Raw genomic sequence first — 144,179 nt, 5'->3', positions numbered from 1 at the left:
TAAGATTCTGTCTGCAGCCACCACTAGGGGGAGCTCCCTGTATACAGAGATACATGATAAGATCCTGTCTGCAGCCACCACTAGGGGGAGCTCCCTGCATACAGAGATACATGATAAGATTCTGTCTGCAGCCACCACTAGGGGGAGCTCCCTGCATACAGAGATACATGATAAGATCCTGTCTGCAGCCACCACTAGGGGGAGCTCCCTGTATACAGAGATACATGATAAGATTCTGTCTGCAGTCACCACTAGGGGGAGCTCCCTGTATACAGAGATACATGATAAGATTCTGTCTGCAGCCACCACTAGGGGGAGCTCCCTGTATACAGAGATACATGATAAGATTCTGTCTGCAGCCACCACTAGGGGAAGCTCCCTGTATACAGAGATACATGATAAGATCCTGTCTGCAGCCACCACTAGTGCGAGCTCCCTGTATACAGAGATACATGATAAGATTCTGTCTGCAGTCACCACTAGGGGGAGCTTCCTGTATACAGAGATACATGATAAGATTCTGTCTGCAGTCACCACTAGGGGGAGCTCCCTGTATACAGAGATACATGATAAGATCCTGTCTGCAGTCACCACTAGGGGAAGCTCACTGTATACAGAGATACATGATAAGATTCTGTCTGCAGTTACTACTAGGGGGAGCTCCCTGTATACAGAGATAAATGATAAGATTCTGTCTGCAGCCACCACTAGGGGGAGCTCCCTGTATACAGAGATACATGATAAGATCCTGTCTGCAGTCACCACTAGGGGGAGCTCCCTGTATACAGAGATACATGATAAGATCCTGTCTGCTGCCACCACTAGGGGGAGCTCCCTGTATACAGAGATACATGATAAGATCCTATCTGCAGTCACCACTAGGGGGAGCTCCCTGTATACAAAGATACATGATAAGATCCTGTCTGCAGTCACCACTAGGGGGAGCTCCCTGTATACAGAGATACATGATAAGATCCTGTCTGCTGCCACCACTAGGGGGAGCTCCCTGTATACAGAGATACATGATAAGATCCTGTCTGCAGTCACCACTAGGGGGAGCTCCCTGTATACAGAGATACATGATAAGATTCTGTCTGCAGTCACCACTAGGGGGAGCTCCCTGTATACAGAGATACATGATAAGATCTTGTCTGCAGCCACCACTAGGGGGAGCTCCCTGTATACAGAGATACATGATAAGATTCTGTTTGCAGTCACCACTAGGGGGAGCTCCCTGTATACAGAGATACATGATAAGATCCTGTCTGCAGCCACCACTAGGGGGAGCTCCCTGTACACAGCGATACATGATAAGATTCTGTCTGCAGCCATTACTAGAGGGAGCTCCTTGTATACAGAGATACATGATAAGATTCTGTCTGCAGCCATTACTAGAGGGAGCTCCTTGTATACAGAGATAAATGATAAGATTCTGTTTGCAGTCACCACTAGGGGGAGCGCCCTGTATACAGAGATACATGATAAGATCCTATCTGCAGCCACCACTAGGGGAAGCTCCCTGTATACAGAGATACATGATAAGATTCTGTCTGCAGTCACCACTAGGGGGAGCTCCCTGTATACAGAGATACATGATAAGATCCTGTCTGCAGCCACCACTAGGGGGAGCTCCGTGTATACAGAGATACATGATAAGATCCTGTCTGCAGTCACCACTAGGGGGAGCTCCCTGTATACAGAGATACATGATAAGATCCTGTCTGCAGCCACCACTAGGGGGAGCTCCGTGTATACAGAGATACATGATAAGATCCTGTCTGCAGTCACCACTAGGGGGAGCTCCCTGTATACAGAGATACATGATAAGATCCTGTCTGCAGCCACCACTAGGGGGAGCTCCCTGTATACAGAGATACATGATAAGATTCTGTCTGCAGCCACCACTAGGGGGAGCTCCCTGTATACAGAGATACATGATAAGATCCTGTCTGCAGTCACCACTAGGGGAAGCTCCCTGTATACAGAGATACATGATAAAATCCTATCTGCAGTCACCACTAGGGGGAGCTCCCTGTATGCCGAGATACATGATAAGACCCTGTATGTTTTGAGCAATGGTGACAGTGAAGTGGTGAAGATGTGCACATTCTGGATTGGTTTTTCTTGGCGAGATCCCAGAGACGCTTGTCCTATTTGCATTTTGGCTTCCTAATTTGCTAAATACATTGAGATGAGGATTTGAGGCTGAGCTTTGGAAAGTCTCCAACTGAGCAGAATTATAATTATCTTTTTTATTTTCCCAAAGTAGAACATCATTATACATTTAAATGTAAAGAGACGAGCATCTATTATATAAAACTGCTGCTGCTGTGTCACCTGTGTGGTAAACCATGCTGAGACTTGTAGTTCATTCACACACAGTAAAGAATAGCGCACACGGTCAGGAACCAGCTGTCAAAACGCCTAGATTATTTTGCACTTAGCCCTACCTATAATAATTCCAGGATTTTTTTTTACCGAAACCAAGATTTTGCATCATTCATTACCTAAAAATGTATTCAAATGATTTGGTTATGGCATTGTTTTTGGGCACTATGCGGGCGCATAGAATTTGGGTAAGACTATTTATTACGTGGCTGACCTCTGAAACAATGTAGATTGAGATATAGACGATACGTCAGAGTGCTACATACAACTTAAGACTGGCCTACCAACAAATCAAAATGTAAGTCTAAAAATTATCCAGTATAAAAATTATCCAGTCTAAAAATTATCCAGTATAAAAATTATCCAGTATAAAAATTATCCAGTCTAAAAATTATCCAGTATAAAAATTATCCAGTATAAAAATTATCCAGTCTAAAAGTTATCCAGTCTAAAAATTATCCAAAATAGGTGACGCCGATCTCTCTCTATTGTGGAGCAACTGAGGTTCAGTCAGATGTAACGTCAGGGAATATGAGGAGTAATCTACATGTAATGTGTTCTTGTGATGATTATATAGCTCCGAGGGGCCGGTTTAATTAACCTCAGATGATCTCCTCTTCTGATTTACAACAATATCTACATAAAGATACCCTACTACCCTACCCTACCCAACTACTTCTTCCTCCATTAACCCGTAACGTGGCCAATATACTGTATGTCATCTATATTTATCTGGTGTAAATGCCGCTGTTCTCCTGAATCCGGCGATGTGTCTCTCTTGTTCCTGCGTCTCTCCGTTCCTGAGATATGGCCTTTTTTTCCTCTGTATATGAATGCCAAGTGGGCGTGGTTCTCACGGACAAGGACAACACCCACTTGGATAAGAAGACTAAATTTATATATAAGAAAGAATGGGCCATATCTCAGGAACGGAGAAGCGCAGGAACGAAAGAAAAACAGCGCCGGAATCAGGAGAACAGCGGCAGTTGAAAGAAAAGAATAATTTATGTGAAGTGACAAGTCCTCTTTAAGGACCAAACATTTGTCTTCATGGGTTTAAATCTATGCCACTGTAATAGCTCGCTGTCCAAACAAGTCTGGTGCCCCCATTCCCCATCTTCTTACCTCCAGCAGAGAGTCCCACCATTCACAGATCAGTCCATGAAGATGAACTGCATACTCCTTAAAAGTGTAATCTTTTTATCAAATTTTTATGTAAAAAAAATAGTGCATAAAAAAATCAGAGACTCACACGTTACCGGTGCCAACACTGGGCATCACTGGAGCTGCCCGAATCATATCCTGATGGCCACAAAATATTGTCAAATACTTTTTGAGTTTTTTTTATAACTTACCTTCATTAAAGACAATAAAATATTGCTTAAAAAACAGTATCGAAATGCAGCCTGCCGGGTCCAAAATATTTTCAGTAGCCAAACGTCTAAAAACATTTAATCACAAAATTACATAAATTTTCCTGTCATTTGGGTTATTAAAGTTCTTATTAAAAAAAAGAAAAGTTACGGTAAAGTCCAAATATATTGGAATTTGCTGTTCCTGCCGGCTGGTGAGGCATACAGGGTTAATCCCGCCGGGCTCAGAAGGTTCTACTCCTCTTTGGGGCCACGTAACGGGAAGTATTGAACAAGGTAAGTATGAAATCCGACTGTGTTGGCACCGAACCCCGGAGTAAGGAGCCGTTCTGTACACAGATCCGTGTTTACTGCCGCCGTCCTGCCAACTCCACAACGTACAAACTCCTAGAAACGGTGGCACAGGGCGGCGTGTTCATACCTGTCGCTCCTTCTTCAGTCTTATCAGGTGTCTCGCCCGCAGCACTCCAGATCCTGCTCCAAACTCAAGAGGTTGCACGAGAATACAGAACAGCAACCGTCAGTGTACCGTCAGTGTGTACCGTCAGGTGATGAGGATCAGTCCTGACCATGTGATGGGCGCGCGGAGCGTTACATGGCCCCGTACAGACCCATCATTGTGCCTCTGACTTTATTAGGTGTTTTTATGTTTTTAGCCCGGTCTTTTCAGTATCTTGTGCTGGGATCTCTCTGCTGCTACACCGCGCTCCATACTCCATAATTCCAGCACTGTAACATCATCACTCTGCTTCACCAGCTCTGCTGCATCAGCGTCCATCGTTCCAGCACTGCTGCATCACTCTACTATACTAGCTCTGCTATATCAGTGTCCATTGTTCCCACACTGATACATCTCCACTGTACCCACTCTGTTATATCAGTCTCCATTGTTCCAGAAATGCTGTATCACTCCATTGTAGCTCTGCTATATCAGTGTCCATCGTTCCAGCACTGCGACATCATCATTCTGTTATACATGCGCTATTATATCAGTCAACATCGTTCATGCACTTTACTATACCATCTCTGCCACATCAGTCTAAATTGTTCCAGCACAGAAACATTAGTCCACTGTACCAGCACTGCTATAGCTGTTTCCATCGTTCCAGCACTGCTACATCAGTCTACTGTCCCAGGTCTGCTACATCAGTGTCCATTCTACAAGTACTGCTATGCTATATCACTCTGCTGTACCAGCTCTGCTATATCAGTGTCCATTGTTCCAAGACTACTGCATCACTCTGCTATACCAGCTCTGCTATGTCAGTCTCCATCGTTCCAGCACTGCTACATAACACAGCTGTACCAGCTCTGCAACATCCGCTATTCCAGCACTGCTACATCATAACTCTGCAGTACCTGCTCTGCTATTCGTTTCCATCGTTCCAGCACTGCTACATCAGTCTACTGTCCCAGGTCTGCTACATCAGTGTCTATTGTATAAGAACTGCTATATCACTCTGCTGTACCATCTCTGCTATATCAGTGTCCATTGTTCCAGGACTACTGCATCACTCTGCTATATCAGTCTCCATCGATCCAGCGCTGCTACATAATTCAACTGTACCAGCTCTGCAACATCCGCTATTCCAGCACTGATACATCAGTGTACTGTTCCATCTCTGCTATATCAGTGTCCATTGCTCCAGGACTACTGTATCACTCTGCTGTTCAAGCTCTGCTATATCAGTGTCTATTGTTCCAGGACTACTGCATCACTCTGCTTACCAGCTCTGCTATATCCATCTCCATCGTTCCAGCACTGCTACATACCGCAGCTGTACCAGATCTGTAACATCCACTATTCCAGCACTGCCACATAATCTGTAATACCTGGTCTGCTATCCATTTCCATCGTTCCAGAACTGCTACATCAGTCTACTGTCCCACATCTGCTACATCAGTGTCCATTGCTCAAGGACTACTGTATCACTCTGCTGTTCAAACTCTGCTATATCAGTGTCCATTGTTCCAGGACCGCTGTATCACTCCATGTTACCAGCTCTGGTATATTAGTGTCTATTGTTCCAGGACTACTGCATCACTCTGCTTACCAGCTCTGCTATATCCATCTCCATCGTTCCAGCACTGCTACATAATGCAGCTGTACCAGATCTGTAACATCCGCTATTCCAGCACTGCTACATAATCTGTAGCACCTGGTCTGCTATCCATTTCCATCATTCCAGAACTGCTACATCAGTCTACTGTCCCACGTCTGCTACATCAGTGTCCATTGTTCCAGGACTACTGTATCACTCTGCTGTTCCATCTCTTCTATATCTGTGGCCATTGTTCCAGGACCGTTGTATCACTCCATGTTACCAGCTCTGCTCTGTTTTAGGAAGAAAGCACCCATATATTTACAACCCTATAAAACATCTTTATTATACCGAGGAGCAGTACTTCTTCCCTATATGCTCTATTGGGAAAATAATGGAAGTAAGCCCTGTGTTCGGGAGCACCATCTCTTTGTCAGAGTGAGGAGTGCTACAAAGGAGGACCCGTCCTGTCCTGTATTACACAAACATCACATTCATAAGAATAGGAAATGTGTAATACTTAACTTTCCCTGTGGAGGCGCTGTAGGCAAACACTTCCACTGGTGGAAACTGACACTGATAACAATTTATTGCAGGGGATTCTCTGGAGGTGGAAACTTTGTGATCAGATCATTGTCTTGAGACCCTTCTGTAGGTCATCACAGTTATCACGGATCCAACAGGGCCCCAATATTTTTACTTTCTGCAAATTGCACTATGTTTTCAATTAAAAAGTCTGCAGTCCCCAATGTAACGAGGCTGATCCCCAATGTGAACTGAGCCTGACCCATCACAAGCAAATATACATGATCTACGCCGCATTCGGAGTCACAGATTTCCGCTTCATCCGGATAATTCCGCAGGTAAACATATTTTCCCCGCTCCGCGGTGTCACAAGAACAGACTTAGTCTAATCCTATAACAAAAAAAGAAATTAATAAACAAGTGACGGCGGCCAGAAGTGGAAGGTCAGAGAAAGGACGGGGAGGAGGTGAGCAAAGAGGAGTCCATGACTAACAGGTGACCACATACAGGGATGGAAACATGGACTATCTCTGATGTCACAGGGGGTGACAGGATCACATTCGTCCTGTTACGTAAACCGTCCATGTCCCAAGGGTAATACGTCCGGTCACCCACCTGAAGAGCTGAGATCAAGCCCTGACCTCCCAGAGCTGCACTCATAATTCTGCACCTTCTTCTAAACCGACATCTCCCAACATCCCCTGCTGGTTCAGTGTCTGCACAGTCCACAGGAGGGAGTGCAGACATCACACTGTAATCTCCCAGGATGGCTGTCACGATTCACACCGTGACCGTCACCCCTACGTCACGGATCGTGGTGACTTTAGGCCAACAGACGGCTATCACATGTGCAGGGGGGCTTATCTTAGTTATCCCTCCACTGCTACAAGATGATGAAAAAACACACACAAGGCTATTGACCTCTTAGTTTATAGCAGGGGCTTATTTTAGGTATCCCACTGCTCTTCAATATACCACAAACTGCAGGGATTTATGTATATCCCACTTTACAGTTCCGCTTGAAAATTTGCAGCTCTCTGGCGCCTCCTTACCCTCGGGTCAGATTAGGTACTGCACCTAGGGTAATTAGTCGCCAGAAGGGCTGCCTGCTATGTACTAGCTATTGGGCACGCTGCAGCGAGGCGATATAACTACTCCCACTCAAGCAGGAACAATAATTATCAACGCCGCAGTCGCTACAACGACTCTGAAAAGGCACAGCACACGGTATGCTGCCACCAGCTCCGTTTAAACGGGTCCGAAGCTAACCCAAAAAAGTAGCGTAATTCCCTTCAGAAGACTTAGGGTACGTTTTAGAGCAGGAAGAACAAAAACTAGTAATTTATATATTTCACTCCGAAATTAAGGCAGTGTTTATAAAAAGGTATATAAAGATGTTGCAATATGAGACAATTGAAAATATGTACAAAGGTAATTATAAAAATAACAGGGATTAAATAAGAAATCAACACTTACATGTGTTCAGATCATGGCAGGCAGAACCAGGCTAGTGGGCGGAGCTCCCATATGTCCCAGTTCATCAGGGCTAGCAGTCAGGTCTCCTCAGGTAAAACTAACTGCTGGGAGCCTGGCAGAAACTTATAAATCGCAGCCCGTGACATCACCAACAGGGCTGGTTTACCCAGGCCCTCCTCTCTCCTCAGCCTTATATTTTTTTCTCCAACAATTCTTATAATTTGTGTATTTTCGGTCCAGAACATGTCAGAATCATAACACACCCAGCATTCACCTTATTTTAAAATTGGCTTTCTAATGAGACCAAATTTGTGCTATTTGGGACGCACAGTTCCAGAGAAATACTTACTTTGTACCTGATGGAGTTAGAGGCTCATGTTTACAGCGGCTGACAGATCCGCCGATGGACGTTAACAATATGTACTTTTTATTTTCCTAGCCTAAATCGTTGGCCCAATATCTTGCAATATTAGGACAAAGAACCTCATGTTTTAAAAGGGAGATCCGACCAGTTTCAGCTGGTACAACTGTCTATGCATCTATACTGATCATAAAAATTCCTTTAGGAGGGGCATGAGGGGTTTGGGAGCTGAAAGTTAGGAATGCAGCAAGAAGCAATAAAAGCTCTTCTACACCCATTGAAAAGAAAAGCTAAACCCTGAAGTGAAGGAGGGTCAACGCCGACAGTATGTGCTGGCAGAGAAACTAAACTTATTATATACATTTTCCTCACAATGGCACACAGCCACAGTGTTAGGCCAGCAGTCATCACCACAGGTAGTCAGCCATAAATGAGAAATGTCAAATAAACTGAAATGAGACATCAAGACAATGGACATTCCTGGAAAGGTCAGAATCTCCTGCCGAGCAGCAAAGAAAGAGCCGAGCAATGGAGTCCGAGCTGCTCCTCAAACTGCAGCCACAGGTGACGATCCTCAGATATGTGCGGTATGTATACAGGGACCTTACACTGATCCGGCATCTGATAATCTGGCATTCTTCGTCTAGCCCCCACCCAAACATATCACTGAATAATCATTGGGGCGAGGCGACGGACGGACTACGTGGAGAAAAATATTGGGTCCCACGTTATTCAGTGAATTCTGGTTTCTCATTCACCCCCATTGTCCCCTGCGCATAACCTAACTTGCCTCATCCTGGGGTTAATGTGCCCCCATCCTGGGTCCCTTCCTGGGGTTAATGTGCTCCATCCTGGGTCCCTTCCTGGGGTTAATGTGTCCCATCCTGGGCCCCTTCCTGGGGTTAATGTGCCCCATTCTGGGCCCCTTCCTGGGGTTAATGTGCCCCATCCTGGGCCCCTTCCTGGGGTTAATGTGCCCCATCCTGGGCCCCTTCCTGGGGTTAATGTGCCCCATCCTGGGCCCCTTCCTGGGGTTAATGTGCCCCATCCTGGGTCCCTTCCTGGAGTTAATGTGCTCCTTCCTGGGCCCCTTCCTGGGGTTAATGTGCTCCTTCCTGGGTCCCTTCCTGGGGTTAATGTGCGCCATCCTGGAGTCAATTTGCCTTATCCTGGGACCCTTAATGGGGTAACGTGGCTCCTGAGCCCCAATATAGAGACCCCAACTACTACACATCAAACATAGCACTCACCTTTTGGGGCCCCTCATGAGAGGGCCAGTGTGCACCGTGAGTCGAGTCTCTTCTTTGCCTGTGACCCCTTAGCCCCTTCGTATGTTATTGCTTTTTTCCTTATTTATCACTTCTTTAGGAAGTGTCGTTTTTCTTACACTCCGGACCTCATGACATGCTGGTTCTGGCTGCACATCAGCGGCCCATGAATCCACACAGGTTGGTAATTCACCAACTCACGTAAATTGCCGCATCCCAAGGGTAACAGATGAGCTGCAAGCAGAAGACACGGCACATTAGTGAGAAACAGCACCACCTGGTGGAAAACATAAATACTACTGGCTGACATTAAATAGTGGGTTTGTTGCCTACAGCAACCAATCATAGTGCTGCTTAAAAATACTGTGGATGAAAGCACCGCTGTGATTGGATGCTATGGAAAAAGCTGCACTGTGATTGGCTGATGTGATAACATGGAAGCTGTACTGTAATTGGCTGCTGTGGTAAAATGAAAGCTGCACCGTGATTGGTTGATGTGGTAAAGTAACAGCTGCAATGTGATTGGTTGCTGTGGTAAAATAAAAGCTGCACTGTGATTGGCTGCTGTGGCAATGTAACAGCTGCACTGTGATTGGTTGCGTGTGGTAAAATGAAAGCTGCACTGTTTTTGGTTGCTCTGGCAAAATGAAAGCTGCACTGTGATTGGTTGCTATGGTAAAATGAAAGCTGCACTGTGATTGGTTGCTGTGTAAAAATGAAAGCTGCACTGTGATTGGTTGCTGTGTAAAAATGAAAGCTGCACTGTAATTGGTTGCTATGGAAAAATGAAATCTACACTGTGATTGGTTGCTGTGGAAAAATGAAAGCTGCACTGTGATTGGTTGCTGTGTAAAAATGAAAGCTGCACTGTAATTGGTTGCTATGGTAAAATGAAAGCTGCACTGTGATTGGTTGCTGTGTAAAAATGAAAGCTGCACTGTAATTGGTTGCTATGGTAAAATGAAAGCTGCACTGTAATTGGTTGCTATGGTAAAATGAAAGCTGCACTGTGATTGGTTGCTATGGACAACAATGACAGTGTTACTGTAAATAAACATAAATCTCCCCCAATGAGTTCACATCAGCACTCCCTTTATATTAACCTCTTCATGCCCACTCAGGACATTATTTCGCTCCACGCTGACACTGGCCATGTTATCCAGAATGTTACACAAGAATATTGAGAATAAAAAATAAAATAAACGTGTGATCATTGTGTCAATAACAGCGGAATAAATCACTCTTCCTATGTACAATAAAGAAAAATGAAAAAGCCGGAATTCTTGATTTTTGCTCTCTGCACTTTGCCAAAAAAATGCAATAAAAACTATTACGGGTCGGAGCCCACGGTCAGTACTTGGCAGCGCTGTTCAGTCCATTGTATGATAAAATGAACGGAGTCATCCAGAACAATACTACAACAATACAACTCGCCGCACAAGTCCTTGTACAGCCATGGGGACGTGGAAAAAAAAGTTTGGGTTCATGGATTAGAAAAGGACAACAGAAAACAGTGACCTATTAAAGAATTTTCCATTTTCATAAACAATTACATGATATCATGGCTGCAGACCTGTAAATACAAACCATGGGGAGCAGTGGAGAAGAGGTGCTGCAGTAGCTGGGGCTTCAGCAGCCAAGTTGTTTGTTTATGTTACAGTATTACCTACCTTTTGCCGATTTGTATGAAGTTGGACAATTTGTTATTCTATTTGACAGAAAAACGCTTTTAGGCTGGCAGTGCCCCCTTACCTACAGGGCCCCTATGCAGCTGCACAGGTGGCACACACAGTATGGCCACAGAGTTGTATGGTGCAGGGTAATGTGCCACCTAGTGTAGATGATGAGAGTTGTAGTCACAGACGAATTCTGTAATACATCATCTTGGTCTTGGAGTATATTTATTTAAGTTGTTGGTGGCTTTTATTATTTTCTGTGTTAAACACACCTCAGCTGCTGCAGAACCTCTGAGATAAAAGCCTGTATGTCAATGAATGGTGACATCTGTTGATGGACACAAGTGAGAATGTAAGATGATTTAATATTCAGATCAGATTGGTATATTATTGTCACATATGTGATATTTGGGGAGTCAGGCTGAGGTGGGCAGCGAGTTATGGTGGACTAATAGGAGCACAATGGTGGTGAATAGGCTGCGCTTTGGTGGCCAGCCTGAAGGATGAGCTAATCAGGGGCGTAAGTGCCGCAGTTGCAGAGGTCGCCACCGTGACTGGACTCTGCAGGTGAGGGGCACACCGACCCAGCACACGCTTCAACTGGATGTACGTCCTCAGACAAACACATAGAGCTGAAGTGTAGTGCGGCGCACAGACCGGTCGGGTCCGTGATCGGCAATACACGCTACCGGACAATCAGAGGCCAGCAGATGACATCGGTGTGCACCTCACTGAGGCCGCATGGCAGGGATGTCATGTACTCCCGTCACTTGCACACTGAAGTCAGCTGTTGGCTTCAAAAGAAGACGCCGTGCGGAATAAGAGCGGATGGTAGACGAGTATAATTTTTTTTTCTATTCATTCAAGAACAGCAGCAGAATGGGGACATATATACCAGGATGGGGGACATGTATACCAGGATGCGGGACATATATACCAGGATGGGGGACACATATACCAGGATGGGGGACATATATACCAGGATGGGGGACACAAATACCAGGATGGGGGACATATATACCAGGATGGGGGACATATATACCAGGATGGGGGACACATATACCAGGATGGGGGATACATATACCAGGATGAGGGACATATATACCAGGATGGGGGACATATATACCAGGATGGGGGACACATATACCAGGATGGGGGACATATATACCAGGATGGGGGACACAAATACCAGGATGGGGGACATATATACCAGGATGGGGGACATATATACCAGGATGGGGGACACATATACCAGGATGGGGGATACATATACCAGGATGAGGGACATATATACCAGGATGGGGACACATATACCAGGATGGGGGACATATATACCAGGATGGGGGACACATATACCAGGATGAGGGACATATATACCAGGATGGGGACACATATACCAGGATGGGGGACGTATATACCAGGATGGGGGACACAAATACCAGGATGGGGGACACAAATACCAGGATGGGGATACAAATACCAGGATGGGGATACATATACCAGGATGGGGATACTGTATATATACCAGGGTAAGGAAATATATACCAGGATGGGGGACACATATATCAGGATAGGGGACATATATACCAGGATGGGATATATACCAGGATGGAGATACATATACCAGGATGGGATATATATACCAGGATGGGATATATATACCAGGATAAGGGACATATACCAGGATGGGGGGACATATATGAAGCGCCCGGTCAGGGCAGCGGGGTACTCGATACCGGGTCCTGCGGTTTACAGGGGAATGTCACGGTGGCTGACCCGGTCCGTGGCCCTGGGACGTCCATAATAAAGGGGGGAAGGTCTTTAAAGAGATAAAGTTTGTGTTCGTGACACCACCTGTGGTATTTGGTCAGGGTGACCGGCGCTGCTTTAAGGGGTCCGCTGGGGTGATGTTATGGCAGCTAGATGGTATAACTTCCCACAGGTGAAGTATGTCCTCAGGGCTTCCCGGTGTATGGATGGTGGATGATGAGAGGCGCAATGAAGAACAAGGACACAAGGTTGCAGTCTCTTTACCTTTACTGAAGACTTCAGCATCCACAGTCCAAAGCACCAGACCACAGGGTAGGCAGAGTCCGGCCGGTTTGGAGGCAAATCCAGAGTCCTCTTGTCCAGGTGGAAATCAATAGCCTTCCCTTGCGCTGCGGTGGTGTAGTCTCTTACTGCCTATGTCTTCAAATAAGAGTCTCATAGATGTGGTGTTTCATTCTTTCTGTCCCCCATATAGGATAGGACAAAACCCGTATGACTGGTGACTTGAGCCTGTTTATAGGGTCTCTTAGATAACCTGGCTCTGTGGGGTGTCACCGTGCCTCCTGGGTGTAGGTGCGGACAGGTAACCTGCAATTAGCTGTCCTACCGGTCTCTGAAATAAGGCGTAGAGGTCCTTACTCTCTCGGTGTTCCAGCTACCGGTTATCTGCGCCTCAGAAGGAGGCAGCCTGTTCGGGGCTGTTCCCCTTCTGGTATCCTCTCCTTTGCTTTGACTTCCTTCACGCTCGCTGCAATACAATTCTGCCTTTCAATGTCTCTTTCCGAGAGCTGCAGCTCTGAGGGCATGCACAGCTCCTTTAACCTTCTGTCCTCAGACTCTGGTCTGGAACTAACAGAACTCCTGTCTGGCGCTTTGCCAGGAACTGACTAACTTTCCCTACAGACGACCAGTTATATATATGTGGCACCCCTAGGGGTATTTGCCACAAAAATAGTTACTGACAGTAAGTACAAATACTAAAATAGCAAGACTGCACTACCACCTCCGGCCAGAAGGGGGAGCTCCAGAGACTCCCCTTGATCCATTCTGGTCTGAGAGAAGAAATGGCAGTTGGGCCAAGGAGCTGATAGTGAGAGGTCATACAGTTGAATCTCTAACAGCCCTGTGACTGTTACCAGGCCTAAATCACCGGCCTGAGGAGAAGAGGGATAGAGAAAAAGGACATTGTGAGAACCGGGTAGCATTAATCACTACCCAGAACAGGCGCAAAGACGGATACCGGATCCGTGGCTGTATTCATTATATATAATACAGCAACCGGAAAAACGTGAGGTGATATCAGCTTCACTAGGGTCGGATGCAGCAACAGACACAGAGTTCAGCGGTACTCCCAGAGGGGGTAAACCGATAAAAGGACTCGGGTTGCCCGTCGAACCAGGACCCGGAGGGGACAGATTGGGCCGGCAGCCAGTTCACATACAGCAGCAGGGCCACACAGAAATTGCGCACAATAAGAGGCGAAGACCCCGGCAGGGTCAAAGTAACTCAGAGTTCCCATACAGACTCCGGTGACAGGACTGGTTGTAAATCCTTTTATGTTAAAGTAAACTGGTTAAACGTTTCAGTGCCTCAGTCTTTCATTTGGACAATAGCCATCTATCCAGGATCGAGATCGTCACCGCTGGGAGAACCTGCTGCTGATCAAGTAAGTGCCTGTCCCCTCATGATACCCCTTACACTGTGCATTGCCTGAGGCCACAGCACCGGGTCAAGCCACCCGTGACATCCCCCTCAAGAGACAGACTCCATTGGTCCGGTGCTGGGTATCCCGGTCTCCTGGGCGTCACAATTGGCGTCACGAACAGGATCTAGCCAGCCCGTATACCGGGTATTGTGTGCCGTGATTGGAGCCCAAAACTGTGAAAACTGGGATGAAAAATCTTGAAAATTGACTTTATTAAAGAAAAATCCATTCCCCATTGAAAACTATTGAAAGTGACTTTTCCCCATTGGTTATAATGGAGTAAAGATGGCCGCCATCCCCTGAGGTAATCACTTCATAACCGTTAGGCACGAGACTGTTAATTGAGCTACGCCATCACCTGAGCCCCAGTCTAACTGAAAAACTTCAGAATCCGCCATTACAGAGCGCGGTGGGTGGGAGCAGCAGGGGGGCGTGTCATTGTGGGCGGCACCAAGCTGAGCGCTTTGACATCAGAGCAAGGGGAAAATCGATCCTGCTGCACAGCGGAACGAATCTACACTATCCCGACGGAAGCGGAGGACCGGAAGGGTCCGGATTAACTAAGGGGGCACAGTATGTCGCAGCACGGAGACGCCGCAGCACTCGGCAACGCTAATGCAGCTGAAAGACAGAGTGTCAATAGAGAGTCCGGCAGCGCAGCGGTGCAAGGAGTGGCGCCCATCATGCCGGTGCTGATGCCATATACCCCGGGTGGCCCATGGCTTCCAATGTATGAAGGTGAGCCTAATACCCTTGACGATTTCAGAGAAAAGATGCTGGCCCATTTTGACATGTTCCCTGTGGGTGAAGTTCAGCGTGTTAGTCTCCTGATGATGCAGTTAAGTGGCCATGCTAAGCGAGAAGTCACAGCATGGGCAGCTGATCTAAAAGGCACTGTTGAACGCATATTTGCTGGATTAAAAGCTACATTTGAAACCACGGCCAGCAGCAAAGCTAAAATACGATTCTTTAATTGCAAACAAAAAGTTAATGAGGGCGTGAGAGACTTTGCCTTAAACCTGCAGGAAGCCCTTAAATCACTTACACTGGCTGAACCCATTTTTAACACCGGAGCGGATAAACTGCTAAGAGATCAATTTATTGAGGGACTCTACACCCCTTCTCACCGGGGGCATGTGAGCATGCTTGTTTTTAAGAACCCTGAATTGACATTTGCCCAATTAAAGGAGAGCGCTATACGTCTCCAGCTGGCAGAGGCACCTCGGGATCAGGATCCTGCGCAACCCATGGCAGAGGCACCTCAACAACAGGGAGTGCCAGTGACATCAGCTATGTCTGGGGCCATTGCTAAGCCCCTGGGGCCCAGTACTAATGAGGCTCTTCAACAAAAGCTTGACTCTTTAGCTGATGTTGTTGCTTCAATGGCTAAAACCATGCAGGAGATGAGAGGACACAAGATGGAGTTGGCAAACTGTAGAGAGGATGTTCCATGGATGAGACCCCGGAGATACCCGACATGGAGAGGACGACCCCGCGACCGCTACCAACCGGATGGACAGCCCATTTGCCGCCGTTGCCAGCAGCCGGGCCACTTTGCACGAGATTGTGATTTAAACGGGAATCCCCTGGGAATGCGGGCCGCTTCGCAGGAATGAACTTTCAAGGCCCAACACCCTGGCACGACAGGTACATCGGAGGACGACCCATTATCCCTATCGTGCTGGACGGAATGCCCCTCAACGCTTTGCTGGACACAGGTTCCCAGATTTCATCTATACCGTATATCCTTTATAAGAGGTACTGGGCTGATGCAGATATTGATAAAGGGCCCTCTGATGTTGAACTAGATATATGGGCCAGTAATGGTAAGTTGGTACCGAAACTAGGATTCAGGGAGATGACCATAAAGATTGGTAAAGTAGAACTGAAGAAACAGGGTATAATTGTTGTTGATGTTGACCGGCGGAACTGTGAACCAACTGTATTGATAGGAATGAATGTGTTAGAGAACTGCTTTTCCGAAGTCATTTCTGTCTTACAGCAAATTGCTGAAACTGCCCAATCCTGCCAGCAGAGAGTTCTCCGGAGGGAAATAAAAGTATTGATGTTAAGGCAACAGGTAGAAGTTGCAGGTGGAGAAATCGGCAGTGTGAGGGTAAGTGATCCAACGTCTATTGTAATCCCACCAAAAACAGAAATGCTGGTATGGTGTAGAGCAGCCATTGGTACTAAGGGACGAGATTATCAAGCCTTAATAGAACCAGTGTACACCGACAGCAGGCCCACTATACTCACAGCACGAGGGATAGTCGAGGTACACCGGGGACGAGTGCCGGTACGACTTTTGAACTGTGGAGAGGAAGAGGTCACTTTGCCAAGGTATGCTACAATGGCAAAGCTATATACTGTTGACAACAATGCCATCACAACCATTGAGCCCTTAGAACCAACCTGTCAGGTGGAAGGCAATGGCTCAGATGGAGAAATGGAGGATTGGTGCCAACAGCTACACGTGGGCATAAATTCAACACCTACCCATCAAAAACAAGGGGTGTATAGGCTAGTGACGGAATATGAACAAGTCTTCAGTAAACACCCATTGGACTTCGGACGGATAGAAGGGGTAGAACACACAATCCCCACAGGTGACCATCCCCCAATAAAAGAAAGATATAGACCCATACCGCCCGCTCACTATCAATGTGCAAAAGATATGCTGAGGGAAATGAAACAGGCCGGGGTAATAAGAGACAGCTGTAGCCCCTGGGCGGCCCCTCTAGTGATTGTCAAAAAAAAGGACGGAACCATGAGAATGTGCGTAGACTACCGGAAGATTAATAACATCACCCATAAAGACGCCTACCCCTTGCCTAGGATAGAAGAGTCCTTAACTGCTTTGAAATCTGCTAATTATTTTTCCACTTTAGACTTAACAAGCGGGTATTGGCAAGTCCCTGTGGCTGAGAGAGATAAGGAAAAGACGGCATTCACCACACCAATGGGTCTATGTGAATTTAATCGCATGCCGTTCGGACTCTGCAACGCATCCGGTACCTTCCAGCGGCTGATGGAATGCTGCCTCGGACACAAGAACTTCGAGACCGTCCTCCTGTACCTAGATGATGTGATCGTCTACTCAAAGACTTACGAACAACACTTAATAGACCTGGCAGAAGTGTTCGAAGCCTTATCCAGGTATGGCATGAAAGTCAAGCCATCCAAATGTCACCTTCTCAAGCCAAAGGTACAGTACCTGGGACACATCGTGAGTTCGGAGGGAGTAGCACCAGATCCCGAGAAAATAAGCGCCATAAGGGATTGGCCAAGACCTACCAGCGCAAAAGAAGTGAGACAATTCCTGGGATTGGTGGGTTACTATCGCAGATTTATAAAAGGATTTACCAAGTTGGCAGCACCCTTGCAAGACACCTTGGTAGGGCAGACGAAGAAACCTTCAAACCGAAACCCTCCTTTTCAGTGGAACGACGAAAGGGAAGACTCCTTTGAACAACTAAAGAAGGCACTAACCGGAGAAGAGGTTCTGGCATACCCAGATTACCATAAACCTTTCATCCTCTACACCGATGCCAGTAATGTGGGACTAGGAGCGGTGCTGTCACAAAAGCAAGAAGGTCGGGAGAAAGTCATCGCCTTTGCAAGTAGAAAGCTCCGGCCTACTGAAAGAAATTCAGAAAATTACAGCTCCTTCAAATTGGAACTACTGGCAGTAGTTTGGGCTGTGACGGAGCGTTTCAAACACTATCTGGCCGCTGCAGAATTTATTGTCTATACTGACAACAATCCGTTGACCCACCTGGACACAGCCAAATTAGGTGCGTTAGAACAGCGATGGATAGCCCGGTTATCTAATTACAACTTCATAATCAAGTATCGAGCAGGTCGCAAGAATGGAAATGCCGATGCCCTATCCCGGATGCCACACTTGAGAGATGTAGAAGAGGAAACGGGGGAGCTTGAAGAAATTGAACTACCAGCCTTCCATCGTCCCAAGGCAAAACATCATCAGTCAAGTACCTATCAGAAACAACAAGAGGTGAATTTTAATCCGTTAGCACACCATAGATGGGCTGACACCCAAGACAGCAATCCGGCTGTGAAGTTGGTGAAGGAACTGTTGACTGAGCAAAGTGCATATCCCTATGAGGATGCCCCAGAAGAGACGCATCAACTCTGGAAAGAGAGAGGCAAAATGTTCCTGTATCAAGGGAAGCTCTGTAGAAGATACACCAATCCGAAAACACATGAATTGGTTTGGCAGATTATTGTGCCTAAACAAGATGTGAAGATGGTCCTCGAAGCTTACCATAATGGTGCTGGTCACTTCGGTTGGAAAAAGTTAGAAGTACTTCTAAGAGAAAGATTTTATTGGGTCGGGATGAGAAAATCAATCGAACAGTGGTGCAGAAATTGTGGCCCGTGCAACCTCAGAAGAAACGATCAAAAGAACCAAAGAGCACCACTGCAGCCCATAATCACCAAACAACCACTTGAACTTGTAGCCATGGACCACGTGAAGTTGACACCAAGCCGGTCCGGCTATGTCTATGCCTTGACCATCGTGGACCATTATTCACGTTTCTTGGTAGTAGTACCCGTAAAAGATCTGACAGCAAAAACAGCAGCCAAAGCGTTCCAAACGTACTTTTGTAGACCCCATGGATATCCGGAACAGGTTCTCACCGACCAAGGTACAGCCTTTGAATCAGAGATCTTCAGAGAATTCTGTAATATGTATGGTTGCAAAAAGATCCGGACGACGGCCTATCATCCACAAACAAACGGCTTATGCGAGAAGATGAACCATATTGTAATAGACCTACTAAAGACTTTACCTGAGACAGAAAGGAATCAATGGCCAGAGAAATTGCCTGACTTGGTGGATCTGTATAATCATGTCCCGGTGAGCTCCACCAACTGCACCCCAGCTTACCTTATGCGTGCAAGACCCGGCCAATTACCAATCGATCTAGAAATGGGAATTCTGAAACCAGACGCAGAAGTTCAAGACTCCAATTGGGATATCATACGGCAAAAGCAGTATCGCCAAGTGCAAGAGAGTGTGGAAAGAAGCCTTCAGCAAACTAGAGAAAGACAAGAGCGAACTTTCAACCAGAATGCTCTAGCGACCCCATTAAGACCGGGTGACCAAGTGCTCAAGAGAAATCGTCGAACCAATAAACTGGACAATCAGTGGGAAGCCGTACCCTACACAGTTTTACCAACAAGAGTGGATAATCCTAAAATGTGTCTCATTAGCAAAAACGGAGGCTTAACATCTGTACTAGTGTCAAGAGACAATCTTAAATTATGTCCGGAAGCATTGAAAGAGCCAGACGTTGTCCAGCCAGAACCAGAAGTTATTCAACCCATACAGGTTCAACCAGTAAAGGAAAAAGAAGAGGAAGTGTATCACACCTGTATAGGAGACTTTCCCAAAACTCTACTAACATACCATGGTGCAGTAGTGGTTCCCATGGTGGCCTTTTACCCAACACCGAACCCAATACCAGAAGTCCCAAGACAGGAAGAGGCTGACCCCGTACTACAGGAGGTTCCAGGCCAGGAAGAACAGATTCCTGGTCAGAGTAATCCCATTCACGGTGGACTTGCCAACTCCATAGTCGTGGAATTATCTTTAGCAGAGCGGGCAGATACTACATCCGCAGTAGACAGTAGTACACCACATGAAGAGACACCGCTATTACGTAGATCACAGCGTAGTACCCAGGGTCAATTACCGGCCAGGTATGCAGATTACCAACTATAAAGCTCATAATGTGAATTGTATATATGTTATGCCGTATATAGTTAAACAGAAAATGTAGTATAGTCATTGCTATCAGTCTGCAACGTTTAAGCCCAGTGCCTACAGAGACTTGTCTGTATGAACTTATTGCATATTCTTGAACTTTTTATCAGCCCGGAGGCACTAAATCAAAGCTCCGGAAAGACTGCTTTTTGAACTTTGCTTTTTGCTCTTTTTGAACTTTCTTTAGACTTTATATTGATAACTCCGTTGGAAAAATGGAACTAAATTCCTGGACACTAAGTACAGTGCCGTTCCTAATACCTTCAAGGATAGAACTGTATTAATGGACGCTATTTGAAGTGACTTTTTACAGAACTCTATTTTTGTTTCCTTGAGTGGTTTTTGTAACTTTTCATTTTTAAGACTCTGTACATATTAATTGTTATTTCAAAATGTTATTGTCCCACAGTCCCGGAGTACTGTTCTTAACTAAGGGGGAATGTGGCACCCCTAGGGGTATTTGCCACAAAAATAGTTACTGACAGTAAGTACAAATACTAAAATAGCAAGACTGCACTACCACCTCCGGCCAGAAGGGGGAGCTCCAGAGACTCCCCTTGATCCATTCTGGTCTGAGAGAAGAACTGGCAGTTGGGCCAAGGAGCTGATAGTGAGAGGTCATACAGTTGAATCTCTAACAGCCCTGTGACTGTTACCAGGCCTAAATCACCGGCCTGAGGAGAAGAGGGATAGAGAAAAAGGACATTGTGAGAACCGGGTAGCATTAATCACTACCCAGAACAGGCGCAAAGACGGATACCGGATCCGTGGCTGTATTCATTATATATAATACAGCAACCGGAAAAACGTGAGGTGATATCAGCTTCACTAGGGTCGGATGCAGCAACAGACACAGAGTTCAGCGGTACTCCCAGAGGGGGTAAACCGATAAAAGGACTCGGGTTGCCCGTCGAACCAGGACCCGGAGGGGACAGATTGGGCCGGCAGCCAGTTCACATACAGCAGCAGGGCCACACAGAAATTGCGCACAATAAGAGGCGAAGACCCCGGCAGGGTCAAAGTAACTCAGAGTTCCCATACAGACTCCGGTGACAGGACTGGTTGTAAATCCTTTTATGTTAAAGTAAACTGGTTAAACGTTTCAGTGCCTCAGTCTTTCATTTGGACAATAGCCATCTATCCAGGATCGAGATCGTCACCGCTGGGAGAACCTGCTGCTGATCAAGTAAGTGCCTGTCCCCTCATGATACCCCTTACACTGTGCATTGCCTGAGGCCACAGCACCGGGTCAAGCCACCCGTGACATCCCCCTCAAGAGACAGACTCCATTGGTCCGGTGCTGGGTATCCCGGTCTCCTGGGCGTCACATATATATATAGGGAGTGACCTAATAAGCAGGAGCAGAAGCTCCCCCTGGTGGTCTGGAGTGTGAAATGTGTTGCATGTTTGTGATACCTGGATGCAGTTATCCTTCTTTGCCTCCTAACGTAATATCACTCTCCCCGAGAGGAAAGCAATATCACTGCGACGAACAGGACCCTGGGGCGCCGCATATATACCAGGATGGGGGACATATATACCAGGATGGGGGACATATATACCAGGATGGGGACATATATACCAGGATAAGGGATACATATACCAGGATAAGGGACATATACCAGGATGGGGGACATATATACCAGGACGGGGGACATATTTACCAGGATGGGATATATATACCAGGATAAGGGACATATACCAGGATGGGATATATATACCAGGATAAGGGACATATACCAGGATGGGGGAGTTATATACCAGGATGGGATATACAGTATATACCAGGATAAGGGACATATACCAGGATGGGATATATACCAGGATAAGGGACATATATACCAGGCTGGGGGACATATATACCAGGATGGGATATATATACCAGGATGGGATATATATACCAGGATAAGGGACATATACCAGGATGGGATATATATACCAGGATAAGGGACATATACCAGGATGGGGGACATATATACCAGGATGGGGGACATATATACCAGGATGGGATATATATACCAGGATAAGGGACATATACCAGGATGGGATATATATACCAGGATAAGGGACATATACCAGGATGGGGGAGTTATATACCAGGATGGGATATACAGTATATACCAGGATAAGGGACATATACCAGGATGGGATATATACCAGGATAAGGGACATATATACCAGGATGGGGGACATATATACCAGGATGGGATATATATACCAGGATAAGGGACATATACCAGGATGGGATATATATACCAGGATAAGGGACATATACCAGGATGGGGGAGTTATATACCAGGATGGGATATACAGTATATACCAGGATAAGGGACATATACCAGGATGGGATATATACCAGGATAAGGGACATATATACCAGGATGGGGGACATATATACCAGGATGGGATATATATACCAGGATAAGGGACATATACCAGGATGGGGGAGTTATATACCAGGATGGGGGATACATATATACCAGGATAAGGGACATATAACAGGATGGGATATATATACCAGGATGGGGGACATATATACCAGGATGGTGGACATATATACCAGGATGGGGGACATATATACCAGGATGGGATATGTATGTTTATAATATACATCAGAATGGGGCCCAGGATAAGAGACATGCAGTATATGATCCTCTTCTTGGTATATATGTCTCCCATCCTGGTATATATACCAAGGCACAATACTGGGCCCTTCCTGACAAAAATGTTCCCTGTCCTGGTATCCTAGGCCCCTTCCTGGTATACACATATGGTCACAATTGTTGGTCCCCCTTGTTTAATAACAGAAAATCCCACAATGGTCACAGAAATAACTTGAATCTGACAAAAGTAATAATAAATAAAAGATCTATGAAAATGAACAAATGAAAGTCAGACATTGCTTGTCAGCCATGCTTCCACAGAATTAAAAAATAAATAAAACTCGTGAACTAGGCCTGGACAGAAATGATGGTTCCCCTGAAAATAATGTGACAAAAGGGACATGTTATATTGCGGTGTGTCAACTAACCAGCATCACAGGTGTCTACAGTCCTGGAATCAGTGCGTGGCCGGTATATAGGGCTACAGATACTCACTGTGCTGTGTGGTGACATGGTGAGTATCACACTCAACATGGACCAGAGGAAGCGAAGGAAAGAGTTGTCTCAGAAGATTAGAAAGAAAACTACATGTTGACAAGCCACAAAGCTTCTGGAAGAAGGTCCTATAAATAGATGAGACAAAAATGGAAGTTTTTGGCAAGGCACATCAGCTCTATGTTCACAGATGGAAAAATGAAGCCTATCAAGAAAAGAACACTGTCCCTACTGTGAAACATGGAGGAAGCTCTGTTATGTTCTGAGGCTGCTTTGCTGCATCTGGCACAGGGGGTCTAGAATCTGTGCAGGGTACAATGAAATCTCAAGAATATCAAGGGATTCTAGAGAGAAATGTGCTGCCCAGCGTCAGAAAACTTGGTCTCAGTCACAGGTCATGGATCTTACAACAGGATAATGCCCCAAAACTCACAGCTAAAAACACCCAAGAATGGCTAAGAGGAAAACATTGGACTATTCTGAAGTGGCCTTCTATGAGCCCTGACCTAAATCCTATTGATCATCTCTGGAAAGAGCGGAAGCATGCTCTCCGGAAAAGGCAACCTTCAAACACGAGACAACTGGAGCAGTTTGCTCTTGAGGAGCGGCCAAAATACCTGTCGAGAGGCGCAGAAATCTCACTGACAGTTACAGGAATCGTCTGATCGCAGTGATTGCCTCAAAAGGTTGTGCAACAAGATATTAAGCAAAGGGCATCATCATTTCTGTCCAGGCCGATTTCACAAGTTTTATTTTTTCAAAAATTCTGTGGAAGCATGGATGAAAAGCAAAGTCTGACTTTCAGTTGTTCGTTTTCATAGATTTTTTATTTATTATTACTTTTGTCAGATTCTGTCATTAAACGAGGGGTATCAACCATTTTGACCACGTGTGTGTATGAGCTCCATCCTGGGCCCCTTTCTGGTATATATATTCCATGATCTGAATTTTTTCAAAATAATTCTCGCCTTCCTCCACTCCCTCAATGTGCAGCGTTCCTCTTCATCGTCCTCTTCCAGGCTCATGTTTTTTAGTCTCTGCACTTTGCCAAAAAAATGCAATAAAAAACTATTAAGGACTGAGGCCTCCATCTCATGTAATAATCTAGTTGCAACCTTTGAGCTGACTAAATTCCCAATATCCTTTTTAAAATGTGCAGTCCGAAAACTGGATCCCATATTCAAGTAGCGGCCTTATGAGTTATTTATAGAGGGGTACAAATTCGTTGAGATCACTGGATTTTATCTTCTTTATTCACCCTAAAATCTGTTTTGCTTTTGCAGCTGCTGCCTGACATTGAGAACTGCTGCTCAGCTTACTCTCTACCAGAATATACAAGTCCTCCTGTCCTGTAGTCCTCATTTTTCCCCCACTGATGTCAAGCTTACAGGACTGGAATTGACTGAATCCACGTTCTTAATCTTGGTGAACATCGGTCCCACATCAGCCATCCTCCAATCATACAGCATCAATACTATTATAAGAAGATGAGCTGTAGAGGTCTGTGCACTACTGGGGGCAACAGTGCAGGCAGGAGGGGACATACCATGGATGCACCAATGTTACCACCGCCACTGCCTCCACCACCGTGCCTGATATGTTGCATTTGGGTTTCAGCAGGACATTATGGCCAACCTTCTCCACTTTCGTCCATATCTCATTATTCCCGAAGTCTTGTGGTTTGTTCAGATGAATCTTCGCAAACTTTAGCCGTACTGCCATATTTTTTTAGAAAGAAGAGGTTTTCTTCCGACAAGCCTTCCAAACAAATCGTAGTAGTTCAGTCGCTTTCTAATTGTATTTTCAAGAGCTTGATCATACAACATGCTAACTGAAGCCTTTATAGTCTGAGCTTTAGCTCTTGGGCTTTTTTTTTGCAATTTCTGTGTGCAGTCTTACCTTGGGGTGAATTTGTTGGCATGTGGGAAGATTGTCAACTTGTCAATTATCTAACTGTAGAATGATGAACATCAAAATTATTTGGAAATGGTCTTATTTTAAGGGCCAAAGAGAGCAGCAGCTACACGCGCAGGGCCCCAGAGAGCAGCAACTGCAACACATGAAGGGCCACAGAAAGCAGGAGCGACACGTGAAGGGTCACCGAGAGCAGCAGCGACACGTGAAGGGTCACCGAGAGCAGCAGCGACACGTGAAGGGTCACCGAGAGCAGCAGCGACACATGCAGGGCCCCAGAGAGCAGCAACTGCGACACATGAAGGGCCACAGAAAGCGGCAGCGACACGTGCAGGGTCACGGAGAGCAGCAGCGACACGTGCAGGGCCCCAGAGAGCAGCAACTGCAACACATGCAGGGTCACCGAGAGCAGCAGCGACACGTGAAGGGCCCCAGAGAGCAGCAACTGCGACACGTGCAGGGCCCCAGAGAGCAGCAACTGCGACACATGCAGGGCCCCAGAGAGCAGCAACTGCGACACATGAAGGGCCACAGAAAGCAGGAGCGACATGTGCAGTGTCCCGAAGAGCAGCAGCGACACGTGCAGGGTCACCGAAAGCAGCAGCGACACGTGAAGGGTCACCGAGAGCAGCAGCGACACATGCAGGGCCCCAGAGAGCAGCAACTGCGACACATGAAGGGCCACAGAAAGCGGCAGCGACACGTGCAGGGTCACGGAGAGCAGCAGCGACACGTGCAGGGCCCCAGAGAGCAGCAACTGCAACACATGCAGGGTCACCGAGAGCAGCAGCGACACATGAAGGGCCCCAGAGAGCAGCAACTGCGACACGTGCAGGGTCACCGAGAGCAGCAGCGACTCGTGCAGGGTTCCAGAGAGCAGCAACGCCGACACATGAAGGGCCACAGAAAGCAGCAGCAACATGTGCAGGGTCATAGAGAGCAGCAGCGACATATTCAGGGTCATGGAGAGAAGCAGCGACACGTGCAGGGTCACCGAGAGCAGCAGCGACATGTGCAGGGTCACCGAGAGCAGCAGCGACATGTGCAGGGTCACCGAGAGCAGCAGCGACATGTGCAGGGTCACCGAGAGCAGCAGCGACATGCAGGGTCACCGAGAGCAGCAGCGACATGCAGGGTCACTGAGAGCAGCAGCGACATGTGCAGGGTCATAGAGAGCAGCAGCGACATATTCAGGGTCATGGAGAGAAGCAGCGACACGTGCAGGGTCACCGAGAGCAGCAGCGACATGTGCAGGGTCACCGAGAGCAGCAGCGACATGTGCAGGATCACCGAGAGCAGCAGCGACATGTGCAGGGTCACCGAGAGCAGCAGCGACATGTGCAGGGTCACCGAGAGCAGCAGCGACATGTGCAGGGTCACCGAGAGCAGCAGCGACATGCAGGGTCACTGAGAGCAGCAGCGACATGTGCAGGATCACCGAGAGCAGCAGCGACACGTGCAGGGTCACCGAGAGCAGCAGCGACACGTGCAGGATCACCGAGAGCAGCAGCGACACGTGCAGGGTCACCGAGAGCAGCAGCGACACGTGCAGGATCACCGAGAGCAGCAGCAGGGTCATAGTGAAGGCGCATGTGACCTGTGTCATTTGGGGTCATCCATTGCAGATTCTCTTGTTTCGTAAGTGGTTCTAGAGATCCTGTCTTCCTCTCTGAAGAATCAATTTGCATATTTATTTTCCCGGAGAAGCATGCATGGCCTATAAGTCGCCTTACACCGGAATGTTACTCTCCAAAAGGCTAGATGTTACTTCATAGACCCCAGTCAGAGGCCTCTCATACCAATCATATCTCTTTTTGCACTGAGGAGTAGAAAACACCCTGAAATGTGTGTTTGCAAACAGAGGTTCTGGTTTGGATTTTATCCCAAGTCATGTAATAAGGCCCATTAAAGGAATAACATTGACTGTTAGGATTGCTACTTCCAGTAGGTGTCAGTAGAGTTCAAGTCCTCTTCCTCTCTGAAGAGGTGATTTAAATATCTTGCTATGTAATTCAGACATGTGGCCACTTGAGGGCGACATTACATCAGTTTTGCTCCATGGATCCGATGCTTTGATTTTCCCTCTTGTGGCTGCGGCTCTTGCTCCAGTCTGATCTGGGTCTTGCGGTTGTGTTGTTGTAATTTGTGCCAAATTTATTAAAATGTGATAGATTTGGCAGATTTTTAGACAACACTTTTTATCAGCTCTGCTGCATTTGACAAACCTAATATAATTTGTGCAAAATACCAAACTCCACTCTGCTGCATCTGACAAATTCCCAATAGAAATATATAACAAAGGTTCTATGAATTGTGCTAAGGGGCAAACTCAGCAGTGCAACATCTGACAAACACATTACAAAATTGTGTCAAATGACAAACTCAGCCCTGCTGCATCTGACAAACCCATACAATCTTCCAGATTACAAACTCAGCTCTGCTGCATCAAAAAAAAGACAGCAATAAATTCCTCCAAACTACAAACTCAGCTCTGCTGCATCTGACAAACCCATACAATCTTCCAGATTACAAACTCAGCTCTGCTGCATCAAAAAAAAGACAGCAATAAATTCCTCCAAACTACAAACTCAGCTCTGCTGCATCTGACAAACCCATACAATCTTCCAGATTACAAACTCAGCTTTGCTGCATCAAAAAAAAGACAGCAATAAATTCCTCCAAACTACAAACTCAGCTCTGCTGCATCTGACAAACCCATACAATCTTCCAGATTACAAACTCAGCTCTGCTGCATCAAAAAAAAGACAGCAATAAATTCCTCCAAACTACAAACTCAGCTCTGCTGCATCTGACAAACCCATACAATCTTCCAGATTACAAACTCAGCTCTGCTGCATCAAAAAAAAAGACAGCAATAAATTCCTCCAAACTACAAACTCAGCTCTGCTGCATCTGACAAACCCATACAATTTTCCAGATTACAAACTCAGCTCTGCTGCATAAAAAAAAAAAAAACAGCAATAAATTATTCTAAACTACAAACTCGGGTCTGTTGCATCTGACAAGCGAGTAAATTGTTCCAAATGGCAAATTCAGCTCTGCTACATCTGACTTACACATGACTTGCTCCAACTTTCAAATCAGCTCTACCGCATCTGACAAATCCATAAATTGTGTTGTTACAAACGCAACTTTGTTGCTTCTAACATGCGCATAACCTATTCTAAATCACAGACTCAGCTCTGCTGCATCACAAATAAATGTAAATTGCTCCAGTCAGCAAACTCAGCTCTGCTGCATCTGACAATTGCATAAATTGTTCCAAACAGCAAACTCAACAGACCATAAATTGTTCCAAAGCAAACTTGGATCTAACCGACATATTTTCGTGTCAAATTACAAACTCAACTCTGCTGCATCTGACATATACATAAATTGCTCCAAATTACAATCTCGGCACTGCTGAATGTGACAACCCCATATATTATGTGAAATTACAAACTCAACTCTGCTGCACCGTGCAGCCCATAAATTGTGCAAAATGACAAACTCCTCTCATCTCCATCTGAGAAATGTGTCATAAAATTGTGTGAAATGAAAAACCCGGCTCTGTTGCCCTAAATGACAAGGCCATACAAAATGACAAACTCATCTCTGCTGCATCTGATGAGAAGTTTGCCATTTAGCACAATTTACGGAGCATCTGTGCAGTTTATCATTTGAAAGAAATCATCGGTTCGTCAGATGCAGCAGAGCCAAGTTTGTTAGTCACCGCATGTGATGTTGCAGACCATAGAAAGCTGTAGCAATGTTGTGTTTGCCATTTTCCGACATGCAGCAGAGCTGAATTTGTCATGTAGTGGAGCTGGGTTTGCCATCTGGCACAACCCCCTATCCTATCACAATAGGTGTGTTTTACATGGGACTGCATTATGGTCTCTGTACTCAGAAGAAGCAGTTCCAGCTCTGCTACATCCGCCATGCTTGGCCTGTGCACTTTGCCTTCTCCCCTCCCTGCTCTCTTCTTCCTCCCTCCTTCCCCTTCTCTCTTATTTCCTCCCCTCCTTTTTCAGACTTATGGCCCGGAAGAAAACCCAACCCTGCAGGAAGCAGAAAGTCCTCCTCTATCTGTCTGGATCCCCCCACCCCCTCCATCAGAAATCTGCCTCACCCCCTCCCCAGCCTGTGCAGAGGAGAGGGGGCGACCCCCCAAGAAGAGACCAAGAGAGGAGGCGCAAAGTGTCAGAGGCAACAGGAGGGGAACCAGGGTGAGGAGGCAGCAAAGGGGAGACGCAGAGACAGGAGTGACAGCTCCAGACAGATGTGCTCACATGCGGATAATTATAGACACACGGACACATAGCAGCCAGGTACACGCTGCACAGTGACAGCTCCCAACACACACGCCCGCCTGTGACAGCGCACAGTGACAGCAGACACCTAGCCCTACAGGTAGACGGACGACTGACGAGGGGCAGCTGATGCGTCTGCCAGTGACGGCTAAACAGGCAGACTGTGGAGACGGAGGCGAGCAGACGTATACTGTCTAGCGCAAGCAGACTCTAAACCTGATGGCGGGCACTGACAGTGTGTGGCACTGCCAGACAATGAGACTGAGGAGCAGGCGTATCGGGGCTGACGACAGGCAGCGAGACTGCTAGACAAAGCGGTAGACATGGAAAGGGGGCGACAGCAGGGGTGGGCATACATGGCATTGAAATGTGTGGGCGATACTGAAAATGTGATGCTTGTGAAGAAGGCAAGCGGTGCTGGTAATGTGGGGTAGGCGAACAAGCGGTTACGGGTGTAGTGGGACACAAAGGGGAGCGGTTGCATGTATTAGGGGGCAAGTAGTCTGGTAATGGGAAGGCGGGAAAAGCTGAACATGTCAGACAGTGGTTGCATGTATTAGAGGGGTGAGTAGGTTGGTAGTAGGAAGGCGGGAAATGCCGGCAAGGGCTGATCATGTCCGACAGTAGTTGCATGTATTAGAGGGGCAAGCAGTCGGGCAGTGGGAAGGTGGGAAAGGCCGGCAAGGGCTGATCATGTCCGACAGTAGTTGCATGTATTAGAGGGGCAAGCAGTCGGGCAGTGGGAAGGTGGGAAAGGCCGGCAAGGGCTGATCATGTCCGACAGTAGTTGCATGTATTAGAGGGGGCAAGTAGTCGGGTAGTCGGAAAGCGGGAAAGGCCAGCAAGGGCTGATCATGTCCGACAGTAGTTGCATGTATTAGAGGGGCAAGCAGTCGGGCAGTGGGAAGGTGGGAAAGGCCGGCAAGGGCTGATCATGTCCGACAGTAGTTGCATGTATTAGAGGGGGCAAGTAGTCGGGTAGTCGGAAAGCGGGAAAGGCCAGCAAGGGCTGAACATGTATTACAGTGGTTGCATGTATTAGAGGGGGCAAGTAGTCGGGTAGTCGGAAGGCGGGAAAGGCCAGCAAGGGCTGAACATGTATTACAGTGGTTACATGTATTAGAGGGGAAAGCAGTCGGGCAGTGGGAAAGGCAGGAAATCTCGAAAAGGGCTGATCATGTCCGACAGTGGTTGCATGTATTATAGGGAGTAAGTAGACGGGTAGTGGGAAGGCAGGAAAAGGCCGTCAAGGGCTGATCATGTCGGACATCGGACAGTGGTTGCATGTATTAGAGGGGCAAGTAGTCGGGTGGTGGGAAAAGCCGGCAACGGCTAAACATGTAGGCCAGTGGTTGCAGGTATTAGAGGGGTGAGTAGATTGGTAGTAGGAAGGCGGGAAATGCCGGCAAGGGCTGATCGTGTCCGACAGTAGTTGCATGTATTAGAGGGGGCAAGTAGTCGGGCAGAGGGAAAGGCAGAAAATGCTGGGAAGGGCTGATAATGTTGGACAGTGTTTGCATGTATTAGAGGGGGCAAGTAGTCGGGTAGTCGCAAGGCAGGAAAGGCCGGCAAGGGCTGATCATGTCAGACAGTGGTTGCATGTATTAGAGGGGGCAAGTAGTCGGAAGGCGGGAAAGGCCAGCAAGGGCTGAACATGTATTACAGTGGTTGCATGTATTAGAGGGGCAAGTAGTCTGGCAGAGGGAAACGCAGGAAATCTCGAGAAGGGCTGATCATGTCCGACAGTGGTTGCATGTATTAGAGGGAGTAAGTAGACGGGTAGTGGGAAGGCAGGAATGGCCGTCAAGGGCTGATCATGTCGGACATCGGACAGTGGTTGCATGTATTAGAGGGGCAAGTAGTCGGGTAGTGGGAAGGTGGGAAAAGCCGGCAACGGCTAAACATGTAGGCCAGGGGTTGCATGCTTCAGAGGGGTGAGTAGGTCGATAGTAGGAAGGCGGGAAATCCCGGCAGGGGCTGATCATGTCGGACAGTGGTTGCATGTATTAGAGGGAGCGAGTAGACGGGTAGTGGGAAGGCAGGAAAAGCCGGCAACGGCTGAACATGTAGGCCAGTGGTTGCAGGTATTAGAGGGGTGAGTAGTTTGGTAGTAGGAAGGTGGAAAATCCTGGCAAGGGCTCACCATGTCAGACAGTGGTTGCATGTATTAGAGGGAGCGAGTAGATGGGTAGTGGGAAGGCGGGAAAGGCAGTCAAGGGCTGATCATGTCCCACAGTGGTTGCATGTATTAGAGGGGGCAAGTAGTCGGGTAGTGGGAAAGGCAGAAAATGCCAGGAAGGGCTGATCATGTCAGACAGTGGTTGCATGTATTAGAGAGGCAAGTAGTCAGGCAGTGGGAAGGCAGGAAAGGCCGACAAGGGCTGATCATGTCGGACAGTGGTTGCATGTATTAGAGGGGGCAAGTAGTTGGGTAGTGGGAAGGCGGGAAAGGCCGGCAAGGGCTCAACATGTAGGACAGTAGTTGCAGGTACTAGAGGGGCAAGTAGTTCGGTAGTGTAAAAGGCAGGAAAGACCTGCAAGGGCTGATCATGTCGGATAGTGGTTGCATGTATTAGAGGGGCAAGTAGTCGGGCAGTGGGAAAGGCAGGAAATGCCGGCAAGGACTGACCATGTAGGCAAGTGGTTGCATGTATTAGAGGGGCAAGTAGACGGGTAGTGGGAAGGCAGAAAAGGCTGGCAAGGGCTGATCATGTCCGACAGTGGTTGCATGCATTAGAGGGGGCAAGTAGTCGGGTAGTGGGAAGGCGGAAAAGGCCGGCAAGGGCTCAACATGTAGGACAGTGGTTGCAGGTACTAGAGGGGCAAGTAGTTTGGTAGTCAAAAAGGCAGGAAAGATCGTCAAGGGCTGATCATGTCGGACAGTGGTTGCATGTATTAGAGGGGCAAGTAGTCGGGCAGTGGGAAAGGCCGGCAAGGGCTGATCATGTCGGACAGTGGTTGCATGTATTAGAGGGGCAAGTAGATAGGTAGTAGGAAGGCAGAAAAGGTCGGCATGGGCTGATCATGTAGGCAGAGGGGGCGAGTAGACGGGTAGTAGGAAGGCGAGAAAGGACGGCATGAGGCTTAACATGTAGGGTATAGGCATGAGAGCAGGAGCTGGGTATGAAGGGCAAGCACGTACATATAGAGGCAAGTATAGTGGGGCAGCAAGAGGAAATAATATGGGGGAAGCAGAGGAACAGGAGGTGGGAATGCTAGAGATAAGCAGGAGCTGGTAAAGTAATTGCTGGTGAACCATGGAAGGCATGCATGTTGTTGCCGGGAGGTGGTGTAGTTGGGTAGACCGTTACCGGTTTACTAGAGCAGGAAAAAATGCGTTGCTTGTATCAAGATCAAAAGGCAAGCGGGTGCTGGCAATGTAGAGTGGGCAAGTGAATGGGGCAGGAGGGCAACTGTCAGCTATATGGGGAGGTAAGCAAGGAAGTGCTGGGATGGCAATGACAAAAGGCAAACACTGGTTGTATGGCAAAGACAGGTAAGCAATCGGGTCAGTTCAGTGGGTAAGCAAATTCTGGTAGGTCAGGGCAAGGCAGGTAAGAAGGCAAGCAATGTGGTGATCAGGTACAGAAATGCTGGTGGGTGTTGTGTGTGGGCCGGGGGGACACTGCAGGCAGCGCTGGTGTAGAGAAGACAGAACAAAGCAGCAATCACACAATGATGGAGGCAGACAGAGAAAGTATCCGAAAAATGGACAACACCGAGGAACAGACATCTAGGATACAATGTGACGACACACAGACGGGCAGACCACTAACAGATCCCGCAACTACACACATCTAGAGACAAGGTAACAAAGACAGAAACAATGTAACAACACACGAACACCTGTAGCTACAGACGCCTGGATACAATTTTAGAACACATGAACACCTGTAGCTACAGACAGACGCCTGGATACAATGTAAGAATGCACGGACACGTCTAGCTACAGGCAGACGCATAGATACAATGTAGGAACACATGGACACCTGTAGCTACAGGCAGACGCATAGATACAATGTAAGAACACGGACACATGTAGCTACAGGCAGACGCATAGATACAATGTAAGAACACACGGACACCTGTAGCTACAGGCAGACGCATAGATACAATGTAAGAATACACGGACACCTGTAGCTACAGGCAGACGCATAGATACAATGTAAGAACACACGGACACCTGTAGCTACAGGCAGACGCATAGATACAATGTAAGAACACACAGACACCTGTAGCTACAAACACGCATGGATACAATGTAACAACACACGGACACCTGTAGCTACAGACAGACGCATAGATACAATGTAACAACACACGGACACCTGTAGCTACAGACACATAGATACAATGTAAGAACACATGGACACCTGTAGCTACAGACAGACGCATAGATACAATGTAACAACACACGGACACCTGTAGCTACAGGCAGATGCATAGATACAATGTAACAACACACGGACACCTGTAGCTACAGGTAGACGCATAGATACAATGTAAGAGCACACGGACACCTGTAGCTACAGGCAGACGCGTAGATACAATGTAACAACACACGGACACCTGTAGCTACAGGCAGATGCCTGGATGCAATGTAAGAACACACGGACACCTGTAGATACAGGCAGACGCCAGGATACAATGTAAGGACACACGGACACCTGTAGCTGCAGACAGACGCATAGATACAATGTAACAACACACGGACACCTGTAGCTACAGGCAGATGCATAGATACAATGTAACAACACACGGACACCTGTAGCTACAGGTAGACGCATAGATACAATGTAAGAGCACACGGACACCTGTAGCTACAGGCAGATGCCTGGATGCAATGTAAGAACACACGGACACCTGTAGATACAGGCAGACGCCAGGATACAATGTAAGGACGCACGGACACCTGTAGCTGCAGACAGACGCATAGATACAATGTAACATTTACAGCCAACACCTTCATAGTGACCGGCAGGCAGAGACTGGACAGACATTGTATTTACTCTGCTGTGTTCATTCTTCTTCTGTAACCTGTTACCCCCGGTATTTGGCTAACCGGCCTCTCTCTACAGGTGTTGGTAGACTGGCGACTTTACGACAGGCCGCTATTTTTTAGGGTTTGTGAAACTAATGTAATGGTAGTTTAGGGAGATTCTCCACCTTTCACGATCATAATAAGTATTAGAACTAATATTTCCAGTGCAAAAATGCTGCTTCTTTTCCACTGTGGGGTTTTTTCTGCAAGTGTCCGCACCAAGATATGCAATAACAATCCTCTCTATTTGTTTATTGCATTTTTGCTCCGTTTTCCCCTTTTTTTTATACGTTTTTGGTGCAGATTTGACACAAAATTTTTAATGCATTTTTTTAGTGCAGAAATGCTGGAATTCTGCACTTAACAACCATTGGTATTTTTTACATTTGTTTTTTTTAGGCTCCTTATAAAAGTTTATAATGAATAAATGCAGCAAAAAACTCACAGTTCAGCAGCATTAAATGCAGTGGGCAGGATCTTTCATGAAATCACATCCACATTGCTTGAACTTTTCAGCCATCTATCTATGTACCATAAGTGCTGCTTTCTTATGTTGTGTTTTTTTGTGCAGAAAGTGGATATAAATTCACAAAACTTCTCCCCCGGGGGTGGGGGGGTCTAAAGATGCTGTTGCTCTGTGTGTTTTTAGTGTATTTTTGTATATAGATCATAGAATCATAGAATGTTAGAGTTGGATGGGATCTCCAGGGTTCTCGTGTCCAACCCCTGCTCAATGCAGGAGTCACTAAACCATCTCAGACAGATGTCTGTCCAGCCTCTGTGTGCAGACTTCCATTAAAGGAGAACTCACCACCTCTCGTGGCCACCTCTTCCACTCATTGATCACCCTCAGTGTCAAAAAGTTTTTTTCTAATATCTAATCTGAATCTTTCAGTTTCATTCCATTGCTTCTCGTGTTTCCATGTGCAAATGAGAATAATGATGATCCCTCTACACTGTGACAGCCCTTCAGATATTTGTAGTCGCCTCTTAGCCTTCTGTTTTGCAAGCTATACATTCCCAGATCCTTTAACCGTTCATCGTAGGACATAGTTTGTAGTCCGCTCACCATCCTGGTTGCTCTTCTCTGAACTTGCTCCAGTTTTTCAATGTCTTTTTTTAAAATGTGTCCAGAACTGGACACAGTATTCCAGATGAGGCCTGACCAAGGAGGAGTAGAGGGGGACAATGACTTCACGTGATCTAGACTCTATGCTTCTTTGAATACATACTAGAACTGTTTACCTTTTTTGCTGCTGCATCACACTGTTGACTCCTGTGCAGTCTGTGATCTATTAGTATACCCAAGTCTTTTTCACACGTGCTGTTGTTTAGTTCTCCCATTCTGTAGATGTAATTTTTGTTTTTCTTGCCCAGATGTAGAATCTTGCATTTCTCCCTGTTTAATACGATTCTATTAGTTGCTGACCATTGTTCAAGCTTATCTAGATCCTTCTGAATCCCTTCTCTGTCTTCTCTAGTGTTAGCTATCCCTCCTAGCTTTGCATCATCTGCAACTTTGATCAGTTTACCTTCGGTTCCCTTATTTTAGATCATTTATAAAAGTATTCAATACTGGGGCCAGGACAGAGCCTTGTGATCCCCACTTGAAACACTTGTCCAATTGGATTTGCAACCATTTATTATCATTCTTTGAGAATGAGCCAGTTATGAATCCATCTAACCGTAGCCTTGTCAATCCCATACTCGATCATTTTTCAATAAGGATAGTATGAGATACTTTATGAAATGCTTTGCTGAAGTTGAGATATACTATATCTACCGCAGCTCCCTGAAACACCCAGTCAGTGATTCCATCATAGAAGGAAATTAGATTAGTCTGGCATGACTTGTTTGCCCAAACCCATGCTGGTTCTGGTTAATTAGTGTATTCTTTTCCAAGTACTTTCATACATGCTGTTTAATAATTTGGTCAAAGATATTTCCTGGTATAGAAGTAAGGCTCACTGGCTTGTAATTTCCTGGTGCCATCTTCTTTCCTTTTTTTTTTTTTTGAATGTTGGGACAACATTTGCCCTTCTCCAATCTTTTGTTCTCCAGAATTTTTCAAAGATTCTGGCTAGTGGTTCTGCAATTTTCTCTGCAAACTCCTCTTTCAGTACCATAGGATGTAATTTATCTGGACCATGAGATGTAAATTAGCTAAGTGTTCCCTCACCATCTCTCTGTTTACGGATAGTGTGGATTCTTTTATTCCTTCAATGGGACCATGAAGATCAGTTGATGTTACAATTGTTTTCTTAGAGAACACAGAGCAAAAATAGGAATGTAAAAGTTCGCCCTTCTCAACATCATTTTTGACCACTTCACCCTTTTCATCCTGTATAAATCCTATAGAATCTCTGACTTTTCTTTTGCTTTTTACATATCCCCAAACCCTTTTTTATTTCTATTGGTCTTTCTTGCAAGCCTCACTTCATTACTGGCTTTAGCTCTTCTAACACTTGCACTGCATTACCTGCAGACAGCATTATATTCTTCTTTATATATGCCCCCGCCTTCCATTTGATATAGAGTGATTAAGTTCTGTGTTCATCCATCCTGGTCTCTTTAAATCTTTCTTTTCGGGATTGTTACTGATTGTGCGGTGAGAATTTCATTTAGTAAAATCTCCTGTCCTTCTTTGACATTTCTGTCCTTTAGAACATCCGCCCATTGGAACTTTCCTACCCTCTTTCTGAGACCATTAAAATCTGCCTTTCTGAAGTCCAATTTTAAAGTCTGAGTCCTCGCTGGTCTTCATCCTCTTGTAATCCAAAATTTGAGGATAGCATGATTGCTGCTGCCTCCTAAATTTCTGGCCAACTTTACTTCCTCAACCATTTCCTCTCTGTTGGTAACAATTAGGTCCAAGAAGGCAGATCCTCTCTCTTGCTCTCTCTTCTACCTTTTGAAAGATAAAGTTGTCAGAAAAAGAAGATAAGAATTTTCTGGACCCATTACTTTTGCCTGAGAGAGATTCCCAACAAATATATGGATAGTTAAAATCTCCCATGATCGCTATGTCGCACTTTTTTTTTAGAACAGAGACATCTGATGTAACAACAGTTCATGCACATCTTCAGTCTGTCCAGGTGGCCTATAGTATACACATAGTATAAATGTCCTTTCTGCTCTTCTCTCCTTGCATTCTTACGCAAAAAGTTTCTGCAGAGCTACCAGCCTCTGGAGCTTGGATCTCTGTGTAGATATATACGTTTTCCTAACACAATGCAGCACCTCCTCCCCCCTTGTTAATCCTGTTTCTAATAAATAAGTTGTAGACTTAAAGGTTTGTATTCCACCAAGTTTCATCATATCTTTCTTCCTGTGTTAGCAGCTCCAGTTCTCCTTGTTTATTTCCCATGCTGTGTGCATTTGTGGAGACAAATTTTAGTTCGCAGTCAGTTTCTCTTACTCCTCTATTTTCATTCAGATTTTTTTTGTTCTTTATTTCTACTTCTAACAGCAAGGTTCTAAAAAGAATTCATTAGCTGCATATTTTTCCTTAGCCTTATGTTTCCAAAATCAGAGCATTACTGCAATTTAAAAAAAAAAAAAAAAAAGCATAAAAAATTGTTTGAAATCTGCAACAAAAATATAAAAAAAAAACACAAAAATGTAACAAAAATAGCAGCAAAAAAGCAATAGCATATTTTCATTTTGACACCACCAGTTACAATGTAAAAGAATAATTTTTGCACTTTGGAACATTACAATGAGTTTTCTAAAAAACCTGAATAGCCAAAGTTACACGATGAAGTTGCCATTAGGGGGAGCTCACTGAGCACTATGTATATTATTCTGATCGAAAAAATGAGCTTACTCCAAGGCAGAAGATATCTAAGGAGAGGATCTGGAACTGTGTATCAGGAAAAGAGAGCATCAAAAATGTAATGTAAAAAGGAGTGCATCGCCATTAAATTCGTTATCTATAAAATGGGGGTGAAGGCTGGACATTCCCTTAAAGTCATTAGTGCAATTTCTACACACAAAGGAAACGTTAGCACCGTATGCGGTTATATTAGTACAATGTGTGGACTTATACATTGCATACATTCAGATTCCAGCCAAATTCAGGTGCTGCGTATAATGCTGGTGCCAGATCTGCTTACTGAAACATCAGTTACTTATGTTCTTACATAGCAGCAGTATTATAGTAGTTATATACTTGTACATAGGAGCAGTATTATAGTAGTTATATTCTTGTATATAGGAGCAGTATTATAGTAGTTATATTCTTGTACATAGGGGGAGTATTTTAGTAGTTATATTCTTGTACATAGGGGCAGTATTATAGTAGTTATATACTTGTACATAGGAGCAGTATTATAGTAGTTATATTCTTGTATATAGGAGCAGTATTATAGTAGTTATATTCTTGTACATAGGGGGAGTATTTTAGTAGTTATATTCTTGTACATAGGGGGCAGTATTATAGTAGTTATATTCCTGAACATAGGGGCAGTATTATAGTAGATATATTCTTGTACATAGGGGGCAGTATTATAGTAGTTATATTCTTGTACATAGGGGGCAGTATTATAGTAGTTATATTCTTGTACATAGGAGCAGTATTATAGTAGTTATATTCTTGCACATAGGAGCAGTATTATAGTAGTTATATTCTTGTACATAGGGGGCAGTATTATAGTAGTTATATTCTTGTACATAGGAGCAGTATTATAGTAGTTATATTCTTGCACATAGGAGCAGTATTATAGTAGTTATATTCTTGTACATAGGGGCAGTATTATAGTAGTTATATTCTTGTACATAGGGAACAGTATTATAGTAGTTATATTCTTGTACATAGGGGGCAGTATTATAGTAGTTATATTCTTGTACATAGGAGCAGTATTATAGTAGTTATATTCTTGTATATAGGATCAGTATTATAGTAGTTATATTCTTGTACATAGGGGCAGTATTATAGTAGTTATATTCTTGTACATAGGGGACAGTATTATAGTAGTTATATTCTTGTACATAGGGGGCAGTATTATAGTAGTTATATTCTTGTATATAGGGGCAGTATAATAGTAGTTATATTCTTGTACATAGGAGCAGTATTATAGTAGTTATATTCTTGTACATAGGGGACAGTATTATAGTAGTTATATTCTTGTACATAGGGGGCAGTATTATAGTAGTTATATTCTTGTACATAGGAGCAGTATTATAGTAGTTATATTCTTGTATATAGGGGCAGTATAATAGTAGTTATATTCTTGTACATAGAAGCAGTATTATAGTAGTTATATTCTTGTACATAGGGGGCAGTATTATAGTAGTTATATTCTTGTAGATAGGGGCAGTATTATAGTAGTTATATTCTTGTACATAGGAGCAGTATTTTAGTAGTTATATTCTTGTACATAGGAAGCAGTATTATAGTAGTTATATTCTTGTACATAGGAGCAGTATTATAGTAGTTATATTCTTGCACATAGGAGCAGTATTATAGTAGTTATATTCTTGTACATAGGGGCAGTATTATAGTAGTTATATTCTTGTACATAGGAGGCAGTATTATAGTAGTTATATTCTTGTACATAGGGGGCAGTATTATAGTAGTTATATTCTTGTACATAGGAGCAGTATTATAGTAGTTATATTCTTGCACATAGGAGCAGTATTATAGTAGTTATATTCTTGTACATAGGAGCAGTATTATAGTAGTTATATTCTTGTACATAGGGGGCAGTATTACAGTAGTTATATTCTTGTACATAGGGGGCAGTATTATAGTAGTTATATTCTTGTACATAGGAGCAGTATTATAGTAGTTATATTCTTGCACATAGGAGCAGTATTATAGTAGTTATATTCTTGTACAAAGGGGCAGTATTATAGTAGTTATATTCTTGTACATAGGGGGCAGTATTATAGTAGTTATATTCTTGTACATAGGGGCAGTATTATAGTAGTTATATTCTTGCACATAGGAGCAGTATTATAGTAGTTATATTCTTGTACATAGGGGGCAGTATTATAGTAGTTATATTCTTGTACATAGGGGGCAGTATTATAGTAGTTATATTCTTGTACATAGGAGCAGTATTATAGTAGTTATATTCTTGCACATAGGAGCAGTATTATAGTAGTTATATTCTTGTACATAGGGGCAGTATTATAGTAGTTATATTCTTGTACATAGGGGGCAGTATTATAGTAGTTATATTCTTGTACATAGGAGCAGTATTATAGTAGTTATATTCTTGCACATAGGAGCAGTATTATAGTAGTTATATTCTTGTACATAGGGGCAGTATTATAGTAGTTATATTCTTGCACATAGGAGCAGTATTATAGTAGTTATATTCTTGTACATAGGGGGCAGTATTATAGTAGTTATATTCTTGCACATAGGAGCAGTATTATAGTAGTTATATTCTTGTACATAGGGGCAGTATTATAGTAGTTATATTCTTGTACATAGGGGACAGTATTATAGTAGTTATATTCTTGTACATAGGGGGCAGTATTATAGTAGTTATATTCTTGTACATAGGAGCAGTATTATAGTAGTTATATTCATGTATATAGGATCAGTATTACAGTAGTTATATTCTTGTACATAGGGGGCAGTATTATAGTAGTTATATTCTTGTATATAGGGGCAGTATAATAGTAGTTATATTCTTGTACATAGGAGCAGTATTATAGTAGTTATATTCTTGTACATAGGGGACAGTATTATAGTAGTTATATTCTTGTACATAGGGGGCAGTATTATAGTAGTTATATTCTTGTACATAGGAGCAGTATTATAGTAGTTATATTCTTGTATATAGGGGCAGTATAATAGTAGTTATATTCTTGTACATAGAAGCAGTATTATAGTAGTTATATTCTTGTACATAGGAAGCAGTATTATAGTAGTTATATTCTTGTACATAGGAGCAGTATTATAGTAGTTATATTCTTGCACATAGGAGCAGTATTATAGTAGTTATATTCTTGTACATAGGGGCAGTATTATAGTAGTTATATTCTTGTACATAGGAGGCAGTATTATAGTAGTTATATTCTTGTACATAGGGGGCAGTATTATAGTAGTTATATTCTTGCACATAGGAGCAGTATTATAGTAGTTATATTCTTGTACATAGGGGCAGTATTATAGTAGTTATATTCTTGCACATAGGAGCAGTATTATAGTAGTTATATTCTTGTACATAGGGGGCAGTATTATAGTAGTTATATTCTTGTACATAGGAGCAGTATTATAGTAGTTATATTCTTGCACATAGGAGCAGTATTATAGTAGTTATATTCTTGTACATAGGGGCAGTATTATAGTAGTTATATTCTTGTACATAGGGGACAGTATTATAGTAGTTACCGTATATACTCGAGTATAAGCCGACCCGAGTATAAGCCGACCCCCCTAATTTTGCCACAAAAAAACTGGGAAAACTTATTGACTCGAGTATAAGCCTAGGGTGGAAATGCAGCATTTACCGGTGAATTTCAAAAATAAAAATAGATCATTATTTCCCCATAGCTGTGCCATATAGTGCTCTGCACCGTTCATATTTCCCCATAGGTGTGAACCATATAGTGCTCTGCACCGTTCACTGTGCCCCATAGCTGTGCCATATACGGTGCTCTGCACCGTTCACTGTGCCCCATAGCTGTGCTGTGCCATATACGGTGCTCTGCACCGTTCACTGTGCCCCATAGCTGTGCCATATACGGTGCTCTGCACCGTTCACTGTGCCCCATAGCTGTGCTGTGCCATATACGGTGCTCTGCACCGTTCACTGTGCCCCATACATAGCTGTGCTGTGCCATATACGGTGCTCTGCACCGTTCACTGTGCCCCATAGCTGTGCTGTGCCATATACGGTGCTCTGCACCGTTCACTGTGCCCCATAGCTGTGCTGTGCCATATACGGTGCTCTGCACCGTTCACTGTGCCCCATAGCTGAGCTGTGCCATATACGGTGCCCTGCACCGTTCACTGTGCCCCATAGCTGTGCCATATACGGTGCTCTGCACCGTTCACTGTGCCCCATAGCTGTGCCATATACGGTGCTCTGCACCGTTCACTGTGCCCCATAGCTGTGCTGTGCCATATACGGTGCTCTGCACCGTTCACTGTGCCCCATAGCTGTGCTGTGCCATATACGGTGCTCTGCACCGTTCATTGTGCCCCATAGATGTTCCACATAAATTTGTGCCGCCGCTGCCGCAATAAAGAAAAAAAAACACATACTCACCTCCCTTGATTGCAGCTCCCGGCGTCTCGTTCCGGCGCCTCCATCTTCCCGGCGTCTCTGCTCTGACTGATCAGGCAGAGGGCGCCGCGCACACTGTATGCGTCATCGCGCCCTCTGACCTGAACAGTCAGAGAGCAGAGACGCCGGGAAGATGGAGGCGCCGGCCGGGAAGATGGATCGGCGCCCGGCGGCTGGAACGAGGACAGGTGAATATGCTATACTTACCTAGTCCTGGCGATCCTCGCGCTGTCCCCTCCTGTCTTCGGTGCCGCAGCTCCTTTCTCTATCAGCGGTCACCGGCACCGCTGATTAGAGAAATGAATAAGCGGCTCCGCCCCTATGGGAGGTGGAGCCGCTTATTCATTTCTGTAATGAGCGGTCCCACGTGACCGCTGAAGAGAGGAAGAAACTGCAGCGCCGAAGCCCGTGGGACGGCAGGGACAGCGCGAGGATCGCTGGGACTAGGTAAGTATACCTCAGCGCCCTCACCCCCTCACCTGCCGACCCCACCGCTACCGTGACTCGAGTATAAGCCGAGGGGGGCACTTTCAGCCCAAAAATTTGGGCTGAAAATCTCGGCTTATACTCGAGTATATACGGTATATTCTTGTACATAGGGGGCAGTATTATAGTAGTTATATTCTTGTACATAGGAGCAGTATTATAGTAGTTATATTCATGTATATAGGATCAGTATTACAGTAGTTATATTCTTGTACATAGGGGGCAGTATTATAGTAGTTATATTCTTGTATATAGGGGCAGTATAATAGTAGTTATATTCTTGTACATAGGAGCAGTATTATAGTAGTTATATTCTTGTACATAGGGGGAGTATTTTAGTAGTTATATTCTTGTACATAGGGGGCAGTATTATAGTAGTTATATTCCTGAACATAGGGGCAGTATTATAGTAGATATATTCTTGTACATAGGGGGCAGTATTATAGTAGTTATATTCTTGTACATAGGGGGCAGTATTATAGTAGTTATATTCTTGTACATAGGAGCAGTATTATAGTAGTTATATTCTTGCACATAGGAGCAGTATTATAGTAGTTATATTCTTGTACATAGGGGGCAGTATTATAGTAGTTATATTCTTGTACATAGGAGCAGTATTATAGTAGTTATATTCTTGCACATAGGAGCAGTATTATAGTAGTTATATTCTTGTACATAGGGGCAGTATTATAGTAGTTATATTCTTGTACATAGGGAACAGTATTATAGTAGTTATATTCTTGTACATAGGGGGCAGTATTATAGTAGTTATATTCTTGTACATAGGAGCAGTATTATAGTAGTTATATTCTTGTATATAGGATCAGTATTATAGTAGTTATATTCTTGTACATAGGGGCAGTATTATAGTAGTTATATTCTTGTACATAGGGGACAGTATTATAGTAGTTATATTCTTGTACATAGGGGGCAGTATTATAGTAGTTATATTCTTGTATATAGGGGCAGTATAATAGTAGTTATATTCTTGTACATAGGAGCAGTATTATAGTAGCTATATTCTTGTACATAGGGGACAGTATTATAGTAGTTATATTCTTGTACATAGGGGGCAGTATTATAGTAGTTATATTCTTGTACATAGGAGCAGTATTATAGTAGTTATATTCTTGTATATAGGGGCAGTATAATAGTAGTTATATTCTTGTACATAGAAGCAGTATTATAGTAGTTATATTCTTGTACATAGGGGGCAGTATTATAGTAGTTATATTCTTGTAGATAGGGGCAGTATTATAGTAGTTATATTCTTGTACATAGGAAGCAGTATTATAGTAGTTATATTCTTGTACATAGGAGCAGTATTATAGTAGTTATATTCTTGCACATAGGAGCAGTATTATAGTAGTTATATTCTTGTACATAGGGGCAGTATTATAGTAGTTATATTCTTGTACATAGGAGGCAGTATTATAGTAGTTATATTCTTGGACATAGGGGGCAGTATTATAGTAGTTATATTCTTGTACATAGGAGCAGTATTATAGTAGTTATATTCTTGCACATAGGAGCAGTATTATAGTAGTTATATTCTTGTACATAGGAGCAGTATTATAGTAGTTATATTCTTGTACATAGGGGGCAGTATTATAGTAGTTATATTCTTGTACATAGGGGGCAGTATTATAGTAGTTATATTCTTGTACATAGGAGCAGTATTATAGTAGTTATATTCTTGCACATAGGAGCAGTATTATAGTAGTTATATTCTTGTACATAGGGGCAGTATTATAGTAGTTATATTCTTGTACATAGGGGACAGTATTATAGTAGTTATATTCTTGTACATAGGAGCAGTATTATAGTAGTTATATTCTTGCACATAGGAGCAGTATTATAGTAGTTATATTCTTGTACATAGGGGGCAGTATTATAGTAGTTATATTCTTGTACATAGGGGGCAGTATTATAGTAGTTATATTCTTGTACATAGGAGCAGTATTATAGTAGTTATATTCTTGCACATAGGAGCAGTATTATAGTAGTTATATTCTTGTACATAGGGGCAGTATTATAGTAGTTATATTCTTGTACATAGGGGGCAGTATTATAGTAGTTATATTCTTGTACATAGGAGCAGTATTATAGTAGTTATATTCTTGTACATAGGAGCAGTATTATAGTAGTTACATAGTAACATAGTAACATAGTTAGTAAGGCCGAAAAAAGACATTTGTCCATCCAGTTCAGCCTAGCTAGTTATATTCTTGTACATAGGGGCAGTATTATAGTAGTTATATTCTTGTACATAGGGACAGTATTATAGTAGTTATATTCTTGTACATAGGGGGCAGTATTATAGTAGTTATATTCTTGTAGATAGGGGCAGTATTATAGTAGTTATATTCTTGTACATAGGGGGCAGTATTATAGTAGTTATATTCTTGTAGATAGGGGCAGTATTATAGTAGTTATATTCTTGTACATAGGAGCAGTATTATAGTAGTTATATTCTTGTACATAGGAAGCAGTATTATAGTAGTTATATTCTTGTACATAGGAGCAGTATTATAGTAGTTATATTCTTGTACATAGGAGCAGTATTATAGTAGTTATATTCTTGTACATAGGGGGCAGTATTATAGTAGTTATATTCTTGTACATAGGAGCAGTATTATAGTAGTTATATTCTTGTACATAGGGGACAGTATTATAGTAGTTATATTCTTGTACATAGGGGGCAGTATTATAGTAGTTATATTCTTGTACATAGGAGCAGTATTATAGTAGTTATATTCTTGTATATAGGGGCAGTATAATAGTAGTTATATTCTTGTACATAGAAGCAGTATTATAGTAGTTATATTCTTGTACATAGGGGGCAGTATTATAGTAGTTATATTCTTGTAGATAGGGGCAGTATTATAGTAGTTATATTCTTGTACATAGGAGCAGTATTATAGTAGTTATATTCTTGTACATAGGAAGCAGTATTATAGTAGTTATATTCTTGTACATAGGAGCAGTATTATAGTAGTTATATTCTTGCACATAGGAGCAGTATTATAGTAGTTATATTCTTGTACATAGGGGCAGTATTATAGTAGTTATATTCTTGTACATAGAAGGCAGTATTATAGTAGTTATATTCTTGTACATAGGGGGCAGTATTATAGTAGTTATATTCTTGTACATAGGAGCAGTATTATAGTAGTTATATTCTTGCACATAGGAGCAGTATTATAGTAGTTATATTCTTGTACATAGGAGCAGTATTATAGTAGTTATATTCTTGTACATAGGGGGCAGTATTATAGTAGTTATATTCTTGTACATAGGGGGCAGTATTATAGTAGTTATATTCTTGTACATAGGAGCAGTATTATAGTAGTTATATTCTTGCACATAGGAGCAGTATTATAGTAGTTATATTCTTGTACATAGGGGCAGTATTATAGTAGTTATATTCTTGTACATAGGGGGCAGTATTATAGTAGTTATATTCTTGTACATAGGAGCAGTATTATAGTAGTTATATTCTTGCACATAGGAGCAGTATTATAGTAGTTATATTCTTGTACATAGGGGGCAGTATTATAGTAGTTATATTCTTGTACATAGGGGGCAGTATTATAGTAGTTATATTCTTGTACATAGGAGCAGTATTATAGTAGTTATATTCTTGCACATAGGAGCAGTATTATAGTAGTTATATTCTTGTACATAGGGGCAGTATTATAGTAGTTATATTCTTGTACATAGGGGGCAGTATTATAGTAGTTATATTCTTGTACATAGGAGCAGTATTATAGTAGTTATATTCTTGCACATAGGAGCAGTATTATAGTAGTTATATTCTTGTACATAGGGGCAGTATTATAGTAGTTATATTCTTGCACATAGGAGCAGTATTATAGTAGTTATATTCTTGTACATAGGGGGCAGTATTATAGTAGTTATATTCTTGTACATAGGAGCAGTATTATAGTAGTTATATTCTTGCACATAGGAGCAGTATTATAGTAGTTATATTCTTGTACATAGGGGCAGTATTATAGTAGTTATATTCTTGTACATAGGGGACAGTATTATAGTAGTTATATTCTTGTACATAGGGGGCAGTATTATAGTAGTTATATTCTTGTACATAGGAGCAGTATTATAGTAGTTATATTCATGTATATAGGATCAGTATTACAGTAGTTATATTCTTGTACATAGGGGGCAGTATTATAGTAGTTATATTCTTGTATATAGGGGCAGTATAATAGTAGTTATATTCTTGTACATAGGAGCAGTATTATAGTAGTTATATTCTTGTACATAGGGGCAGTATTATAGTAGTTATATTCTTGTACATAGGAGCAGTATTATAGTAGTTATATTCTTGTATATAGGGGCAGTATAATAGTAGTTATATTCTTGTACATAGAAGCAGTATTATAGTAGTTATATTCTTGTACATAGGAAGCAGTATTATAGTAGTTATATTCTTGTACATAGGAGCAGTATTATAGTAGTTATATTCTTGCACATAGGAGCAGTATTATAGTAGTTATATTCTTGTACATAGGGGCAGTATTATAGTAGTTATATTCTTGTACATAGGAGGCAGTATTATAGTAGTTATATTCTTGTACATAGGGGGCAGTATTATAGTAGTTATATTCTTGCACATAGGAGCAGTATTATAGTAGTTATATTCTTGTACATAGGGGCAGTATTATAGTAGTTATATTCTTGTACATAGGGGGCAGTATTATAGTAGTTATATTCTTGTACATAGGAGCAGTATTATAGTAGTTATATTCTTGCACATAGGAGCAGTATTATAGTAGTTATATTCTTGTACATAGGGGCAGTATTATAGTAGTTATATTCTTGTACATAGGGGACAGTATTATAGTAGTTATATTCTTGTACATAGGGGGCAGTATTATAGTAGTTATATTCTTGTACATAGGAGCAGTATTATAGTAGTTATATTCATGTATATAGGATCAGTATTACAGTAGTTATATTCTTGTACATAGGGGGCAGTATTATAGTAGTTATATTCTTGTATATAGGGGCAGTATAATAGTAGTTATATTCTTGTACATAGGAGCAGTATTATAGTAGTTATATTCTTGTACATAGGGGACAGTATTATAGTAGTTATATTCTTGTAGATAGGGGCAGTATTATAGTAGTTATATTCTTGTACATAGGAGCAGTATTATAGTAGTTATATTCTTGTACATAGGAAGCAGTATTATAGTAGTTATATTCTTGTACATAGGAGCAGTATTATAGTAGTTATATTCTTGCACATAGGAGCAGTATTATAGTAGCTATATTCTTGTATATAGGGGCAGTATAATAGTAGTTATATTCTTGTACATAGGAGCAGTATTATAGTAGTTATATTCTTGTACATAGGGGGCAGTATTATAGTAGTTATATTCTTGTAGATAGGGGCAGTATTATAGTAGTTATATTCTTGTACATAGGAGCAGTATTATAGTAGTTATATTCTTGTACATAGGAAGCAGTATTATAGTAGTTATATTCTTGTACATAGGAGCAGTATTATAGTAGTTATATTCTTGCACATAGGAGCAGTATTATAGTAGTTATATTCTTGTACATAGGGGCAGTATTATAGTAGTTATATTCTTGTACATAGGAGGCAGTATTATAGTAGTTATATTCTTGTACATAGGGGGCAGTATTATAGTAGTTATATTCTTGTACATAGGGGGCAGTATTATAGTAGTTATATTCTTGTACATAGGAGCAGTATTATAGTAGTTATATTCTTGTATATAGGGGCAGTATAATAGTAGTTATATTCTTGTACATAGAAGCAGTATTATAGTAGTTATATTCTTGTACATAGGGGGCAGTATTATAGTAGTTATATTCTTGTAGATAGGGGCAGTATTATAGTAGTTATATTCTTGTACATAGGAGCAGTATTATAGTAGTTATATTCTTGTACATAGGAAGCAGTATTATAGTAGTTATATTCTTGTACATAGGAGCAGTATTATAGTAGTTATATTCTTGCACATAGGAGCAGTATTATAGTAGTTATATTCTTGTACATAGGGGCAGTATTATAGTAGTTATATTCTTGTACATAGGAGGCAGTATTATAGTAGTTATATTCTTGTACATAGGGGGCAGTATTATAGTAGTTATATTCTTGTACATAGGGGGCAGTATTATAGTAGTTATATTCTTGTACATAGGAGCAGTATTATAGTAGTTATATTCTTGCACATAGGAGCAGTATTATAGTAGTTATATTCTTGTACATAGGGGCAGTATTATAGTAGTTATATTCTTGTACATAGGAGGCAGTATTATAGTAGTTATAATGTGGCTAAACAAAGAAGTAAGACAGGCAATTAACAGTAAAAAGAAAGCATTTGCACTACTAAAGCAGGATGGCACCATTGAAGCTCTAAAAAACTATAGGGAGAAAAATACTTTATCTAAAAAACTAATTAAAGCTGCCAAAAAGGAAACAGAGAAGCACATTGCTAAGGAGAGTAAAACTAATCCCAAACTGTTCTTCAACTATATCAATAGTAAAAGAATAAAAACTGAAAATGTAGGCCCCTTAAAAAATAGTGAGGAAAGAATGGTTGTAGATGACGAGGAAAAAGCTAACATATTAAACACCTTCTTCTCCACGGTATTCACGGTGGAAAATGAAATGCTAGGTGAAATCCCAAGAAACAATGAAAACCCTATATTAAGGGTCACCAATCTAACCCAAGAAGAGGTGCGAAACCGGCTAAATAAGATTAAAATAGATAAATCTCCGGGTCCGGATGGCATACACCCACGAGTACTAAGAGAACTAAGTAATGTAATAGATAAACCATTATTTCTTATTTTTAGGGACTCTATAGCGACAGGGTCTGTTCCGCAGGACTGGCGCATAGCAAATGTGGTGCCAATATTCAAAAAGGGCTCTAAAAGTGAACCTGGAAATTATAGGCCAGTAAGTCTAACCTCTATTGTTGGTAAAATATTTGAAGGGTTTCTGAGGGATGTTATTCTGGATTATCTCAATGAGAATAACTGTTTAACCCCTTAATGACCGCCAATACGTCTTTTAACTGACCTTAGATATAAGAGAATTACCTCCCCATACAGATGACAATCCATCATCTGTCGGTTGTACACTATAGCTGACAACTTGCTGCACCAGCCACGATCAGTATTTGCACCTTCTAAATCTGTTTAACCCCTTAGATGCTGCTGTCAATAGTGACTACATCATTATAAATGGTTAACAGAGTGTGGGGGCTTCCTCTTTATCCCAATTGGTGCCCTCAGATCATGATTTTGCGGTCCTGATGTTTGCCATGGCAATTCATGACCAAATAGCGGCCTTAGAGTCTGCCGGCTGTAGTAATCTGTTTAGAAGTTAGCAACATTTAGGTGGTAAAAATACACATTTTCATTTCTGTCATACCACTTTGCGTTAATTCCTGTAAAGCACCTGAAGGGTTAATAAACTACCTGACAGCAGTTTTCAATATGTCAGGGGGTGCTGTTTTTAAAATGGTATCACGTTTGGGGGTTTCCCAATATATGGGACCCATAAAGTCACTTCAAACATGGATAAGTCCCTAAAAAAATAAATTTTGTAAATTTCTTTGAAAAAATGAAAAATTGCTGCTACATTTTTAAACCTCCTAAAATGCTAACAAAATAAAATAACATTTTACAAATGGTCCTGATGTAAAGCTGACATGTGGGAAATGTTATTTATTAATGGTTTGCTGTTGTATGACTATCTGGATTAAAGGGATAATCATTCAAATTTAGAAAATTGCTAATTTTTTAACATTTTTCTCAAATTTTTGATTTTTTTTATAAATAAACACAAAAAATGTTGAACTAAATTTTCCATTATCATAAAGTAGAATGTGTCACGAAAAAACAATCTCAAAATCACTGGGATTTGTTGAAGCGTTGCAGAGTTATTACCACATAAAGTGACACTGGTCAGATTTCAAAAATTTGGCTCGGTCACTAAGGGGTTAACTCCATATCAGCATGGGTTTATGAGAAATCGCTCCTGTCAAACCAATCTAATCAGTTTTTATGAAGAGGTAAGCTATAGACTGGACCACGGTGAGTCATTGGACGTGGTATATCTCGATTTTTCCAAAGCGTTTGATACCGTGCCGCACAAGAGGTTGGTACACAAAATGAGAATGCTTGGTCTGGGGGAAAATGTGTGTAAATGGGTTAGTAACTGGCTTAGTGATAGAAAGCAGAGGGTGGTTATAAATGGTATAGTCTCTAACTGGGTCGCTGTGACCAGTGGGGTACCGCAGGGGTCAGTATTGGGACCTGTTCTCTTCAACATATTCATTAATGATCTGGTAGAAGGTTTACACAGTAAAATATCGATATTTGCAGATGATACAAAACTATGTAAAGCAGTTAATACAAGAGAAGATAGTATTCTGCTACAGATGGATCTGGATAAGTTGGAAACTTGGGCTGAAAGGTGGCAGATGAGGTTTAACAATGATAAATGTAAGGTTATACACATGGGAAGAGGGAATCAATATGACCATTACACACTGAATGGGAAACCACTGGGTAAATCTGACAGGGAGAAGGACTTGGGGATCCTAGTTAATGATAAACTTACCTGGAGCAGCCAGTGCCAGGCAGCAGCTGCCAAGGCAAACAGGATCATGGGGTGCATTAAAAGAGGTCTGGATACACATGATGAGAGCATTATACTGCCTCTGTACAAATCCCTAGTTTGACCGCACATGGAGTACTGTGTCCAGTTTTGGGCACCGGTGCTCAGGAAGGATATAATGGAACTAGAGAGAGTACAAAGGAGGGCAACAAAATTAATAAAGGGGATGGGAGAACTACAATACCCAGATAGATTAGCGAAATTAGGATTATTTAGTCTAGAAAAAAGACGACTGAGGGGCGATCTAATAACCATGTATAAGTATATAAGGGGACAATACAAATATCTCACTGAGGATCTGTTTATACCAAGGAAGGTGACGGGCACAAGGGGGCATTCTTTGCGTCTGGAGGAGAGAAGGTTTTTCCACCAACATAGAAGAGGATTCTTTACTGTTAGGGCAGTGAGAATCTGGAATTGCTTGCCTGAGGAGGTGGTGATGGCGAACTCAGTCGAGGGGTTCAAGAGAGGCCTGGATGTCTTCCTGGAGCAGAACAATATTGTATCATACAATTATTAGGTTCTGTAGAAGGACGTAGATCTGGGTATTTATTATGATGGAATATAGGCTGAACTGGATGGACAAATGTCTTTTTTCGGCCTTACTAACTATGTTACTATGTTACTATTCTTGTACATAGGGGGCAGTATTATAGTAGTTATATTCTTGTACATAGGAGCAGTATTATAGTAGTTACATTCTTGCACATAGGAGCAGTATTATAGTAGTTATATTCTTGTACATAGGAGCAGTATTATAGTAGTTATATTCTTGTACATAGGGGGCAGTATTATAGTAGTTATATTCTTGTACATAGGGGGCAGTATTATAGTAGTTATATTCTTGCACATAGGAGCAGTATTATAGTAGTTATATTCTTGCACATAGGAGCAGTATTATAGTAGTTATATTCTTGTACATAGGGGCAGTATTATAGTAGTTATATTCTTGTACATAGGGGGCAGTATTATAGTAGTTATATTCTTGTACATAGGAGCAGTATTATAGTAGTTATATTCTTGCACATAGGAGCAGTATTATAGTAGTTATATTCTTGTACATAGGGGGCAGTATTATAGTAGTTATATTCTTGTACATAGGGGGCAGTATTATAGTAGTTATATTCTTGTACATAGGAGCAGTATTATAGTAGTTATTTTCTTGCACATAGGAGCAGTATTATAGTAGTTATATTCTTGTACATAGGGGCAGTATTATAGTAGTTATATTCTTGTACATAGGGGGCAGAATTATAGTAGTTATATTCTTGTACATAGGAGCAGTATTATAGTAGTTATATTCTTGCACATAGGAGCAGTATTATAGTAGTTATATTCTTGTACATAGGGGCAGTATTATAGTAGTTATATTCTTGCACATAGGAGCAGTATTATAGTAGTTATATTCGTGTACATAGGGGGCAGTATTATAGTAGTTATATTCTTGTACATAGGAGCAGTATTATAGTAGTTATATTCTTGCACATAGGAGCAGTATTATAGTAGTTATATTCTTGTACATAGGGGCAGTATTATAGTAGTTATATTCTTGTACATAGGGGACAGTATTATAGTAGTTATATTCTTGTACATAGGGGGCAGTATTATAGTAGTTATATTCTTGTACATAGGAGCAGTATTATAGTAGTTATATTCATGTATATAGGATCAGTATTACAGTAGTTATATTCTTGTACATAGGGGGCAGTATTATAGTAGTTATATTCTTGTATATAGGGGCAGTATAATAGTAGTTATATTCTTGTACATAGGAGCAGTATTATAGTAGTTATATTCTTGTACATAGGGGACAGTATTATAGTAGTTATATTCTTGTACATAGGGGGCAGTATTATAGTAGTTATATTCTTGTACATAGGAGCAGTATTATAGTAGTTATATTCTTGTATATAAGGGCAGTATAATAGTAGTTATATTCTTGTACATAGAAGCAGTATTATAGTAGTTATATTCTTGTACATAGGGGGCAGTATTATAGTAGTTATATTCTTGTAGATAGGGGCAGTATTATAGTAGTTATATTCTTGTACATAGGAGCAGTATTATAGTAGTTATATTCTTGTACATAGGAAGCAGTATTATAGTAGTTATATTCTTGTACATAGGAGCAGTATTATAGTAGTTATATTCTTGCACATAGGAGCAGTATTATAGTAGTTATATTCTTGTACATAGGGGCAGTATTATAGTAGTTATATTCTTGTACATAGGAGGCAGTATTATAGTAGTTATATTCTTGTACATAGGGGGCAGTATTATAGTAGTTATATTCTTGTACATAGGAGCAGTATTATAGTAGTTATATTCTTGCACATAGGAGCAGTATTATAGTAGTTATATTCTTGTACATAGGAGCAGTATTATAGTAGTTATATTCTTGTACATAGGGGGCAGTATTATAGTAGTTATATTCTTGTACATAGGGGGCAGTATTATAGTAGTTATATTCTTGTACATAGGAGCAGTATTATAGTAGTTATATTCTTGCACATAGGAGCAGTATTATAGTAGTTATATTCTTGTACATAGGGGCAGTATTATAGTAGTTATATTCTTGTACATAGGGGGCAGTATTATAGTAGTTATATTCTTGTACATAGGAGCAGTATTATAGTAGTTATATTCTTGTACATAGGAGCAGTATTATAGTAGTTACATAGTAACATAGTAACATAGTTAGTAAGGCCGAAAAAAGACATTTGTCCATCCAGTTCAGCCTAGCTAGTTATATTCTTGTACATAGGGGCAGTATTATAGTAGTTATATTCTTGTACATAGGGACAGTATTATAGTAGTTATATTCTTGTACATAGGAGCAGTATTATAGTAGTTATATTCTTGTACATAGGGGGCAGTATTATAGTAGTTATATTCTTGTAGATAGGGGCAGTATTATAGTAGTTATATTCTTGTACATAGGGGGCAGTATTATAGTAGTTATATTCTTGTAGATAGGGGCAGTATTATAGTAGTTATATTCTTGTACATAGGAGCAGTATTATAGTAGTTATATTCTTGTACATAGGAAGCAGTATTATAGTAGTTATATTCTTGTACATAGGAGCAGTATTATAGTAGTTATATTCTTGTACATAGGAGCAGTATTATAGTAGTTATATTCTTGTACATAGGGGGCAGTATTATAGTAGTTATATTCTTGTACATAGGAGCAGTATTATAGTAGTTATATTCTTGTACATAGGGGACAGTATTATAGTAGTTATATTCTTGTACATAGGGGGCAGTATTATAGTAGTTATATTCTTGTACATAGGAGCAGTATTATAGTAGTTATATTCTTGTATATAGGGGCAGTATAATAGTAGTTATATTCTTGTACATAGAAGCAGTATTATAGTAGTTATATTCTTGTACATAGGGGGCAGTATTATAGTAGTTATATTCTTGTAGATAGGGGCAGTATTATAGTAGTTATATTCTTGTACATAGGAGCAGTATTATAGTAGTTATATTCTTGTACATAGGAAGCAGTATTATAGTAGTTATATTCTTGTACATAGGAGCAGTATTATAGTAGTTATATTCTTGCACATAGGAGCAGTATTATAGTAGTTATATTCTTGTACATAGGGGCAGTATTATAGTAGTTATATTCTTGTACATAGGAGGCAGTATTATAGTAGTTATATTCTTGTACATAGGGGGCAGTATTATAGTAGTTATATTCTTGTACATAGGAGCAGTATTATAGTAGTTATATTCTTGCACATAGGAGCAGTATTATAGTAGTTATATTCTTGTACATAGGAGCAGTATTATAGTAGTTATATTCTTGTACATAGGGGGCAGTATTATAGTAGTTATATTCTTGTACATAGGGGGCAGTATTATAGTAGTTATATTCTTGTACATAGGAGCAGTATTATAGTAGTTATATTCTTGCACATAGGAGCAGTATTATAGTAGTTATATTCTTGTACATAGGGGCAGTATTATAGTAGTTATATTCTTGTACATAGGGGGCAGTATTATAGTAGTTATATTCTTGTACATAGGAGCAGTATTATAGTAGTTATATTCTTGCACATAGGAGCAGTATTATAGTAGTTATATTCTTGTACATAGGGGGCAGTATTATAGTAGTTATATTCTTGTACATAGGGGGCAGTATTATAGTAGTTATATTCTTGTACATAGGAGCAGTATTATAGTAGTTATATTCTTGCACATAGGAGCAGTATTATAGTAGTTATATTCTTGTACATAGGGGCAGTATTATAGTAGTTATATTCTTGTACATAGGGGGCAGTATTATAGTAGTTATATTCTTGTACATAGGAGCAGTATTATAGTAGTTATATTCTTGCACATAGGAGCAGTATTATAGTAGTTATATTCTTGTACATAGGGGCAGTATTATAGTAGTTATATTCTTGCACATAGGAGCAGTATTATAGTAGTTATATTCTTGTACATAGGGGGCAGTATTATAGTAGTTATATTCTTGTACATAGGAGCAGTATTATAGTAGTTATATTCTTGCACATAGGAGCAGTATTATAGTAGTTATATTCTTGTACATAGGGGCAGTATTATAGTAGTTATATTCTTGTACATAGGGGACAGTATTATAGTAGTTATATTCTTGTACATAGGGGGCAGTATTATAGTAGTTATATTCTTGTACATAGGAGCAGTATTATAGTAGTTATATTCATGTATATAGGATCAGTATTACAGTAGTTATATTCTTGTACATAGGGGGCAGTATTATAGTAGTTATATTCTTGTATATAGGGGCAGTATAATAGTAGTTATATTCTTGTACATAGGAGCAGTATTATAGTAGTTATATTCTTGTACATAGGGGCAGTATTATAGTAGTTATATTCTTGTACATAGGAGCAGTATTATAGTAGTTATATTCTTGTATATAGGGGCAGTATAATAGTAGTTATATTCTTGTACATAGAAGCAGTATTATAGTAGTTATATTCTTGTACATAGGAAGCAGTATTATAGTAGTTATATTCTTGTACATAGGAGCAGTATTATAGTAGTTATATTCTTGCACATAGGAGCAGTATTATAGTAGTTATATTCTTGTACATAGGGGCAGTATTATAGTAGTTATATTCTTGTACATAGGAGGCAGTATTATAGTAGTTATATTCTTGTACATAGGGGGCAGTATTATAGTAGTTATATTCTTGCACATAGGAGCAGTATTATAGTAGTTATATTCTTGTACATAGGGGCAGTATTATAGTAGTTATATTCTTGTACATAGGGGGCAGTATTATAGTAGTTATATTCTTGTACATAGGAGCAGTATTATAGTAGTTATATTCTTGCACATAGGAGCAGTATTATAGTAGTTATATTCTTGTACATAGGGGCAGTATTATAGTAGTTATATTCTTGTACATAGGGGACAGTATTATAGTAGTTATATTCTTGTACATAGGGGGCAGTATTATAGTAGTTATATTCTTGTACATAGGAGCAGTATTATAGTAGTTATATTCATGTATATAGGATCAGTATTACAGTAGTTATATTCTTGTACATAGGGGGCAGTATTATAGTAGTTATATTCTTGTATATAGGGGCAGTATAATAGTAGTTATATTCTTGCACATAGGAGCAGTATTATAGTAGTTATATTCTTGTACATAGGGGACAGTATTATAGTAGTTATATTCTTGTACATAGGGGGCAGTATTATAGTAGTTATATTCTTGTACATAGGAGCAGTATTATAGTAGTTATATTCTTGTATATAGGGGCAGTATAATAGTAGTTATATTCTTGAACATAGAAGCAGTATTATAGTAGTTATATTCTTGTACATAGGGGGCAGTATTATAGTAGTTATATTCTTGTAGATAGGGGGCAGTATTATAGTAGTTATATTCTTGTAGATAGGGGCAGTATTATAGTAGTTATATTCTTGTACATAGGAGCAGTATTATAGTAGTTATATTCTTGTACATAGGAAGCAGTATTATAGTAGTTATATTCTTGTACATAGGAGCAGTATTATAGTAGTTATATTCTTGCACATAGGAGCAGTATTATAGTAGTTATATTCTTGTACATAGGGGCAGTATTATAGTAGTTATATTCTTGTACATAGGAGGCAGTATTATAGTAGTTATATTCTTGTACATAGGGGGCAGTATTATAGTAGTTATATTCTTGTACATAGGGGGCAGTATTATAGTAGTTATATTCTTGTACATAGGAGCAGTATTATAGTAGTTATATTCTTGTATATAGGGGCAGTATAATAGTAGTTATATTCTTGTACATAGAAGCAGTATTATAGTAGTTATATTCTTGTACATAGGGGGCAGTATTATAGTAGTTATATTCTTGTAGATAGGGGCAGTATTATAGTAGTTATATTCTTGTACATAGGAGCAGTATTATAGTAGTTATATTCTTGTACATAGGAAGCAGTATTATAGTAGTTATATTCTTGTACATAGGAGCAGTATTATAGTAGTTATATTCTTGCACATAGGAGCAGTATTATAGTAGTTATATTCTTGTACATAGGGGCAGTATTATAGTAGTTATATTCTTGTACATAGGAGGCAGTATTATAGTAGTTATATTCTTGTACATAGGGGGCAGTATTATAGTAGTTATATTCTTGTACATAGGGGGCAGTATTATAGTAGTTATATTCTTGTACATAGGAGCAGTATTATAGTAGTTATATTCTTGCACATAGGAGCAGTATTATAGTAGTTATATTCTTGTACATAGGGGCAGTATTATAGTAGTTATATTCTTGTACATAGGAGGCAGTATTATAGTAGTTATAATGTGGCTAAACAAAGAAGTAAGACAGGCAATTAACAGTAAAAAGAAAGCATTTGCACTACTAAAGCAGGATGGCACCATTGAAGCTCTAAAAAACTATAGGGAGAAAAATACTTTATCTAAAAAACTAATTAAAGCTGCCAAAAAGGAAACAGAGAAGCACATTGCTAAGGAGAGTAAAACTAATCCCAAACTGTTCTTCAACTATATCAATAGTAAAAGAATAAAAACTGAAAATGTAGGCCCCTTAAAAAATAGTGAGGAAAGAATGGTTGTAGATGACGAGGAAAAAGCTAACATATTAAACACCTTCTTCTCCACGGTATTCACGGTGGAAAATGAAATGCTAGGTGAAATCCCAAGAAACAATGAAAACCCTATATTAAGGGTCACCAATCTAACCCAAGAAGAGGTGCGAAACCGGCTAAATAAGATTAAAATAGATAAATCTCCGGGTCCGGATGGCATACACCCACGAGTACTAAGAGAACTAAGTAATGTAATAGATAAACCATTATTTCTTATTTTTAGGGACTCTATAGCGACAGGGTCTGTTCCGCAGGACTGGCGCATAGCAAATGTGGTGCCAATATTCAAAAAGGGCTCTAAAAGTGAACCTGGAAATTATAGGCCAGTAAGTCTAACCTCTATTGTTGGTAAAATATTTGAAGGGTTTCTGAGGGATGTTATTCTGGATTATCTCAATGAGAATAACTGTTTAACCCCTTAATGACCGCCAATACGTCTTTTAACTGACCTTAGATATAAGAGAATTACCTCCCCATACAGATGACAATCCATCATCTGTCGGTTGTACACTATAGCTGACAACTTGCTGCACCAGCCACGATCAGTATTTGCACCTTCTAAATCTGTTTAACCCCTTAGATGCTGCTGTCAATAGTGACTACATCATTATAAATGGTTAACAGAGTGTGGGGGCTTCCTCTTTATCCCAATTGGTGCCCTCAGATCATGATTTTGTTGTCCTGATGTTTGCCATGGCAATTCATGACCAAATAGCGGCCTTAGAGTCTGACGGCTGTAGTAATCTGTTTAGAAGTTAGCAACATTTAGGTGGTAAAAATACACATTTTCATTTCTGTCATACCACTTTGCGTTAATTCCTGTAAAGCACCTGAAGGGTTAATAAACTACCTGACAGCAGTTTTCAATATGTCAGGGGGTGCTGTTTTTAAAATGGTATCACGTTTGGGGGTTTCCCAATATATGGGACCCATAAAGTCACTTCAAACATGGATAAGTCCCTAAAAAAATAAATTTTGTAAATTTCTTTGAAAAAATGAAAAATTGCTGCTACATTTTTAAACCTCCTAAAATGCTAACAAAATAAAATAACATTTTACAAATGGTCCTGATGTAAAGCTGACATGTGGGAAATGTTATTTATTAATGGTTTGCTGTTGTATGACTATCTGGATTAAAGGGATAATCATTCAAATTTAGAAAATTGCTAATTTTTTAACATTTTTCTCAAATTTTTGATTTTTTTTATAAATAAACACAAAAAATGTTGAACTAAATTTTCCATTATCATAAAGTAGAATGTGTCACGAAAAAACAATCTCAAAATCACTGGGATTTGTTGAAGCGTTGCAGAGTTATTACCACATAAAGTGACACTGGTCAGATTTCAAAAATTTGGCTCGGTCACTAAGGGGTTAACTCCATATCAGCATGGGTTTATGAGAAATCGCTCCTGTCAAACCAATCTAATCAGTTTTTATGAAGAGGTAAGCTATAGACTGGACCACGGTGAGTCATTGGACGTGGTATATCTCGATTTTTCCAAAGCGTTTGATACCGTGCCGCACAAGAGGTTGGTACACAAAATGAGAATGCTTGGTCTGGGGGAAAATGTGTGTAAATGGGTTAGTAACTGGCTTAGTGATAGAAAGCAGAGGGTGGTTATAAATGGTATAGTCTCTAACTGGGTCGCTGTGACCAGTGGGGTACCGCAGGGGTCAGTATTGGGACCTGTTCTCTTCAACATATTCATTAATGATCTGGTAGAAGGTTTACACAGTAAAATATCGATATTTGCAGATGATACAAAACTATGTAAAGCAGTTAATACAAGAGAAGATAGTATTCTGCTACAGATGGATCTGGATAAGTTGGAAACTTGGGCTGAAAGGTGGCAGATGAGGTTTAACAATGATAAATGTAAGGTTATACACATGGGAAGAGGGAATCAATATGACCATTACACACTGAATGGGAAACCACTGGGTAAATCTGACAGGGAGAAGGACTTGGGGATCCTAGTTAATGATAAACTTACCTGGAGCAGCCAGTGCCAGGCAGCAGCTGCCAAGGCAAACAGGATCATGGGGTGCATTAAAAGAGGTCTGGATACACATGATGAGAGCATTATACTGCCTCTGTACAAATCCCTAGTTTGACCGCACATGGAGTACTGTGTCCAGTTTTGGGCACCGGTGCTCAGGAAGGATATAATGGAACTAGAGAGAGTACAAAGGAGGGCAACAAAATTAATAAAGGGGATGGGAGAACTACAATACCCAGATAGATTAGCGAAATTAGGATTATTTAGTCTAGAAAAAAGACGACTGAGGGGCGATCTAATAACCATGTATAAGTATATAAGGGGACAATACAAATATCTCACTGAGGATCTGTTTATACCAAGGAAGGTGACGGGCACAAGGGGGCATTCTTTGCGTCTGGAGGAGAGAAGGTTTTTCCACCAACATAGAAGAGGATTCTTTACTGTTAGGGCAGTGAGAATCTGGAATTGCTTGCCTGAGGAGGTGGTGATGGCGAACTCAGTCGAGGGGTTCAAGAGAGGCCTGGATGTCTTCCTGGAGCAGAACAATATTGTATCATACAATTATTAGGTTCTGTAGAAGGACGTAGATCTGGGTATTTATTATGATGGAATATAGGCTGAACTGGATGGACAAATGTCTTTTTTCGGCCTTACTAACTATGTTACTATGTTACTATTCTTGTACATAGGGGGCAGTATTATAGTAGTTATATTCTTGTACATAGGAGCAGTATTATAGTAGTTATATTCTTGCACATAGGAGCAGTATTATAGTAGTTATATTCTTGTACATAGGAGCAGTATTATAGTAGTTATATTCTTGTACATAGGGGGCAGTATTATAGTAGTTATATTCTTGTACATAGGGGGCAGTATTATAGTAGTTATATTCTTGCACATAGGAGCAGTATTATAGTAGTTATATTCTTGCACATAGGAGCAGTATTATAGTAGTTATATTCTTGTACATAGGGGCAGTATTATAGTAGTTATATTCTTGTACATAGGGGGCAGTATTATAGTAGTTATATTCTTGTACATAGGAGCAGTATTATAGTAGTTATATTCTTGCACATAGGAGCAGTATTATAGTAGTTATATTCTTGTACATAGGGGGCAGTATTATAGTAGTTATATTCTTGTACATAGGGGGCAGTATTATAGTAGTTATATTCTTGTACATAGGAGCAGTATTATAGTAGTTATTTTCTTGCACATAGGAGCAGTATTATAGTAGTTATATTCTTGTACATAGGGGCAGTATTATAGTAGTTATATTCTTGTACATAGGGGGCAGAATTATAGTAGTTATATTCTTGTACATAGGAGCAGTATTATAGTAGTTATATTCTTGCACATAGGAGCAGTATTATAGTAGTTATATTCTTGTACATAGGGGCAGTATTATAGTAGTTATATTCTTGCACATAGGAGCAGTATTATAGTAGTTATATTCGTGTACATAGGGGGCAGTATTATAGTAGTTATATTCTTGTACATAGGAGCAGTATTATAGTAGTTATATTCTTGCACATAGGAGCAGTATTATAGTAGTTATATTCTTGTACATAGGGGCAGTATTATAGTAGTTATATTCTTGTACATAGGGGACAGTATTATAGTAGTTATATTCTTGTACATAGGAGCAGTATTATAGTAGTTATATTCTTGTACATAGGGGGCAGTATTATAGTAGTTATATTCTTGTACATAGGGGGCAGTATTATAGTAGTTATATTCTTGTACATAGGAGCAGTATTATAGTAGTTATATTCATGTATATAGGATCAGTATTACAGTAGTTATATTCTTGTACATAGGGGGCAGTATTATAGTAGTTATATTCTTGTATATAGGGGCAGTATAATAGTAGTTATATTCTTGTACATAGGAGCAGTATTATAGTAGTTATATTCTTGTACATAGGGGGCAGTATTATAGTAGTTATATTCTTGTACATAGGGGGCAGTATTATAGTAGTTATATTCTTGTACATAGGAGCAGTATTATAGTAGTTATATTCATGTATATAGGATCAGTATTACAGTAGTTATATTCTTGTACATAGGGGGCAGTATTATAGTAGTTATATTCTTGTATATAGGGGCAGTATAATAGTAGTTATATTCTTGCACATAGGAGCAGTATTATAGTAGTTATATTCTTGTACATAGGGGGCAGTATTATAGTAGTTATATTCTTGTACATAGGGGGCAGTATTATAGTAGTTATATTCTTGTACATAGGAGCAGTATTATAGTAGTTATATTCATGTATATAGGATCAGTATTACAGTAGTTATATTCTTGTACATAGGGGGCAGTATTATAGTAGTTATATTCTTGTATATAGGGGCAGTATAATAGTAGTTATATTCTTGTACATAGGAGCAGTATTATAGTAGTTATATTCTTGTACATAGGGGACAGTATTATAGTAGTTATATTCTTGTACATAGGGGGCAGTATTATAGTAGTTATATTCTTGTACATAGGAGCAGTATTATAGTAGTTATATTCTTGTATATAAGGGCAGTATAATAGTAGTTATATTCTTGTACATAGAAGCAGTATTATAGTAGTTATATTCTTGTACATAGGGGGCAGTATTATAGTAGTTATATTCTTGTAGATAGGGGCAGTATTATAGTAGTTATATTCTTGTACATAGGAGCAGTATTATAGTAGTTATATTCTTGTACATAGGAAGCAGTATTATAGTAGTTATATTCTTGTACATAGGAGCAGTATTATAGTAGTTATATTCTTGCACATAGGAGCAGTATTATAGTAGTTATATTCTTGTACATAGGGGCAGTATTATAGTAGTTATATTCTTGTACATAGGAGGCAGTATTATAGTAGTTATATTCTTGTACATAGGGGGCAGTATTATAGTAGTTATATTCTTGTACATAGGAGCAGTATTATAGTAGTTATATTCTTGCACATAGGAGCAGTATTATAGTAGTTATATTCTTGTACATAGGAGCAGTATTATAGTAGTTATATTCTTGTACATAGGGGGCAGTATTATAGTAGTTATATTCTTGTACATAGGGGGCAGTATTATAGTAGTTATATTCTTGTACATAGGAGCAGTATTATAGTAGTTATATTCTTGCACATAGGAGCAGTATTATAGTAGTTATATTCTTGTACATAGGGGCAGTATTATAGTAGTTATATTCTTGTACATAGGGGGCAGTATTATAGTAGTTATATTCTTGTACATAGGGGCAGTATTATAGTAGTTATATTCTTGTACATAGGAGCAGTATTATAGTAGTTATATTCTTGTATATAGGATCAGTATTACAGTAGTTATACAGTTAGGTCCATATATATTTGGACAGAGACAACATTTTTCTAATTTTTGTTATAGACATTACCACAATGAATTTTAAGCAAAACAATTCAGATGCAGTTGAAGTTCAGACTTTCAGCTTTCATTTGAGGGTATCCACATTAAAATTGGATGAAGGGTTTAGGAGTTTCAGCTCCTTAACATGTGCCACCCTGTTTTTTAAAGGGACCAAAAGTAATTGGACAGATTCAATAATTTGAAATAAAATGTTCATTTTTAGTACTTGGTTGAAAACCCTTTGTTGGCAATGACTGCCTGAAGTCTTGAACTCATGGACATCACCAGACGCTGTGTTTCCTCCTTTTTGATGCTCGGCCTTCACTGCGGTGGTTTTCAGTTGCTGTTTGTGGCCTTTCTGTCTGAAGTTTAGTCTTTAACAAGTGAAATGCTGCTCAATTGGGTTGACATCAGGTGACTGACTTGGCCATTCAAGAATATTCCACTTCTTTGCTTTAATAAACTCCTGGGTTGCTTTGGCTTTATGTTTTGGGTGATTGTCCATCTGTAGTACGAAACGACGACCAATCAGTTTGGCTGCATTTGGCTGGATCTGAGCGCACAGTATGGCGGCTCTGAAGACCTCAGAATTCATTCGGCTGCTTCTGTCCTGTGTCCCATCATCAATAAACACTAGTGACCCAGTGCCACTGGCAGCCATGCATGCCCACGCCATCACACTGCCTCCGCCGGGTGTTACAGATGATGTGGTATGCTTTGGATCATGAGCTGTACCTCGCCTTCACCATACTTTTCTCTTTCCATCCTTCTGGTAGAGGTTGATCTTGGTTTCATCTGTCCAAAGAATGTTCTTCCAGAACTGTGCGGCTTTTTTAGATGTTTTTAGCCTTTTTATTCTTGATGCTTATGAGTGGCTGCACCGTGCAGTGATCCCTCTGTATTTACTTTCATGCAGTCTTCTCTTTATGGTAGATTTGGATATTGATACGCCGACCTCCTGGAGAGTGTTGGTCACTTGGTTGGCTGTTGTGAAGGGGTTTCTCTTCACCATGGAGATTATTCTGCGATCTTCCATCACTGTTGTCTTCTGTGGGCGCCCAGGTAGTTTTGCATTGATGAGTTCACCAGTGCTTTCTTTCGTTCTCAGGATGTACCAAACTGTAGATTTTGCCACTCCTAATATTGCAGCAATTTCTCGGATGGGTTTTTTCTGTTTTCGCAGCTTTAGGATGGCTTGTTTCACCTGCATGGAGAGCTCCTTTACCGCATGTTTACTTCACAGCAAAACCTTCCAAATGCAGCACCACACCTCAAATCAACTCCAGGCCTTTTATCTGCTTAATTGAGAATGACATAACGAAGGGATTGCCCACACCTGTCCATGAAATAGCCTTGGAGTCAATTGTCCAATTACTTTTGGTCCCTTTAAAAACAGGATGGCACATGTTAAGGAGCTGAAACTCCTAAACCCTTCATCCAATTATAATGTGGATCCCCTCAAATGAAAGCTGAAAGTCTGAACTTCAACTGCATCTGAATTGTTTTGCTTAAAATTTATTGTGGTAATGTCTATAACCAAAATTATAAAAATGTTGTCTCTGTCCAAATATATATGGACCTAACTGTATTCTTGTACATGGGGCAGTATTATAGTAGTTGTATTCTTGTACATAGGGGCAGTATTATAGTAGTTATATTCTTGTATATATGGGCAGTATTATAGTAGTTATATTCTTGTATATAGGGGCAGTATTATAGTAGTTATATTCTTGTACATAGGGGCAGTATTACAGTAGTTATAATCTTGTACGTAGGAGCAGTATTATAGCAGTTATATTCTTGTACATAGGGGCAGTATTACAGTAGTTATATTCTTGTACATAGCAGCAGTATTATAGTAGTTGTATTCTTGTACATAGGGGGCAGTATTATAGTAGTTATATTCTTGTACACAGGGGCAGTATTATAGTAGTTATATTCTTGTACATAGAGGGCAGTATTATAGTAGTTATATTCTTTTACATAGAAGGCAGTATTATAGTAGGTATATTCTTGTACATAGAGGGCAATATTATAGTAGTTATATTCTTGTACATAGGGACAGTATTATAGTAGTTATATTCTTGTACATAGGGGGCAGTATTATAGTAGTTATATTCTTGTACATGAGGGCAGTATTATAGTAGTTATATTCTTTTACATAGAGGGCAGTATTATAGTAGTTATATTCTTGTACATAGAGGGCAATATTATAGTAGTTATATTCTTGTAAATAGGGGCAGTATTATAGTAGTTATATTCTTGTACATAGAGGGCAATATTATAGTAGTTATATTCTTGTAAATAGGGGCAGTATTATAGTAGTTATATTCTTGTACATGAGGGCAGTATTATAGTAGTTATATTCTTGTAAATAGGGGCAGTATTATAGTAGTTATATTCTTGTACATGAGGGCAGTATTATAGTAGTTATATTCTTTTACATAGAAGGCAGTATTATAGTAGGTATATTCTTGTACATAGAGGGCAATATTATAGTAGTTATATTCTTGTAAATAGGGGCAGTATTATAGTAGTTATATTCTTGTACATGAGGGCAGTATTATAGTAGTTATATTCTTGTATATAGGGGCAGTATTATAGTAGTTATATTCTTGTACATAGGGGGCAGTATTATAGTAGTTATATTCTTGTACATAGGGGCAGTATTATAGTAGTTATATTCTTGTACATAGAGGGCAGTATTATAGTAGTTATATTCTTTTACATAGAGGGCAGTATTATAGTAGTTATATTCTTGTACATAGAGGGCAATATTATAGTAGTTATATTCTTGTAAATAGGGGCAGTATTATAGTAGTTATATTCTTGTACATAGGGACAGTATTATAGTAGTTATATTCTTGTACATGAGAGCAGTATTATAGTAGTTATATTCTTGTACATAGGGACAGTATTATAGTAGTTATATTCTTGTACATAGGGGGCAGTATTATAGTAGTTATATTCTTGTACATAGGGAGCAGTATTATAGTAGTTATATTCTTGTACATAGGGACAGTATTATAGTAGTTATATTCTTGTACATAGGGGGCAGTATTATAGTAGTTATATTCTTGTACATGAGGGCAGTATTATAGTAGTTATATTCTTGTATATAGGGGCAGTATTATAGTAGTTATATTCTTGTATATAGGGGCAGTATTATAGTAGTTATATTCTTGTACATAGGGACAGTATTATAGTAGTTATATTCTTGTACATAGGGGGCAGTATTATAGTAGTTATATTCTTGTACATGAGGGCAGTATTATAGTAGTTATATTCTTGTATATAGGGGCAGTATTATAGTAGTTATGTTCATGCACATAGGGGCAGTATTATACACTTGTACAGATGAGGCTGAATGTTTCTCTCTGTATTAAGAGTTTTTTCTTGCTTTCGTACAGATCTTTGTCATTCTCATACAGACATCTTCCCTGTAATGTTTCAGAGTTACTGACCTGCCCTTTTACTTTCTCAGCCTCATGATGGCGTCTGACCTGGGCAGCAGCCTGACCTCCATAGATTGGCTCCCGCAGTTGACCATCCAGGCTGCAATGAAGGGGTCTCAGCAGAGCAGCGGAGGCAGAAAAGGACCTGGATCTCCCACCGACCCCAACGCCATGTTAACTAAGGAGGAGGCGGCTGCACATCGAGATGGAAAGCCCCCCTACAGCTATGCCAACCTCATCCAGTATGCGATAAACTCCGCACCTGCCCGGCGTATGACCCTCAGCGAGATCTATCGCTGGATCTGTGACAACTTCCCGTATTACCGCAATGCCGGTGTCGGATGGAAGGTGAATCAGAAAAGAAATGGAATAGAAATTACTTTTTGTATGGGGGAAGGGGGTCACTTATTTTTTTCTTACAGGTACATTATCTTTTTTTCTTGTTTCTATCCTGCAGAACTCCATCCGCCATAATTTGTCACTAAATAAATGTTTCAGAAAAGTGCCGCGCCCCAGAGACGATCCCGGAAAGGTGAGCGAACCGTAGCCCTAACCCTGCACAAAAGTGACCAAAATTGCACCCAATATGTCATGTGTAGTCTGACTAGTCAAAGTAGCTAGTGTCAGGAAGCTGCTGCTAAAGCAAAACTTTTTTTTTTTTTGCAGCTTAGCAACAGCTGCCTGACACCGATTCCTAAAGTTAAAAGGTCAAATAACATTGTATAAATCAATAGTAAAAGCCAATAAAGGAAACTTTGTAATAAGTCTCATCAGAGAAAATCAACTTCTTTCTCCACTTTTGGGCCCCTTCTCCTCTCCCACCTCCTAAACTCCTCATTCACTGTGAAAAATGCTAAAATCAGTTTCGATAAAAAAATAAAAAGCAAACTGAAAAGTTCACTGAGGGGTCAGATTACAAATGCATATAAAGTTTATGAAGATGGAAGAGGAACAGAGTAAAAAAAGAGACGCAAAAGGTTCTACTTCTTACTGTTTAAGTGGTTAATTTCACCCGAGTGCTAAATTCACAGCAACACTGCTCAGTACTGCACTATGATGTACTCCATGATGCTGCTTTCTAGTAAGTTTTTTTTTCTATCTCACACCGTTCAAAGCTACACTGCTCAGTACCGCTGCTGCTTTCTAGTAAGTGTTTTATCTAATCACAGAGCTGGATTCACAGCTACACTGCTCATTACTGCTGTATAATGTGCTTCATAGAGACAGGAGAGCAGGAATGTCATGTGTGGTTGAGCAAATCTCAACCTTCTAGATCAGAAACAATTGAAAATTAGAGTTTGAGGCTACGATGGGGAAAATGGTGAAAAATGCAGCATAAGAATCATATCACAGCCAGAAAAAGTGTTATGCCTGATATGCACAATGACAGCGCTTTCTGGACAGTCTCCTGAAAGAGAGAAAGACAGTAGAGTAATTGATTTAATTTTTGGCAACTAATTTCCAGGGATCGTACTGGATGATTGACAGCTGTCCCAAAGAAGATGTAGCCCTTCCCCGCAGAAAACGTCCGCACCCCGACGATGATGTAAGATAACGTTTGATACCAGCGTAATAAACGTCACATTAAAGAACTATAAGCAATTTTTTAATATAACAATAATAAAGGAATTGCTGACTGTACAAACTGACGCTAAGGACCGGAGGATAGACAAATCCCTGGCACTGCCCTGCAGGTGTCGTGGGCGTTTATGGCGGCCCATACAGTTATAGCACAGACACAATAAGTGCCGATGATTGCCATAATATGCTCAGATTGTTAACGAGTTACATTATGTCTATGGTCATCTTTACAGAAAGTATCTCGGCCTTGAAGTTTTATGGTGTCATCATTTCTCTATACAGCTCTCCCAAGACTCCCCTGAACCGGAGGTCAATAAAAGTCCCCTGAGTTCCACCAGTGACGTCTCCTTACCTACCGAAAACACACAAGGTCATCACATGGAGAACAACTCAGCTCTCCCAAGCTACAGCCAGGTAATAGGCCAGAATGTGGGAACAGAAGTGAGAACACACTGTCCTCTATATAGAATACTGCCCCCTATGTACAAAAATATAACTACTATAATACTGCCCCTATGTACAAGAATATACGGTAACTACTATAATACTGCTCCTATGTACAAGAATATAACTACTATAATACTGTCCCCTATGTACAAGAATATAACTACTATAATACTGCTCCTATGTACAAGAATATAACTACTATAATACAGTCCCCTATGTACAAGAATATAACTACTATAATACTGCTCCTATGTACAAGAATATAACTACTATAATACTGCCCCTATGTACAAGAATATAACTACTGTAATACTGCCCCTATGTACAAGAATATAACTACTATAATACTGCTCCTATGTACAAGAATATAACTACTATAATACTGCCCCTATGTACAAGAATATAACTACTGTAATACTGCTACTATGTACAAGAATATAACTACTGTAATACTGCCCCTATGTACAAGAATATAACTACTATAATACTGCTCCTATGTACAAGAATATAATTACTATAATACTGCTCCTATGTACAAGAATATAATTACTATAATACGGCTCCTATGTACAAGAATATAACTACTATAATACTGCTCCTATGTACAAGAATATACTGTAACTACTATAATACTGCTCCTATGTACAAGAATATAACTACTATAATACTGCCCCTATGTACAAGAATATAACTACTATAATACTGCCCACTATGTACAAGAATATAACTACTATAATACTGCCCCTATGTACAAGAATATAACTACTATAATACTGCTCCTATGTACAAGAATATAACTACTATAATACTGCTCCTATGTACAAGAATATAACTACTATAATACTGCCCCCTATGTACAAGAATATAACTACTATAATACTGCCCCTATGTACAAGAATATAACTACTATAATACTGCCCCTATGTACAAGAATATAACTACTATAATACTGCCCCTATGTACAAGAATATAACTACTATAATACTGCTCCTATGTACAAGAATATAACGACTATTATACTGCCCCCTATGTACAAGAATATATCTACTATAATACTGCCCCTATGTACAAGAATATAACTACTATAATACTGCCTCTATGTACAAGAATATAACTACTATAATACTGCCCCCTATGTACAAGAATATATCTACTATAATACTGCCCCTATGTACAAGAATATAACTACTATAATACTGCCTCTATGTACAAGAATATAACTACTATAATACTGCCCCCTATGTACAAGAATATATCTACTATAATACTGCCCCTATGTACATGAATATAACTACTATAATACTGCCCCTATGTACAAGAATATAACTACTATAATACTGCCCCCTATGTACAAGAATATATCTACTATAATACTGCCCCTATGTACAAGAATATAACTACTATAATACTGCCCCTATGTACAAGAATGTATCTACTATAATACTGCCCCTATGAACAAGAATATAACTACTATAATACTGCCCCCTATGTACAAGAATATATCTACTATAATACTGCCCCTATGTACATGAATATAACTACAATACTGCTCTCTATGTACATGAATATAACTACTATAATACTGCTCCTATATACAAGAATATAACTACAATAATACTGCCTCTATGTACAAGAATATAGCTACTATAATACTGCTCCTATGTGCAATAATATAACTAATATAATACTGCCCCTATGTACAAGAATATAACTATTGTAATACTGCTCCTATGTACAAGAATATAACTAATATAATACTGCCCCTATGTACAAGAATATAACTGCTATAATACTGCCCCTATGTACAAGAATATAACTACTATAATGCCGCCTCTATGTACAGGAATATAATTACTATAATACGGCCCCTATGTACAAGAATATAACTACTATAATACTGCCCCTATGTACAAGAATATAACTACTATAATACTGCCCCTATGCACAAGAATATAACTACTATAATACTGCCCCTATGTAGCAGAATATAACTACTATAATACTGCCCCTATGTACAGGAATATAACTATTATAATACTGCCCCTATGTACAAGAATATAACTACTATAATACTGCTTCCTATGTACAAGAATATAACTACTATAATACTGCCCCCCATGTACAAGAATATAACTACAATAATACTGCCCCTATGGACAAGATTATAACTACTATAATGCCGCCTCCATGTACAGGAATATAATTACTATAATACTGCCCCTATGTACAGGAATATAACTACTATAATACTGCCCCCTATGTACAAGAATATAACTACTATAACACTGCCCCTATGTACAAGAATATAACTACTATAACACTGCCCCTATGTACAAGAATATAACTACTATAATACTGACCCCTATGTACAAGAATATAACTACTATAATACTGCTCCTATGTACAAGAATATAACTACTATAATACTGCCCCTATGTACAAGAATATAACTACTATAACACTGCCCCTATGTACAAGAATATAACTATAACACTGCCCCTATGTACAAGAATATAACTACTATAATACTGCCCCTATGTACAAGAATATAACTACTATAACACTGCCCCTATGTACAAGAATATAACTACTATAATACTGCCCCTATGTACAAGAATATAACTACTATAATACTGCCCCTATGTACAAGAATATAACTACTATAATACTACCCCTATGTACAAGAATATAACTACTATAATACTGCCCCTATGTACAGGAATATAACTGCTATAATGCCGCCTCCATGTACAGGAATATAAATACTATAATACGGCCCCTATGTACAAGAATATAACTACTATAATACTACCCCTATGTACAAGAATATAACTACTATAATACTGCTCCTATGTACAGGAATATAACTGCTATAATACTGCTCCTATGTACAGGAATATAACTACTATAATACTGCCCCTATGTACAAGAATATAACTACTATAATACTGCTCCTATGTACAGGAATATAACTGCTATAATGCCGCCTCCATGTACAGGAATATAAATACTATAATACGGCCGCTATGTACAAGAATATAACTACTATAATACTACCCCTATGTACAAGAATATAACTACTATAATACTGCCCCTATGTACAAGAATATAACTACTATAATACTGCTCCTATGTACAGGAATATAACTACTATAATACTGCTCCTATGTACAGGAATATAACTGCTATAATGCCGCCTCCATGTACAGGAATATAAATACTATAATACGGCCCCTATGTACAAGAATATAACTGCTATAATACTGCTCCTATATACAAGAATATAACTACTATAATACTGCTCCTATGTACAGGAATATAACTGCTATAATGCCGCCTCCATGTACAGGAATATAAATACTATAATACGGCCCCGTGTTTTCGTTCTCTGCCTTGCTGTGTATAGTAGCAGTGTCGGTCTGTGTCTCCCGCCATGTCATGTAATAATCCCCCCTCTGGTGTATTATTATTATTATTATTATTATTACAGGCGGCCTCGGCTCATATGCCAACAGACTCACGGACTCCATCATACAACAACAGCGATTGCTACAAGTTCTCCTTCTCGGAGATCCCCGACCTCAGCTGTTCCTTCCGCAGCCTGTACCGTACTTTGCAGGGTAAACAGGGTGAGGATGGAGGTGGGGACTTGTAGGAACATGGACGGCACCCAGATAATGGGATATTGGGGGGCCGACATGATATCATCCAGAATTAGATTTCTGCTTATTAATCTCTGTACAATTACAACTTTCCTTCATACTTTGCTTCAGTTTATCCCCATTTTCAAGATCTCTGCTTTCTGTCAGTGAATTGCAACGTTCTTCTTTACACGTAGAACCTGAGATTTCTTTTTCCACATTTCTATTGAATGCAAAGTAGCGACGTGCAGCCTACAGCTGCTGAGAAACTACAACTCTCAGCATGCCCGGACAGCCAGTATGCTGGGAGTTGCAGTTCCACCACATCTCGAATATGACTGTTCCCATTCACTGACAGCAAGCAGAGATCTTGGGAGTAATGACTTGGTAAAGATAATTCCGATTTTCTCCATTTTCCCGTCAGGGCTCTCGCCTCTCCCCGCTGACGTACAGCCGCCATCGTCAAGCTGCTGCATGTACCAACAGAATTCGGGGGAGTCTTCCTCGCTGCACCCCCACAACGTCCCCAACATGAGCAACCCCTCGTCTTCTCACCATCCCAGCCAGCACCAGCAGCCGCCATACCTCCCCTCCCAGCAGATGCCCCGACCCCCCGCTCCTGGGATGCCTATGGGTACGTTCTGGACACGACGCGCGCCTTTGCTTCTTCTCGGCGGAAGAGCTGACAATCGCTCGTCTTTTCTCTAGGTCTTCCCAGCGACTGGTGCTCCAACATAGACTCCTTAAAGGAAAGCTTCAAGATGGTCAGCAATTTGGACTGGTCCACCGTGGACCTGTCCCAGTTCTCAGGTAAGGATGTAATGGTTCCCCCTGGTGGACAGTTGCGGAATTACACCTAAAAGATCAGTTCTAATTTATGCGAGTTCCAAAAGGTTTAAATCCCACATTGATACATTTTTGTTTTGCCTCCGGTCACATCCAAAGCTGCATCAAAATTCTAGATGAAATCTGAATGCAGCTTTGGTTGTGAATACAGAGCAACATTTTATATAGAGTCAAATGGCAAAATGATTTTCCAAAGGGGGTCTGTTCGTTAAAGGGGCACTCTCTAAATGCATGTCTCGCCTCATCAGACCTCATGGAGAGCCTACGCCAGGCAGAACTGAAGAACTGGAGCCTGGATCAGCATCACATCGCCAGCTTGTGCGACTCCTTAAGTCATCTGCTAAGTCACACCGGACTCCTGCCTCCCACCTCCTCACATGGACAAGCACCCCCCTGCCAGGCCCAATTAATGCCCCCCACCACCAGCAGCGCCTGTGCACTCCAGGGAGCAAAGCCAGGTCATACCATGGCAGGTAGGACTGGGGAACAAAAACAGCGCCACTCTAGTCCACAGGTTGTGTGCGGAATTGCAGCTCAGCTCTATGCACTTCCACTGAACCGAGTTGCAGTACTAGACACAACCTGTGCACAATGGTGGCGCTATTTCTAGAAAAAAAAAAATCAGGGATTTTTTTTTTGTGTGTGTACTTTTATAACACACTTGATAATATGGGAAATTACTGATTTATTTAATATATTTTCTTTTAATTTGTTTTTTTTTTTTTTCCTGATTACTTCCAGTCACCCCCTATGGACAGAACCAGCAGCCTCCGACATCCTGTGGTCATAATTTCACTGCACCCCCTGGGTATCCTATCCAAAGCCAGGCCCCTCCAACATACAGCCAGCAAGGTGAGGTTCACTGGAAACATGGTCCTAGGAAAACGGGTAAAAATCTCAAAAATTAAAGGGGAGGTCTAGTGGGGATTTACAAAAAAACATACCGAGGTCTAGATGGATTTTTCATTTTTTTTTCCCCATTGGGTTTTGATCAGCCTCATTATCTACTTGAGACTTGTCTGAAATAAATCCCCGTTTTGCCCAAGAGGCGCTGCTGCAGCTTTGTGCCTCAATGCTTTATACTGCAGCTTTGTGCCTCAATGCTTTATACTGCAGCTTTGTGCCTCAATGCTTTATAGTGCAGCTTTGTGCCTCAATGCTTTATACTGCAGCTTACAGCTTTTTTTCCCGCCCATAGGTCGCCATTCTCAGCGCGCTCTGTATCCGCCGTCTCGCCAGGTACTCCGTTATCCTCCCAGCAGCGAAGAAATACAAGACGACTTTGACTGGGACTCTATCGCTTAAAGACTCTGCGCTGCAAAAAACCCCCCAGGTGGAATGCAAAAGAAATATAGGAGAGGGTTAATCGCTCCCTCCACGTGTATAGATATATATAAATATATAAATGTATATCTTCGCCCGACAATCAGGGCCGACGGGCCCCTCTCACTGGATACGGAGACCCTTCCCGCACACAGACGTTTCGATCTCTCCCTCCGGGACACTGGTGATAGAGGAACCGTCGAGGATGGCGACCGTCCTCTGCCCGCCTCGTCCGTCCTAGTGCCAAGCTGTACCGGTGTTACCATGGGGGGAGGCAGGCACAGCGTCTCTGGGGAGCGGAGGACTTGGCTGCCAGTCTACCCAAGGCCCACTTATTTATAAAGCGTACGTATATTGCACAGCACAAAGTGTTAACCAGGAGTCTACAGCCATCTTGGACTTGAGACGTTGGTGAGATTTCCTACAGACTTTCAGGACCTTTTCGGCAGACCCCGTCCCCGAAATCCCAGAAACAACTATTTACAAACCAGCGCGATCGTCCGTCTTCTTTGTATTGCTTCCCGTTGGATGTCTCTTATGCTTTTACCGTTTTGTTGTGAAGTTCATTACTGTAGTGGTATGTGGCACATAGAACGAGCGGACCCGACCATGCCAAGGGTGGCATCATGGTTCGCACATCACAAAAATAAGGCTTTTTCTTGAGGGGGAACTCCCTCCAACACTTCATCTTTTGGATTGGATTCCTGGGTTGGTTTCCATCTTGGATCATTACAGGACTGGCTACAATGGCTCCCGGGCATGCACGTCCCAGATATGGACCCTACAGCGGAAAATGAAGACCGCCACGGCATGTGCAATATTGGAGAGGCTGTGGTTTGTGGACAGGCACAGTCTTATGAGTAACGGTTATCTTGGTGGTATTTGCACACAGCCCTCTAATCAGTGGTTATCCTGGTCACTCGTAGACACAGTACTCTAGTCAATGGTTAATATTGGTTGCATTTTAAACTAGGCAATGGCTACCCTGGTCGTATACGGGCTCGGTCTTCTAGTCACTGATTGGTATGTGGGTAAAGTCTATGGCTCTGCCAATAATAAGTAGACACAGTCCTTTCATCAATGGCTATCCTGGTCATATACAGGCACTGTCTTCTATTCACTGATGGGCATAGCCATAGACTTTACCCACACACCAATCATTAGTGGGCACAGTCCTTTCATCAATGGCTATTCTGGTCGTATACGGGCACTTTTTTAGTCACTGATGGGCATAGCCATAGACTGTACCCACACACCAATCATATGTGGGCACAGTCCTTTCATCAATGGCTATCCTGGTCATATATTGGCTCAGTCTACTAATCAATGATTATCCTAGTTATGTGGGCTCAGGTTTCAAGTCGATGGCTATATTGGGCACAGGCCACTAGTCAATAGTTATCCTGGTCAGTTTTGGGCACTCTAGTCAATGGCTATCCTGGTCATGTTAGCAGTCTACTAATCAATAACTGTCCTTGTTGTACCTAATGATGGAGCCAGCTGATACCTTGATGGGCATAGACCACCAAATAGTCCTTATGCCAGTAGCGTACTGGCCAACCAGTATCTTTCCGTTACGTGGGTGTTGTTCCCCCATGATGAAGCAGGCTATATCCAGGTCACCATCACGCTGACCTCCCGAGTCTCACGGGGGCTCTTCAGTTTACAGCAATGCATAATCCAGCAGAATAGTTTAGTATTCAGCTTACATCAATATATTGTGCCAGGTGAAAGATCCAGATGCCGGGTGTCCCGGAAATCGGCTTCTACAATCCTAGTCAGTGGATTCCCCATATTTGTAGTGCCCATATTCTTCATGTTGGCAGATCGTGCAGTGCCCTGGTGTTACGGGATATCACTTCTATCCTTGAGCATCGCTGTGGTGGAGCGGAGAAGCACCAGACCTTTACGAGATTCATGGTTGCGATTATTGATGCCTCATGCATTGGTTGGTTTCCCCAAACATTAATTTCTCCGTAACTATAAATTATGGATTTGTCCTACATGGTAATAATTGTACCTGCCCACTTGTTGGGCTAGTTACACACTGTATAATGTCCACAGCAGTTGACCCTTCCAGAATTGTGCAGATCCAAGTTCGCTCGACAGGGTTCCTTATGGCACTAGATGTTTTGGTTGGGTAGACCCTCTAAAGGGGCTGGGCTTCAAGTCATAATTGGTGATTTTAGGGATATACATTTCTAAGACAACCACTATGGAGGCAATTACAGCTCCTTTAGGGAATAATTGACTCTACCTCACTGTTCCCAAAAGTCTCGGAAACTTGAGAGATGACTTGTGGGAACGTTTTCCCTGAAATCAATCAGTTTGAGCAAGGTTGATGACCCACTGACTTTTCACCATTCATTTGAGCAATGCAGGCAGTACATTCAGTGTCCGGGTGAAGGAAGATGGAAGTTGCGTTTATGGCCGATCCATCATTGCTCAGTGACTAGAAGGGTCCCATCTTGGATCGTCTTCCTAATGATATCGATTTTTCATGACCTTAGAGGTCTGGTGCTCTTCAGTCATGTCTACGTATACACATTGTTCCAAATCAAAGCCAAAATTGCATTCATGTTGGTCATTCTCAAGTGCAAGGTGCCCGGTCCACTCCAAATCAAACACATGACCTGACAATTTAACTACCCCGAAAACTTCATATCCATTGTAGAATCTCGTTTACATCGATCTTGGCTGTTGAGTGGTGGAGAAATGGCACAACAGTTGACGAGCTGCCCTGGAATCATTTAACCCAGCCGCCATCCTCTCCGTTCGAAAGCCATCTTTGTGACTCCCAATTATTTTGCTGTTCAAAATGAGTCTAAATGGACGCTTATTAAACATATCAGCAGAAAATGGCTTTTGCTTGATGTTTTTTTTCCCCAATGATGATACTGGTAACAGATGCACTTGACGCAAAATTGCACAAAGAGGAGAACAAACATCATACAAAATGGATATTTATATAAATAAATGCAGACACGTATATGGGCAAGGCCGGTAGGTTACGACGTTGCAGTCTGTCACCGGTACGCTGCCTGTTAAATACAATATAAAACTACAGTTTTTATTAAAATATATAAAATAACTGTATAAAATAAAATTCATCCAGCGCACGGGACGCTAGTCGCCGAGTAATACTTTAGAAAGAGCAATCCCATCCAAGAGGGATTCATACATAGCAATGGGCATCCGTATATTAGAGTGGTTGTCTCGTCTGGAAACACCTTACGTAATATCAAGCCGTGTCCATGGCACGTTCCACTGACCATCTGCATGTTGGGGTGGTCATGCATGTTCTATCCACGCCACCACAAAAAAAAAAAAAAGATGTCCGAGTCTGCATAGTGTGAATTAACAGACTGGATGGAATTACCTTTTCAGTGGTCAAAAAAGTTGAAAAATTTGCTACACACTACACATCCATACAATCACACATCTAGCTTCTGCAGCATAAGACACTGCACATCTCACCACAACAATCACAACTACATCACACATCGTTCCGTCACCCTGTTCCATGCGCATCGTTCCGTCACCCTGTTCCATGCGCATCGTTCCGTCACCCTGTTCCATGCGCATCGTTCCGTCACCCTGTTCCATGCGCATCGTTCCGTCACCCTGTTCCATGCGCATCGTTCCGTCACCCTGTTCCATGCGCATCGTTCCGTCACCCTGTTCCATGCGCATCGTTCCGTCACCCTGTTCCAATGCGCATCGTTCCGTCACCCTGTTCCATGCGCATCGTTACGTCACCCTGTTCCATGCGCATCGTTACGTCACCCTGTTCCATGCGCATCGTTACGTCACCCTGTTCCATACACATCGTTCCGTCACCCTGTTCCATACGCATCGTTATGTCACCCTGTTCCACAAACTGATTGTCATCACAATACGCAGGTCGGTCCCCACAGTCTCACCATGAGCATGTATCGATATATAACTACATTCCAATTACATTGCACATCCTTACTTATATGTATGCAAGTAATCATGCCAAATAGAGATATGTATAGGGAATTGCAACTTAATTTCCTCATATATAAGTTCCGGTTAATTTTTTAAGGCTTGTTTTTTTGCCTACCTAAATGACCAAATTTTTTAAAACAAGTTTACCCTGTTTAAACGCAACTTACCAGTGTATTTTTCTGGTGCTAAAATTATCTAGATTGTCGTTGCCTTACCCCAAGTAATGCACTTATGCAACATTGTGGACATACAATAAATTTACACAGCTACCTGATACTGGGAATCATACATACATCACAGATCAAACATCAAAGTGTTAAACTAACTGTATAATCCACAATACACACTATAAGCTGACTTATTAAAATGGAGTAATATGGCCATTCAGCTTAGTTTTGAGCTAAAGGCAATGACCTACGAACATGCCCTTAATAACCCTAATCATTCAAGGTAATGTGACAATCTGATTACCAAGTCATCTAGACCTCTGGTAAGTTCTACTGCCAGTAGACAGTCTAATTTTTTCAAGGTTTATTTGAGTCATGCATTTTGAATTATTGAGTGCTTCTGAAGAGAAGCAGCAGGGCTTTTTAAGAAAGGGTTAGGATCAGACCCCATTGCGGTACCCAAATTTTATATCATTCCTGTAGCATAAGAAAGATCATAATGAACACTAAAATTCTGACTTTTTAAAAACACTATTTTGGGCCAGAAGCAATGATACAACTCTAAAAAGTTGAACTCATGCACCCTATTACAAAGGTCAGCAACCTTTGACACGTTAGCTGTTGGGAAATTATAATTTACAGTACTTATGATAGTCACAGCCTATCAGGTCATGTTAGGACGTGCGGTTCCACTACAGCTAGATGGCCAAAAATTGCTGATCCATGCCCTATATGACAGCTCAGACACTATTCACGAACTGGTGGAAGAACAAAACAACCTTACCAGAAAGATGTCCATAATTATCAAATTTCTCAAGTAATAACCACGCATTTTTGATTATTCACAGTATAGGATTTCATGTACAAAAATGTTTCACTTTGTTGGAAAATTCTAATGCAAAAATGTACATTTTTCACCAAGTAAAATGTTTTTAAAAGGGTAGGGTCAGACCCCATTTTGGTACCTAAGTGTTTAAGGCCTGGAAATTTAAAGTGTGGCTAACTTATCACTACAGTGTGGACCTATGATTTTAGACACGCTCAGTTACCAAAGGACCTTGACACACATGAATTAACACACGTACAGAGCGCCAACAAAATAACAAACAACTCAATCCTTCAACAGACATAATTTTCAACATCGCTGGACCTTTGATCACCAACACACAAGCTGGCACAACATTTTCCTATTACCAACGGATTTTGAAAAGTGGTTGGTGATCAGTCTCTAAAGCTGGTACCATTGCAACGGAACTGGACTTCCGTAAAACAAGTAGAAGAAAGAACTTCTTTCACAGGCTGGAATTGGCCATTTTCACACTGTGTGGCCCCATCCTGTTTCTTAATGTAAGTTAGACTTGCATTCTTTTATATTGATAACCACATTCAGGTTGCAGATAGGCCAAGGCTGCGGTTTAAAGTGTCATCCAGTTGGAGAGTCTCCCTCTCTAGCACTTGAATTCTAGTATCAGAGGTCACAGCAGCCAGCGAACGAGTCAGATTTTGTCTAAGGCTCATAAGGTCATCAGTGGTACGGGAACATCGTTGTATGTAACGGGAACGGTGGCCACGTTCTGTCTCGAGCTGCGACTTTAGAAAGGAGATCTGTGGGAAGAGAGACAAGATCACTGTATGCGCTATGGCTCCTGACAATCGCAGACTCCTACTTGTTCTGCTTTATACCTGTTGCTGTAATTCAGTCACACTTGACTGAGATGCAGGAGAATCAACTGTATCCTAGAGGTAAAAGGGTAAAAAAATAAATAAATCATGGGCTAATTAAAGGGGTAGACAAACATGGCTTGCTTCCGAATACAGAGCCACCCGTTAACAGGTTGTGTGTGATATTTTATTTGTACATCTGTAGACAGGGGTGCACTGTTTTTGGAAAAAGGCAAATGTCTTTTCTGACATTGAGAGATGCCACAATGCGTCGAGACTAAAAAAGGACCGCCGCGTTACAATGAGGCAAATATAAAAAGTCATCAAATGTGCAAATCAGTTGAAGGTGATGATAAAACACAAGATCCATATTCTAAAAAGTATTTTATTTATGACCGACCTCTTGCGTTTTGTCCTTGGAGCCCTGCGCTGTTGCGGCATGGAGCTTTCGCAGCTCCCTACGGAGGTTTCTCCGCTCGCTCTCCACCTGGCAACACAAAATAAAAAACGTAAGAAAACTTTGGCTTAGTTCATCATCCACGACTCTTGCTCATATCGTGGCTCTTACTTCTTGTAATGTCGAACTCAGATGTAGGGTTTGGTTTTCTAATAAAGATTTGTCGTTTTCCAACCTTGCAACAGCCTCCTGGAGGACCTCCAGCCTCCTTTGCAGGGAATCGCCATTCCTTATGACTAGGCCATCCACACGTTCGGGGTCCTTTTTAGGAAAGTGAATAAATGCATGTTATCTAGGCTACTCCTAAACCTCTAGGATCCCCGGTATTGCCATTAGGGCTTAGGATCCCTGCTTTCTGGGGACCTCGAAATGACGCTCCGATTGTCACTGCTCATACATTACCGTAAAGCGGTCAACACTATTGTATGTTTATCCTATTTATCTTAATACTTGCTCCTAATACCTACTATTCACCCATCATGGCGCAATCTAGTGTATACAGCCCTACAATGACCAATCTGTAATGAGGGGTGAGGATGAATTAACAAGAACAAAGAACGATGATTCAGTCGGGGGGAAAGTCTGGCAAAACCGAGGTGCAGCTGCTTCCCGACAGTCACAGTGTCTGACAAATAGGGAAACTCGTGTGAAATAATTACCTATTCCCCGACGTAAGATGTCATCGTAGCTCCTAGGTCAAGCTCCTATATATCTAACAGGCTAAGGAGCTGAGCCTGCACCATACCCGGCCGATGCTGGCTGTGTTATACAGCATGCATGCGTCTAACAGCAGCGACCGGAGCTAGTGCTGAGTAAGCAATGAAATTGTCACTCTCAGCAATAATTGAATGGTGGGATTTGGGATTGCACCCTTGCACCAGCTTCCACGATTGCATGGAGCCTATGGGCTGACATGGCACCTGGGGGCAGATGAAAGCCTCTACGGCTGCCATGTCCTCCTGTAGAGGTCCATCCGTTGTGAAATTTCATAGGAGAATGTCATTATGACAATATAATATAGTAAATAGAATAAGTGATCACATAATTGCAGGTTCAAAATCTCTAAAGGGACTAAAAATAAATAAAAAATAAATAATCACATAAAATAAGAAAAATTATACAAATTTGAATTCCTCTTCATCTACTTTCTAGTCTATATGACAAAGCAGATTTGGTATTACCACCTCTAATGTACAAAATATAAAATTAAAATGAAACAAACAAAAAAAAAAAAAGCACCAAACTCCCTAAAAAAACTGCAATGAAGAAAGGAATCTCTCCATGGAAAAAAATAAATAAAAAAGTGACATGTCTCAGAAAATGGCAAAACAAACAATTTTAACACCATTTCGGAATACTTTTAACCCTTAAATAAATGCGCTTTTTTTCACCATTTCAAAGCAGTTGGACTTTTCGCCTCCCCCATTTACCAGTATATTTTATGGTAAAAATGAATTATGTCATTCAAAACTAGAACTTCTTCATCCTTCAAAAAAGATTTGTGTAGCGATGTAAAAAAAAAAAAAGTTAAAACTTTTGAAAGAAGAGGAAGAATAAATAAGAGGCACAAGTACATTGGTTACAGCAGAAAGGAGTGAATGACCACACAGTTGTGCAAAAACCATGTGGCCATTGCCAAAAGTAATATTCCTATATTCTATTTGACAGCTGTTGTGACCGTCAGGCAGCGGCACCATCGCGCCTGCGTGTCAGTTGCTCACTAGCTTGAGAGCAAGATGCAAATTCCTCCTAAAAGTCAGGAGAGTCCACTTTATATACTCTCAAAAGTAAAACATAAAGTACTACATAGAGAAAACTGATGCTAATCGACCATCATCTGAGAAGTCAACCAGGTAAACTTGTGTTCTTCTGGAATCTGTTACTGTAATCCGAAAATAGATGCTGTCCCTCCTTCTTATATGGAGAGCGAAAAAGACAAAAAAAAGGGAGATAAATAGAGTGATCGAGAAATAAAAAAAGAAAGTGAGAAAGTAAAACAAAAAAAGGTGAGAGAGAAACAAAAAGAAACAAACAGAGTAAGAGAACGCGTGAGATACAAAGTGATAAAGAAAAAGGGAGAGACAGGGAGAAAGATAGAAAGAGAACGGGAGAGCGAGAACGGGAGAGCGAGAACGGGAGAGCGAGAACGGGAGAGCGAGAACGGGAGAGCGAGAACGGGAGAGCGAGAACGGGAGAGCGAGAACGGGAGAGCGAGAACGGGAGAGCGAGAACGGGAGAGCGAGAACGGGAGAGCGAGAACGGGAGAGCGAGAACGGGAGAGCGAGAACGGGAGAGGCAGAAAGGGAAAGGGAGAAAAGGAAAGGAAGAAAGGAAAAAACAAAGAAAAAAACAAAGAAAAAGATAGAAAGAAATGGAAAGGACAATCCTGTCCATCTATGGCACAGAGTCTGTATTTGCTCTGCTCTCCCTCTTGGCACTGATAGGGAGGTTGCTGCAGGATCTCTGCCTTTCTCTGGCCGAGCACTGACGGTTAAAGAGGTAGAGTCCGTGAAGATGGTTTTCAATTCTGCCTAGACAGCAGGTTTTCGCATCGTGGTCTATCCCTGTTCAGTAGGAAATTTTTAACGAGTGATTAACCGCACTCTTTGCAATAACTGGGAATGATTTTGTCTGGTCACGTTGGGGGTCATTGCTTCTTTTTTATACAACAGGTCTGTTGTGATCCCCTTGAGGAATCAGTCCTGATCTATTATGTTTCTCATGATGCTTTTTACCCCCTTAAACTGGGTCTGTGTGATTTACGCCTCCAGGCTACATTATTCTGACCAAAGAATAACAGTAACTTTGCACACTACAGGCCGCCTCTAATATACCAGACATCTTACTTTCTGAAGTCTTGTCTTGAATTCCAGAGATTTCTGCCTCAATGTAATCTCCTCAGCCTCCATGCGTCTTAGCGCCATTTCGGCTTTCTTCAACCTTCGCTTAAGATCATCTTCCCTCTTCTTAGCTTCATCTCTCTCTTGAGAAAGTGCTTTCATTTCTCTTAACAGCTCTTGTATTTTCATCTCTTCCTTTAAGTAATTGATCTCCATTAATACAGGTTCCTCATGTTTGTTTCCTAGCAACTTTCTCTTCATCAATTCTGAACGTTCTATGGACTCTTCTCCCATCTCCAATTTGTGACGTGGAAATTTTTGTGAGTCTCGTAAATTATCTTCCAGACGTCTTCTTTCTTCCGCAACCATTGGGTCAACTAGAAGTTTCTGTCTGTCTTCTTGCACATCCAAATACAATCCAGTATCTGATTTCTTTAAACCTTTATATTTCATCTCCAGAATCTCCCTAGAAGATGTTTCTTCGTCTTCGGTTTTCTGTCGTATGTCTTGGCCTTTATCTGTTATGACTTGTCCAAATACGTCAATCTCCAGAGTCAAAGCATCCTTCTCAATATCCATAACATCTTCTTTCCTTTCGTCTGTGGCATGAACAAATTGTAATGATTTCTGCCTTAGGACATTTCTCTCTTCATCATGTATCTTGCACTGTCGCTCTTTTTCTACCAAGCTTTGTCCTAGCTGCTCTATCTGTTCCATCAGACGTTTCATCTGCCCTTCCAGGCCTTCTGCTTCTACTTCCTTTTCTGTCAAAGCTTGTGATAGTTCAACTATTTTATTTTGCATGGTTGTCTTTTCCATCTCATGTGATCTTATCTCATTTATCAATTTCCTTTCTTCCTCTTTCAGAGCCTGTTCAACTTGCTTTCTCCCTTCTTTTAAGGACTCCATATTTCCTGCCATTTCTTCTACTTCTCTTACTTTATTTCCTAAAGTTTGAGTGAGATCGGTCACTCTTTCTGTTAAATTTTTCTTTTCGGTTTCCCTCTGTAATTCCTTCTCTTGAATTTCTTGCTCCTTATGAGTCAAAGCTTGTTTTAGTTCTCCTACCTTATCTCTCAGAAATGCCAACTCTGCTTTAAGAGCATCGGCTTCTCGTTCTTTCTCCTTTACATTTAAGGAAAGTTTTTCCACTCTTTGGCTCATAATTGTCTTTTGTTCATCCATTATATCTTCATGGACCATGGTTCCTTTCCTCCTCGGTTCTTCTATCTTCACTCTAAGAGAATTCACCTCCATCTTGGTCTGATCTGCTTCATGGTCTCTCTCTAATAAAGACTGAGATAAGCTCTTAATTCTCTCCTTCGTGACTTTCTTTTCTTCTTCATTGTGTCTTCTTTGCACCTCGAGTTCTTCGTCCTTATTTACTAAGACTTGCCCAATTTCTTCAAGCCGATCTCTAAGATATTTCATTTCTAATTTCATATCCGCAGCCTCTTGTTCCTTCTCCAGTAAAACTATGGACATTTCTTTCATCCTTTGCGTTAAGGATGTCTTCTCTCCGTCACTAATTCTATTTTCTGCCTGAATCTTTTCTTCTTTCACCAGTATGACTTGTCTGAGCTCTTCTATCTTACGTTTCAGCGATGTCACCTCAAGTTTCGCCATATCAGATTCTTGATCCTTTTCGGCCAGAGCCTTGGTAACTTCCCTTACCCTCTGCTGTTGAGTGTTCCTTTCTTCATCGCACTTTCTTCTCTCAGATTTTCTCTCTAGCTCCTTATTTGTAAGCAGAACCTTAAATTCTTCTATGGTTTCCTTCATAGTATTTACCTCATCTGCTTCCCTCCTCCTTTCGATTAGGGACGACGTAAGATCGGCAACTTTTCTACTCAAATTATGCATCTCTTCTTCATGTTGCCGTTCTTCATCCTTATTTTTTTCTTCCTTTGCACACAGAAGTTGTTGCAGTTCTTTGATCTTTTCTTTCAGAAGCTTCATTTGCATCTCCTTATTGGCATTATCTTCACTCTTTTCTACTAAAGACTGAGTAAGTTCTGTGAATCTCTGTATTTGAGATTCCTCATATTGTGCAATCTGTCTTTCTTTATCATTCATTTCTCTTTCTTTTTCTGTCAACTGTTCGAGTTCTTCTATCTTACTTTTCAATAATTTTGTCTGAGCCCTTGCAAATTCTGCATCCTCGCTGCTCTTGAATAAAGCCTTTGAAAGTTCTGCTGTTTGTTGTCTTACATCTTTAATCTCATGTTCACCCCTTGTTATCGCCTCTTCGAGCTCATGTTCCTTACTTACTAAAACACGATGAAGCTCTGACATCTTTTCTTCAAGAGATGTAATTTTTAGATCTTTGTTATCGGCTTCCCTTTCCTTTCCGGTCAGAGATAATGAAAGCTCTGCAACTCTTTTTCTCAGATTTTGCACCTCTATCTCGTGTTTATGTTCTTCATCTTTATTATTTTCTTCTTTTACACATAAAAGTTGTCGCACTTCTTCAATCTTTTCTTTCAAAAGATTAATCTCCATCTCTTTCTCATCATTCTCTTCATTTTTTTCTATTAAAGACCTGGTAAGTTTTGTAAATTTTTGTCTCTGAGATTCCTTATCTTCAGCAATCTGTCTTTCCTTTTCTACCAACTGTTCTTCGAGTTCTTCTATCTTACTTTTCAATAATTTTCTCTCTGCCCTTACAAATTCCGCATCCCGGCTTCTCTCGGCTAAGGTCTGTGAAAGTTTTGCCATTTTTTCTTTAAGCTCCTTTTTTTCATGTTCACCCCTTGTTAGCACCTCTTCGACCTCATGTTCCTTACTTATTAAAGCTTTTTTAAGCTCTGCTATCTTGTCTCCCAGAGATATCATTTTTAGATCTTTATTATCGGTTTCCTTTTCCTTTTCTGTTAAAGCTTGAGACAGTTCTGATATTCTCCTGTTTTGAGACTTATTTTCCAGCTCGATAAAGCTTTTTCTCTCTCGTAGTTCCTGATCCTTGTCCGACATAACTTGCCTCAATTCTTCGATCTTATCTTTCAGGAACTTAATTTCAACTTCCTTCTCTTCTATATCCAACTTCTTCTCCGAAAGATTGTGAGATAGCTGAGATACACTCTGTCTCAACATTGACTTCTCGCCCTCGCTCTTCAGCTCCTCATTTCTCACTTCATCTTCTTTCTTTTCGATAACTTCTTGCAGTTCGGTTATCTTCTCTCTCAGTGATTTCATCTTATCTTCTGCTTCTTCTAATTCATGTTCTCTTTCCACAAGAACTTGAGAAAGTTTTGCTACTCTCTCTCTCAAACTGTTTAGATCCGTTTTTTCATCTTCGCACTGTCGCTCTCTCTCTCTCAGAGCTTTTCCAAGTAATTTTAGCCTATCGATTAAAGCTTTATAATCTTTTTGCACTGGAGATATCTCTCCAATAAGAGCCTGGGAAAGTTCTGTCACCCATTTCTGTAATTCTGATCTGTCTTCTTCTCCTTGTTCAGATTCAATAGCTTTCTCCATTAACTCCTGACCCAATTGGTCTATTCTAATTTGCAAAGATTTTAAGTGCCCTTCTCTCTCCTCAAACAGGATCCCTTGGTCGGCAAGCCCTCGAGTCAGTTCTTCAACATGCTGATTTAGAGTCATTATCTCTTGATCACTCTGGATTTTCGAGTCTTCTACCTCTCGTTGCTTTTCTACCAGAAAATATTGAACTTGCTCAAGTTCTTGCTTCAGATCTCGTATTTTTTCCTTATTTTCTTGCTCTTGGATGTCTTTTTCTTCCAGGATGTGTAACAGATCTTTGACTCTAGCATCCAAGTTAATGTTAACCCTGCTTAACTGCATCCTCTCCTCATCAGCCTCTGCCTCTTTCTCTAGCAGGGTTCGGGAAAGATCTTGTAACTTTTCATTAAAAGATTTGCTGTCTCTTTCCCTCAGTTCCTCGACCACTTGCCTCTCATACAAGATCTCAGAAAGTTCTCTCTCCAGGTCTCTATTCTCGTTCTCAAGTCTTTTCCGTTCCTGCAATTCTTTTTCATTTTCTTTTAAAGAGCGTGAAAGCGCTTTGAGTCTCGTATTCATGGTTTCTCGCTCTTGCTCATACTTCTCTTCCAAAACTTCAACCTCCAGTTCTTTTTTCTTTAAGGACTGAGAATATTCAATCACTTTTCCCTTGAGCAGTTCTTCCTCTATTTTCGCTTGCTTCTCCAGGTTGTCTTTCTGAGACAGCAACTGTTCTATTCTGGCTTCTACCAGAGATTTATCATGTTGGCACCTCTGTAACGTCTCTTCCAAGCTCAAAATCTCTTTCTTCTGCTGCTCTTCAGTTAGTCTATGATGTTCCTTCTCTTGCTGGCTGTCTTGTAGTGTTCGTTCCAGCTCTTCGTAATCTTTACCTCTTTCTTTCAAAGTATTTTTGTGGAATTCTAAGTCATTACAGACCATTTCTTTTTCTTTTTGAGCATTAGACAAAAATTCCTTCAAAACTCTCATCTCCCTCTCTCTTTCCTTAACCTTTTCGGTTTGAGATTGCAATAATCTAGACAACTTCTCTTTCTCCTCTATATATGCTTTAATAGTCTCTTTCAGTCTAGCTACGTTTTCTTTACACTCCTTATAATTTTCAGCTAACTGGTCTTTCTCTAATTCGCACTCCACAATTCTAGATCGGAAAGATTCAATCAGAGAGTCCCTCTCTTTTAACATTATGGTTTGATGGGCTACTTCTTCAAGTGTCTTCGCCTTCTCGGCCTTTAGATTCTCCATCTCCTTTTCCAGCTCCCTTACATTTTGCCACAATGAGTTCACCTTGGTTTCTTGCTCTTCCTGACATTGTCTGAGAAGCTCTTTTAGAGCCAACTGTTTCTGCTCTGCCGTGGAAGTTTCCACAGACAACTGCTGAAAGACCACTTCCTTTTCTTCTAGAACAACGCTCAACTTTTCGTTCAGAGTATCAACTTGCCGCTCCTTCTCTGCTATATTCAGGCGATTGTCTTCTTCTGCTTTCAGTGCAAGCTCTTTCTGAACATCACACTCTCCAAGACGCTTTGCCAAGATTGACATTTGCAGCTCAGCCTCCTTACAACTTTGGATCTTCTGTTGTAACTCCGTGACCACTGCCTCCTTCTCTTGTAGGAGTCTCACTATATCCTCTTTAGAAGCCTTGATTTCACGTTCTCTTTCTTGCACAGTCAACTGGAGTTGAGCGGCTGAAGTCAAAGCTGTCTCCTTCTCCTCGTTACACTCTTCAATATTCTCTCGGAGTTCTATAATTTGCCTCTCCATCTCTTCTAAATTATCTGCTTGGCTTTCTAACGCATCAAGAGCTTTCTCTTTTTCTTCCTGACAGTCTTTTAAGGTCTTTTTGATCATCTCCATTTCACGATTCTGTTCTCTTTTCTCTATTACTTGACGCTCCAAGTTTTCTATTGCTGCCTCTTTCTCCGACTGACAATTCGCTAGGTGGCCCCTGAGCTCAGAAACTTCTTTTTCCAATTCCTTCTGTAAGTTGGTTACTTTATCCACCTCAGTCTTCTTCTCTTCCTCCAGCTCATCTACCCGCTCTTCAGCAACCTGTCTCAGGCTCTTTTCTTGCTTCAGACAGTCTTTTAATCCTTCCTGAAAGAAATCAATGTTAAGAAATATTACTAACCATGAATTGATTCATTTGGCTGGCTGGCATCAATGTGTCAGGCTGCCCTCAAACATTAGATTGCCTGTGGGATCTGCAAGATTTTTATTTTTCCTTTTCATACTTATGTCCGGCTTTAATTTGGGGAAAAGGTATACAGAAAATAACCTCTATCAATAGCATAGAGGATAACATAAGTAGTGGGGATCCAACTGCTGGGACCCCCACAAATCCTGAGAGCTCTGTGTCGAGAAAGAAAAACTCTGGTCCAATCGTTATCTAGGAGACTTCTCTTAGACAATGTGCACTCAGCAGTGGACCAGTTCTCTTCACGCAAGGGATTTTGCAATTGGTATTCAATACCAGTTTAAGTGGTACCTTACCAAGTTTAATTCCAGCTCTCCTTTCCGTAATGTTTCCGCCTTCTTCTCGGCTTCCAAGTCAGACAATTTCTGAGAAAGAGCAAGACATCTTTTCTGTAAGACGTCCTGCTCAGTATACAAGAGAGAGAGCTCATCTGTAACAAATTCAGAAAGCCCCCGATAAGTAACAGTCTCCCAACTAGAGATGAGCGAACCTTTCAAGGTTCGGTTATATTCAATCACCATTCAAGTCAATGGGAGGCAAAACCAATGGCATAGACAACACCTTCGGGGGGGGGGGGGGGGGGGACAAAAGCAGCTCAAATTAGGGGCAGACATCAGGAACAGTAGAATCAATTGACCCATCAACTGTGCTATAAATAATTAAAACAAAAAAAATGAATGTGGGTTCCCCTGTATTTTTTATAACCAGCCAGGCAAAACTGACAGCTGCAGGCTGCAACCCTCAGCTGTCAGCTTTAGCTAGGCTGGTTATCAATAATAGAGACATTTGACAACCAGCCAAGCTAAAGCTGACTGCTGTAGGTTGGTATTCTCAGGCTGGTAAGGGGCCATAGATATAGACCCCCCCCCAGCCTAAATAAAACAGCCATCAGCTACCCCAGAAAGGGCACCAATTCCGGTGCTTTACCCTACTCTTCCCATTTGCCCTGTGGTGGTGGCAAGTGGGGTTCATATTTGAGGGGTTGTCACCTTTGTATTGTCTGGTGACATCAAGCCCACAGCTTAGAGATGGAGAGGCATCCATAAGTGGTCGGCTTTCCCTGAAAATTACGGGGGATCCCATGCAGTTTTTTCATTTATTTCTTTATTTATTAACAATTACAGTAAAATAAACACTTAAGGTAACCTTAGTTCACAGCCTTCAAGTGTTGTTACAGCAGCTGGAAACTTCAGTAACCTTAAAATGTCCCTCAAAGTTTCATATGGAGTTTCTGAGCCTCGCAGCTGTGGGGAGACCCGGTGGCTTTGAACTCTGGTAACCTGAAAGGTTATGGAAAATAAAGCCAGCTCACCGACAGCCACAGCAGGTGCACGGAACTCGTGTCTTGTCTTGACATGGTTAGCAATAAAAACTTGAAGGGTTCCAGCTCCTTCAAAAAATCCAGAATTTATTCAATACACATTAAAACATGTTGAAGGCTCCAGAACCGCATTCAAACGAGGGAGTTACAGCGTTTCGATCGCTGAGCGATTATCACAGCTGTGAGAAAGATCAATTGGCGATCGAAACGCGTCGCTGTACCTCCCCTGTTTAAATGCGGTTCTGGAGCCTTCAACATGTTTTAGTCTGTATTGAATAAATTCTGGATTTTATTGAAGGAGCTGGAACACTTCAAGTTTTCATAACCTGAAAGGTTACCCGAGTTCAAGCCACCGGGTCTTGCGGTAGCTCCAGTGCCGAACTGTTGAATGCCGGACTAGCGGCCCTTCATCAGTCCGGCACTGGTAATTGCAAAGAAACAGCTGCTATGAACTCAGGTGACATTACTGTTCTTGTTGACAATTAAAAAAAGTAATTGGAAAACAAAACATGTAGGGCTACCCTGTAATTTACATAATTAGCAGAGGGAAAGCCAACGGCTGGGGGTTGATGTTAATTTTCTGGCAAAGAGACAATACTCAAAGGTTTCCAGGCTATTAATATCAGCTCACAGCTGTATACTTAACCTTTCCTGGTGATTAAAATGGGGGACCCCCTCAAAAAAAAAAAATGACGTAGGATCCCCCTATATTTAATAACTAGCAAAAGCTAGGCAGACAGCTGCGGGCTGATATTAATAGCCTAGGAAGGGGCCATGGATATTGTCCCCCTCCCAGACTAAAAAGATCAGCTCTCAGCCACCCTAGAAATGGCGCAAGTGGGCAGAGCCCTGGTGCATTGGAAAGTCGGGTGATAGTTGGGGGGTTGATGTCACCTTTGTATTGTCAGGTGACATCAAGCCCAGAGGTTAGTAATGGAGATGTGTCTATAAGACGCTCCTATTACTAACCCCATAGTGATATTGTATTTTAAAAAAACAACATACACCCAGAATAAAGTCCTTTAATTGAAAGAATGACACACACTCCTTTAATGAAACTAAATTAAAGCAGACACGTCATCGTCCAGTCCACAGAATTAAAATAAACCACAATATTCTTTACCTGCTAGACACGTCTCGGCCAAATGGACTATTATCTTCTTGGTGGACATGTAAGGAATATTGTTGTTTATTATTTTAATTCTGTTACAGTAGACCATGGCTTCTGTGGACTGGGCGATGACGCGAGTATGGTTTAATTTAGGTTCATTAAAGGAGTTTGTGTCATTCTTTTAATTTAGGTTCATTAAAGGAGTTTGTGTCATTCTTTCAATTAAATGACTTTATTCTGGCTATGTCTTTATTTACAATATAACTATAGGATTGATTATAATTGATAGGCGTTTTATAGATGCCTCTCCATTACTAACCAGTGTTCTTGATATCACTGGACGATACAAAAGTGACATCAAACCCACAAATATGAACCCCACTTGGCACTGCCACAAGTTAGATGGGAAGAGCCGGGATGTTATTTTTAGGCTGGGGGGGCAATATCCATAGCCCCTCTCCAGTTTGAGAATACAAGCTTCCCGCCCTGTCAGTTTTAGATTAGCTGGATGTCAAATATGGGGGACCCCCAAGCCGTTTTTTTAAATTATTTATTTAAATAATTAAAAAATACAGCTTGGGGATCCCTCTGTTCTTGATAATCAGCCTTGCGGAAGCTGACAGCAGAGGGTTGCAGCCCGCAGCTGTCAGTTTTGCCTGGCTGGTTATCAAAAATACAGGAGAATCCAACATTTTTTTTGTATTCATTTATTTATAGCGCAGGAGGCAGCGGATGAATAATCCCATCATCCGCCGCCTGCTCTTGCTGTAAACAGGTGAATGCAACTCTCAACATTGCAGCACAAGCAGGGGACAGTGACGTAAGCGGTCTTCACTTAAGCACCCTATGCCAGGGAACAGTGCGAACAGCATGGCCGATTCGTGTCACACTGAAGACACATGGATGTCATCCGTGTGTCACGAGTGTGCACATGTGCGGGACGTTTTGCGCCCGTGCTGCTACTGGAAAAACTGACGTCCGAAAGAGCTTTAGGTGAACTCGATCATTTGGCTACCTGTTGACGATTTTTAGGGAAAAAGCTTGGGAATTTGAACACAAATCCAAATGTTCAACGTTTGTGCCGAATTTAAGATTGGCGAATGTTTTCCGAACAAGTAGGACAAGGACTCTTACCTCGGACCGTTTTCTTAGACTGACTGATTGTCTGCACTTCCAGCTCTAGTTGGCGGTATGTAATCTCCAGCTCAGATGATCTCTCCTGAGATGCAAATAATGACCTTTCCAGAGATTCTTTCACCTTTCTGAGAAATAAAAACATGAAATGCTGAAGATATTATAAGATGTGACAAAAGAGGGAAATGCACCATGACACGATGTGTCCTTGTCTTACTGGAGGTCTCGGAGCTGTTCTTGCAGTTCCTGACACGCTCTCCCAGTTACTCCAAGTTGTACTTTCAGTGTGGACGTTTCTCGATTCAAGGCCTCTGCCTCTTGTGAGAACCTGTCCTGATCTTTCCTCAGGTTCTCACTTTCCTATCAAATAAATTAGTTAAAAACAGAGAACTGATTCCAGATAATATTAAGGATGGGAAGAGGCTGCATCCTTGCTTTGTGGTGCAGTTGCACTGGCTGAACTGGAAAACGAGCATTCAGGTATGCAGAAACAGATGAATGAGCTTGCTTAAAAATAATCACTTGGCAGCACATTGTCCTGTGTAAACAGGTCCTGTGCTGCTGAGAACAATGACAGCTTATACGCACAGCACGATCGCATTAAAGAAATCAATCTATGCGCATGAGACGCTATTAAACAACCACCTAACATCTTACATGTAAACAATTGGTGATTGTATAATGGCCACCATAATGCACTGTAAGTGCACCCTTACCATCATTATAGATTCATCAGGTTTACCCATGAGATTGTATTGGAACGGAGTGGTGGTTGTACACCACTGGCTGCAATTGGGCATTTGGAAGCCCCATTCTCAGGATACGCTGGTAATGCCCCCCCACCGATCCACAAGATCTCACCTATCCTCTTTGAAAGAGGTCGTCATCTGAAAATGATACCTGCTCCCTCCATCAAAAAAGAAAGTCTCATAGGCCATTGTAAATGTAAATCAATAGGTCATGGAAGAGGCAGTGTATAAACTGAAAAGAACTGTTGTTTAAACAATGTAATTTCTTCTTCTTGTTTTTTTTTTTTCCACTAACATGTCCTGTCGAGACAATATGTGATGTCACAGCAGACCTACTCTCCCTACCTGCACATGTCGAGCAGCGGCTCATGTACTAAGCATTTAAAATGTGGAAACCATTGCAGCAATTCGTTATAATCCAGCTTTGTTTAAACAATTAGTGATGCTTCCATTCACCAGTTTAAGCTGAGTCTGCAGCGTCTCCCTCTCCCCCCGGACGTACGACAGCTCGCTCTCCAGCATCTCCCTCGCCATTTCTGCGTCCTGCAGGAGTAGTCGCCCCTGGGTGAGCTCTGCCGTCTGATGGGAACGTTCCTCCTCACATTGCTGCAAATGCTGCCGAGCCGTCATCAACTCCCTCTGCGACTCGTGGAGGATTTCTCGGACAGTCTCCAGCTCTTTATCTCTCTGGGGAACCAAAATGAAGAGTAAATCTTCCCTGTAAAGTTGACTGAACGCATCGAGGCTGCAATGACCCTCATCACTCAGCCCGCAGGGTCGATAAGCAGCGGTAGTTCAGGTTCAACCATTTAACTGAAAAGTTAAACAATATAGGATTTTCCACATCTCTAAAGTTTCGCCTCATTCATCCTGCGCTGAAATGTGAGTCCAGGTCTAGACATTTAATATACATTGCAGCCGCAGCTTACACTGGATGCATTTTCTTTACCTGCTGCAGGAGACTGTTCAGTCCCAGCTTATCCAAGGACAAGGCTCGGTTCAGGTCGCCCATCTTAGCCGTGGCATCTCGCAGGTTGTCCACCTCGGCCTTGTGTCGGCTCTGCTCCACCAGCAGCTCTGCCATCTGCTTTTCTACCTACAAAAAAGACAGACAACACCTAGAGGTATCCAATATATAGATCATGAAGGGAATAACAACTGAAAATCCACCAAAAGAGTCATCCTTCAAACCACGAATAAAATCAATATATACTTTATTGAAGACATAATTAAAAAATATATACATAAAACCAGCTAAAAAACCAAATCCAAAAAAGAACAGGCAAGAGAAATCGATCAAATACAATATCCGAGAACAAAAACATAAACATATCCAGAACCCAATCCCAAAGGACTAAACAGGCAGGAAAGGAGCATAACTGTTGTGATCATTAAGGCCCAGAGGTGTGATGGTATCCAGTTTGTAAATCCATCTAGTTTCCCTCTGGGCCAGCATCTTCTTCCAATTGCCACCTCTCTGTCCCAAAAAAATCCGATCAATACCTTTAATGCGCAAACCGTTGGGATCACAACCATGTAGGGCCTTAAAATGCCTTGGGATGGGTTTTAGTCTGAGAGGGTCATCCACGGTCAACGCCCCCTTAATATCCAAGACGTGTTCGCGAAACCTTCTCCGAAGCTCCCGTGTAGTCATTCCGACATAAATAAGGCCACTATATATATGTATATATTTTTTAATTATGTCTTCAATAAAGTATATATTGATTACCTACAAAAAAGTAGCAAAACATGCAAAAAAACCTGTACAACTCTGGACATAATCTGGTAACAATGCCCACGTGTGGAGGTGTCACCTTGTGGAGAGCGTCCTGCAAGCCGGACATTTCATCCCGAGAGAGGTCGGCCTCTAGACGAGAGCGTAGCAGCTCCTCCCGCAGCAGAACTAGATCATGGAGTAGATCAGAGCGCTCGGACTCCACGGCATCAAGAGACCGCAGACTAAATGGAGCAGAGCAGAGAGAAGGTAAGGGTGCTCTCACATTAGGGGGATGTCACAGCTCACCTCTTCCCCCTCACTGCACTATGTGATGACCAATTTCCCTTCCCTCAAAACAAAGATGCAAGTTTTCATTCATTTACACCGTCTTATGCAAAAGTTTGGGCGCTCCAAATAATATGTTAAGAGCCAAACACCTGGACAACTTCTCTAAGAATCCACGAGGGACCGTTTGTTAATCCCTTCACCCTAGGGCGATTTTCCATATTTTTTCCTCCCCTTCTTCCAATAGCCATAACTGTTATTTTTCTGTCTCCATAGCCGTATAGGGAATAGTTTTTTGCCTGACGAGTTTCCTTTTCACTGACACCATGGTGTACTGGAAAAAGGGGAAATAAAATCCAAATGTGTTGGAATTGTAAAAAAAAAGTGAGCAATTCCCCAACTGTTTATTATTATTATTATTTTTTATTTACCATGTTCACTAAATGCTAAAACTGACCTGCCAATATGATTTCCCGGGTCAGTACGAGTTCGTAGATACCAAACATGTACAGTTTTCTTTTATTTACGTGGTGAAAAAAAAAAGATGTGGTAATTTGTAAGAAAAACATTTTTGCTTTTGTTGCAATTTTCCGAGACCCGTAGTGTTTCCATTTTTTGGGATCTGGGGCTGTGTGAGGGCTTCATTTTTGCGCCCTGACATTTTTATTGATATATTTTAGGGGAAGAAATGATGTTTTGATCACCTTTTATCACAATGTTGCGGCGTACAAAAAACTAAATTCAGGGTTTTTTTATTTTTTTTTTCATTATGCCGTTTTCGGATTGGATTAATTTATTTTATATTTTGATAGATTGGATATTTCTTAATGCAGTCATACCGAAATGTGTATTTCTTTGTTCTATTTTCAGTGAGGTAAAAGGGGTGTGATTAGCTTTCAAAAAAAAAAAATTATATTTTTAAAGTTCACTTTTTACCGTCTCCAATATTCCCCTTAGGGGACTTGAAGTTGCGATCACCCGATCTCCTGTGCTACACATACAGGGCTTTAGCACTGCTTTGTATAGTGAAAATCAACATCTCCTATGAACATCGACCTTAGCATTCACAAGAGAATTGCAACGACAGGAACGGGGGTAAACAGCAGACCCCCGGCTGTCATGGCATGCCATCGGAGCTCCGCCATCATGTCACTGGTGTGCTGATGGAAGCGTGGCATGAGGCTCTCCCACCTACACTGGTTTAATCCTGGTGTCAGAGATTGATCTAACAGGTTAACAGCCGCAGGGAAGCTCCGCTCCACCCGTAGCTGTTATAGGCACATCATGGCTGAAGAAATCAGCCATCATACATTGTGTAGGGGATAAAGCAACAGAACGGGCGATAAGAGAAGGGGACGCCAGAAATTTAGCACAAGACCATAACATTTACATGGCTAATTATACAGTCTGGAAACAGTTGATTATAGAGACTGGAAGCTGCACTCACTGCGCGTCCCGAAGATCCCGCTCCATACTCTGAAGCCGCGACTCTTCCTCCAGGTCATGCGCGGTCAGGCGTGACCTCAGAAGCTCCGCCTTCTCGGAACACTCCTGCAGCTCCGCCCTCAAAGAGCAGACTTCTTCTTGCAACGCTCCAGCGCGTCCTCGGTGCGTCCCTGCGTCCTGTTCTGAGAACTGCACCTTTATCTCCAGCGATCGCACTTCCTGCCGCGAGGCCTCCAGTTGGACCATTAATGAATCCAGTGACTTTACCTCCGACTCCAGACGTGACCTTGATGTGTCTTGTTTTGTCGTTACAAATTGTGATTGGGAAATGTCTATTAAATTGACTTCCTGTCCGGACCCAGCTCCCTGCCGCGCTATCTGCAGAAGTGACATCATCTTGCTGGTTTCCAGAGGCGTGGTCTCTAGCAGTGAGGTCATCAGCGGAGTTGATTCTAGCGGTGGTGACAGAGAGCCTGGAAGCGTCGTCTCCAGTAGTGATGTCATCACGCTAGGTTCCTGTGCAGCCGGCACCAGAGGCAACATCACCACATTACCGCCCTGATGTGGAGTCACAGAAAGCAATGCCATCACGTTTCCCTGCCGTGTAGTTATGTCCTGCTGCAAATTCACCTCCAGTTCTGACTTCATAATGCTCGCTTCCTGCCCCGATGTCACCAGCAGTGTCCTCATCACGCTCGCTTCCTGCTCCGTAGCCGCCAGCTGTTCCCTCATCGCGCTCGCTTCCTGCTCCGTAGCCGCCAGCTGTTCCCTCATCGCGCTCGCTTCCTGCTCCGCAGCCACCAGCTGTTCCCTCAGCGTGCTCGCTTCCAGCCCCGATGTCACCAGCAGTGTCCTCATCGCACTCGCTTCCTGCTCCGTGGCCGCCAGCTGTTCCCTCAACATGCTTGATTCCTGCTCCGCCGTTACCAGCTGTTCCCTCATCGTGCTCGCTTCCTGCTCCGCCGTTACCAGCTGTTCCCTCAGCATGCTTGATTCCTGCTCCGCCGTTACCAGCTGTTCCCTCAGCATGCTTGATTCCTGCTCCGCCGTTACCAGCCGCGTCCTCATCGCGCTCGCTTCTTCTTGTGCTGTCTCCAGATGTAACCTTGTTGCGCTTGCTCCTTTTTCTGTTGCCACCATTTGAAGCTTCAGCAAGTTGGCTTCTCGCTCTGCTGCCTCATACCGAGACCTAAGTGATTCCCGTTCCCCTTCTAGTATCTGCACAGATGAGGTTTTAGTTTCCACTTCCAGCTGCAGAGCCTCAATTTGTGATTTTAATGATTCCTCCCTTTGCCCCAACGTATCCAGCAGAGCGCGCTCTTCTGTCATTGCCGCTCCGACCTCCTGTCCTGCCATCTCTATTGACTCTGTCCCTCCACCCCAGGTTACAAGCAGGTATTTTGGGGGTTCGGTCATTTTTCCTGGATCCTGAGGCTTCCATGAAATAATGGAGGAAAATGAAGTTTGGAGAAGGCGGATACATCTAATCCATTCACCACGAAACAGGGAGAGATCCCTGAGAAAAAACAAATACATCATATGTAATAAAGTACCAAAACGGACAATGAACGCGTAACCTCTCCTGTGCGGTGTAGTATATAGAGGATGTGTCCCGTGCGGTGTAGTATATAGAGGACGTGTCCCGTGTGGTGTAGTATATAGAGGACGTGTCCCGTGTGGTGTAGTATATAGAGGACGTGTCCCGTGTGGTGTAGTATATAGAGGACGTGTCCCGTGTGGTGTAGTATATAGAGGACGTGTCCCGTGTGGTGCAGTATATAGAGGATGCGTGGTGTAGTATATAGAGGATGTGTCCGGTGTGGTGTAGTATATAGAGGACGTGTCCCGTGTGGTGTAGTATATAGAGGACGTGTCCCGTGTGGTGTAGTATATAGAGGACGTGTCCCGTGTGGTGTAGTATATAGAGGACGTGTCCCGTGTGGTGCAGTATATAGAGGATGCGTGGTGCAGTATATAGAGGATGTGTCCGGTGTGGTGTAGTATATAGAGGATGTGTCCCGTGTGGTGTAGTATATAGAGGATGTGTCCCGTGTGGTGTAGTATATAGAGGATGTGTCCCGTGTGGTGTAGTATATAGAGGATGTGTCCCGTGTGGTGTAGTATATAGAGGATGTGTCCCGTGTGGTGTAGTATATAGAGGATGTGTCCCGTGTGGTGTAGTATATAGAGGATGTGTCCCGTGTGGTGTAGTATATAGAGGATGTGTCCCGTGTGGTGTAGTATATAGAGGATGTGTCCCGTGTGGTGTAGTATATAGAGGATGTGTCCCGTGTGGTGTAGTATATAGAGGATGTGTCCCGTGTGGTGTAGTATATAGAGGATGTGTGGTGTAGTATATAGAGGATGTGTGGTGTAGTATATAGAGGATGTGTCCCGTGTGGTGCAGTATATAGAGGATGTGTCCGTGTGGTGTAGTATATAGAGGATGTGTGGTGTAGTATATAGAGGATGTGTCCCGTGTGGTGTAGTATATAGAGGATGTGTCCCGTGTGGTGTAGTATATAGAGGATGTGTCCCGTGTGGTGTAGTATATAGAGGATGTGTGGTGTAGTATATAGAGGATGTGTCCAGTGTGGTGTAGTATATAGAGGATGTGTCCCGTGTGGTGTAGTATATAGAGGACGTGTCCCGTGTGGTGTAGTATATAGAGGATGTGTCCCGTGTGGTGTAGTATATAGAGGATGTGTCCCGTGTGGTGTAGTATATAGAGGATGTGTCCCGTGTGGTGTAGTATATAGAGGATGTGTGGTGTAGTATATACAGGATGTGTCCCGTGTGGTGTAGTATATAGAGGATGTGTCCCGTGTGGTGTAGTATATAGAGGATGTGTGGTGTAGTATATAGAGGATGTGTCCCGTGTGGTGTAGTATATAGAGGATGTGTCCCGTGTGGTGTAGTATATAGAGGATGTGTCCCGTGTGGTGTAGTATATAGAGGATGTGTCCCGTGTGGTGTACTATATAGAGGATGTGTACCGTGTGGTGTAGTATATAGAGGACGTGTCCCGTGTGGTGTAGTATATAGAGGACGTGTCCCGTGTGGTATAGTATATAGAGGATGTGTCCCGTGTGGTGTAGTATATAGAGGATGTGTCCCGTGTGGTATAGTATATAGAGGGTGTGTCCCGTGTGGTGCAGTATATAGAGGATGTGTGGTGTAGTATATAGAGGATGTGTCCCGTGTGGTGTAGTATATAGAGGATGTGTGGTGTAGTATATAGAGGGTGTGTCCCGTGTGGTGTAGTATATAGAGGATGTGTCCCGTGTGGTGTAGTATATAGAGGATGTGTCCCGTGTGGTGTAGTATATAGAGGATGTGTCCCGTGTGGTGTAGTATATAGAGGATGTGTGGTGTACTATATAGAGGATGTGTACCGTGTGGTGTAGTATATAGAGGACGTGTCCCGTGTGGTGTAGTATATAGAGGACGTGTCCCGTGTGGTATAGTATATAGAGGATGTGTCCCGTGTGGTGTAGTATATAGAGGACGTGTCCCGTGTGGTATAGTATATAGAGGGTGTGTCCCGTGTGGTGCAGTATATAGAGGATGTGTGGTGTAGTATATAGAGGATGTGTCCCGTGTGGTGTAGTATATAGAGGATGTGTGGTGTAGTATATAGAGGGTGTGTCCCGTGTGGTGCAGTATATAGAGGGTGTGTCCCGTGTGGTGCAGTATATAGAGGATGTGTGGTGTAGTATATAGAGGATGTGTCCCGTGTGGTGCAGTATATAGAGGATGTGTGGTGTAGTATATAGAGGATGTGTCCCGTGTGGTGTAGTATATAGAGGATGTGTACCGTGTGGTGTAGTATATAGAGGACGTGTCCCGTGTGGTGTAGTATATAGAGGACGTGTCCCGTGTGGTATAGTATATAGAGGATGTGTCCCGTGTGGTGTAGTATATAGAGGGTGTGTCCCGTGTGGTGCAGTATATAGAGGATGTGTGGTGTAGTATATAGAGGATGTGTCCCGTGTGGTGCAGTATATAGAGGATGTGTGGTGTAGTATATAGAGGATGTGTCCCGTGTGGTGCAGTATATAGAGGATGTGTGGTGTAGTATATAGAGGATGTGTCCCGTGTGGTGTAGTATATAGAGGATGTGTGGTGTAGTATATAGAGGATGTGTCCCGTGTGGTGCAGTATATAGAGGATGTGTGGTGTAGTATATAGAGGATGTGTCCCGTGTGGTGTAGTATATAGAGGATGTGTACCGTGTGGTGTAGTATATAGAGGACGTGTCCCGTGTGGTGTAGTATATAGAGGACGTGTCCCGTGTGGTATAGTATATAGAGGATGTGTCCCGTGTGGTGTAGTATATAGAGGGTGTGTCCCGTGTGGTGCAGTATATAGAGGATGTGTGGTGTAGTATATAGAGGATGTGTCCCGTGTGGTGTAGTATATAGAGGGTGTGTCCCGTGTGGTGCAGTATATAGAGGATGTGTGGTGTAGTATATAGAGGATGTGTCCCGTGTGGTGTAGTATATAGAGGATGTGTCCCGTGTGGTGTAGTATATAGAGGATGTGTGGTGTAGTATATAGAGGATGTGTCCCGTGTGGTGTAGTATATAGAGGATGCGTGGTGTAGTATATAGAGGATGTGTCCCGTGTGGTGTAGTATATAGAGGATGTGTCCCGTGTGGTGTAGTATATAGAGGATGTGTGGTGTAGTATATAGAGGATGTGTCCCGTGTGGTGCAGTATATAGAGGATGTGTCCCGTGTGGTGTAGTATATAGAGGATGTGTCCCGTGTGGTGTAGTATATAGAGGATGTGTCCCGTGTGGTGTAGTATATAGAGGATGCGTGGTGTAGTATATAGAGGATGTGTCCCGTGTGGTGCAGCATATAGAGGATGTGTCCCGTGTGGTGTAGTATATAGAGGATGTGTCCCGTGTGGTGTAGTATATAGAGGATGTGTCCCGTGTGGTGTAGTATATAGAGGATGTGTCCCGTGTGGTGCAGTATATAGAGGATGTGTCCCGTGTGGTGTAGTATACAGAGGATGTGTCCAGTGTGGTGCAGTATATAGAGGATGTGTCCCGTGTGGTGTAGTATATAGAGGATGTGTCCCGTGTGGTGTAGTATATAGAGGATGTGTCCCGTGCGGTGTAGTATATAGAGGATGTGTCCCGTGCGGTGCAGTATATAGAGGATGTGTCCCGTGCGGTGCAGTATATAGAGGATGTGTCCCGTGCGGTGCAGTATATAGAGGATGTGTCCCGTGCGGTGCAGTATATAGAGGATGTGTCCCGTGTGGTGCAGTATATAGAGGATGTGTCCCGTGTGGTGTAGTATATAGAGGATGTGTCCCGTGTGGTGTAGTATATAGAGGATGTGTCCCGTGTGGTGTAGTATATAGAGGATGTGTCCCGTGTGGTGCAGTATATAGAGGATGTGTGGTGTAGTATATATGTGTGGTGCAGTATATAGAGGATGTGTCCCGTGTGGTGCAGTATATAGAGGATGTGTGGTGTAGTATATATGTGTGGTGTAGTATATAGAGGATGTGTCCCGTGTGGTGTAGTATATAGAGGGTGTGTCCCGTGTGGTGCAGTATATAGAGGATGTGTGGTGTAGTATATAGAGGATGTGTCCCGTGTGGTGTAGTATATAGAGGATGTGTCCCGTGTGGTGTAGTATATAGAGGATGTGTGGTGTAGTATATAGAGGATGTGTCCCGTGTGGTGTAGTATATAGAGGATGCGTGGTGTAGTATATAGAGGATGTGTCCCGTGTGGTGTAGTATATAGAGGATGTGTCCCGTGTGGTGTAGTATATAGAGGATGTGTGGTGTAGTATATAGAGGATGTGTCCCGTGTGGTGCAGTATATAGAGGATGTGTCCCGTGTGGTGTAGTATATAGAGGATGTGTCCCGTGTGGTGTAGTATATAGAGGATGTGTCCCGTGTGGTGTAGTATATAGAGGATGTGTGGTGTAGTATATAGAGGATGTGTCCCGTGTGGTGCAGCATATAGAGGATGTGTCCCGTGTGGTGTAGTATATAGAGGATGTGTCCCGTGTGGTGTAGTATATAGAGGATGTGTCCCGTGTGGTGCAGTATATAGAGGATGTGTCCCGTGTGGTGTAGTATACAGAGGATGTGTCCAGTGTGGTGCAGTATATAGAGGATGTGTCCCGTGAGGTGGAGTATATAGAGGATGTGTCCCGTGCGGTGTAGTATATAGAGGATGTGTCCCGTGCGGTGCAGTATATAGAGGATGTGTCCCGTGCGGTGCAGTATATAGAGGATGTGTCCCGTGCGGTGCAGTATATAGAGGATGTGTCCCGTGTGGTGCAGTATATAGAGGATGTGTCCCGTGTGGTGTAGTATATAGAGGATGTGTCCCGTGTGGTGTAGTATATAGAGGATGTGTCCCGTGTGGTGTAGTATATAGAGGATGTGTCCCGTGTGGTGTAGTATATAGAGGATGTGTCCCGTGTGGTGTAGTATATAGAGGATGTGTCCCGTGTGGTGCAGTATATAGAGGATGTGTCCCGTGTGGTGTAGTATATAGAGGATGTGTCCCGTGTGGTGTAGTATATAGAGGATGTGTCCCGTGTGGTGCAGTATACAGAGGATGTGTCCCGTGTGGTGTAGTATACAGAGGATGTGTCCAGTGTGGTGTAGTATATAGAGGATGTGTCCCGTGTGGTGCAGTATATAGAGGATGTGTCCCGTGTGGTGTAGTATATAGAGGATGTGTCCCGTGTGGTGCAGTATATAGAGGATGTGTGGTGTAGTATATAGAGGATGTGTCCCGTGTGGTGTAGTATATAGAGGGTGTGTCCCGTGTGGTGCAGTATATAGAGGATGTGTGGTGTAGTATATAGAGGATGTGTCCCGTGTGGTGTAGTATATAGAGGATGTGTCCCGTGTGGTGTAGTATATAGAGGATGTGTGGTGTAGTATATAGAGGATGTGTCCCGTGTGGTGTAGTATATAGAGGATGCGTGGTGTAGTATATAGAGGATGTGTCCCGTGTGGTGTAGTATATAGAGGATGTGTGGTGTAGTATATAGAGGATGTGTCCCGTGTGGTGCAGTATATAGAGGATGTGTCCCGTGTGGTGTAGTATATAGAGGATGTGTCCCGTGTGGTGTAGTATATAGAGGATGTGTCCCGTGTGGTGTAGTATATAGAGGATGCGTGGTGTAGTATATAGAGGATGTGTCCCGTGTGGTGCAGCATATAGAGGATGTGTCCCGTGTGGTGTAGTATATAGAGGATGTGTCCCGTGTGGTGTAGTATATAGAGGATGTGTCCCGTGTGGTGCAGTATATAGAGGATGTGTCCCGTGTGGTGTAGTATACAGAGGATGTGTCCAGTGTGGTGCAGTATATAGAGGATGTGTCCCGTGAGGTGGAGTATATAGAGGATGTGTCCCGTGCGGTGTAGTATATAGAGGATGTGTCCCGTGCGGTGCAGTATATAGAGGATGTGTCCCGTGCGGTGCAGTATATAGAGGATGTGTCCCGTGTGGTGCAGTATATAGAGGATGTGTCCCGTGCGGTGCAGTATATAGAGGATGTGTCCCGTGTGGTGCAGTATATAGAGGATGTGTCCCGTGTGGTGTAGTATATAGAGGATGTGTCCCGTGTGGTGTAGTATATAGAGGATGTGTCCCGTGTGGTGTAGTATATAGAGGATGTGTCCCGTGTGGTGTAGTATATAGAGGATGTGTCCCGTGTGGTGCAGTATATAGAGGATGTGTCCCGTGTGGTGTAGTATATAGAGGATGTGTCCCGTGTGGTGTAGTATATAGAGGATGTGTCTTGTGTGGTGCAGTATATAGAGGATGTGTCCCGTGTGGTGCAGTATATAGAGGATGTGTCCCGTGTGGTGTAGTATACAGAGGATGTGTCCCGTGTGGTGTAGTATACAGAGGATGTGTCCAGTGTGGTGTAGTATATAGAGGATGTGTCCCGTGTGGTGCAGTATATAGAGGATGTGTCCCGTGTGGTGTAGTATATAGAGGATGTGTCCCGTGTGGTGTAGTATACAGAGGATGTGTCCAGTGTGGTGTAGTATATAGAGGGTGTGTCCCGTGTGGTGTAGTATATAGAGGATGTGTCCCGTGTGGTGTAGTATACAGAGGATGTGTCCAGTGTGGTGTAGTATATAGAGGATGTGTCCCGTGTGGTGTAGTATATAGAGGATGTGTCCCGTGTGGTGTAGTATATAGAGGATGTGTCCCGTGTGGTGTAGTATATAGAGGATGTGTCCCGTGTGGTATAGTATATAGAGGATGTGTCCCGTGTGGTGTAGTATATAGAGGATGTGTCCCGTGTGGTATAGTATATAGAGGATGTGTCCCGTGTGGTGTAGTATATAGAGCAGCGGTCCCCAACTTTCTGACCTTGAGAGCCACATTCAGCTCCTGTCCCCCTCACAGTAGTAGCAACTAAAGCTCCCATTACGGGCATAATGATAACCAAAGCTTTTCCACACAAATCACCCTGAAGCAGTATACCAACTCCACATTCAGCATTCTTCCATCACGCACTCCATACACAGTCACATCCAGCTTCAAGCACCTCCTCTGACCAGTAGTATCATCTTGTCTCCAGTATACCATACTTAAATTATCTCTAAACCCCCAAGACCAGTAGTAGTGTACCCAAATCTGCCCTTCTGTGCAGGGCTGCTCACAAAGTTCACCATTTTGAGATGTGCTCTTCATACCCGTTTACTAAATCTGGAGCTAATGCACCAAGCTGACAGACAGCCGTGAGCCACAATTCATGGGACCGTGAGCCACATGTGGCCCCCGAGCTACAGATTGGGGACCCCTGATATAGAGGACGTGTCCTGTGTAGTTTGGGATCTTTCCTTATTTTTCCCACATCCTTCGTACCTTTCTGTTGCGGTCTTTAGCTCCGTAAAATGACGATGAAATGTCACCACCTCGGTCCATAACCGAAGGAGTCGGGTGTTCTCGCCCTGTATGCGACATTTGTAAACCTGAAAGAGAAAATAACCTGGTTACTTTTCATTGTTCGGTGTCACTGGAGACTCATTTTCACTACATAATATTGTAGTATTGCAGAACATAGAACTAGGATATGTAGGATAAAAAACTTTTTTCATTAAGCTATTACTGCACATGATATAATTTTCGGAAGCGCCGGCATTAGTCTGGTTTTCTGCATCTTTTCACTTTCACCTGCAGACGATTGAGGATCGCCTCGTGGATCAGGAGCCGTGCAGCAGACTGAATAACCAGGACTTCCCCCCCCAGGGTTAACCTAAGTCTGGTAGCTTTGCACTTTTTGTGATATTTTTAATAATGCACTTAGATCCTGAGCGGTGTTGTCCCTTTTATATTCCCCATCCTCAGGGTATTATATGAATATAGTAAATATATTTGGTATCATTGTCCCAAAAATTACAGATTTATTAAAATATAAAATTACAGTATTTGATCTGTGCAGTGAACACTCGAAAGATAAAAGAAAACAAAACACCAGTTTTGTCATTTTTTTTTTATCGTTGCACCTACCTCAAAATGTAAAAAACAAAGTACCGTAATCAAAATATTGCTTGTACTTCAAAATAGTATCATTAAAAAGTACAGGATGTCACCCAAAAAAAAACAAGTCCTCAATTAGCTCCATCAATGGAAATATAACAAATAAAAAAATAATTGCATGCACATCTCAGATAATGACAACACACACCAAAAATAATTTATTTTTATTTTTTTTACTTTTTGCAAAGTTTAAAAAAAAAAAAAAGAAAAAAAAAAGCTACCGACTCTTTAGGAAAAAAAAAAGAAGAGGCAAAAAAAACTTGCAAAAATTGAAATATCACATGGTCAAGAAAGGGTATAAGGCTGGTTCTCCTGAACTACCATCCATGTGACCTCAGAGTTACACGGGCGGTCCGGGATTGGTACTGCGGGACCGCCAACGGGTCAGTAATAAAACAATGTGCAGTGCGTGCCCCCTAGTGGCAGCCACATGCACCCTACAAGTCATTTTTCAACTCTAATTCAAGGATTTGGAAAAATGGAGCCTGGGCCATTGTAGTCATATCAAAAAATGAACCAGTGCCCAATTTGGGGCTCACAGCACATAAATGGCTTTTAAAGCACCACTCCAGTGCTTTGTTTTTTTTAGTGCTGAAGCAGTGGTTCTAATGGAAGGCGCCTGCCCCCAAGCCTTATGTTCACCAGCCACCGTTTGGACCCGTTTTCAGCACCGCTCCGGTCCCGCAGCACCATCTTGTCACCGCAGCTTCTGACTGGCAGGAACTCAGAAGTTTACGTCACAAGCTTTCAGTGCAAGTCTATGGGACCCCCAACAAGGCTCTCATAGACTTATATTGAGTTGTGACCTCCGGCTCGCTCCGGCTAACAATGGGGCGATCAGGGAGGTCAGAAACTGCTGAAGACCAGAAGGAGCGGCGCTGATAGAAAATGAAGATGGCGGCCGGTGAGTATCAGACTAGGGTCAAGGAACTTAGATTAACCCCTTTCTGCCATTAGACGTACTATTGCGTCCATGTGGGGTGGGCTTTACTTCCCAAGGACGCAATAGTACGTCATGTGCGATCGGCAGCGCTCACGGGGGGAGCGCCGCCGATCGCGGCCGGGTGTCAGCTGTTTATCGCAGCTGACATCCGGCACTATGTGCCAGGAGCGGTCACGGACCGCCCCCGGCACATTAACCCCCGGCACACCGCGATCAAAGATGATCGCGATGTGCCGGCGGTACAGGGAAGCACCGCGCAGGGAGGGGGCTCCCTGCGGGCTTCCCTGAGCCCCCCGCAGCAACGCGATGTGATCGCGTTGCTGCGAGGGTCTCACCTCCCTCCCTGCTCCCTCCAGCCCCGGATCCAAGATGGCCGCGGATCCGGGTCCTGCAGGGAGGGAGGTGGCTTCACAGAGCCTGCTCAGAGCAGGCACTGTGAAGCAGCCTGCACTCCTATCAGATCAGTGATCTGACAGAGTGCTGTGCAAACTGTCAGATCACTGATCTGTGATGTCCCCCCCTGGGACAAAGTAAAAAAGTAAAAAAAAAAATTTCAAATGTGTAAAAAAAAATAAAAAAAAATATTCCAAAATAATGAAAAAAAAAATAAAAATATTATTCCCATAAATACATTTCTTTATCTAAATAAAAAAAACAAAACAATAAAAGTACACATATTTAGTATCGCCGCGTCCGTAACGGCCCGACCTATAAAACTGGCCCACTAGTTAACCCCTTCAGTAAACACCGTAAGAAAAAAAAAAAAAAAACGAGGCAAAAAACAACGCTTGATAATCATACCGCCGAACAAAAAGTGGAATAACACGCGATCAAAAAGACAGATATAACTAACCATGGTACCGCTGAAAACGTCATCTTGTCCCGCAAAAAACGAGCCGCCATACAGCATCATCAGCAAAAAAATAAAAAAGTTATAGTCCTGAGAATAAAGCGATGCAAAAATAATTATTTTTTCTATAAAATAGTTTTTATCGTATAAAAGCGCCAAAACATAAAAAAATGATATAAATGAGGTGTCGCTGTAATCGTACTGACCCGAAGAATAAAACTGCTTCATCAATTTTACCAAACGCGGAACGGTATAAACGCCTCCCCCAAAAGAAATTCATGAATAGCTGGTTTTTGGTCATTCTGCCTCACAAAAATCGGAATAAAAAGCGATCAAAAAATGTCACGTGCCCGAAAATGTTACCAATAAAAACATCAACTCGTCCCGCAAAAACCAAGACCTCACATGACTCTGTGGACCAGAATATAGAAAAATTATAGCTCTCAAAATGTGGTAACGCAAAAAATATTTTTTGCAATAAAAAGCGTCTTTCAGTGTGTGACGGCTGCCAATCATAAAAATCCGCTAAAAAACCCGCTATAAAAGTAAATCAAACCCCCCTTCATCACCCCCTTAGTTAGGGAAAAATTAAAAAAATGTATTTATTTCCATTTTCCCATTAGGGCTAGGGTTAGAGTTAGGGCTAGGGTTAGGGCTAGGGTTAGGGCTAGGGTTAGGGCTAGGGTTAGGGCTAGGGCTAGGGCTAGGGTTAGGGCTAGGGTTAGGGCTAGGGTTAGGGCTAGGGTTAGGGTTAGGGCTAGGGTTAGGGCTAGGGTTAGGGCTAAGGTTAGGGCTAGGGTTAGGGCTAGGGTTAGGGTTAGGGCTAGGGTTAGGGCTAGGGTTAGGGTTAGGGCTAGGGTTAGGGCTAGGGCTAGGGTTAGGGCTAGGGTTAGGGCTAGGGCTACAGTTTGGGTTGGGGCTAAAGTTACAGTTAGGGTTTAGATTACATTTACGGTTGGGAATAGGGTTGGGATTAGGGTTAGGGGTGTGTCAGGGTTAGAGGTGTGGTTAGGGTTACTGTTGGGATTAGGGTTAGGGATGTGTTTGGATTAGGGTTTCAGTTATAATTGGGGGGTTTCCACTGTTTAGGCACATCAGGGGCTCTCCAAACGCGACATGGCGTCTGATCTCAATTCCAGCCAATTCTGCGTTGAAAAAGTAAAACAGTGCTTCTTCCCTTCCGAGCTCTCCCGTGTGCCCAAGCAGGGGTTTACCCCAACATATGGGGTATCAGCGTACTCAGGACAAATAGGACAACAACTTTTGGGGTCCAATTTCTCCTGCTACCCTTGGGAAAATACAAAACTCGGGGCTAAAACATATTTTTTGTGGGAAAAAAAAGATTTTTTATTTTCACGGCTCTGCGTTATAAACTGTAGTGAAACACTTGGGGGTTCAAAGTTCTCACAACACATCTAGATTAGTTCCCTGGGGGGTCTAGTTTCCAATATGGGGTCACTTGTGGGGGGTTTCTACTGTTTAGGTACATTAGGGGTTCTGCAAATGCAATGTGACGTCTGCAGACCATTCCATCTAAGTCTGCATTCCAAATGGCGCTCCTTCCCTTCCGAGCTCTGCCATGCGCTCAAACGTTGGTTTCCCCCAACATACGGGGTATCAGCGTACTCAGGACAAATTGGACAACAACTTTTGGGGTCGAATTTCTCCTCTTACCCTCGGGAAAATACAAAACTGGGGGCTAAAAAATAATTTTGGGGGGAAAGATTTTTTTTTTTAATTTTCACGGCTCTGCGTTACAAACTGTAGTGAAACACTTGGGGGTTCAAAGCTATCACAACACATCTAGATGAGTTCCTTAGGGGGTCTAGTTTCCAAAATGGTGTCACTTGTGGGAGGTTTCTACTGTTTAGGTACATTAGGGGCTCTGCAAATGCAATGTGACACCTGCAGACCATTCCATCTAAGTCCTCATTCCAAATGGAGCTCCTTCCCTTCCGAGCCCTCCCATGCGCCCAAACAGTGGTTCCCCCCCACATATGGGGTATCAGCGCACTCAGGACAAATTGGACAACAAATTGTGGGGTCGAATTTCTCCTTTTACCCTCGGAAAAATACAAAACTGGGGGCTAAAAAATAATTTTTGTGGGAAAAAATTTTTGTTTTATTTTTACGGCTCTCCATTATAAACTTCTGTGAAGCCCTTGGTGGGTCAAAGCGCTCAGCACACATCTAGATAAGTTCCTAAGGGGGTCTACTTTCCAAAATGGTGTCACTTGTGGGGGGTTTCTACTGTTTAGGTACATTAGGGGCTCTGCAAACGCAATGTGACACCTGCAGACCATTCCATCTAAGTCTGCATTCAAATGGCACTCCTTCCCTTCTGAGCCCTCCCATGTGCCCAAACAGTGGTTCCCCCCACATATGGTGTATCATCGCACTCAGGACAAATTGGGCAACAAATTTTGGGGTCCAATTTCTCCTGTTACCCTCAGGAAAATACAAAACTGGGGGCTAAAAAAATAATTTTTGTGGGAAAAAAATTTTGTTTTATTTTTACGGCTCTGCATTATAAACTTCTGTGAAGCACTTGGTGGGTCAAAGTGCTCACCACACCTCTAGATAAGTTCCTTAGGGGGTCTACTTTCCAAAATGGTGTCATTTGTGGGGGGTTTCAATGTTTAGGGACATCAGTGGCTCTTCAAACGCAACATGGCGTCCCATCTCAATTCCTGTCAATTTTGCTTTGAAAAGTCAAACGGCGCTCCTTCCCTTCCGAGCTCTCCCATCCACCCAAACAGTGGTTTACCCCCACATATGGGGTATCCGCGTACTCAGGACAAATTGTACAACAACTTTTGGGGTCCAATTTCTTCTCTTACCCTTGGGAAAATAAAAAATTGGGGGCAAAAAGATAATTTTTGTGAAAAAATATGATTTTTTATTTTTACGGTTCTACATTATAAACTTCTGTGAAGCACTTGGTGGGTCAAAGTGCTCACCACACCTCTAGATAAGTTCCTTAGGGGGTCTACTTTCCAAAATGGTGTCACTTGTGGGGGGTTTCAATGTTTAGGCACATCAGTGGCTCTTCAAACGCAACATGATGTCCCATCTCAATTGCTGTCAATTTTGCATTGAAAAGTCAAACGGCGCTCCTTCCCTTCCGAGCTCTCCCATCCGCCCAAACAGTGGTTTACCCCCACATATGGGCTATCAGCGTACTCAGGACAAATTGTACAACAACTTTTGGGGTCCAATTTCTTCTCTTACCCTTGGGAAAATAAAAAATTGGGGGCGAAAAGATAATTTTTGTGAAAAAATATGATTTTTTATTTTTACGGTTCTACATTATAAACTTCTGTGAAGCACTTGTTGGGTCAAAGTGCTCACCACACCTCTAGATAAGTTCCTTAGGGGGTCTACTTTCCAAAATGGTGTCACTTGTGGGGGGTTTCAATGTTTAGCCACATCAGGGGCTCTCCAAACGAAACATGGCGTCCCATCTCAATTCCAGTCAATTTTGCATTGAAAAGTCAAATGGCACTCCTTCGCTTCCGAGCTCTGCCATGCGCCCAAACAGTGGTTTACCCCCACATGTGGGGTATTGGCATACTCAGGACAAATTGTACAACAATGTTTGGGGTCCATTTTCTCCTGTTACCCTTGGTAAAATAAAACAAATTGGAGCTGAATTACATTTTTTGTGAAAAAAAGTTAAATGTTCATTTTTATTTAAACATTCAAAAAATTCCTGTGAAGCACCAGAAGGGTTAATAAACTTCTTGAATATGGTTTTGAGCACCTTGAGGGGTGTAGTTTTTAGAATGGTGTCACACTTGGGTATTTTCTATCATATAGACCCCTCAAAATGACTTCAAATGAGATGTGGTCCCTAAAATAAAATGGTGTTGTAGATATGAGAAATTGCTGGTCAACTTTTAACCCTTATAACTCCCTAACAAAAAAAAATTTTGGTTCCAAAATTGTGCTGATGTAAAGTAGACATGTGGGAAATGTTACTTATTAAGTATTTTGTGTGACATATCTCTGTGATTTAATTGCATAAAAATTCAAAGTTGGAAAATTGCGAAATTTTCATAATTTTCGCCAAATTTCCGTTTTTTTCACAAATAAACGCAGGTACTATCAAATAATTTTTACCATTGTCATGAAGTACAATATGTCACGAGAAAACAATGTCAGAATCACCAGGATCCATTGAAGCGTTCCAGAGTTATAACCTCATAAAGGGACAGTGGTCAGAATTGTAAAAATTGGCCCGGTCATTAACGTGCAAACCACCCTTGGGGGTAAAGGGGTTAAAAGCAGCACTCCAGCGCCGGATTGGTGCTTTAAGGGTTAACACTGGAGTCGCTCACCTCCCTCTCTTCTTTCCATTCATTCTCCTTTCGCTCCAGTTCCTGTAGGGCTCCAGACCAGTCGGCCGTCAGCTTGTGGATATCTTCTCCCAGCAGCTTATTGGCCTCCTGCGTCCGCACCAGATCCTCCCTGAGCAGAGCGTTTACTGCCGCCAGATTCTCGCATCTGCGGCAGAGGAGCGGAATCGGCACTTAGAGAACACAACCCCCATCATCACAGCGAGGAGTCCTCCGCTCACCTTTGCTGTTCTTCTTCCAACTTTCGAAGAGCTTTCTCCAACTCCAACTCTCCGCGGCTCTATGGCAGAAGCAAAATACAGCGGTAAAGAGGCGCTGGCTACGAAAGCATCCGTACCTGATAATCTAGCACCTGCAGGAGGGCGAGAGGACGTCATCTGGACATCGGTCTCGTCAGGCATAGGTCTAGTCATAACCAAGTGCACCACTAGTGTCAGGAGGGTTCAGGATTAGATAAGGCATGGCTGCCGTCATCCAAAAACAGCGGCGCCCCTGTCCACAGGTTGTGTGTAGTGCTGAGACTCAGAGCAATGAAAAGATAATGCCAGTTGGAAATAGTTGTTACCAATAGGACATCCGGTCAATGAGCAGTAGTCTGCCCGCGGCTGATATCCAGTTAAAGGCCGCTGTCAAATCTCTGCCAGGGGTATTTAACACTCGCCGACAAGGGTTCCACGCTCCCACTGGCACTCCTGTGAAAAGACAGTGGGGTGCCGATGGGTTGTCATGACATCCAGGGGTCTGCTGATGACCCCTGTGTCTGTCATTATGATCCACCTGTGCAAGCCAGTCCGTGGTCAGCCTTCATAGGAGAAACAAGGGATTGGATGATTGTAGTTTCATCTTCCCAAAGAGGACTATTAAATACAGTAAAATGTTTTTAAAAAGAAAAAAAAAAAATTTTCAAATCAACCCCCTGTCCTCCTATTAAAAACATTACAGATCTCGGAAAAAGGCGACATAAGAGAAAATATTTCTTTTATTTTCCCATCACAAATAAAAAAAAAAACTATATATGTTTGGTATCTGTGTACTAGTACTGACCTGGAGAATCATATTGCCTGGTCAGATTTACCATATAGTGAACAGTGTAAATGTAAAAAACATCTGTGGGATTGCAAAAACAGAAAATTGCCCGTGGGTGAAGGGGTTAATGATTACGGGAGCAGAGTACAGTCATTGCTTACCAGACTGAAGTCCTGGCTCTGCTGCAGCTCCTGGTAGCGATTCCTGTACTGTACAACCTGCAAAGCGAGAAAGAAACACAGGAACTATTAGGATATTCTATCAATGTCCAACACCAAAGAACTAGGAAACTGCAGAAATAACAATCCCCTAATATGCACTCATCGAGTATGTGGAATAAGACCGCAGGGAAATCAATATTGCCCACATTGGACTTTACATATGAGACCTTTTAAGTTTAAGGGAGGAGGCTTCACCTAGAAGCTTCCCTGCATGATTGGGCTCAGTGCACACAAAGGGGTTTTTTATTTAGGGGGGGGGGGGCTCAAATGCGACAAGAGATTTTCAAACTGGAACCACTTAGGCTATGTGCACACATAGAATGTAGAATGGTCCACTGTGGATTTTTCTGCAGGGGATTTGATAAATCTGCAGGGCAAAAACGCTGCGTTTTTGCTGCGGATTTACCGCGTTTTTTCTGCATATTTCACTGCGGTTTTACAACTGCGGTTTTCTATAGGAGCAGCTGTAAAACTGCGGCGTAATCCACAAAAAGTGACATGCTGCGGAATGTAAAACGCTGCGTTTCCGCGCCGCTTTTTCAGCAGCATGTGCACAGCGTTTTTTGTTTCCCATTGGTTTCTTGTAATGTAAACTCATGGAAAACTGCTGCAGACTCGTAGCGTTTTCCGCATCGTGTGCACATAGCCTTATAGAAACATTCCTCCTTTGGGGAGTTGTTCTTTTACTGAAGCAGTTTAGAAATGTTTTGGAGACTTTATTTTCTTTGCTGAAGACTAGATTGATCTTTGATTTATCAGTTTTAAAAAATTCTTAACTTTATAAAAAATAAAGACATTTAGATTGTTATTTTTTTTCTTGCGTGCAGAACTGTAGGGTTTATTTTATATACATTGCAATTGTATGGATACAGCGATAAATAAGCCTCAGTAAAATGGGGAGCAATGGAACTTTTATGTTTCCTTTTGTTTTTTTAATTTTTAAATACTCTTTACATTTATTCATTTTACATTTTTGTTGGTTGGTGTTTCATGGATACAGTAATGGCCAAATTTTTTTTTTTTTTTAAACTGTGAAAATGGGGGGGGGGGGGGGGTCTCTTTTTTTTTTGTTAAAACATTTTCATTTTTCACTTTTTTTTGTCTTATTACTGGTGGCTTGAACCAGTGTGTGTACTATGTACTGCAATGTTTTTGTGTTGCAGTGTATAGTAAAAATACCGATCTCTTATTATGCGCAGCCTGAAAACTTCAAAGGAGCACCAAGATGGCGACGACGGCAACTTTCAGCACGTCCCAGGTAGCCATCAGCACCACACAAAGGTAGAACATTGGTTGGGGGAGGGCCATGGGCGCTCGAAAAGAAAGCAGAGACAGGATTGTGTCTCTGCATCACAAATCACAAATCACACAATCTCAGGATTGTGTGATTTGTTTGCTCTATCAAACAAATCACACAAAAAAAAAGAAAAATAAATTAGTAAATGGTTGGTCAGGTGACCTTCCAAGATGGCGGTCTGCAACTATCACTCCCAGCAGACTCTGAAGGCTGCAGACCGTTGTCCTAGGACCAGGTTATTGCATGTAAAGCTATCCATCTGCAGACCGTTGCTCTAGGACCAGGTTATTGCATATAAAGCTATCCATCTGCAGACCGTTGCTCTAGGACCAGGTTATTGCATATAAAGCTATCCATCTGCAGACCGTTGCTCTAGGACCAGGTTATTGCATATAAAGCTATCCATCTGCAGACCATTGCTCTAGGACCAGGTTATTGCATATAAAGCTATCCATCTGCAGACCATTGCTCTAGGACCAGGTTATTGCATATAAAGCTATCCATCTGCAGACCATTGCTCTAGGACCAGGTTATTGCATATAAAGCTATCCATCTGCAGACCGTTGCTCTAGGACCAGGTTATTGCATATAAAGCTATCCATCTGCAGACCATTGCTCTAGGACCAGGTTATTGCATATAAAGCTATCCATCTGCAGACCATTGCTCTAGGACCAGGTTATTGCATATAAAGCTATCCATCTGCAGACCGTTGCTCTAGGACCAGGTTATTGCATATAAAGCTATCCATCTGCAGACCGTTGCTCTAGGACCAGGTTATTGCATATAAAGCTATCCATCTGCAGACCGTTGCTCTAGGACCAGGTTATTGCATATAAAGCTATCCATCTGCAGACCATTGCTCTAGGACCAGGTTATTGCATATAAAGCTATCCATCTGCAGACCGTTGCTCTAGGACCAGGTTATTGCATATAAAGCTATCCATCTGCAGACCGTTGCTCTAGGACCAGGTTATTGCATATAAAGCTATCCATCTGCAGACCGTTGCTCTAGGACCAGGTTATTGCATATAAAGCTATCCATCTGCAGACCGTTGCTCTAGGACCAGGTTATTGCATATAAAGCCATCCATCTAACAGCTGTTTGCTTCTTTTAGAAATCACAAACGCAGAATCTGTGCAGACACAGAACGAGCAGCGAAAGATTTCAGCTCTGAAGGCTGCACAATGGTGAACGTCAGTGCGCCGACTTCAGAGAGGATCTAGATTTAGCGTCAGGACAGTCGGAGGGACGTCACCTTTGCCTGTAATTTCTCCACCAGAACCGCCTGCCTCTTCTGAGCTTCTAGAGAGTTCTGCAGCTCCCTCTGCAGCGTCAGCCAGTCTCGGCCGAGCTCGACCCCCTGCGTCATAGCTGGGAGGGCGTCATCTGCCTCCTTCTACACCTGGCAAAGACACAAACAGCGCCCAATGTCAGGAACATATCACATGGGCAGTGAACTCAGGAGCGGAGTCTGGGCTCAGGATACACGCTGCGATAACGATGCAACAAAAAACCAGCACAGCCCAGAGCATCATTGTCCCTCTTTACCACAATATTGTGGTGCTGCTGCTGCATCTAGGAGAGAGCAAACGATTGAAGATCCAAAACTAAATATTGAAAAAAAAAATTAAAGGGAACCCATCACGTGAAGAAATGCTAGTAACCTGCAGATATGGGGTTAATAGCGTTCTGAATATGCCCGGCGCTGGCACCTAGACCCCCACTGCCAGGAGGAAATTAACATTATTCACCCCCCAGCAGTGTTTGGGTTTCAGTCACCACTCTGTGTATGGAGAGCGATGGCTGTAACTGCCCGGCCCTGACTCCCTGCGTCACGGCCGACACACACTGCGTCACGGCCGACACACACTGCGTCACGGCCGACACACACTGCGTCACGGCCGACACACCCTGCGTCACGGCCGACACACTGCGTCACGGCCGACACACACTGCGTCACGGCCGACACACACTGCGTCACGGCCGACACACACTGCGTCACGGCCGACACACACTGCGTCACGGCCGACACACACTGCGTCACGGCCGACACACCCTGCGTCACGTCCGACACACCCTGCGTCACGGCCGACACACACTGCGTCACGGCCGACACACACTGCGTCACGGCCGACACACACTGCGTCACGGCCGACACACACTGCGTCACGGCCGACACACACTGCGTCACGGCCGACACACACTGCGTCACGGCCGACACACACTGCGTCACGGCCGACACACACTGCGTCACGGCCGACACACACTGCGTCACGGCCGACACACACTGCGTCACGGCCGACACACACTGCGTCACGTCCGACACACCCTGCGTCACGGCCGACACACACTGCGTCACGGCCGACACACACTGCGTCACGGCCGACACACACTGCGTCACGGCCGACACACTCTGCGTCACGGCGACTACACTGCCATCCAGAAGGTTTTCACTGTCAAAAATCCTGGAAACTGCCTTGGGGAAAAAAAAAGCTTTTGTAAAGTTTAACATTTTTCCTCAGGTTTGATGAGAAACTGAACGAATCTAAGAAAAACTTCACAACTTCTCTGCGGCGGCGGCGGCTGGACAGAGACATTACCATGGCGTTGTCGCCTAGCAACGTGACACCACCGCGCAGCTGCAGTCAGTCTGTGATTTCGCTCCATAATTGTCGCACCAGCCTTTATGGCCTGAGAACAGTTGTCATGGTTACGCCCTCACCTAAACCTGCCCGGTTACACATCTGTACACACTGCTGCAGCCTGTACCTGTCAGAACCCTGATAAAGCCGGGTGTCAGCGGGCTGCAGACCCCATCAGCCATATTATCCCCCCAATCCCAATCCCATTCCCGTTTTCTCACCCCCATTTTGAATCTCCCTCCAGTGTCTCCCGTTTAGGATCAATCCTGACCCCTGACCTCTGACACTAGAACCACCGACCAATCACTAACTGCGCCAAGGTCACGTGCTCACCCTCTTCATTTCCTCCTGTCATCGAACATCGGAGGGTACGTCAGACTCCTCCCCCTCTCTTCCGGCTCTTTCGCGCTGCACTGTGGGAAATGTAGTTCCATTAGTGATAAATGAGATGTGAATTCGCAGTGCATCATGGGGGCGGGTCACTTTTAATAATAAATATAGTGGATTTTGGGGGATTTTTGTCCTTTCCCCGGGGTCCTTGTGTCACTGGGGTTTATGTGGTTGTCTGTAGGACTGACAATGTTATACAGGAAGGCGCCCACGTCTATACACGCCTCTTCAGGGATGGTTTTTCATACAGTTGCTTTTTCCTATAGAGAAAATACATTCAATAACTCAGTCACTATGTGCACCTAGCATGTTGGCATTTTGGGGACTTTTTTTCCACTGCTGCTTTTTTCGGAGGTTTTTCCCACGGTTTTTGTGAAATCTTTTTATTATCATTTCCCAGTTGTTTTTTTTCCTTCCATGAAATGATGAAGAAACCTCTAGTGATTTTTAATTAACGACGTCTGCTGCCCAGGATCCGTCATATGACGTCTCCCTGACTGAGGAGTCTCGAAAATTGAAGACGGAAAATGGCGTCACAGCAAAATTTTTTAAAAAAAATTAATAGCTAATTTTTTATTATTTTTTTAAAAATAAATTTCAGATTTTTTTTTTGCCACTAAAATAAAACAAAAACTATCCATGTTTGGTATCTGTGTAATCGTACTGAGCTGGAGAATCGCACCCACGGATTACTATTTCACAAAACTTGAATTTTTTTTTCTCCCTTTCCAGGGGAACACATGATAAAATAATTGGTGTCACTCAAAAAAAAAGAAATCATCCAGAAAAAAACAAGCTCTCATACGGCTATGGGTACAGAACACTAAAATAGTTATGGAAGATGGGGAGAAGAAAAACAACAAAAATCACCCTGTCCTTAAGGAGTTAAGCAAAAATGATGGAAAAATGCTTCAAAACAACATCTGGACGTCTTTTGAGCTTTTCTATAAAGCACAGAGCGTCCAAAATAAGACGTCCAAAAGCCGGAACATATGAACCGCGAGTCGTTTTTCCATAGAAAGATAGATTTGCAGGCAGATTCTAGATCCTTGCATTTTTTCCTTTTTTTTTTTGAGTTTTTTGATTGGACAATTAATAGTTTGCTACTGATTCCATCAGCAGCCGCTTCATAGAAGTGTCATGCACTTATTTTATTTATTTATTTTTTTAATGCAATCAGGTGTTTTTTAAAACTTTTTTATGAGCAAAAAAAAAAAAAGCTAAAAAAAACCCAACACTCTACATATGAACAGCAACTTGGATTCCCATAGAAAAGAATAGGAAGAGTTTTCCAGGCGTGTTTTCAGCAGTCTTTAAGGAGGAGCTACTCAAAATAAAAATCTGTAAAAAAATTCCTTGTTAACAAAGCCTAAAACTGCATGGCACAAAATGACCTCCTGGATTTTAGGGTTTTCAACAAGGAAACAACTTTCTTGTAACTGTGCCTACAATAAACTTTGGGGGAGATTTCCTACTTCTGGGGCACCAAGCTCCCTATGGGGTGTAGAGGTACCAGTAGGCAGGTACCATGATAATCACCTTTTTTTTTTTTTTTCGATATTACCTCTTTAGAGTAGCAACTTTTTCATTTTTCTGCTCAAGGTCGCTGTATGATTTATTGTTTTTTGTGGGATGAGTTTATCCCGCTTTATCATTTTATTTCTTAGGACATACAGTATATGTAATCAGTGATATCTCTTGTAAAAAAAAAAAAAAAGTTTTGTTTTGTTTTTTTTGTGTTGTTTTTTTCCCTCTTTATGTTTTTTCCCTTGTGTTGATTTCTTTTTTTTATATATTTTTTTAATTGTCGCTACATAACCATTTGTTAGGGCATACCTAAAACCAAGATACATAGTCTGACGCCCCTGGGGGTCTTTATGCATTCCTGTTGGCCAGTCATTTTAACAGAAGAATTGCCCTAAATGGTGGTCAGAGGTTTCTTTGGTTTTGGCCCTCGGAGCTGCTTCTTGCCATTAATGCTGACTATTCTCATCCTGCATTGTCAATGTTATTTCATGGTTTTCAGCCTCAAGCTGCAAACAAGAATGTTTCTATTCACTGACTGCAAGCAGAGGTATTGAAAATGAAGAATTGTAACAAAGACCCTTTAAGAAAGTTGACGTAGCACTAGGGACCTGCCATTACGCTCAAGCTGTTACCCAAGACACAGACCAATATGCTGAGATCTTGTAGCCTCTCGTTATCTGTAGATTTGAGGGTCCTTGAGGTCGAATCCTCTCATTCCAAATGACAGACAGGTCATAAATGTAAAAGCAAAAAAGATTTTACCTGTTAAAAGCTTGTAAAAGATTGACTCCAGTGACCCTCAGCGATCTGCCATTTTTCAATGTGACAATACAGTATGTGCTGAAGCTCATTTTTGTCTGATCGGCTCCTGTGCAGAAAGCAGAAGCTCCGCCAGGAATTCATAACTTTGCTAAAAAGAAAAAAAAAATGCAATAAAAAAAATAGAGTTTCTCATTGTTTGTCCTCAAGTGAATATATTTGGGCCATTGTATAGACTCCTGCTATGGGTGACATGGGCCGACCTCAAGCTTCGGCACCCACTGCTCCCTCTGCAACTAACAGGATTGTAGATAACTATTATCGCAGCTTAAAGGGGTTTCCCACTTTTAGAAAAGTGAACCCCAACCAATCAGATAGAAAAAAAAAACTAACACAGATAGTACACAATAGTCTCCCTCCGATCACCTACCCCCCTGCTCTGGGCCACTGCTACGGTCTCTGTGTTGTTGACCACACGAGTCGCTGAGCTCAGCGATTGGCTGCAGCGGTGATGGATGCTGGAGTCATGTCACCACTGCAGCCAAATCTCAAAGACCGTAGCATGGGCAGAGAGCCGGCACTGGGCCAGCAGAGGGCAAGAACTAGCTTTGGGTTTTTTTTGGATTAGAGTCTAGTTTTCTTAATGTAGAAAATCGTTTTCCTGTGGTCAACAGCAGCCTAAGTGGTTTGTCAGAGCGAGGGGGCATCTTTTGTGGCTACTTTGGTGCCCCTCCAAAGGGTCTAGCAAAGGTAACAATACTAAAATAGACCGTAGAATTTCGGGGGACCAGGACCACCTAATGTGTGCAGGATGTACTGACTCTTGGGTATCAGTGCGCCGATCCTTTTGTTCTCAAGGGACATTAGCCGCCCGCCACCAGCGCTGCCTGGCAGAGGCCTATTCTCTCCTTACTGAAAACTCATGCACGCTCGGCCGACACGTGCGCATACATGTGTATGTGAGGTCACAAGGAAGGAAGAGCTGTCAGCTACAGAGGTAGAAAAGTTCTAAAAATTAATGCTCCTGATGTGCGTGCAGCGCCCCAGAGACCTGATCGTTGCAGTATGGCACTCTGCCGCTAAGGGGAGTAGCGGTACGTCTGATGGCACTAAAGAGTTCTCCTGACCAGGTATCACCAGAACACATTACACTTCACACTCCGGCCACTAGGGGGAGCAAAAGGCTTTATTTATTGGGCCACTCCTCACACTGGTAAAACTAGGGGCTGGGGAGGAAGTTAGTCAGAAGCTGACTGGGTTGGATTCAGGCAACATCCCGTGGCAGGGGGTGTTGCAGGGAGAAGGCACAAGGGGGCCCCTGTCAGGCGTGGGAACCTAGCAGGTACCTAGCGAACAGAGCAGAACGTTACGGAACCGCGCCTGCACACCCTGCGGCGGTATCCTAAGAAAGAGACTCAAAGGGAAGGATATTGTGGAACCGTGTAAACGAGATCAAGCACAAAGGAGAGCCAGTAAGAGTCGTGCCGAGAGAGGAAGGCAACATCTTACTGACGCGCGTAGTCGGTGGCCGGAACACCGTAGGAGTAACTGACTTCAGGCCTTACTTCAAACTCCGCTGGACAGTTGGTCATAGGTTGGCTGTCTACCTTACTACACCTACGAAGACATAGGGGGCAACATTGGGAGAGGGGTGTCCCTAGGGTCCCGGAAGACCTCTGTTGTGAGTTCTGTTTTTGGGCTCCCTCTGGTGGTTACTGATGGTACTGGGTGACTTGTGTTCTCTGCGGTCTCTGGTGTCCACCTGTTCCATCAGGTTATGGGTGTTTCCTATTTAACCTGGCTTTTTTGTCATTTCCTCGCCGGCTATCAATGTAATCAGCGTGTCTTTTTACCTCTGCTCCCTGCGTCTGTTATCTTCTGGACAAGCTAAGTTTTGATTTTCCTGTTCTACGTTTTGCTTACTTTTTGTCTTAGTCCAGCTTGCAGATATGTGATTCCTTGCTGCTGGTTGCTCTAGTGGGCTGAAATTACTCCTCATGTTCCATGAGTTGGCACATGAGTTCAAGTAATTTCAGGATGGGTTTTTGAAGGGTTTTTCGCTGACCGCGCAGTTCACTTTTGTATCCTCTGCTATCTAGCTTTAGCGGGCCTCATTTTTGCTGATTCTGTTTTCAGAACTACGTATGTGCTTTCCTCTCATTTCACCGTTATTACATGTGGGGGGCTGCTATTTCTGTGGGGTGTTTCTCTGGAGGCAAGTGAGGTCTGTGTTTCTTCTAATAGGAGAAGTTAATCCTTCGGCTGGCGCGAGACGTCTAGGAATCATCGTAGGCACGTTCCCCGGCTACTGCTAGTTGTGTGTTTAGGTTCAGGATCGCGGTCAGCTCAGGTTCCATCACCCTAGAGCTTGTTTTGTTTTTGTGCTTGTCCTTTTGTGATCCCCTGCCATTGGGATCATGACAGTATAGCCGGCCAGAAAAAATAAAAATTGGTCATCGTTTTGGCTGAAGTAGGAGGAAAAGTAGTCTGAGGTTATTTTTTTTTTTTTTCTCCTCAGTGTTTGCTGCCTAGCCTTAATTGCAGCTTGACTGCGTCTTTCCTCCTCTTAATCCTTGAATGGCTCTGACTTCAGCTGTTTATCATGGACGTCCAGAGTTTGGCTTCCAGCCTGAATAATCTTGCTGCTAAGGTTCAAAATATACAAGATTTTGTTGTACATACGCCTATGTCTGAACCTAGAATTCCTGTCCCAGAGTTTTTTTTTGGAGATAGATCTAGTTTTCTGAATTTTAGGAATAATTGCAAGTTGTTTCTTTCCTTGAAATTTCGCTCCTCTGGAGACCCTGCTCAGCAGGTCAAGATTGTTATATCTTTCCTGCGGGGTGATCCTCAGAATTGGGCATTTGCATTGGCGCCAGGGGATCCTGCGTTGCTCAATGTGGATGCGTTTTTTCTGGCATTGGGTTTGCTCTATGAGGAACCTAACCTAGAGATTCAGGCTGAAAAAGCTTTATTGGCTCTCTCTCAGGGGCAAGATGAAGCAGAAATATATTGTCAGAAATTTCGGAAATGGTCGGTGCTTACTCAGTGGAATGAGTGCGCTCTGGCTGCAAAATTCAGAGATGGCCTTTCTGAGGCCATTAAAGATGTTATGGTGGGGTTTCCGGCGCCTACAGGTCTGAATGAGTCCATGACTATGGCTATTCAGATTGATCGGCGTTTACGGGAGCGCAAACCTGTGCACCATTTGGCGGTGTCTTCTGAACAGGCACCTGAGATAATGCAATGTGATAGAATTCAGTCCAGAAGTGAACGGCAAAATTATAGGCGGAAAAATGGATTGTGTTTTTATTGTGGTGATTCAGCTCATGTTATATCAGCATGCTCTAAACGCACAAAAAAGGTTGATAAGTCTGTTGCCATTGGTACTTTACAGTCTAAGTTCATTCTGTCTGTGACGCTGATTTGTTCATTATCATCCATTTCCGTCGATGCCTATGTGGATTCAGGCGCTGCCCTGAGTCTTATGGATTGGTCATTTGCCAATCGCTGTGGGTTTAGTCTGGAACCTTTGGAAGTTCCTATTCCTTTGAAAGGAATTGACTCTACACCTTTGGCTATGAATAAACCTCAGTACTGGACACAAGTGACCATGCGTATGACTCCCGTTCATCAGGAGGTGATTCGCTTCCTGGTACTGTATAATTTACATGATGTCTTAGTGGTTGGTCTGCCATGGTTACAAACTCATAACCCAGTCCTGGACTGGAAAACAATGTCTGTGTTAAGCTGGGGATGTCAGGGGGTTCATGATGATGCATCTCCGATTTCTATCGCTTCATCTACTCCTTCTGAGGTTCCGGTATTTTTGTCTGATTATCGGGAGGTTTTTGAGGAGCCTAAGCTCAGTTCGCTTCCTCCTCACAGGGATTGCGATTGTGCTATAGATTTGATTCCTGGCAGTAAGTTCCCTAAAGGTCGTTTGTTCAATCTGTCAGTGCCAGAGCATGCTGCTATGCGGAATTATATTAAGGAGTCCTTGGAAAAGGGACATATCCGTCCGTCTTCGTCCCCTTTGGGAGCAGGTTTTTTTTTTGTGGCTAAAAAAGATGGTTCCTTGAGGCCTTGCATAGATTATCGTCTTTTGAATAAGATTACAGTCAAATATCAGTATCCTTTGCCATTGTTGACTGATTTGTTCGCTCGCATTAAGGGGGCTAAATGGTTCACTAAGATTGATCTTAGGGGTGCGTATAATCTTGTGCGGATAAGGCAGGGTGATGAGTGGAAAACCACATTTAATACGCCTGAGGGCCATTTCGAGTATTTGGTGATGCCTTTTGGACTTTCTAATGCTCCTTCTGTCTTCCAGTCTTTTATGCACGATATTTTCCGTGAATATCTGGATAAATTTATTATCGTGTATTTGGATGATGTTTTGTTTTTTTCTGATGACTGGGAGTCTCATGTTCAGCAGGTCAGGAAGGTGTTTCAGGTCCTGCGGGCCAATTCTTTGTTTGTAAAGGGTTCTAAATGTCTCTTTGGAGTCCAGAAGATTTCTTTTTTGGGGTATATTTTTTCCCCTTCTACTATTGAGATGGATCCCGTCAAGGTTCAGGCTATTTGTGACTGGACGCAGCCTACATCTCTTAAGAGTCTACAGAAGTTCTTGGGCTTTGCTAATTTTTATCGTCGCTTCATAACTAATTTTTCTAGTGTTGTTAAGCCTTTGACGGATTTGACTAAAAAGGGTGCTGATGTTACTGATTGGTCTCCTGCGGCTGTGGAGGCCTTTCAGGAACTTAAGCGCCGGTTTTCTTCTGCTCCTGTGTTGCGTCAGCCAGATACGTCGCTTCCTTTTCAGGTTGAGGTTGATGCTTCCGAGATCGGAGCGGGGGCGGTTTTGTCACAGAGAAGCTCCGATTGCTCAGTGATGAAGCCATGTGCGTTCTTTTCTAGAAAGTTTTCGCCCACTGAGCGGAATTATGATGTTGGTAATCGGGAGCTTTTGGCCATGAAGTTTGCATTTGAGGAGTGGCGTCATTGGCTTGAGGGTGCTAGACATCGTGTGGTGGTCTTGACTGATCACAAAAATCTGATTTACCTTGAGTCTGCCAGGCGTCTGAATCCTAGACAGGCTCGTTGGTCACTGTTTTTCTCCCGTTTCAATTTTGTGGTTTCATACCTGCCAGGTTCAAAGAATGTGAGGGCGGATGCTCTTTCTAGGAGTTTTGTGCCTGACTCCCCTGGAAATTCTGAGCCCACTGGTATCCTTAGGGATGGGGTGATTTTGTCGGCTGTCTTCCCAGACTTGCGACGTGCTTTGCAGGAGTTTCAGGCGGATAAACCTGATCGTTGTCCGCCGGAAAGACTGTTTGTTCCGGATAATTGGACCAGTAGAGTCATCTCCGAGGTCCATTCTTCTGTGTTGGCAGGTCATCCTGGAATATTTGGTACTAGAGACTTGGTGGCCAGGTCTTTTTGGTGGCCTTCCTTGTCGAGGGATGTGCGTTCTTTCGTGCAGTCTTGTGGAGTTTGTGCTAGGGCTAAGCCTTGCTGTTCTCGGGCCAGTGGATTGTTGTTACCTTTGCCTATCCCGAAGAGGCCTTGGACGCACATTTCCATGGACTTTATTTCGGATCTCCCTGTCTCTCAAAAAATGTCCGTCATATGGGTTGTGTGTGACCGCTTTTCTAAGATGGTTCATCTGGTACCCTTGCCTAAGTTACCTTCCTCCTCTGAGTTGGTCCCTCTGTTTTTTCAAAACGTGGTCCGTTTGCATGGCATTCCGGAGAACATCATTTCTGACAGGGGATCCCAGTTTGTGTCTAGATTTTGGCGGACGTTCTGTGCTAAGATGGGCATTGATTTGTCCTTTTCATCTGCATTCCATCCCCAGACGAATGGCCAGACGGAACGAACTAATCAGACTTTAGAAACTTATTTAAGGTGTTTTGTTTCTGCTGATCAGGATGACTGGGTTTCCTTTTTGCCGCTTGCCGAGTTTGCCCTTAATAATCGGGCTAGTTCTGCTACCTTGGTTTCTCCTTTCTTTTGTAATTCGGGGTTTCATCCTCGTTTTTCCTCTGGTCAGGTGGAGCCTTCTGATTGTCCTGGAGTGGACATGGTGGTGGATAGGTTGCATCGGATTTGGAGTCATGTGGTGGACAATTTGAAGTTGTCCCAGGAGAGGGCTCAGCAGTTTGCTAATCGCCGTCGCCGCGTGGGTCCTCGACTTCTTGTTGGGGACTTGGTGTGGTTGTCTTCTCGTTTTGTTCCTATGAAGGTCTCTTCTCCTAAGTTCAAGCCTCGGTTCATCGGTCCCTATAAGATCTTGGAAATTCTTAACCCTGTGTCGTTTCGTTTGGATCTCCCGGCATCGTTTGCTATTCATAATGTGTTCCATCGGTCGTTGTTGCGGAAGTATGAGGTACCTGTCGTTCCTTCGTTTGAGCCTCCTGCTCCGGTGCTGGTGGAGGGTGAATTGGAGTATGTTGTGAGAAGATCTTGGATTCTCGTGTTTCCAGACGGAAACTCCAGTATTTGGTCAAGTGGAAGGGTTATGGTCAGGAGGATAATTCTTGGGTGATTGCCTCTGATGTTCATGCTGCCGATTTGGTCCGTACTTTTCATAGGGTGCATCCTGGTCGCCCTGGTGGTTCTCGTGAGGGTTCGGTGACCCCTCCTCAAGGGGGGGGTACTGTTGTGAGTTCTGTTTTTGGGCTCCCTCTGGTGGTTACTGATGGTACTGGGTGACTTGTGTTCTCTGCGGTCTCTGGTGTCCACCTGTTCCATCAGATTATGGGTGTTTCCTATTTAACCTGGCTTTTTTGTCATTTCCTCGCCGGCTATCAATGTAATCAGCGTGTCTTTTTACCTCTGCTCCCTGCATCTGTTATCTTCTGGACAAGCTAAGTTTTGATTTTCCTGTTCTACGTTTTGCTTACTTTTTGTCTTAGTCCAGCTTGCAGATATGTGATTCCTTGCTGCTGGTTGCTCTAGTGGGCTGAAATTACTCCTCATGTTCCATGAGTTGGCACATGAGTTCAAGTAATTTCAGGATGGTTTTTTGAAGGGTTTTTCGCTGACCGCGCAGTTCACTTTTGTATCCTCTGCTATCTAGCTTTAGCGGGCCTCATTTTTGCTGATTCTGTTTTCAGAACTACGTATGTGCTTTCCTCTCATTTCACCGTTATTACATGTGGGGGCTGCTATTTCTGTGGGGTGTTTCTCTGGAGGCAAGTGAGGTCTGTGTTTCTTCTTATAGGGGAAGTTAATCCTTCGGCTGGCGCGAGACGTCTAGGAATCATCGTAGGCACGTTCCCCGGCTACTGCTAGTTGTGTGTTTAGGTTCAGGATCGCGGTCAGCTCAGGTTCCATCACCCTAGAGCTTGTTTTGTTTTTGTGCTTGTCCTTTTGTGATCCCCTGCCATTGGGACCATGACAGACCTCCAAGCCTTCCCATCATACGGGTGGCGTCTGTTGTGAATTCTGCTCCTGGGCTCCCTCCGGTGGTTGTAAGTGGCACTTTTGTGAGTTCTGCTCTTGGGCTCCCTCTTGTGGTTTCAAGTGGTATGGCTGCTCCTTGGAGTTAGCTGTTGTCAGCTGCCTCCACTTATCGTCTCCTCTCTCGCCTATTTTAGCCTGGCTGTTCCTTCAGCTAGTGCCACTTGTAAATGGTTCCTGGTTGGATTCACATCTCTTTGGAGTTCCTTGTTATCCTGACCAGTTCAGCAAAGCTAAGTTTTTGCTTACTTTTTCTGTCCATAGTTTGTGGACTTATCCATTCTGTGCTTTCTTTGTTTGTCCAGCATTATCAGTTTGAATTATTTTCTGTCTTGCTGGAAGCTCTGGGAAGCAGAGTGACCCTCCACACCTTTAGTCAGGTGTGGAGACTTTTTGTTTACTCTGCGTGGATTTTTGTAGTGTTTTATACTGACCGCACAGTGTTCCATCCTGTCCTATCTATCAAACTAGACTGGCCTCCTGTGCTCATCCTGGTTTCATTCTGTGTATGTCTTTTTCCTCTCCACTCACAGTCATTATTTGTGGGGGGCTATCTATCCTTTGGGGATTTTCTCTGAGGCAAGATAGTTTTCCTGTTTCTGTCTTCAGGGGTAGTTAGCTCTTAGGCTGTGACGAGATGCCTAGGTAGAGTTAGGAGCATTCCACGGCTGCTTCTAGTGTTGTGTTGTGCTTAGGGTCTGCGGTCAGTACAGTTACCACTTCCCTCAGAGCTCGTTCCATGTTGCTCCTAGACCGCCGCATCATAACAGTAATTACTGTTATGATACGGCTGTCACGTCCGCTGCACATACTTACCCAGCTTCTTCCATCCCTCGGCACACTCTCGATCCTGTCCCTCGCCGCTCTGCCTCCTCCTTCGCTGGCTCACGGCGTCCGGTCTCTCTGCGCATGCGCGGTCGCGTCTCCTCCGTCGCTGAGCCCTCTGGGAGGTCGCGACCTGATGGCTCCACCCCAACATGGCGGCGCCCATCGGGTATTTCTTCACAGCATCTTTCCAGGTAAGACGCCTTTGCTTTGTAGGTGCACTGTCTGCCGTCAGTGTCCCTATGCCCTAGGCTCCCCAGTATTTGTATCTTTTCCCTGCTTAGTTCTCTCTTTGCCTAGTCCTGTGTTCCTGCTGTGTCCTGCCTAGTTCCGTGTTCCTGCTGTGTCCTGCTAAGTTCCGTGTTCCTGCTGTGTCCTGCCAAGTTCCGTGTTCCTGCTGTGTCCTGCCAAGTTCCGTGTTCCTGCTGTGTCCTGCCAAGTTCCGTGTTCCTGCTGTGTCCTGCCAAGTTCCGTGTTCCTGCTGTGTCCTGCCAAGTTCCGTGTTCCTGCTGTGACCTGCCAAGTTCCGTGTTCCTGCTGTGTCCTGCCAAGTTCCGTGTTCCTGCCGTATCCTGCCAAGTCCTGTGTTCCTGCCGTGTCCTGCCCAGTCCTAAGTTCCTGCCGTATCCTGCATCGTCTCGTGTTCCTGTCATAATCAGTTAAGTCCTGTTTTCCTATTGTTCCCCGCCATTTCTATAGCTCTGTGGTCTCCTTCTTTCTCTTGGGTCGTCCCTTTGGCTCTAGCTGTTGTGTCTCCATTCCCCCGAAGTCCTGCTCCTAACACTCCCTGTATAGGGGGTGATTCCATCTGGTCCGCTCGACCCCGGGGGCTCTAGAGTCACGACCCAGAGGGTCCACTCTCGGATTTCTGTCCGAATCCCTACAGCGGCGGTCTAGGAGCAACATGGAACGAGCTCTGAGGGAAGTGTTATGATGCGGCGGTCTAGGAGCAACATGGAACGAGCTCTGAGGGAAGTGGTAACTGTACTGACCGCAGACCCTAAGCTCAACACAACACTAGAAGCAGCCGTGGAATGCTCCTAACTCTCCCTAGGCATCTCGTCACAGCCTAAGAGCTAACTACCCCTGAAGACAGAAACAGGAAAACTATCTTGCCTCAGAGAAAATCCCCAAAGGATAGATAGCCCCCCACAAATAATGACTGTGAGTGGAGAGGAAAAAGACATACACAGAATGAAACCAGGATGAGCACAGGAGGCCAGTCTAGCTTGATAGATAGGACAGGATGGAACACTGTGCGGTCAGTATAAAACACTACAAAAATCCACGCAGAGTAAACAAAAAATCTCCACACCTGACTAAAGGTGTGGAGGGTCACTCTGCTTCCCAGAGCTTCCAGCAAGACAGAAAATAATTCAAACTGATAATGCTGGACAAACAAAGAAAGCACAGAATGGATAAGTCCACAAACTATGGACAGAAAAAGTAAGCAAAAACTTAGCTTTGCTGAACTGGTCAGGATAACAGGGAACTCCAAAGAGATGTGAATCCAACCAGGAACCATTTACAAGTGGCACTAGCTGAAGGAACAGCCAGGCTAAAATAGGCGAGAGAGGAGACGATAAGTGGAGGCAGCTGACAACAGCTAACTCCAAGGAGCAGCCTACCACTTGAAACCACAAGAGGGAGCCCAAGAGCAGAACTCACAAAAGTGCCACTTACAACCACCGGAGGGAGCCCAGGAGTAGAATTCACAACAGGCGTCCTAGCCATAACATACCTGGGGGACATTAGAAACTAGTAACATCTGGAACCAAAGAACGAGAGAGAGAAAGCTGTAGAGAACGAACGAGAGCAGCAGTTGTGAGGACTATTCCGAATGCTCAGCAGGATAGGACTACAACACACAGGCGCTAGTGGTAGGCAACGATTTCCATCTGCGAGGGAAACTCTGGATGTGCCCATCGGACCGGCCGGTCTCTGATAGCCCGGTTGAACATGCTCTGGACTGAGTGTACTGAAGCCTTCAGTAAAAGGTAAAGAGACTGCAACCCTGTGTCCTCGTTATTGACTGCGCCTCACACCATCACCATCCACCTTACTGGGAAGCCCTGGGGACATACTTCACCTATGGGAAGGTATACCATCCAGCTGCCATTCCACCACCCCAGTGGACCCCATAGCAGCGTCGGTCACCCTGACCGAACACCACAGGTGGCATCACGAATCCCAGACAGACTGTACCACCTTTATTGGACGCCCCTTAGCAGGGTCGCGGACCGGGTCTAGCCACCGTGACAGCCTCAGAACCGATCCAGAGAGGCCCGGTACCGAAACGCGTGGCCCTGTGTCTGGGGGCGCTCCATGCGTCTGTAAAAAACATACAAAAAAGGCAGCATTACTGTCAAAATAGGCACAATTTAACCCCTTCATCCTATTTATGAACCCGAGTCATTGCCGATAAGGATAGGATCCACTTTCACACACTTACTCATAATGGAAAGCCCTCAAAAATTAGAAAGGAAAAATAAGAAGTCATTTATTCAAAGTTAAGCAAAACTGCAAAAGAGGAAGCTGCTGCCCCATGTCCTGGCCGGGGGTCCGCTGGGTGACACTTTCTGTCATAATGGGCAAATATCAGAAACAAATGGGGAACTAAATGCACTGAATGATGAATCCGAGGCACCATTGTGTAGCCAGTCCTATCTATGGTCTATAAATAAAGGTCTTCAGCCAGTGGGTCCACAGCTGCTGGAACACTACAAGTCCCAGCATTCCCTGGTCTGTATATCAGTAAGTGACTTCTGTGCCAACCTCTTAGGCTTCTATTATGACCCATGGGAGATTATGTGGTTCCTATAGGTGGTATTAATACAAACATGTCCACAGGATATTATTATTATTATTATTATTTATTGTTATAGCGCCATTTATTCCATGGCGCTTTACATGTGAGGAGGGGTATACATAATAAAAACAAGTACAATAATCTTAAACAATACAAGTCATAACTGGTACAGGAGGAGTGAGGACCCTGCCCGCGAGGGCTCACAATCTACAAGATGGGACTATAACATATTGGTGCTCTGTGGATTGTTTTATTTCTGCGCTGTATGGCTGTTGTACATCGTTACTCACCTCTCTCTGTTCTGTTCTGTCCTCGCTGGATTACTATGCCGCTATGTCACCATCCACTGTCCTACATCTGCTCATCTGTCTACCACCCTACCCGTCCTCTCCACAGTGCTGCACCGCCCTACATCTCCTCCTCGTCTGTCTACCACAATACCCGTTCTCTCCACAGTGCTGCACCACCTACATCTCCTCCTCATCTCTAACACCTTACCCGTCCTCTCCACAGTGCTGCACCGCCCTACATCTCCTCCTCATCTCTAACACCTTACCCGTCCTCTCCACAGTGCTGTACCACCCTACATCTCCTCCTCATCTCTAACACCTTACCCGTTCTCTCCACAGTGCTGTACCACCCTACATCTCCTCCTCCTCATCTCTAACACCTTACCCGTTCTCTCCACAGTGCTGTACCACCCTACATCTCCTCCTCATCTCTAACACCTTACCCGTCCTCTCCACAGTGCTGTACAACCCTACATCTCCTCCTCCTCATCTCTAACACCTTACCCGTTCTCTCCACAGTGCTGCACCGCCCTACATCTCCTCCTCATCTCTAACACCTTACCCGTCCTCTCCACAGTGCTGTACCACCCTACATCTCCTCCTCATCTCTAACACCTTACCCGTCCTCTCCACAGTGCTGTACCACCCTACATCTCCTCCTCCTCATCTCTAACACCTTACCCGATCTCTCCACAGTGCTGCACCGCCCTACATCTCCTCCTCATCTCTAACACCTTACCCATCCTCTCCACAGTGCTGCACCACCCTACATCTCCTCCTCATCTCTAACACCTTACCCGTCCTCTCCACAGTGCTGCACCCCCTACATCTCCTCCTCGTCTGTCTACCACAATACTCGTCCTCTCCACAGTGCTGCACCCCCCTACATCTCCTCCTCATCCGTCTACCACCCTACCTGTCCTCTCCACAGTGCTGCACCACCCTACATCTCCTCCTTATCTGTCTACCACCCTACCCATCCTCTCCACAGTGCTGCACCGTCCTACATCTCCTCCTTATCTGGCTACCGCCCTACCTGTCCTCTCCACAGTCCTGCACCACCCTACATCTCCTCCTCATCTGTCTACCACCCTACCCGTCCTCTCCACAGTGGTGCACCACCCTACATCTCCTCTTCATCTCTAGCACCTTACCTGTCCTCTCCACAGTGCTGCACAGCCCTACATCTCCTCCTCATCTGTCTACCACCCTACCCGTCCTCTCCACAGTGCTGCACAGCCCTACATCTCCTCCTCATCTGTCTATCACCCTACCTGGTCTCTCCACAGTGCTGCACCGCCCTACATCTCCTGTGTATGTCTTTTTCCTCTCCACTCACAGTCATTATTTGTGGGGGGCTATCTATCCTTTGGGGATTTTCTCTGAGGCAAGATAGTTTTCCTGTTTCTGTCTTCAGGGGTAGTTAGCTCTTAGGCTGTGACGAGATGCCTAGGTAGAGTTAGGAGCATTCCACGGCTGCTTCTGGTGTTGTGTTGTGCTTAGGGTCTGCGGTCAGTACAGTTACCACTTCCCTCAGAGCTCGTTCCATGTTGCTCCTAGACCGCCGCATCATAACAGTAATTACTGTTATGATACGGCTGTCACGTCCGCTGCACATACTTACCCAGCTTCTTCCATCCCTCGGCACACTCTCGATCCTGTCCCTCGCCGCTCTGCCTCCTCCTTCGCCGGCTCACGGCGTCCGGTCTCTCTGCGCATGCGCGGTCGCGTCTCCTCCGTCGCTGAGCCCTCTGGGAGGTCGCGACCTGATGGCTCCACCCCAACATGGCGGCGCCCATCGGGTATTTCTTCACAGCATCTTTCCAGGTAAGACGCCTTTGCTTTGTAGGTGCACTCGATTAGAGTGTAGGGTATAGAGTGTAGGGTATAGAGCGTAGAGTGTAGGGTATAGAGTGTAGAGTGTAGGGTTTAGAGTGTAGGGTATAGAGTGTAGGGTATAGAGTGTAGAGTGTAGGGTATAGAGGGTAGGGTATAGAGTGTATGGTATAGAGTGTATGGTATAGATTGTAGGGTATAGAGTGTAGGGTATAGAGTGTAGACTGTAGAGGATAGAGTGTAGAGTGTGAGGTATAGAGTGTAGGGTATAGAGTGTATGGTATAGAGTGTATGGTATAGATTGTAGGGTATGGAGTGTAGGGTATAGAGTGTAGATTGTAGGGTATAGAGTGTAGAGTGTAGGGTATAGAGTGTAGGGTATAGAGTGTTGAGTGTAGGGTATAGAGGGTAGGGTATAGAGTGTATGGTATAGAGAGTATGGTATAGATTGTAGGGTATAGAGTGTAGGGTATAGAGTGTAGAGTGTAGGGTATAGAGTGTAGAGTGTATGGTATAGAGTGCAGGGGATAGAGTGTAGAGTGTGAGGTATAGAGTGTAGGGTATAGAGTGTATGGTATAGAGTGTAGGGTAGAGAGTGTAGGGTATAGAGTGTAGGGTATAGAGTGTAGGGTGTAGAGTGTATGGTATAGAGTGTATGGTATAGATTGTAGGGTATAGAGTGTAGGGTATAGAGTGTAGGGTATAGAGTGTAGAGTGTAGGGTATATAGTGTAGGGTATAGAGTGTAGAGTGTAGGGTGTAGAGTGTAGGGTATAGAGTGTAGAGTGTATGGTATAGAGTGCAGGGGATAGAGTGTAGAGTGTGAGGTATAGAGTGTAGGGTATAGAGTGTATGGTATAGAGTGTATGGTATAGATTGTAGGGCATAGAGTGTAGGGTATAGAGTGTAGAGTGTAGGGTATAGAGTGTAGAGTGTAGGGTATAGAGTGTAGGGTATAGAGTGTAGGGTATAGAGTGTATGGTATAGATTGTAGGGTATAGAGTGTAGGGTATAGAGTGTAGAGTGTAGGGTATAGAGTGTAGAGTGTAGGTTATAGAGTGTAGGGTATAGAGTGCAGAGTGTAGGGTATAGAGTGTAGGGTATAGAGTGTAGAGTGTATGGTATAGAGTGTAGGGGATAAAGTGTATGGTATAGAGTGTATGGTATAGAGTGTAGGGTATAGAGTGTAGGGTATAGAGTGTAGAGTGTGAGGTATAGAGTGTAGGGTATAGAGTGTATGGTATAGAGTGTATGGTATAGATTGTATGGTATAGAGTGTAGGGTATAGAGTGTAGATTGTAGGGTATAGAGTGCAGAGTGTAGGGTATAGAGTGTAGGGTATAGAGTGTAGAGTGTAGGGTATAGAGGGTAGGGTATAGAGTGTATGGTATAGAGTGTATGGTATAGATTGTAGGGTATAGAGTGTAGGGTATAGAGTGTAGAGTGTATGGTGTAGAGTGTAGAGTGTATGGTATAGAGTGCAGGGGATAGAGTGTAGAGTGTGAGGTATAGAGTGTAGGGTATAGAGTGTATGGTATAGAGTGTAGGGTATAGAGTGTAGGGTATAGAGTGTAGGGTATAGAGTGTAGGGTGTAGAGTGTATGGTATAGAGTGTATGGTATAGATTGTAGGGTATAGAGTGTAGGGTATAGAGTGTAGAGTGTAGGGTATAGAGTGTAGAGTGTAGGGTATAGAGTGTAGGGTATAGAGTGTAGAGTGTGAGGTGTAGAGTGTAGGGTATAGAGTGTAGAGTGTCTGGTATAGAGTGCAGGGGATAGAGTGTAGAGTGTGAGGTATAGAGTGTAGGGTATAGAGTGTATGGTATAGAGTGTATGGTATAGATTGTAGGGCATAGAGTGTAGGGTATAGAGTGTAGAGTGTAGGGTATAGAGTGTAGAGTGTAGGGTATAGAGTGTAGGGTATAGAGTGTATGGTATAGAGTGTATGGTATAGATTGTAGGGTATAGAGTGTAGGGTATAGAGTGTAGAGTGTAGGGTATAGAGTGTAGAGTGTAGGGTATAGAGTGCAGAGTGTAGGGTATAGAGTGTAGGGTATAGAGTGTAGAGTGTATGGTATAGAGTCTAGGGGATAAAGTGTATGGTATAGAGTGTATGGTATAGAGTGTAGGGTATAGAGTGTAGGGTATAGAGTGTAGAGTGTAGGGTATAGAGTGTAGGGTATAGAGTGTAGGGTATAGAGTGTAGAGTGTAGAGATTAGGGTATAGAGTGTAGGGTATAGGGTGTAGGGTATAGAGTGTAGGGTGTAGAGTGTAGGGTATATAGTGTAGGGTATAGAGTGTAGGGTATAGAGTGTAGGGTATAGCGTGTAGGGTATAGAGTGTAGGTTATAGAGTGTAGGGTATAGAGTGTAGGGTATAAAGTGTAGAGTGTAGGGTATAGAGTGTATGGTATAGAGTGTAGAGTGTAGGGTATAGAGTGTATGGTATAGATTGTAGGGTGTAGAATGTATGTTAGAGAGTGTAGGGTATAGAGTGTATGGTATAGAGATTAGAGTGTATGGTATAGAGTGTAGGGTATAGAGTGTAGGGTATAGAGTGTAGGGTGTAGAGTGTATGGTATAGAGTGTAGGGTATAGTGTGTAGAGTGTAGGGTATAGAGTGTAGAGTATAAAGTGTAGGGTATAGAGTGTATGTTGTAGAGTGTAGAGTATAGAGTGTAGAGTTTAGGGTATAGAGTGTAGAGTGTAGGGTATAGAGTGTAGGGTATAGAGTGTAGGGTATTGAGTGTAAGGTATAGAGTGTAGAGTGTAGGGTATAGAGTGTATGGTATAGAGTGTAGGGTATAGAGTGTAGGGTATAGAGTGTAGAGTATAAGGTGTAGGGTATAGAGTGTAGAGTGTAGCGTATAGAGTGTAGGGTATAGAGTGTAGGGTATAGAGTGTAGGGTATAGTGTGTATGGTATAGAGTTTAGGGTATAGAGTGTATGGTATAGAGCGTAGGGTATAGAGTGTAGAGTGTAGGGTATAGAGTGTAGTGTATAGAGTGTAGATTGTAGGGTATAGAGTGTAGGGTATATAGTGTAGAGTGTATGGTATAGAGTGTAGGGTATAGAGTGTATGGTATAGAGTGTATGGTATAGCGTGTAGGGTATGGAGTGTAAGGTATAGAGTGTAGAGTGTAGGGTATAGAGTGTAGGGTATAGAGTGTAGAGTGCATGGTAATAGAGTGCAGGGGATAGAGTGTAGAGTGTGAGGTATAGAGTGTAGGGTATAGAGTGTATGGTATAGAGTGTATGGTATAGATTGTAGGGTGTAGGGTATAGAGGGTAGGGTATAGAGTGTATGGTATAGAGTGTATGGTATAGATTGTAGGGTATAGAGTGTAGGGTATAGAGTGTAGACTGTAGGGGATAGAGTGTAGAGTGTGAGGTATAGAGTGTAGGGTATAGAGTGTATGGTAAGGAGTGTATGGTATAGATTGTAGGGTATAGAGTGTAGAGTGTAGGGTATAAAGTTTAGAGTGTAGGGTATAGAGTGTAGGGTATAGGGTGTAGGGTATAGAGTGTAGGGTGTAGAGTGTAGGGTATATAGTGTAGGGTATAGAGTGTAGGGTATAGAGTGTAGGGTATAGCGTGTAGGGTATAGAGTGTAGGTTATAGAGTGTAGGGTATAGAGTGTAGGGTATAAAGTGTAGAGTGTAGGGTATAGAGTGTATGGTATAGAGTGTAGAGTGTAGGGTATAGAGTGTATGGTATAGATTGTAGGGTGTAGAATGTATGTTATAGAGTGTAGGGTATAGAGTGTATGGTATAGAGATTAGAGTGTATGGTATAGAGTGTAGGGTATAGAGTGTAGGGTATAGAGTGTAGGGTGTAGAGTGTATGGTATAGAGTGTAGGGTATAGTGTGTAGAGTGTAGGGTATAGAGTGTAGAGTATAAAGTGTAGGGTATAGAGTGTATGTTGTAGAGTGTAGAGTATAGAGTGTAGAGTTTAGGGTATAGAGTGTAGAGTGTAGGGTATAGAGTGTAGGGTATAGAGTGTAGGGTATTGAGTGTAAGGTATAGAGTGTAGAGTGTAGGGTATAGAGTGTATGGTATAGAGTGTAGGGTATAGAGTGTAGGGTATAGAGTGTAGAGTATAAGGTGTAGGGTATAGAGTGTAGCGTATAGAGTGTAGGGTATAGAGTGTAGGGTATAGAGTGTAGGGTATAGTGTGTATGGTATAGAGTTTAGGGTATAGAGTGTATGGTATAGAGCGTAGGGTATAGAGTGTAGAGTGTAGGGTATAGAGTGTAGTGTATAGAGTGTAGATTGTAGGGTATAGAGTGTAGGGTATATAGTGTAGAGTGTATGGTATAGAGTGTAGGGTATAGAGTGTATGGTATAGAGTGTATGGTATAGCGTGTAGGGTATGGAGTGTAAGGTATAGAGTGTAGAGTGTAGGGTATAGAGTGTAGGGTATAGAGTGTAGAGTGCATGGTAATAGAGTGCAGGGGATAGAGTGTAGAGTGTGAGGTATAGAGTGTAGGGTATAGAGTGTATGGTATAGAGTGTATGGTATAGATTGTAGGGTGTAGGGTATAGAGGGTAGGGTATAGAGTGTATGGTATAGATTGTAGGGTATAGAGTGTAGGGTATAGAGTGTAGACTGTAGGGGATAGAGTGTAGAGTGTGAGGTATAGAGTGTAGGGTATAGAGTGTATGGTAAGGAGTGTATGGTATAGATTGTAGGGTATAGAGTGTAGGGTATAGAGTGTAGAGTGTAGGGTATAAAGTTTAGAGTGTAGGGTATAGAGTGTAGGGTATAGAATGTAGGGTATAGAGTGTAGAGTGTATGGTATAGAGTGCAGGGGATAGAGTGTAGAGTGTGAGGTATAGAGTGTAGGGTATAGAGTGTATGGTATAGAGTGTATGGTATAGATTGTAGGGTATAGAGTGTAGGGTATAGAGTGTAGATTGTAGGGTATAGAGTGTAGAGTGTAGGGTATAGAGTGTAGGGTATAGAGTGTAGAGTGTAGGGTATAGAGGGTAGGGTATAGAGTGTATGGTATAGAGTGTATGGTATAGATTGTAGGGTATAGAGTGTAGGGTATAGAGTGTAGAGTGTAGGGTATAGAGTGTAGAGTGTATGGTATAGAGTGCAGGGGATAGAGTGTAGAGTGTGAGGTATAGAGTGTAGGGTATAGAGTGTATGGTATAGAGTGTAGGGTATAGAGTGTAGGGTATAGAGTGTAGGGTATAGAGTGTAGAGTGTAGGGTATAGAGTGTAGAGTGTATGGTATAGAGTGCAGGGGATAGAGTGTAGAGTGTGAGGTATAGAGTGTAGGGTATAGAGTGTATGGTATAGAGTGTAGGGTATAGAGTGTAGGGTATAGAGTGTAGGGTATAGAGTGTAGGGTGTAGAGTGTATGGTATAGAGTGTATGGTATAGATTGTAGGGTATAGAGTGTAGGGTATAGAGTGTAGAGTGTAGGGTATAGAGTGTAGAGTGTAGGGTATAGAGTGTAGGGTATAGAGTGTAGAGTGTAGGGTGTAGAGTGTAGGGTATAGAGTGTAGAGTGTATGGTATAGAGTGCAGGGGATAGAGTGTAGAGGGTGAGGTATAGAGTGTAGGGTATAGAGTGTATGGTATAGAGTGTATGGTATAGATTGTAGGGCATAGAGTGTAGGGTATAGAGTGTAGAGTGTAGGGTATAGAGTGTAGAGTGTAGGGTATAGAGTGTAGGGTATAGAGTGTATGGTATAGAGTGTATGGTATAGATTGTAGGGTATAGAGTGTAGGGTATAGAGTGTAGCGTGTAAAAAAATAATAAAATAATCTTTATTTTTATATAGCGCTAACATATTCCGCAGCGCTTTACAGTTTGCACACATTATCATCACTGTCCCCGATGGGGCTCACAATCGGGTATAGAGTGTAGGTTATAGAGTGTAGGGTATAGAGTGCAGAGTGTAGGGTATAGAGTGTAGGGTATAGAGTGTAGAGTGTATGGTATAGAGTGTAGGGGATAAAGTGTATGGTATAGAGTGTATGGTATAGAGTGTAGGGTATAGAGTGTAGGGTATAGAGTGTAGAGTGTAGGGTATAGAGTGTAGGTTATAGAGTGTAGGGTATAGAGTGTAGGGTGTAGAGATTAGGGTATAGAGTGTAGGGTATAGGGTGTAGGGTATAGAGTGTAGGGTGTAGAGTGTAGGGTATATAGTGTAGGGTATAGAGTGTAGGGTATAGCGTGTAGGGTATAGAGTGTAGGTTATAGAGTGTAGGGTATAGAGTGTAGGGTATAAAGTGTAGAGTGTAGGGTATAGAGTGTATGGTATAGAGTGTAGAGTGTAGGGTATAGAGTGTATGGTATAGATTGTAGGGTGTATACATTCTATACCCTACACTCTATACCCTACACTGTAATCAGTACACTCTATACCATACACTCTATTCCCTACACTCTATACCATACACTCTATACCCTACACTCTATACCCTACACTCTACACTCTATTCCATGCACTCTATACCCTACACTCTATACCCTACACTCTACACTCTATACCCTACACTCTACACTCTACACTCTATACCCTGCACTCTATACCCTACACCCTACGCTCTATACCCTACACTCTATACCCTACACTCTATACTCTATACCCTACACTCTATTCCATACATTCTATACCCTACACTCTATACCCTACACTGTAATCAGTACACTCTAAACTCTATACCCTACACTCTATACTCTACACTCTATACCATACAATCCATACCCTACACTCTATACCCTACACTGTACACTCTATACCCTACACTCTATACCCTACACTCTAAACCCTACATTCTATACCCTACACTCTATACCCTACACTCTATACCCTACAATCTATACCCTACACTCTACACTCTATACCCTACACTCTATACCCTACACTCTATACCCTACACTCTACACTCTATACCCTACACTCTATACCATACACTCTATACCCTACACTCTACACTCTATACCCTACACTCTATACCCTACACTCTATACCCTACACTCTACACTCTATACCCTACACTCTATACCTTACACTCTATACTCTACACTCTATACCCTACACTCTATACCCTGCACTCTATACCCTACACTCTACACTCTATACCCTACACTCTATACCCTAAACTCTATACCCTACACTCTATACCCTACACTCCATACCCTCCACTCTATACCCTACACTCTACACTCTATACCCTACACTCTGTACCATACGCTCTATACCCTACACTCTATACCCGACACTCTATACCCTACACTATACACTCTATACCCTACACTCTACACTGTATACCATACACTCTATACCCTACATTCTATACCCTACACTCTACACTCTATACCCTACACTCTACACCCTACACTCTATACCATACACTCTATACCCTACACTCTACACTCTATACCCTACACTCTATACCTTACACTCTATACCCTACACCCTACGCTCTATACCCTACACTCTATACCCTACACTCTACATTCTATACCCTACACTCTATTCCATACACTCTATACCCTACACTCTATACCCTACACTCTACACTCTATACCTTACACTCTACACTTTACACTCTATACCCTACACTCTATAGCCTACACTCTATACCCTACACTCTATACCCTACACTCTACACTCTATACCCTACATTCTATACCCTACACTCTAATCCCTACACTCTACACTCTATACCCTACACTCTATACCCTACACTCTATACCCTACACTATATACCCTACACTCTACACTCTATACCCTACACTCTATGCCCTACACTCTATACCCTACACTCTATACCCTACACTATATACCCTACACTCTACACTCTATACCCTACACTCTATACCATACACTATATACCCTACACTCTACACTCTATTCCCTACACTCTATACCATACACTCTATACCCTTTACTCTATACCCTACACTCTATAACCTACACTATACACTCTATACCCTACACTCTACACTCTATACCATACACTCTATACTCTACACTCTATACCCTACACTCTACACTCTATACCCTACAATCTATACCCTACACTCTATACCCTACACTCTATACCCTACACTCTATACCATACAATCTATACCCTACACTCTATACCCTACACTCTATACCCTACACTCTACACTCTATACCCTACACTCTATAACATACACTCTATACCCTACACTCTATACCTTACACTCTATATCCTACAGTCTACACCCTACACTCTACACTCTATACCGTACACTCTATACCCTACACTCTATACCCTACACTCTACACTTTATACCCTACACTCTATACCCTACACTCTATACCCTACACTCTATACCATACACTCTATACCCTTTACTCTATACCCTACACTCTATGCCCTACACTATACACTCTATACCCTACACTCTACACTCTATACCATACACTCTATACCCTACACTCTATACCCTACACTCTACACTCTATACCCTACAATCTATACCCTACACTCTATACCCTACACTCTATACCATACACTCTATACCCTACACTCTATACCCTACACTCTACACTCTATACCCTACACTCTATAACATACACTCTATACCCTACACTCTATAACTTACACTCTGTACCCTACACTGTACACCCTACACTCTACACTCTATACTCTACACTCTATACCCTACACTCTACACTCTATACCCTACAATCTATACCCTACACTCTATACCCTACACTCTATACCATACACTCTATACCCTACACTCTATACCCTACACTCTATACCCTACACTCTACACTCTATACCCTACACTCTATAACATACACTCTATACCCTACACTCTATAACTTACACTCTGTACCCTACACTGTACAGCCTACACTCTACACTCTATATTCTACACTCTATAGCCTACACTCTATACC

At 42.6% G+C, this 144,179-nt stretch overlaps 2 protein-coding genes across 4 annotated transcripts; one reads left to right on the top strand and one right to left on the bottom strand.

The window, feature by feature from the left end:
- The first annotated feature begins 29,450 nt into the window (after positions 1 to 29,450).
- FOXJ2 (forkhead box J2) lies at positions 29,451 to 78,806 on the top strand. 2 transcript variants are annotated; one of them, XM_069754197.1, is made up of 11 exons: positions 29,451 to 29,616; positions 68,137 to 68,455; positions 68,565 to 68,639; positions 69,573 to 69,653; positions 69,971 to 70,102; positions 73,626 to 73,764; positions 74,201 to 74,410; positions 74,485 to 74,586; positions 74,871 to 75,095; positions 75,364 to 75,474; positions 75,821 to 78,806. In XM_069754197.1, exons 2-11 carry the CDS (start codon positions 68,141 to 68,143, stop codon positions 75,925 to 75,927), a joined length of 1,497 nt encoding a protein of 498 aa, XP_069610298.1. In that variant the 5' UTR covers positions 29,451 to 29,616; positions 68,137 to 68,140; the 3' UTR covers positions 75,928 to 78,806. The 2 variants fall into 2 exon arrangements, with proteins under 2 accessions (XP_069610298.1, XP_069610299.1); XM_069754198.1 differs by having other exon boundaries at positions 29,485 to 29,616; positions 73,626 to 73,755.
- Positions 78,807 to 81,323: 2,517 nt separating this feature from the next.
- Positions 81,324 to 119,655, bottom strand: LOC138666074 (centrosome-associated protein CEP250-like). Of its 2 annotated transcripts, XM_069754195.1 has the most exons (18): positions 119,595 to 119,655; positions 117,987 to 118,133; positions 115,373 to 115,429; positions 114,407 to 114,465; positions 114,168 to 114,333; positions 107,360 to 107,466; positions 98,485 to 99,999; positions 96,850 to 96,994; positions 95,985 to 96,131; positions 95,492 to 95,722; positions 94,504 to 94,646; positions 94,287 to 94,414; positions 91,017 to 91,150; positions 85,050 to 90,620; positions 82,315 to 82,464; positions 82,147 to 82,233; positions 81,768 to 81,821; positions 81,324 to 81,689 (listed from the first exon to the last, which is right to left on the bottom strand). In XM_069754195.1, the coding sequence occupies exons 2-18, from the start codon at positions 118,098 to 118,100 to the stop codon at positions 81,471 to 81,473; spliced, it is 9,027 nt and encodes a 3,008-aa protein (XP_069610296.1). In that variant the 5' UTR covers positions 118,101 to 118,133; positions 119,595 to 119,655; the 3' UTR covers positions 81,324 to 81,470. The 2 variants fall into 2 exon arrangements, with proteins under 2 accessions (XP_069610296.1, XP_069610297.1); XM_069754196.1 differs by lacking the exon at positions 81,768 to 81,821.
- Between the last annotated feature and the right edge of the window lie 24,524 nt (positions 119,656 to 144,179).

The sequence above is a fragment of the Ranitomeya imitator genome, chromosome 2 (genome assembly GCF_032444005.1).
Source record: "Ranitomeya imitator isolate aRanImi1 chromosome 2, aRanImi1.pri, whole genome shotgun sequence".
Lineage (NCBI taxonomy): Eukaryota > Metazoa > Chordata > Amphibia > Anura > Dendrobatidae > Ranitomeya > Ranitomeya imitator.
This window is presented reverse-complemented; position numbering and strand designations above follow the sequence as displayed.

Coding starts and splice junctions, on each gene's coding strand:
- FOXJ2 (XM_069754197.1), top strand. CDS start 68,141: ATGATGGCGTCTGACCTGGGCAGCAGCCTGACCTCCATAGATTGGCTC. Junction 68,640..69,572: donor CCAGAGACGATCCCGGAAAG/GTGAGCGAACCG, acceptor ACTAATTTCCAG/GGATCGTACTGGATGATTGA. Junction 73,765..74,200: donor TACTTTGCAGGGTAAACAGG/GTGAGGATGGAG, acceptor TTTTCCCGTCAG/GGCTCTCGCCTCTCCCCGCT.
- LOC138666074 (XM_069754195.1), bottom strand. CDS start 118,100: ATGACGCAGGGGGTCGAGCTCGGCCGAGACTGGCTGACGCTGCAGAGG. Junction 115,430..117,986: donor TGGAGAAATTACAGGCAAAG/GTGACGTCCCTC, acceptor CTCGCTTTGCAG/GTTGTACAGTACAGGAATCG. Junction 94,415..94,503: donor GAACAGCTCCGAGACCTCCA/GTAAGACAAGGA, acceptor TTTATTTCTCAG/AAAGGTGAAAGAATCTCTGG.